This window comes from Schistocerca piceifrons, chromosome 1, assembly GCF_021461385.2.
Source record: "Schistocerca piceifrons isolate TAMUIC-IGC-003096 chromosome 1, iqSchPice1.1, whole genome shotgun sequence".
Taxonomy (NCBI): domain Eukaryota; kingdom Metazoa; phylum Arthropoda; class Insecta; order Orthoptera; family Acrididae; genus Schistocerca; species Schistocerca piceifrons.
In genome coordinates, this window is record NC_060138.1 from 801,126,945 (window position 1) to 801,271,123 (window position 144,179).

The 144,179-nt window shown below is 44.0% G+C and overlaps 2 protein-coding genes across 2 annotated transcripts in view; both read left to right on the forward strand.

Annotated features, from left to right (window-relative positions):
* Positions 1-440: 440 nt before the first annotated feature.
* LOC124775228 (solute carrier family 22 member 7-like) lies at positions 441-94,167 on the forward strand. Its single transcript, XM_047250069.1, has 9 exons — positions 441-689; positions 11,587-11,959; positions 20,125-20,352; positions 26,888-27,045; positions 43,242-43,410; positions 51,037-51,258; positions 55,248-55,462; positions 84,431-84,618; positions 93,955-94,167. Exons 2-9 carry the CDS (start codon positions 11,589-11,591, stop codon positions 94,165-94,167), a joined length of 1,764 nt encoding a protein of 587 aa, XP_047106025.1. The 5' UTR covers positions 441-689; positions 11,587-11,588.
* Positions 94,168-110,183: 16,016 nt separating this feature from the next.
* Positions 110,184-144,179, forward strand: part of LOC124713815 (leucyl-cystinyl aminopeptidase-like) — a 289,726-nt gene continuing 255,730 nt past the window's right edge. The window contains exons 1-3 of the mRNA XM_047242975.1: positions 110,184-110,310; positions 124,492-124,583; positions 141,618-141,880. Coding sequence (XP_047098931.1) covers positions 124,509-124,583; positions 141,618-141,880 — 338 coding nt within the window. The 5' untranslated portion in view covers positions 110,184-110,310; positions 124,492-124,508. The remainder of the gene's footprint in view (positions 110,311-124,491; positions 124,584-141,617; positions 141,881-144,179) is intronic.

Sequence of the window (144,179 nt, forward strand, 5' to 3'; positions counted from 1 at the left end):
CCTAATATGCTTTATCTTCCGTGGTGAACGATACCGAACATACAATTTCGGAAACTCAGGGTATTTCATGGTTGAAGCAATGAAAGGAATATCGTGACTTTGTGATTCAAGCTAATGGCGCATTTCTTTTTGGGTCCACGCTGATCTTGATCTATATTTCTACTTATCATAATTGTAACTGTGTTCACAAAGGTCATGGAACATTCTAAAACTATACTGGTCATCGAACTCACCCGCAAAAACTTTACCTCAGCAAGCTCAAGTGACCTAGCGCTTGTATTTCACTGCAGGATGCAGGAGCAGATAACACTGTCGTAGCGGAGCACGAGCTTCTGTTTGCTGTGGCATTAAGTGGATGAAAGAGAGTCGTGCGGCTGAGCTACCGCTCATTATAAACGGTGGCGCCGATGGCCCGGCAGCCGCTTCGCCCAGCGGCCTCGCCACTGCTTGGAGCACCCGCAACATCGCCGCGCTGCGTCGGTGGCGGAGGACTAGCCCCGCACACTACTGCACAGCTGCTTAAGTGGCCACCTGTTACGCACACAGCGTCGACGTACATCTGGTTCCATAGCTGCTGCACTCGGCACATCACTGCACAAATGGTTCAGTAACAGCTCTACCCACTACGTTGCTGTGCTACTCTCCACTCAATTCGGTCTCCGGGCTTTATCAAGCACCTTCACCAGCAAGTAAGTAAGTGTTTCATATATATCCTCTTTTTAAAAATACGGCGTGGCAAAGTGAATGCTACGACCCAATTCCCACAGTTAATCATCAAGATTAAACTCGTCTCCCTAAAAGCTGTCTATGATCAAACTGACTGGGAACGCAATCATGAAAGTGCGCGAGGTGCCAGCGTAAAGAGTACTGATGATGCCGTGCGCACTTCTATGATGTCAACGCCATGATGCGGTGTGTTTACGGCCAGTTTGATCCTAGACAACTATTTTAGCGGGCTATTGGTTTAATCTTGGCGATGGACGGTGGGAAATGGCTCCATGCATTTACTTTGCCGCGTCATAACTGTTTAAAAAAATAAAGAAACTTATTACCTGACGAAGCATCTCCACTAACGCGAAGCCTATCGTGACTTTTTAATCATAAGATTTTGGCAGCCAGTGCGCAAGGTTTTATTCACCTTGTGCTACTTTGGCAGCGGTTGCTCGACCTCTAAGAGAATACGACTCATTGCAGTTTGACAATTACAAGAGCGAGGGGAAAAGTATTCGGCCTTTCAGTCAAAGACTGTGCTTCTATATCACAAATGCAGCTGCTTCTCTGCGTAATCTCCTCTTAGGTCCATGAACACTGGCCAGAATATTTCCCAATTGTTAATTCGCTTCCTGAAGTAGATTTCTAGGAGGCACGCAAAATGTCTGCGAGAAGAGTGGAAATCTCGAACATTCAATGCGTTATTTTTTCACAAAACGCTTTTTCAGTGATATTGTGTTCTCGGTACTCTGTTACATGACTCTAGACCTGTTCCAAGAGCTAAATAATGCAGAAAATGTTTCAAACGTTCACTACAGAGCAGTGCTTTCCTCTGTGCCAAGTACCATGCGGTAAGGTTTACCCATTTAGCTTGGGTTGGTTTGAAAAGATCACCCACAAGTTTTTGGTGAGTGGGCGCAGCTTTTTGAACTGCGACAAAGGTTTTGCAATTACGGAGGGTTAGGAAATTCCCGTTACAAACTTCTAGGACTTGTAGAGGAGAGTGAGTACATAGCATTTTGAATAGGAACCCATATCCGGAAACGTCATCCAAAGACGCTACAGAGCGTCAAAGTTATAGATGCCGGCGCCTGTACATGATGTACGAGTACATACAGTGTGATTTTGTGATGATGTTACGAACTTTTAAGGCTGATGGGGATGGGTAAATGTGTCAGTTTGAGGTAAGGGTCCCTGGTTCGGAAACGAACAAGTCGAAAGCTACAAGTGAAAATCATTCTGATACCTCTGACAGTGGAATACATGTACCGGTATTGTTGTTGCCGTGAATGTAGGGCATCCAACTTTCAGAGGTAGGTCTTGTCATGGGTTAAGCCTCTTCCACTTTTGTCTCTCCGTAGCCAGTCTTTTCATTTCTGAATATTTGCCTCCTTTGATATGATACAGCATTTGATATCTTCTTTTTCCTCTTCTCGTTTTTCCCTCCACCATTCCTTCTATTCCTTCCTTCGATAAACAGTCCCTCCTCAAACAATGTCCAATCCAGTTCCGTTTTCTCGTACTGATGACTTTCAGCATGTTTCTTTCTTCTCCAACTCTTCTTAATACTTCTTCATTCCCTACTCGGTCTTCCCAATTACTTTTTCCATTCTTCTCCATCTCCACATCCTTAGTGCCTTCAATCTTCTGTCATCTTCCTTCCTCAATGTCCAGGTCTCCGCACAATATAGTGCAATGCTCCAGATGTAACATTTGGCAAGTCTCTTCCTCAGATCTTCATTTAGTGGTCCACAAAGTAATTTCTGTTTCCTCTTGAATCCTTCTTTTGCCATTGCAATTCTTTTCCTAATTTCTGTTGAGCAATACATATAATCCATTATTACACTTTCCATGTAATTGAAGTTATTCAGTTGCTCTATTTCCTCTACCCCTATTTTCATATGGCATTTTCTCCCCTTTCCTTCAATTACCATACTTTTCGTTTTCTTCTTGTTAATCTTCATTCTATATTCTTCTAATTTTGTGTTTAGATCATCTAACATTTGTTCCATCTCTGTTGCACTCTTTGCCATCACAACCATGTCGTCTGAAAATCTTATACACTCCACTCTCCGACCTCCTATAGAAACTTCAGAGGTAGTAGTATGGACTAAAATAAGAAAAAAATGTCTAGTAAATCTTGGCTCCAAAATGCATACCTTAAGAGGTATGAGCACTTGTTCACCTCTGTTAGTGTGAAACACGTCTCCTCTGTCCTCCTCCACATCCTTGAATGTTTATAACATCATCAAGGAATCACCTGTATACAGGGTGGTCAGAGAATGTCTGAAACGCTTGTCGTGATGTTGTAGGGCAGATTGTACTGAGACATAAATGGTTGAAAAAAATGCGATACGTTGCGCCGTTTCCGAGTTATTTAGCATTGAAGTTAGCCAATAAGGTCGTTGCGCGCGCGAATTCAAGTTTCTGCTAACCAAACAAAGCACTCGTTAGGTAACATCCCCCCTGGCAGGCTGCTTGAATGTGAGCGCGCGACGCCCCGATTGGCTACTTTCAGTGCTTAATAACTCGGAAACGGTGCAACGTAACGAAATTTTTTCTTAACATTTATGTCTCAGTACAATCTGCCCTACAACATCACGACAAGCGTTTCAGACATTTTCTGACCACCCTGTATATACGAATATACATTTACAGGCATCGGCGCCTATAACTATGGCGCTCTGTAGCGTCGTTGGGTGACGTTTCCGGAATTTCCTAACACTCTGTACAGAGGAAGGAAAAAATGTTATCAAGGCCTTTATACCGCTGGATTTACGCAAGGATGTTGAGTCAGCTGAAACTACGAAATCATTCCACTTAATTCCAAGGCATACATCTGACAGTTGATTTTAAAGATGCTACAGAACCTCTGCTGCCAATGAAGGCGTCTTAAGAGCTCTAAATGCAACATGATCAAAGCGTCTCGCACTCATCAATCTCAAAAAGATATTAAAAAATTCTTACTCTAAACAGAAGAGTGGAAAAATGTCAGTGTGCTCAAAAGAGGAAAGATCATGGCAAATTTGTGCAAAGCCGTACTTCGTTTGAAAGACTAGCCATGTTTATCAGTTGCAAACCAGAAAGATCTGTTGACGAAGTTGCCATTTCTTCCTCAACAACACAGGGTGTGCAACAGCAAACTTTGCAACATCTGATCCCAAGAACAGAGTTGTGTAAAAAGCAGTAGTCAATACTGAGAGATTTTTGTCGCAAATTTAGTATTGTCCTGTAAAAAATTTAAGAAATATGTGAAAAGGTTTTTGTTGACTGCACTTCTATTAATTGAAATATTTCTTATGCATTTCTGAATTTGTACTATCGCAAACGACACGCAGTACCTCAGTGTTAAAGCACTTGAAAGAAAAACTTTATTATTGACACTTGGAAACCTCTCAGTTACCTGATATGGCACCTAGAACGTTCTTAAAAATTATTTATTTTCTAATTAGTCTCATTATTGTTACAGTGATAAGGTGAGCAGCATAACTCTGTGATATCAAAGCACTTCCTCAATTTTTGGGATACAAATAAGCTAGGTATCAGGAGCTTCATTGTTTTTTGATTCTCCTAAAAATGTGAGATTTTGCACTTAAAACGTTTGACATTTCCACTCTTTATATATGGCTGTCATTGTTTCGATGAAACACGTTTTCCTTCCAAACAATTCTTGACGTGTGTTAGCAGGATGACAAATCTGGCGAAATTTATAGATGTTCCAAAAAGTTGTATGAGAAAATTTTTATCATAAACGTTCCGTAATTTGCTAATGATAAAGTAAAATAGTGATACGTAATATAATACTCATTTTTTGGTTTAGTTAAAAACATTCTATGTTTATTGATGAATAATTTCAAGTGTGTCATGTTCACTTTAAATAAAAAGTGGAAATATTGGTTAGTTCAGTATCTCATACTAAGATACTGAATGTACTAACTTACATACCAAAATTTTATAATTAATGTCTTCTTGGAAAAGAAGAGACAATATCATTCTTAAAAGGACAAAGTAGACTCACATTTTTTATACTTGAAAACGGGAAAATGTGTAATATTCGTGTAAGTAAGAGAAATAGGTAATTTCAGTTGGAGACCTGGAATTATAACATAATATACTTAAAAGTATAAATAAGGTTCTTGGTCTACAGTCTGCAAACTAATGAAAATGCATGTAAAATAACACATCTTCTCAAATGTGGTATACTTTTGTCACTAAAACATTTAGATACTTTTTCTATATACATCTAGGAATTTTGATCTTATAAATAATCTAATCAAACGTTGGTAAGCACATGACAAAAGTTAGATAGCTTTATTAATTTTGACAAAATCTTTTCGGTTGACAGAGTCACTTGAAAATGATTAATTTAAAAATACCTCCTCAGTAGTTTATGTCAACTTCAGCAAATGAAACAAAATGTTCTATGCCTGTGCAAAGTTGTCTTACGCAAATACAAACAATACGTATTGCAGACATCACCGAAAGTGTTGCATATGTGATATGCTTCAATGAAATTGGCAAGAAATTTTAATTCAGGACCACAATTATTCTCTGTCGTGTTATCCTCATTTATTTATAGCAACCTCACTTTTTAAACCTATGGTCACAGTGAATCACTTACCTGTTAATGTGATTATTATTTCCTTTCGGGTGCCACAACGCCGTCTACGTGTAGTGGGGCCGACGTCATCTGCACAACTTATATTTCTAGAACTACGTTTGATATGATTTCAGTTGAGACAGAGACAGGGACCAGTCCTACCATAGGTATAAAAGAAAAAACCCCATCCAGAGTGACCGACATAAGGGACAAACAGCCATTAATCCAGAAAGCAGACTCGAGTGTGCTCTGGTTCACATTGTTGTTTCACAAGCTAGACCTCTAAGCGGAAGCTACACGGGTTGATTGTATACATTCAGGTCCTTCTGTGTAAATGTTTTGATACAAGTTCCTTTATTCACTAACTTGGAAAAACCGTAAGTAGTTGTCTCCGTATGAAGAGGAAATGAAAGTGGGTGGGATGCTATTCGAGATATGATGACCCTCACTCTACAGATAAACAAATAAGAGATCAACGATCATGTAGAGGTGGCTTAACAGTTGTGTTATTGTACACAATTCCGCAACCAGGTCGTCGAATATGGGACACGTTACCAAATGCAGTTTCATATATGCAGCACACTAACAAATATACAGAAACTTAGAGGACTGACTAAAAGTTTAAAAGTTACCTGCTGTAACCCTTTCGTGGGCCTTGGGAGATACACTTCTCTCTAAACGTATTTCCTTACAGCGTTTATAGGAATCTAGTGGCAGTCCGCTGCAATGTTATTTAAGGACATGGTACCTGAATGAACTGACAGAACCAGAGGTTGTAGAGAGTTTCAGAGAGAGCATTAGGAGACGATTGACAAGTACAGGAAAAAGAATTATAGTAGAAGAAGAACAGATAGCCTTGAGAGATGAAGTAGCTAAGGCAGCAGAGGATCAAGTAGGTAAAAAGACGAGGGATTTTAGAAATCCTTGGGTAACAGAAGAGATGTTGAACTTAATTGATGAAAGGAGAAAATTTAAAAATGCAGTAAACGAAGCAGGTGACAAGGAATACAAAAGTCTCAAATGTGAGATCGATAGGAAATGCAAAATGGCTAAGCAAGGATGGCTAGGGGACAAATGTAAGGATGTAGAGGCATATATCACTAGGGGTAAGATAGATACTGCCTACAGGAAAATTAAAGAGACCTTTGGAAAAAAGAGAACCATGTTTATGAGTGTCAAGAGCTCAGATGGAAAACCAGGGAAATCAGAAAAATGGAAGAAGTAAACAAAGGATCTGTACAAAAGTGATGTACTTGAGGGCAGTATTATGGAAATCGAAGGGGACGTAGATGAAGATGAAATGGGAGGTATGATAGTGCGTGAAGAATTTGACAGAGCACTGAAAGATTTAAGTAAAAAAAAAAAAAAGGCTCTGGGAGTAGAGAACATTCCATTAGAAATATTGATGGCCTTGGGAGCAAGGTATATGAGACAGGCGAAATACCCTCAGACTTCAAGAAGAATATAATAATTCCAATCCCAAAGAAAGCAGGTGTTGACAGGTGTGAAAATTACCGAACTGACAATTTAATAAGTCACGGCTGCAAAATACTAACACGAATTCTTTACAGACGAATGGAAAAACTGATAGAAGCCGACCTCGGTGAAGATCAGTTTGGATTCCGTGGAAATGGTGGAACTCGCGAGGCAATACTGACCCTAGACCTTATTTTAGAAGATAGCATTTGTAGACTTAGAGTAAACTTTTGACAATGTTGACTGGAATATTCTCTTTCAAATTCTGAATACTGGGAGCCAAAGACAATTTACAGTTTATACATGAAAGGGAAGCAGTGGTTGAGAAAGGAGCGAGACAGGGTTGTAGCCTATCCTTGATGCTATTCAATCTGTATAATGAGCAAGCAGTGAAGGAAACAAAAGAAAAATTTGGAATGGACATTAAAATCCATGGAGAAGAAATACAAACTGTAAGGTTTGTCGATGACATTGTGATGCTGTGAGAGACAACAAAGGACCTGGAAGAGCAGTTGAACGGAATGGACAGTGTCTTGAAAGGAGGATATAAGATGAATATCAATAGCAAACCAAGGATAATGGACTATAGTCGAATTAAATCATGTGATGCTGAGGGAATTAGATTAGGAAATGAAACAATGAAATTGATACATGAGTTTTGCTATTTGGGGAACGAAATAACTGATGATGATCGAAGTAGAGAGAATATAAAATGTAGATTGGCTATGGCAAGGAAAGCGTTTCTGAAGAAGAGAAATTAGTTAACATCGAATATAGATTTAAGTGTCAGGAAGTCTCATCTGAAAGTATTTGTATGGAGTGTAGCCATGTATGGAAGTGAAACAAGCACAATAAACAGTTAGACAAGAGGAGAATAGAAGTTTTCGGAACGTGGTGCTACAGAGGAACGCTAAGATTAGATGGGTAGACAAGGGCGTACCCAGGATCTTAACTGGGGGGGGGGGGGGGGGGCAGGTCATACTAGTCTCAGGGAACAAGGACTTGAGACAACATACAGCACTTCTTATTGAATAAAACAGTAAACCAGTGAAAAACTGCTTTTAATAAACATTTTAAATACAAGAACGCACTTGTACAATCCGAGGAAACACGCAGCATTTCTTATTAAATAAAACAGTAAACTAGTGAATAACTGCGAATATCTTCTAGGGGGTGCAGCTGCTCCCCCTCCCCCCTGCCCTTCGCTGGGTACGCCCATGTGGGTAGATCATGTAACTAATGAGGAGGTACTGAATAGAATTGAGGAGAAGAGGAATTTGTGGCACAACTTGACTGAAAGAAGGGATCGGTTTGTAGGACACGTACTGAGGCAATAAGGGATCACCAATTTAGTGCTGGAGGGCAGCGTAATCGTAGAGGGAGACCAAGAGATGAATGCACTAAGCAGATTCAGAAGGATGTTGGTTGCAGTACGTACTGGGAGATGAAGAAGCATGCACTGTATAGTGTTGCACGGAGAGGTACATCAGACCAGTCAATCTATGAACTGAGGACCATAATAACAATAACAAACGAAAACATACAATAAAAACAGAAAACGCTGTTCATTATTTTTTATGTGTGATGACAACACATTACAGCACACAAAAGGGAAGTGTGAAATCCATTTACCAACAGTTTTAACACTTCGCAAAGGTGCCCTGGTAATATATGTAACACCACTGTTTTAGGTCCTAAAACACAAAAAAGTCATCAGAAAATAAATATAGTCAGTTGACCACATTTCTGATAGGACAGCAAAAAAAGCTATCTTCGCTGGATTGCTACAAAAGATGCACCTGCGAGTGGGTTAAAAATATCCTGTCAGGATCGCCAAATGAAAAAGTTACCTCCCTCTCCTCACAAAGATTGCAAGCTGGGATCGCCAGATGAAGCCATCTGGTTTTTTGAAAAGCCTGGTAGGGATCGCCAGATGAAAGCTAACTGCAAACATGAATGGGAACCATGGCGTTACAGCAGAAGCATGTGGCTTAAGCATGGGAGTTCATTGCATTTGTTTCTTTTACTGAAAAACGTTGTCTGTCTCTGAATCGAGATTATAAACAAAAGGATATTAATTTCCCCAGAGAAGGATATATCTGGTGTGACATAGTAACTGAAAGCAGTTTTGTTAACTCTGAACCACAATTTTATTACTTCCATTATGCGTGTGATAACCAAAGTGAATAAAACGGACAATAAATTAACAGGGCAAAGGAACACACTTAGAGAGGTCAACTGTAATTATAGTCTAATACGACAAACCAGACGGCCTTTACTCGTAATAATTTTTAATGTACGTGGCCCATCGATACAGGAGAGAGGTAATGCACTGATTTACCGAAGCGCCCATAAATTGGGACAGCGTTATCCGCAACAGGAGTAGCGAAAGGACATATGAGACATAGAGACATAAACAAAAGATGTCATTGACGCATCAGTTCGCAAGCACGATGAAAGTAGAAACATCATTGTATTCCACCGCTAAGTAATCACACATTTATAGTAAGCCCACCAGAGAGAAAACGTCCCTGAGCGGCCTCGAGATTGCAAAAACATGTAAAGTCGGATTTGGCAAATAAACAGATTTAGGTGGTCACTGACGAAGAAGAGGCGCAATCATCTCTCTCTACCTAGATTCCACACGTGAACGTGATGGTTGTAGTACCAAAATTCACTGTAGTGATACGTTAGCTTTGTTTTGATTTAGCACAAAGGGACAGGAAACACTTAGCAGTTCAAATAATTCACATGGCTCTGAGCACTATGGGACTTAACTTCTGAGGTCATCAGTCCCCTAGAACTTAGGGATACAAACACAAAAATACATACATATTACATGGGCATAAAAGCTCCTCTCTCTTCCAAAGGCATGTTACCGTCGCATACGGGTAACTTGTAGCGTCAGCTGCAGCTGATGCTCACAGTGAGAGCCTCCCTGTATGAAACGGTCATAATGGACCCTTTTCGAGTTTATTTCAGTCAGTACTTACATGAATTGTTCAAAGGCTATATCAGTTGCGACTGAGTAGGCGTTATCGGTAACCAAAAAGTACTTGTCGACATGTCAGCCTAAACTGTTATAGCCAATAACTGATATACGTGAGCACTGAGTGAAATAAACATAATAGTTACACTGAAGCGCCAAAGAATGCATGCGTATTCAAATACAGATATATGTAAACAGGCAGAATACGGCAGTGCGGTCAGCAACGGCTATATAAAACAAGTGTCTGGCGCAGTTGTTAGATGAGTCCCTGCTGCTACAATGGCAGGTTATCGAGATGTAAGTTAGTTTTAACGTGATGTTATAGTCGGAGCACGGGCGATGGGACACAGCAACTCCGAGGTAGCGATGAAGTGGGGATTTTCCTGTAAGACCATTTCAGGAGTATACGGCGAATGTCATGAATCCAATAAAACATAAAATCTCCGACATCGGTGCGGCCGGAGAAAAACCCTGCAAGAACGGGATCAAGGACTACTGAGGAGAGTCGTTCAACGTGACAGAAGTACAACCCTTCAGCAAACTGCTGCAGATTTCAGTAATGGGCCATCTACAAGTGTCAGTATGCGAACCATTCAACGAAACATCAGCGATATAGGCTTTCGGAGCCGAAGGCCAACTCGTGCATCCTTGATGACTGCAAGACACAAAGGTTTACGCCTCACTTGGGTCCGTCAAAACCACCGACAATGTACTATTGATGACTGGAAACATGTTGCCTGGACGGACGAGTCTCTTTCAAATTATACTGAGCGGATGGACATGTATGGAGATAACCTCATGAATCCATGGACCCTGCATGTCAGCAGGGGACTGTTTAATCTGGTGAAGGCTCTGTAATGGTGTGGGGCGTGTGCAGTTGGGGTGATATGGGACCCCTGATACGTCTAGATTCAACTCTGACAGGTAACACGTATGTAAGCATCCCGCCTGATCACCGGCATCCAACATGTCCATTGTCCATTCCGATGGACTTGGGTAATTCCACCAGAATTGCTACAGAGGGCTCCAGGAACACTATTCTGAGTTTAAACAATTCCGCTGGCCACCAAACTCCCCAGACATGAACATTATTGAGCATATATGGAGTGCCTTGCAACGTGCTGTTCAGAAGAGATCTTCATTCCTTTGTACTCTTACAGTTTTATGGACAGCCCTGCAGGATTCTTGGTGTCAGCCCTACTTCAAACATTAGTTGAGTCCGTTACACGTCGTGTTGCGCCACTTCTGTGTCTAGTGGTGAGGGAGAAGGGGGAGGGGGAACTTAGAGGGGGGGGGGGCTACTTGATATTACAGGTGTACCAGTTCCTTTCGCTCTTCAGTGTAAAAGCAATGTGCTCGCTGATGGTCTCTGCCAATAAGTCTCTGAGTACTCAGTTCGCTTTATACTGAGTTCACAGATAGCATGGCATGCTGGCAAGTTCCAAACTGCTAAGGTCATTGGTCCCTAGGCTTACACACTACTTAACCTAAGTTAAATTAACTTACGCTAAGGACAATACACACACCTATGTCCGAGGGAGGACTTGAACCTCCGACGACGGGAACCGCGCGAACCGTCACAATGTGCCTTAGACCACGTGGCTACACCGCGTGGCCATAGAAAGCAGTCTCAACGCAATTCCCTCCAATCTCTCCGGCATTACACATGTAAATTTAACGAAAGATGATTTCATCACAGAAGTGTAATAAGATAAACACCACGATGAACGGAAATGAAACGTGATTTACACTTTCTTAAGATTTTAAGATGTCGAAATGTTGTTTACGTGAATATTTTGTCTTCTGCTAGGGATGGTGTCATCATACAATACAAAACAACGTGAAGAAATGGCACAGACTGGAACGAAACAGAAGGAAGTTGAGAAAGACCTTCTAACTGCGTTAGTGAAGCCGCCGGATGAGAAACAGAAACAAGAGAAGTTAGGTCTGGGCGATGTGGTCGAGCTGACGCCGACAGAGAAGCTGATGGAGGCGGCGGGCACCCGAGGGCGCTTCCAGCGGCGCTTCAACTGGACCTTCAACCTACTGGTCGTCATCTTCGCCGGCATGCCCTACGTCAACATCGTCATTGCACTCACCGTGCCCGACCACTGGTGCCACGTGCCCGGTAGGGAGGCCACCAACTACACGGAAGACCAGTGGAAGGCCTTGCACATACCCAGGTAAGCGCTGAACGCGTGGGCAAAATATCTAACTCACGCTTCTTCATCTTTAAGTTCGGTAAGTATTCAAAACGTCAATGTGACTTGTGTGTACGAAGGTTAATTCTATAATTTTCAGAATGAGCTTTTAATCTACATTGGATCGCTATAAAACAATGAGAGAGGCCTTGACGTAATCCAGACCTGTAATCCAATCAGTTAGTGAGTGGATATTGCGAAGAGGACTGCATACATCGAACATTTGGAGTCGTGTGCCTTGCAAAGTGTCATATAACACAGCTACAAGTGAATGTACACGACTTTAATAGACCAAACAACGCAGAAACTGGACAGTAGCTGACTGGAGACGTCTAATCTGGTGTGACGAGTCACGATCTCATCTCTTTTCAAGTGGTGCAAGGGATCGAGTGCACCGACGGCCCAATTTGGCGTTTAACTCGCAATGTGTGCTGGTTGTAGTTGTGACGTAAGACTGTTCTGTCGTGTTTTAAGGAAAGAAGTTATAGTTTGACGTCCCGCTGACAGTGAAGTCATTAGAGACTACGATGGTACTGGGCACTACGACTGAAGATTGAATAGTCTGGCTCGAGCCCCCACGTGCTATGGCAAGAAAATATATATATTTGTTACACTCAACATTCAGTTGAATTGAGCGGCTCAGAAATGTGGCTGATCTCAGTGTTTGGCTACGTTTTTCGTCATAAGGTGCCAGGTCACACCTGTCGTAAACTCAGTTTTCAAGTTGAAATAAAATATAAAAAAAACAATGCAGGCAGGTACTACAGTGAAATTTAAAAATGTTGAGTCACTCACGTTGATTTATAATGTGGACGAGCAGTTTATTTCTATTTTTCCATGATTAGTCTTCAGTATATTGACTAAAAACAAAAAATGCACTCTGAGGGGCTCTTACGTAAGGGCGGCCGTTAATGACTCATGCTACAACAATGCACTATACAATTCAAATGTCGCGATCACGGCACTCGACAGTATGTTCACAGTTCACAAAATACGCTGGTGTCTGCTGTCCTAAACCACTATATCGCTCTCAACTTGATCGTTTTCGAACGTCGCTACATACATACTTGTCCCCGATCGTGGCTAGCAACCCAATACTACCCCCAAATGGGCGGCACGTTCGGCTCTTAGCGTCGCTCAAACTCAACTGTCCTCAAAGATGGCCGCCCTATGCACCCACGAAACGACTGCATAACTCAAAACAACGTTTGAATAAAAAATTACGAATATTCTAAAACCATACACAAAAACATATATGATACATTGAAACATATGGAAATTTTCCAGGCAATAACAATCTAAAGTCCAATTTTTTTGTATCTATCACCGTTTTTCCACAAATTATGTTCTTGTGGCGTGATTTTGCTTTTCCCGGACTTTTTATACTAAACACAAACAAACAAATAAAAATACGTATTTAATAACTTATCTACCTCTTTAAACATTAGAATGCTGCCACTAGTTTGGTGTCTTTAAATTTATTTATTAGCAAAAACGGTTTCTCTCAGTCGAATCCCATATTCCGACCTCTCATTCAAAAACGGTGCATAGTCTACGCTAAATCGGCTATGACTGTTCGATGCAGCTCTACTAGCCGTATCCGTAAACACTTTGTTTATATTAATCGGCCAATGCAATGCCGAGATATTAGCTTTTGAACTTTCATAAATTTACAATTGTTAAGACAACAATAACTTTTAAACTATTATATATGTTTGTGACGCATCTAGATAACTTAGCTTTACATAACTTTCTGTCCATGAGTGCCAACTCGCACTTTCGTGTCACTCTTAGTTTTGTTTTTATCAGTTTTTCTCTGGAATATAAATTCCTCCATGAGTGCAAACGCTACGATGCGCTCCCCTGCCTAGCTCGCGCTCAGTTTTTTCCAAGGCCGCGCAAACGCTAGCCACTCTCGCCACGGCCCCGTAGCAACCGCCAGCCACGTGCTCTGCGGCGGGAAACTACCGCTCTAATCCCCCCCCCACAGCTTGTATGCTCACAAGACGAAGCAGAAGCTCGGATTAGAAAAGGATGGGGAAGGAAATCGGTTGTGCCAGTTTCAAAAGAACCACCCCGGTACTGGCCTGGAGCGACTTCCGGAAAACACAGAAAACTTAAATCTGGATGACCGGATAGGTATTTTGGACGGTCGTCCTCCTGAATGCGAGTCCAGTGTCCTAAGCATTGCACTGTGTCGTTTTAGGGCACACTCATTCAGGTTCCCGTGAACACAGGGATGCTTATTTCAAAATTCTCGGTCACCCAAGTGTTGCCCTTCCTTCTTCATCTTCGTGATGCGCATGCTAAAGCTGTCGTCACACGGACCGAGCATTCCAACATCAACGTTGAGCGTGCCGAGTTTCCGTGTGGAAAGAGCAAGCTGGCGAGTTTTGTGAACGTGCATAGAAATATCAAGCATGATAACACTCTTAACACGTGTTCGAACGTAGACCAGTGAGGCGGAAGAACGGCACCTTCATCACTTGCAGGCTACCTCTTCTCAGTACGTAGTTGCGAGAAGCCATAATGGCTCTCAGCTGAAGGCCATATTTGGTGTGTTTTATATTATAAATTACGTTCTACTAATATATGCCGCTTCAACGTACCAGAAAATTGAGGGTCTGTCGAAAACCTGTCGTTACTGGTACGATTTGTTGTAATAAAATGACGGCTAACATCACATTGCTGGTTAAAGAATTTGCGAGTTATAACATGCACGTTATTAAAGTACGCCGCTTGAAGACAAGAGCACTTGGAGATCCTTAAATAGGCATTTTTCTTGGTACAATTTGTTAGAAGTAAATGTCAATTAGTAACATATCTGCAGCTGAAGTCTTCAGGAGATGGTAACATACAAGACATGGTCATATGAGATCAAAAGTATCTGTACACCCCCAAAAACACACGTTTTTCATGTTACGTGGATTGTGCTGCCAACTACCGCCAGGTACTCCACATCAGCGACCTCAGGAGTCATTAGACATCGTGAAAGAGTAGAATGGGGCGCTCCGTGGAACTCACGTACTTCGAACGTGGTCAGGTGATAGGGTGTCACTTGTGCCATACGTCTGTACGCGAGATTTCCACACCCCCAGACATCTCTAGGTCCACTGTATCCCATGTGATAGTGAAGTGGAAACGTGAAGGGACACATACAGCACAAAAGCGTACAGGCCGACCTCGTCTGTAGATTGACAGAGACCGCCGACAGTTGAAGAGGGTCGTAATGTGTAACAGGCAGACATCTATCCAGACCATACAAACTGCATCAGGATCCACTGCAAATACTATGACAGTTAGGCGGGAGGTGAGAAAACTTTGATTTCATGGTCGAGCGGCTGCTCATAATCCACACGTTACGCTGGTAAAAGCCAAACGACACCTCGCTTGAAGTAAGGAGCGCAAACATTGGACGAGTGAACGGTGGAAAAACGTTATGTGGAGTGACGAATCACGGTACGCAATGTGGCGATCCGATGGCAGGGTGTGGTTATGGCGAATGCCCGGTGAACGTCATCTGCCAGCGTGTGTAGTGCCAACAATAAAATTCGGAGGCGGTGGTGTTATGGTGTGGTCGTGTTTCTCATGGAGGGGGTTTGCACTCTTTGTTGTTCAGCGTGGCACTATCACAGCACAGGCCTACATTGACGTTTTAAGCACCTTCTTGCTTTCCACTGTTGAAGAGAAATTCGGGGATGGCGCTTGCAACTTTCAACACGATCGAGCACCTGTTCATAATGCACGGCCTGTGGCGGAGTGGTTACACGACAATAGTATCCCTGTAATGGACTGACCTCCACAGAGTCTTGACCTGAATGCTATAGAACACCTTTAGGATGCTTTGGAACGAAGACTTCGTGCCAAGCCTCACCGACTGACATCGATACCTCTTCTCCGTGCAGCGGTCCGTGAAGAAAGGGCTGCCATTCCCAAAGAAACCTTCCAACACCTGATTGAACGTATGCCTGCGAGAATGGGAGCTGTCATCAAGACTAAGGATGGGTCAACATCATACTGGCTTCCAGCATTACCGATAGAGGGCGCCACGAGCTTGTAAGACATTTTCAGCCAGGTGTCCGGATACTTTTGATCCCATAGACAGTATATTACAGAAGTTCAACGTAGTGTAATGAATAGACACAGAATTACAATTTGCTGCGTGATGTGTAGGTAGTTCAGGTCTCACTACATCCAAAGAAATTATGATACTTTCTTATTGATTTGACGGAAGTATGTTCTATAACAATCGAAATTATTTAAATACGAATGTGCTCTCCGTGAGGAGTAAGTTTGTTTAGTTGGTTGTATCTACAACAGAGCTTCCACTACTTGCAGTTAGATATTTTGCAGTTTCTTCTTTCAAATCTTTTGTTTCATATGTTCTAGTGATTCTGCTACATGATATTAACAGTGACAAAATAAGAATGGCCTTAGTATTTTACAGAAAAATGAAAATGTTGAAATAATTTTTTCATTATGTGGAACATTATTCTATATTTGTACCGCACTATTTGCAAGGAAACATTAATATCCCTTCATTCTTACTGACTGGACATGAAACGTTCGTTTTTGTATTATAACACGTTTATGGATATTGAACTTATTATTTACGTATTCTGCAGACAGAACAACATGACTGGCATATGGACAAGGGAGATCGGTGGGTTGGTTGATTTGTGGGAGGGGAACAAACAGCGAGATCATCGGTCCTATCGGATTATGGAAGGATGGGAAGGAAGGCGGCCCTGCCCTTTCAAAGGAACCACCGCGACATTTGTCTGATTTAGACAAGGGAGGAAATATGCGCTTTAATAGAGCTAATGTATGAATATTGTGCCTGTCCGTTTCGTAAACAAACTGTGTAATTTTCTAGCCAGATACAGCCGACATCTGCCACTGGAGAGCGCTGCACTCACAAATCACGTAGGTACACAGCAAATGACATTAACCAGCATGTCCAATGCGGGTGCTGTATCTCGTGTGGTTGGTTTTAGCATCTCGGTCCACGTCGATTCAGTTGCCGCGTCCTGAGTGAGGCCGGCTTAAAGGATATCAGCTAGATTACACTTGTCCACTTAGAGAACTCCTGTTTAGCGTACAGTGTAGTTGATGCGCATACTGCTGCTGGAGAGTGTTGCAGTCGCGTATACCACGTTGAAGGGCACGTAACGTATGCACAAGTCTAATCATTTCTGAGCGTCCAGCAACATAGCCGAGATCAAGTCAGCGTGTTGCACTTTGAATGGCTTGGTTCAAATGGCTCTGAGCACTATGGGACTTAACATCTATGGTCATCAGTCCCCTAGAACTTAGAACTACTTAAACCTAACTAACCTAAGGACATCACACACACCCATGCCCGAGTCAAGATTCGAACCTGCGACCGTAGCGGTCACGCGGCTCCAGACTGAAGCGCCTAGAACCGCACGGCCACGCCGGCCGGCGCACTTTGAATGCCACGGCCTGTGAGATGACGACTTAAGGATACTCCAGTCTTCCAAGCTCACAGTTACCATGTTAAAAAGATGGCTCTCTTACATTCCTGGTATGAACAACACTCAGGCACCCTATCACATCTCGATTACACAACTAAATCACCCAGTCGTAATCCCGCAGGAAGTACCTGGGATTGTTTGGAAGTGCAGGTGGAAAATAGCAGTCAACATTGTAGTAGTTTGGTAGCTCTTTGTGGTCTAATCATGAATGAACAGTTTGAATTTGGTGCGGAATACCTGGTGAAGCTTGTGGAGTCTCTTCTTCTTCGTGTCTGGACTGGTGGGATCCGAATTGGAAGACGAAGAACCAGTTATTTAAAATTTGCTGACGACGGCACATTGTTTACAGAATCACAAGCGGAAATGAAAGGACTAGGGGGTGTAGCTAAGAGAGAAAGTGAGAAACCCGGATTGTCAATTAATGGGTAAAAGATCACGATCATGATAACAGACAGAGTCACTACCAGCTACCAGCGTACTGACAGAGTATGAAGAAGTTGATCACTTTGTCTATGTGCACTCATGGTTCAGAAAGATGGTTGTTCTACACAGCAAATATGACACAGAATTTTTCTGGGTAGGGATGCTGCATCGAAGCTGACAGTGATTTGGAAAGAGGGAGTCCTAATCATCACATACCAAATTGAGAATGCTGAAATCTCTGGTGTTTACAGTTTTCGTTTATGTTGCTGATCCGCGGAAAAGAACTGATGCTTTTGAGACGCGGACGTATCTGAGCTTGCTGACAATATTGTGCCTGAGCAAACGGACCAACCAAATCAATTGCTGAAGAATTGATGGCGGAGAAGAGGTTGTCCAGTATTTGTATCCAGCAAATCGTGCAGTTCTTTGGTCACATAGTTCGATGACAGAGATAACATGGGAAAGATGATCATCCAAGGCAATATCGAAGGTAAGAAAAAAATGGCTCTGAGTGCTATGGGACTTAACTGCTGTGGTCATCAGTCCCCTAGAGCTTAGAACTACTTAAACCTAACTAACCTAAGGACATCACACACATCCATGCCCGAGGCAGGATTCGAACCTGCGACCGTAGCGGTCGCGCGGCTCCAGACTGTAGCGCCTAGAACCGCTCGGCCAATGCGGCCGGCTCGAAGGTAAGAGACTGCAGGCAAGGCGATCAAGACGATGGAAGGTCCAGATGAAAGAGAAGATACATCGAGCAAGGGGCGAGCAACTCTGAGATATATAGGACCATAAGAAATAAAGACAGAATATTAAGAGTATTTATTCTATGAAACACAGAGTGTTCTTGATGGTCACATCTACAGGCGGCTTACTTGGTGGTAATTATTTTTTTGTCTGGTCGGCTAATATGTAGTAAGCTACTATTTACTACTACATAGTATGTATTTCAAATTATACAATTTAGAGCCAAAGAAACTGGTACACCTGCCTAATAAAGTGTAAGGCCCCTCGAGCACGCAGAAGTGCGGCAACACGACATGCCATGGACTCGACTAATGTCTAATGCTGGGGAGAACGGACACCATAAATCCTGCAAAGCTATCCATAAATCCGTAAGAGTAAGATGAAGTGGAGATCTCTTCTAAACAGCACGTTGCAAGGCATCCCAGATATGCTCAATAATGTTCATATCTGAGGAGTTTGGTGGCCAGCAAAAGTGTTTAAACTCAGAAGAGTGTTCCTGAAGCCCTCTGTAGCAATTCTGGACGTGTGGAGTATCTGCCTGCCGGAATGCACAATGGACAGGAATGGATGCAGGTGATCAAACAGGATGCTTACGTGCGTGTCATCTGTCAGAGCCGTATCTAGACGTATCAGGGGTCAAATATCACTCCAACTGCACACACCCCATACAATTACAGAGCCTCCATCAGCTTGAACAGTCCCCTGCTGACATGCATGATCTATGGATTGATGAGGCTGTGTCCATCCCCCACACATCCGTCCGCTCGATACAATTCGAAACGAGACTCGTCCGACCAGGCAACATGTTTACAGTCATCAACAGTACGATATCGGTGTTGACGAGCCCAAGCGAGGCATAAAGCTTTGTGTCCTGCAGTCATCAACGGTACACAAGAGTGCCTTTGGCTCGGAAACCTCACGTCGGTGATGTTCCGTTGAACGGTTCGCACGCTGTCACTTGTTGATGGGGCCAGCATTGAAATCTGCAGCAGTTTGCCGAAGCGTTGCAGTTTTGTCACTTTGAACGATTCTCTTCCGTCGTCGTTGGTTCCGTTTTTACGGGATCTTTTTCCAGCCGCAGCGATGTCGGAGATTTGATGTTTTACCGGATTTCTGATATTCACAGTGCACTCGTGAAATGGTCGTACGGAAAAATCCCCGCCTCATCGCTACCTCGGAGAAACTGTGTCCCACCGCTCGTGCGCCGACAATAACACCACGTTCAAACTCAGTTAAATCCCGTAACCTGCCATTGCGCTAGACACTAGTTGCCCTAAATAGGCGTTGCCGACCGCAGAGCCGTATTTTACCTGTTTACATATCTGTGTATTTGAATACGCATGCCTATACCAGTTTCTGTGGCGCTTCAGTGTAAATGTAAAATATCATCATCAATTAGCCGTCCAAAAATCGCTTGATGACGTATCTCACCGCCAACACAAGCAGAAGTGATGCGGACTGGTGACGACTGTGCAGGAGGGCGGACAACGGCTCGTTCGAGCAGTGCCTCATGTTCAACTCGAGCGGCGGGGAGCCTGTGGCCTGCCAGCAGGGCTGGGACTACGACCGCACGTGGTTCTCGCGCACGGCTCCATCGCAGGAGGACTGGGTGTGCGACCGCCGGCTGCGCGCCGTCAACGTGCTTTCCTTCGGCCAGCTGGGAGAGGTGGTTGGCACCTTCGCCTTCGCTCGCATGGGCGACCTGTAAGTCAGATTTACTGTCAGTTTGTTTCTCCATTAATCATATTGTTGTTCGAAGCTTTAGCGTGTTAAGTTTCTCAAGTATTGTTAGCTGAAGACCGCTTTAGCCAATGAAAGAACTTTAATGAAGTAATCAGAGAAGTTACGTCTGAACACCAAAATTTGTTTCACAACACAGATAAAAATAAAAAAAGGGAAGAAGGGGAGTTCTGTCGAAATTATTAATATTATATTTGACATACTACACTATTGGCCATTAAAATTGCTACACCACGAAGATGACGTGCTACACACGGGAAATTTAACCGACAGGAAGATTATGCTGTAATATGCAAATGATTAGCTTTTCAGAGCGTTCACACCAGGTTGGCGCCGGTGGCGACACCTACAACGTGCTGACATGAGGAAAGTTTCCAACCGATTTTTCATACACAAACAGCAGTAGACCGGCGTTGCCTGGTGGAACGTTGTTGTGATGCCTCGTGTAAGGAGGAGAAATGCGTACCATCACGTTTCCGACTATGATAAAGGCCGGATTGTAGCCTATCGCGATTGCGGTTTATCGTATCGCGACATTGCTGCTCGCATTGGTCGACATCCAATGACTGTTAGCAGAATATGGACTCTGTGGGTTCAGGAGGGTAATACGGAACGCCGTGCTGGATCCCAATGGCCTCGTATCACTAGCAGTCGAAATGACAGGCATCTTATCCGCATGGCTGTAACGGATCGTGCAGCCATGTCTCGATCCCTGAGTCAACAGATGGGGACGTTTGCAAGACAACAACCATCTGCACGAACAGTTCGACGACGTTTGCAGCAGCATGGACTATCAGCTCGGAGACCATGGCTGCGGTTACCTTTGACGCTGCATCACAGACAGGAGCGCCTGCGATGGTGTACTCAATGACGAACCTGGGTGCACGGATGGCAAAACGTCATTTATTCGGATGAATCCAGGTTCTGTTTACAGTATCATGATAGTCGCATCCGTGTTTGGCGACATCGCGGTGAACGCACATTTTAAGCATGTATTTATCATCGCCATACTGGCGTATCACCCGGCGTGATGGTTCGGGGTGCCATTGGTTACACGTCTCGGTCACCTCTTGTTCGCATTGACGGCACATTGAACAGTGGACGTTACATTTCAAATGTGTTACGACCCGTGGCTCTACCCTTCATTCGATTCCTGCGAAACCCTAATGCATGACCGCACGTTGCAGGTCCTGTACGGACCTTTCTGGATTCAGAAAATGTTCGACCGCTGCCCTGGCCAGCACATTCACCAGATCTCTCACCAATTGAAAACGTCTGGTCAATGGTGGTCGAGCAACTGCCTCGTCACAATACGCCAATCACTACTCTTGATGAACTGTGGTATCGTGTTGAAGCTGCGTGGGCAGCTGTACCTGTACACGCCATCCAAGCTCTGTTTGACACAATGCCCAGGCGTATCAAGGCCGTTATTACGGCCAGTGGTGGTTGTTCTAGGTACTGATTTCTCAGGATCTATGCAACCAAACTGCGTGAAAATGTAATCGTATGTCAGTTGTAGTATAATATATTTGTCCAATGAATACTGGTTTATCATTTGCATTTCTTCTTGGTGTAGCAATTTTAATGGCCAGTAGTGTACAATCATCTGTCGCTATTTTCACTGTTTGTACAAAAAACACATTATCGAGTAGAGGGTTAAATAATTCCATATTAAGACATGAATGGACAATCACACGGATTTCTGAAGAAAAAACTTAATTCATAACGTATTGTAGGTACAAATAGCAAAATTAAAGACAACTGATTGGAAACTATATTATCCTGTGAATTTCAACCACGAAACAAGAGTTTAGAGTGCAGGTGATAGTCTCCAATAGCAGTGATGGCGGCTGCTGTTCCCAAACGAAATACATGAAACCGTACAATTAAGTTTTTCTCATTGTAACGTGATTTCAGTGGTAGAGAAAAACGCCGGTATTGGGAAGAAATCTGCGTTGTGCGATGATGTGCTGTATAGAGGCACTGTACGTACAACGTGCATCCGAACCCCACTGACGAAATTTCGGAGGTTTCTCAGGGATTTTTTCTGATTACACTACTGGCCATTAAAATTGCTACACCAAGAATAAATGCAGATGATAAACCGGTATTCATTGGACAAATATATTATACAACTGACATGTGATTACATTTTCACGCAATTTGGGTGCATAGATCCCGAGAAATCAGTACCCAGAACAACCACCTCTGGCCGTAATAACGGCTTTGATACGCCTGGGCATTGAGTCAAACAGAGCTTGGATGTAGTGTACAGGTACAGCTGTCCATGCAGCTTCAACACGATACAACAGTTCATCAAGAGTGGTGACTGACGTATTGTGACGAGCCAGTTGCTCGGCTACCATTGACCAGACGTTTTCAATTGGTGAGAGACCTGGAGAATGTGCTGGCCAGGTCAGCAGTGGAACATTTTCTGTATCCATAAAAGCCCGTACAGGACCTACAACATGCGGCCGTGCATTATCCTGCTGAAATGTAGGGTTTCGCAGGCATCGAATTAAGCGTAGAGCTGCGCGTCGTAACACATCTCAAATGTAACGTCCACTGTTCAAAGTGACATCAATGCGAACAAGATGTGACCGAGACGTGTAACCAATGGCACCCCATACAATCACGCCGAGTGATACGCCAGTATGGCGATGACGAACACACGCTTCGAATGTGCGTTCACCACGATGTCGCCAAACACGGATGCGACCATCATGATGCTGTTAATAGAACCTGGATTCATCCGAAAAAATGACGTTTTGCCATTCGTGCACCCAGGTTCGTCATTGAGTACACCATCGCAGCCGCTCCTGTCTGTGATGCAGCGTCAAGGGTAACCGCAGCCATGGTCTCCGAGTTGATAATCCATGTTGCTGCAAACGCCTTCGAACTGTTCGTGCAGATGGTTGTTGTCTTGCAAACGTCCCCATCTGTTGACTCAGGGATCGAGACGTGGCCGCACGATCCGTTCCAGCCATGCGGATAAGATGCCGATTCGTTACGGCCATGCGGATAAAATGCCTGTCATCTCGACTGCTAGTGATACGAGGCCGTTGGGATCCAGCACGGCGTTCCGTATTACCCTCCTGAACCCACAGATTCCATATTCTGCTAACAGTCATTGGATCTCGACCAACGCTAATAGCAATGTTACAATTCGATAAACCGCAATCGCGATAGGCTACAATCCAACCTTTATCAAAGTCGGAAAGCAACGCCGGTCAACTGCTGTTTGTGTTTGAGAAATCGGTTGGAAACTTTCCTCATGTCAGCACGTTGTAGGGACGCCGCCGGCGCCAACCTTGTGTGAATTCTCTGAAAAGCTAATCATTTCCATATCACATCTTCTTCTTCCTGTTGGTTAAATTTCGCGTCTGTAGCACGTCATCTTCGTGGTGTAGCAATTTTAATGGCCAGTAATGTATATTTGACATAGTACAACCATCTGTCGCTATTTTCACTGTTTGTACAAAAAACACATTATTGAGTAGAGGGTTAAATAATTTCATATTAAGACATGAATGGACAATCACACGGATTTCTGAAGCTGAAATCTTAATTCATAACGTATTGTACGTACAAATAGCAAAATTAAAGACAGATGATTGGAAACTGTATCATCCTGTGAATTTCAACCACGAAACAAGAGTTTTGAGTACAGGTGATAGTCTCCAATAGCAGTGATGGCGGCTGCTGTTCCCATACGAAATACATGAAACCGTACAATTAAGTTTTTTTCGTTGTAACGTGATTTCAGTGGTAGAGAAAAACGCCGGTATTGGGAAGAAATCTGCGTTGTGCGATGATGTGCTGTATAGAGGCACTGTATGTACAACGTGAACCCCAACTCCACTGACGAAATTTCGGAGGTTTCTCAGGGATATTTTCTGACTATTTCGGGAAAGCAGACCTTTAGTCTGCGTTGGCCCGTTTCGGAGTTACTTATAATCCGTCTCGATTGCAAAATTTTTATTCATATGACCGGTTTCGGTTCATCACATGTGAGGCAGCATGTGAAAGTTGTTGGATTTGGACGGGTTACTCCTGTAACCGAAATATCAGATCTGCAAATGGTTCTGGATGAACCGAAACCGGTCGTATGAATAAAAATTTTGCAATCAAGACAGATTGTAAGTAACATTGTATAATCACTGATTGCTGCTATCCCATCAGACATTATGTCTGTTTTTGCAACCGTTTCGGGTTGTTTGCGTTTGACTACCAACTCCCATCCGTACATGTATCTGCTTATTATTGAAAGTATCTGCACAACAGAGGAAACGTCAATGGAATGTTCACTGCGACTCTGTTGGAAAAAAATCTCTTCCATTCACCCTCAGTTGGCTATTTGCTCTACTGTTCGCCCTCAACCTTGCATTCAGTGTTGCCAGTTTGTTATTTATTTACACGTCTAGTTTCGTAGGACCAAACTGAGAGCAAATCTGCAAAGTCATGGAACGTGTCAGTACATTAAATTACAACGTAAAAGTAATAACAGATAAAATGAAATGTTTATGAACCCCAAAAAAGTCAAGTTTAAGTAAACAAAATCAACAATATAACATAAGAATCGACTTAATTTTTCAAGGAACTCCTCGACAGAATAGAAGGAATGACCCATGAGGCAACCATTCAGTTTCGATATGAAAGCGCATGGATTACTACTAAGATTTTAGAATTCTTGTCCTAGCTACTGAAAATGGGTGCAGCAGTACACCACACGCCTTTCTGCACGAAGGTTAAGGAAGTTCAATCCAAATGCAGATTGGATTTCTGCCGAGTATTAACTGAGTGAAAGCTGCTAATTCTTGGAAATAAACTGAAATTGTTAACGAGAAACGACAGTAAAGAATATATATATATATATATATATATATATATATATATATATATATATATATATACAGTTTCACTAATCATATGCCCATTCTGTGAAATTAAAACGTCAGGTTTCGTTGAATTGTGTGTCAGCAACTGTAAAACTGAGTCTTACTGTGATTTAACGTTAGTTTATTTTCTACAACCCATGAACTTGTCATGAACTGCACTATCTGAAACAGAGCCAATGTTGCACATAACATCCTTTACTACCAAGCTAGTGTCATCAGCAAACAGAAACAGTTTAGTATTATCTGTTATACTAGAGGGCGTATCATTTATATAAATAAGGTACAGGAGTGGCCCCAACACTGATCCCTGAGGCACCCCACATCTGACTGTCGTCCCCTCAGACCCCACATTACACACATTCTCAACACTTTTGCTGTCTGTTGTTAAAATAAGAGGTGAACTAATTGTGAGCTATTCCACGTATTCCGTAATGGTCTAACTTCTGGAGCAATATTTTGTGATCAACACAATCAAACGCCTTAGTTTAATCCAAAAATATGCCTAGCGTTCAAAACCTTTTGTTTAATCCATCTAGAACCTCAATGAGAAAAGAGAATATAGCATTTTCAGTTGTTAAACGATTTCTAAGGCCAAACTGTGCATTTGACAGCAAGTTATGTGATATAAAATGATCAATTATCCTTACATACACAGCCTTTTCAATAATTTTAGAATACACTGATGGCATAGAAACAGGCCTGAAATTGTCTACATTATCCCTTTCTCCCTTTTTATAAAGCGACTTTACTGCTGAGTACTTTAATCGTTCAGGAAACTGACCATCCTTAAAGTAAAAATTACAAATATGACTAAGTATAGGAGTATAGGGCTAACATGTGCAACACTGTACTTTAATATTCTGCTATGCACTCCATCATATCCATGAGAGTCCTCAGTCTTCAGTGATTTAGTTATTGACTCAATCTCCCCCTTGTCAGTATCACAGAGGAATTTTTCAGACATCTATCTTGGAAAGGCATTTTCCAAGGGAGTTATATGATTTCCTGTAGATACCAAGTTTTTATTTAATTCACCAACAATGCTCAGAAAATGATTGTTAAATACTGTACATATATCTGACTTGTCAGCAACAAAAATTGTTGTTTATTCGGAATGTGAGTTGGACGTTACCAGTGATTCGCAGTAGTGTGGCTAGATCTGTTGACGAAGATTTGGTCGATTCGCATCGCATGTATGGATGCAAAGGAAGAGTGCTACGACGACGCTGTACTCAGCTGTTCCTGACAAAGATGTCGCAGCAGTTTATCATCAGAGGATTGTTACAGTACTCTATGTTTTGTGTTGCACGCTTCAGTGATTTCATAATCAGGCTTTTGTACTCTTGGGAAGATATATTGAGAGAGACAAAAGTTGTCGGGGTAACAAACAGAACAAGTCATAATTACATTACTGCTTTGTAACGAACCACAAGAGACCAAAGATCTTTTACACGAAAATGTTTAGAAAATATCTGTGAACAACCTCCGAAATTTTATCGTTAGAGTTAGTGTTAACCCAGTATATAAGGTAGACATGTGCAGCGCCTGTGTGAGGCCGGTGAGCGGCTGCGGCTGAGGGAGGTGTGTGTTGTGCGGCGCAGGTACGGCCGGCGGCCCACCTTCTTCCTGTCGGCGGTGTCTTCCGCTGTGACACACTGCCTGATGGCGTGCACGGCGTCCATCTACCCGCTCTTCTTCGCCGTCACTCTGCTCGCCAGCGCCACCAATGCCGCCACCTTCCAGGCACCTCTCGTGTTCAGTACGTACAACACCTTTATTTAACTTATGCTAGTTAGTCTGTGCTAGTAGCCGCGCGGGGTAGCCGCGTGGTCTGGGTCGTCTTGCATGCTGCGCGAGGCTCGCCCCGTAGGAGGTTCGAGTCCTCCCTCGGGCATGGGTGTGTGTGTGTTGTCCTTAGCGTAAGTTACACTACTGGCCATTAAAACTGTTACACCAAGAATAAATGCAGATGATAAATGGGTATTCATTGGACAAATATATTATACTAGAACTGACATGTGATTACATTTTCACGCAGTTTGGATGCATAGATCCCGAGAAATCAGTACCCAGAACAACCACCTCTGGCTGTAATAACGACCTTGATACGCCTGGGCATTGAGTCAAACAGAGCGTGTTCAGGTACAGTTGCCCATGCAGCTTCAGCACGATACCACAGTTCATCAAGAGTAGTGACTGGCGTATTGTGACGAGCCAGTTGCTTGGCCACCATTGACCATACGTTTTCACTTGGTGAAAGATCTGGAGAATGTGCTGGTCAGGGCAGCGGTCGAACATTTTCTGTATCCAGAAAGGCCAGTACAGGACCTACAACATGCGGTCGTACATTACCCTGCTGAAATGTAGGGTTTTGCAGGGTTCGAATGACGGGTAGAGCCACGGGTCGTAACACATTTGAAATGTAACGTCCACTGTTCAAAGTGCCATCAATGCGAACAAGAGGTGACCGAGACGTGTAACCAATGGCACCCCGAACCATCACGCCGGGTGATACGACAGTGTGGCGATGATAAATACATGCTTAAAATGTGCGTTCACCGCGATGTCGCCAAACACGGATGCGACTATCATGATGCTGTAAACAGAACCTGGATTCATCCGAAAAAATGACGTTTTGCCATTCGTGCACCCAGGTTCGTCGTTGAGTACACCATCGCAGGCGCTCCTGCCTGTGATGCAGCGTCAAGGGTAACAGCAGCCACGGTCTCCGAGCTGATAGTCCATGCTGCTGCAAACGTCGTCGAACTGTTCGTGCAGATGGTTGTTGTCTTGCAAACGTCCCCATCTGTTGACTCAGGGATCGAGACGTGGCTGCACGACCCGTTACAGCCATGCGCATAAGATGCCTGTCATCTCGACTGCTAGTGATACGAAGCCGTTTGGATCCAGCGCGGCGTTCCGTATTACCCTCCTGAACCCACCGATTCCATATTCTACTAACAGTCGATGGATCTCGACCAACGCGAGCAGCAATGTCGTGTTATGATAAACCGCAATCGCGATAGGCTACAATCCGACCTTTATCAAAGTCGGAAACATGATGGTACGCATTTCTCCTCCTTACACAAGGCATCATAACAACGTTTCACCAGGCGATGCGGTTCAACTGCTGTTTGTGTATGAGAAATCGGTTGGAAACTTTCCTCATGTCAGCACGTTGTAGGTGTCGCCACCGGCACCAACCTTGTGTGAATGCTCTGAAAAGCTAATCATTTGCATATCACAGCATCTTCTTCCTGTCAGTTAAATTTCGCGTCTGTAGCACATCATCTTCGTGGTGTTGCAATCTTAATGGCCAGTAGTGTAGTTTAAGTTAGATTAAGTAGCGTGTACGGTTAGGGACCGATGCCCTCAGCAGCCGACCTTACCACAAATTTCTAATTTCTGCGCTAGTTATGGTACAGTACGAGTGCCCTAAAGAAATAATTTCCCATACCTTTCCTGAAAACTCCTATTTTGTTATAAATGGAAAGAACAGCTAGGACTCGACGTTCTACTAACATCATACTCGAAAGAGATGGAGCTCTGAATCGCGAAAGAAGAGTGCTTTCAGCTGGCAGCGCTAATGCCAGCTTTGAATTGCCATGCACAAGACGCTGCTGGCGCTACCGAAGCGTGACTGAAAACAGTAATCGTCTAGATATCTACTGAAACACAGAGGTGTCCCCATGGAGACGTACACAAAATCCCGTTACGTGATTGGTTATATTGATGCGAGTAGCAACCCATTGAAACCCACTTTAACGGTAAGGACTCTTCTTCCGCCGTTCGGACTATACCCGTGATGTACGAACGTAGGGCAGGAAGTTGGTCATGGCCTTTTCCGAGGAACGACAGCCTGTCCATGGAGAAAAGTGACTGATACATGTTAATTTGGTCGACCAGAGTGGCCGAGCGGTTCTATGCGCTACAATCTGGAACCACGCGGCCGCTATGGTCGCAAGTTCGAATCCTGCTTCGGGCATGGATGCGTGTGGTGCCCTTAGGTTAGTTAGATTTAAGTAGTCCTAAGTTCTAGGCGACTGATGACCTCTGAAGTTAAGTCCCATAGTTTCAGAGCCATTTGAACCAAGTTAATTTGTATTCCGTCTAGACACAACTACAGGAGCAGACCTTTAACGGTGACGGATCTGGTCAAACGTGACCATCTCCAGAAACCATAAGTATTAAGGAGCAAATGGTTTCTGAACATGAAGGATGAACAGCCGAATTCGGTAACGATTAAAATCATATTAGTGAAATTGGGGTTGAAGCAATGCACAGAAAACGTACATCAGGATGGCTGGTTGAAGACATGAAACCTGCCCAACCCAAATACACATGTACCTTCTTAATAACTCCAGAGCCTTGCTTGGTCCTTCATTACCAACGCACTTTGATAAACTTCGAAAAATTAAGTAACTATGACTTACAAAGAATCACTTAATTTTGTCTTAAAAGTACTTAAGCTGACATGTTAGTACATACTGATTAATTTTTTTTCTTTATTGTTATTTTAAAACCTGTACAACAGGCAGGCTGTCAGCAGCATTCTACGCTGCTCTTCAGCCGTAGAATACACAATGAGAAAAAACAGAGAGAATACACATAAGTTACAGAACGGTGGGCAATAAAGCAGTAGACACATAAAGACAAACATGGAGCCGTTCACACTCGACGATAATCCACACTGCAAACTGTTGACACGACACACAAACACTGAAGATGGCGATGGCACAGGTGAACGATGGAGTGCGACGGTGAACACTGAACACTAAACACGACGGCACACACGAGACACTGATGGCGATGATCTCCAGCGCGCGGAAGTCCATGTAGTGTGTGCGAGTCTGGGGACCTGCCAAGAGGGGTAGAAGGGTGAGGGGGGGGGGTGTGGAGAGGGGAGAACAAAGATGCCAATGGCTGAGGAGATGGGAGGAGGAGTAGAGGGACAGGGGAGGGGAAGCCCGGGGGGAGTAGTGGGGAGAAATGGAGGGGGGAGGGAGGGTGCCCAAAGGAATAAACACAGGAAGAGGGAGGGAGCATCAAAGTTGGTAGGAGGGGTATATGGAGGGGAGGAGGACATCATCAGGGAGGGGCAGCTGGCGGAAGCCACCTTGGGAGAGGGTAAGGAGGGTGAAGAGATGGAGACCGGGTGGGATGTGGGAATACAGGCGCGGCAGCAGGTGGGGGTGGGAGAGGATGGGGGAGACAAGCGGGTGAGGAGGATCGAGTTTTCGGGAGGTGTACAGGATCCGTATCCGTTCAAGGAAAAGGAGGAGGCGGGGAAACGGAATGAGGTCATACAGGATCCGCGTGGGGGAGGGGAGACGGATGCAATAGGCGAGGCGGAGAGCATGGCGTTCAAGGATCTGAAGGTATTTTTAAAAGGTAGGGGGGGGGGCAGAGATCCAGGCAGGATGGGCGTAACAGAGGATAGGGCGGATGAGGGATTTATAGGTGTGGAGGATGGTGGAGGGGTCCAGACCCCACGTACGGCCGGAAAGGAGCTTGAGGAGATGGAGTCGGGAGTGTGCCATGGCTTGGATTGTCCGGAGATAGGGGGTCCAGGAGAGGCGATGGTCGAGGGTGACACCAAGGTACTTAAGGGTGGGGGTCAGAGCGATAGGACGGCCATAGATGATGAGATAGAATTCAAGGAGGCGGAAGGAAGGGGTGGTTTTGCCTACAATGATCGCCTGGGTTTTGGAGGGATTGACCTTGAGCAACCACTGGTTGCACCAAGCAGTGAACCGGTCAAGATGGGATTGGAGAAGTTGTTGGGAATGCTGCAGGGTGGAGGCGAGGGCAAGGAAGGCGGTGTCATCGGCAAACTGGAGAAGGTGGACAGGGGGTGACGGCGGCGGCATGTCCGTTGTATACAAAATGTACAGAAGGGGGGAGAGGACGGAGCCTTGGGGCACACCAGCGGAAGGAAAAATGGTGTAGGAATCCATGTTATGGATGGTGATGTAGGAAGGATGGTGGGAGGGAAAGGACCCAATCAGACCGACGTAGTTAATGGGAAGGGCGAAGGTTTGGAGCTTGAAGAGGAGACCGGAATGCCATACGCGGTCATAGGCACGTTCGAGGTCCAAGGAGAGGAAGATTGTGGAGCAACGGGAATTTAGCTGTTGATAAAGGAGATGAGTGAGGTAGAGGAGAAGGTCATCAGAAGAGCAGGACTGTCAAAAGCCACATTGGGTAACGGGAAGGAGGCGGTGCTGGTGGAGATGCTGGTGGATGCATCGGGTGAGGATGGATTCCAGGACCTTGCTGAAGAACGAGGGCAGGCTGATGGGATGGTAGGAGGAGATGGCGGATGGCAGTTCACTGGGTTTAAGGAACATCAGGATATGGGAGGTTTTCCACAGGTCGGGGTAGTAGCCGGTGGACAGGACTACATTGTAGAGCCTGGCCAGGGTGGAGAGGAAAGAGACAGGAGCTTCACGAAGATGGTGGTAGGTGACGTGATACGTGACCAGGAGCAGTGTTGCGTTTTGTGCGGAGTGTAGCAACGAGATCCTGTGTAGTGATAGGGGCATTGAGTTCCACGTGTGCAATGTTGTCCAAGTACTGGAAAACAGGCGCGAGGGGTGGGACAGAGGTGTCAGTACGATCGCGGACATCCGGGAAGAGGGAGTAATCGAACTGGGGATCATTGGGGATGGAAAAGACATCGGAAAGGTAGGAGGCAAAGTGATTGGCCTTACTAAGGGGGTCAGGAAAGGGGTGATCATCATGGAGAAGAGGATAGTACGGGGAGGGTTTAGTACCGGTAAGGCGACGGAAGGCTGACCAGAAATTGGACGAGTTTATAGGTAGGGTAGCGTTTAAACGGGTGCATGTCTGTCGCCAGTCCCGGCGTTTCTTAGCCGTGAGCAAGTTTCGGATGTGTCACTGGAGTTGCTGGTGGCGTCGTAGTGTGTCCGGGTCACGCATGTGGATGAAGGCATGGTAGAGACGGTGGGATTCATGGAGGAGGAGGACAGCCTGTGGGGGTAAGGTAGGACGGTGGGGGTGGATGGCGACACTAGGGACGTGGGCCTCCACAGCCTCAGACAAGGTCTGCTGGAGAAAGGAGGTGGCATGGGTAACATCGTCAGGGTGGTGGTAGGTGAAGGGGTGGCCTTCGACTTGGGGGAGAGGGTATCCCAGTAGGCATTCCAGTTGGCACGAGAATAATCATGGACATACTTCGGGGGAGGGTCATCACGAGGGTCAGGGCGGGGGCGATGACCATCTGAAATGGTGAGGACAGGGAGATGGTCACTACCAATGGGGTCCAGGACATCCACCGCTATGCGGCCAAGGAGGTTTGGGGAGGAGAGGATGACATCGGGAGTGGAGTTGGATTCGGGGCGGGTGTGCTGGGGAATGAGGGCGAGGTCACCTTGGAGGGTGGAGAGGAACCAATGCCACCGTCTTAACTGGGTGGTGGAGCGACTGTGGATGTTGAGGTCGGCGGCGATCATGTGGGAGAAGGTATGATCAATGTGGGAGAGGAAGTCGAAATGAATAGGGGTGTTAGGGCGGACATAGATGGTGGCGCAGGTGATGGTAAGGCCGGGGAAGAAGAGACTAAGGATCAGGTGTTCGGTGGGGTCGGGAAGGAGAGGTTGGAGCCGAACCGGGATCTGGCAGTGGTGGCCAATGGCAACTCCGCCACGCGCAATCGGGAGGGGATTAACAGAGCGGTGGAGAAGGTAGGGTGAAGTGTGGACGGTGTGCTGGGGTTGGAGGAAGGTTTCATTGAGGAGGAAGGCATCCACGTGGTGGGTTGCAAGGGTGTGCATGAAGAGGTTCTTGTTGGCAGGAAGGGAACGGATGTTGTTGAACAGGATATGGTGCTGATGCGCCATGACAGGGATTTAGATGAGGGTGTCAAGATGGGAGAAGGTGAAATGGGCCTGGTTGTGGGAGTAGGTTGCATACATTTTTAGGTGGAAGACGGAATGGGCGGCGAGGGAGACCTGTTGGAGGGTGTGAGTGCGCTGGAAAGGGTGGACGTTTTGTAGGACAATGGTGAGGAACCTGATGATGTCCTCAGCGGGGGGGGGGGGGACAAAGGGAATTGCCAGGAGGTGTGGGGGCGTCCACAGGACAGACAGGGATGGTGAGTTCAGGAGTGGTCGGAGGGGGTCGGGCCTTACAATTTTGGGAGTAGGTGGGATGGGGGAGATTGTAGGTATTACAAGAGAGAGGGGATTGAAGGTTAGGGCACTGCCAGAGGAAGTGTGCTTGCCTACAGTGTGGGCAGTAGGGGCCTCGCGGCACTCGGCTGTTGGGTGTGCGTTATAGCGCAGACACCTCTGGCAGCGCAGGGATGAAGGAGGGGAAGGGTAGGGGTCGACCTTATAGCGCTGGTTGAAGAGGAGGGCACCCTCCTTCAGGAGACAGTCAATGGAGGGGGCGCCCTCGGAGAAAACCCGCATAAGGCGGGCGGGGCCGGCCGAGTTAAAAATGCGGCGGACCGCCTGCAACTCCAGTGTGGGATGCGTCTTGGGCTCCGCCAACACCTCCTCCTCCGTGATCGTCGGACTAAGCCGAGTGATCACGGTGGTGAGGGTCGACGGGCGATGCGGGGGTTGGGGTTGGCGGGTAGGAGATGGAGAAGGAGCAGGGGTGAGGGAGGCGTTGGGGCCAAAACGGATGATGGGAAGGTGGAGAGGATGTCAGTATGGAGGGTGGGGCTGCAGGAGGAGATGAGAACGGAATCCCGTCTGGGAGTGAGGAAGGAGATGGGGGCACCAGGGATATGTTGGCGGAGGAGGAGGGAGAGATTACAGGCCTCGAGAAGGGAAGGATTGGGACGGGAGAGGAGGTATTTGTATAAAGATGGGGGGAGGAGGAGGAGGAGGAGGCGGAGGGAGCAGGGCCAGGCGGGGAGATATACATGGAATCCTGGGGGGGGGGGGAGGAGGATGGGGTGGGGCCTTTTTGGGAGCGGAGGAGGTGGTGGTGCCACTAGGGCGTTTAATGGCGGCAGAAGTGTGGGTGATGACATGAGGGACGGCAGCTATAGGGAGGTGGTGGGAAGGGGCAGGTCCCTGCACCAGAGATGGTGACGGTGAAGGCGACGGCGATGGCGATGGTGATGGCGGTGATGGCGAAGGCGATGGGGAGAGTTGGGCATGGTCAGTGGCCCGACGGGTCACCGCCCTAGCTGGAGCTGCAGTGACCGGCTGGGGGAGTGGGGGGAACGGATCAGAGGGAGAGGAGCGGGAGGAAGAAGCTGGAGAGGGGGCAACAAAGGGCGAGGGCGAAGGGAGAGTGAGAAGAGGAGGGATGGAAAGAGGGGGGTGTGACTGGGTACACCATGTAATGGTGGTGGTGGCGGCGGAGGGCGACATGTACACAATGGCAATGATGGTAGTAGTGGCAGTGGTGGTGGGGGCTGACATGACGACAGGGATAAACAAAAAAGCACAGGACGAAAAGGAGAGAAAAAAACTGGGGACTGACGAAGACGGACGAAGATGGACAAAGACGGATGAAGATGGACGAAGCTGGATGAAGACGGACAAAGATGGACGAAGACCAGAGTCCCATGCTGCTGGTGCTGGCGACGGCGACGGCTGGCAGGAACGCCACAGCTGCTGCTGCTGCTGCGGACAGGGCCGGGGCCTCTGCTGTCGCTACTGCTGCTGCTGCTGCTGCCACTGCTGCCACTGCTGCTGCCGGTGCTGCTGGAGGGCTGACTGGCTGGACCGCTGCTGCTGGCTGGACCGCTGCTGCCGGCTGGGACCGCTGCTGCTGGCCGGGATCGCTGCTGGTGGCTGGGACTGCTGCTGCTGCTGGTGCTCGGCTGGACCGCTGCTGCTCGGTTGGACCGCTGCTGCTCGACTGGACCGCTGCTGGTCGGCTGGACCGCTGCTGCTCGGCTGGACCGCTGCTGCTTGGCTGGACCGCTGCTGCTCGGCTGGCTGGCTGGCTGGCTGGCTGGCACCTGAAAACCTAGTGCTTCGATTAGAGCTGGAATGGCACAATCGAAGGGCGGTATCCTATCAGAGTACCTCCCGAGATGCAACTGATTAATTATTCTGCTGCTCATTAAAAGTGCAATGCAATTATGTCAGCATGCAACAGATTTCAAATTGGATTGAAGTGTACTAGACGTCTGGATGTGCAAATGATTAGCATTTCAGCGCAGTCGCTCAAAGTAGATAGAAGTAACGCCATTTATGTTTCGTTTACAGAGTTAACATTAATAAAAGCGACCAACTGCAGAGACTGATTCCCGACTGGAAATTAAGGAAGACAGGTCTATGAACATGCGCCACGGTAGATGGCGCTGACGAATAAAAGTTCCTCTGACAACCTGCCGCGCCTTTCTTGTGTGTTGGAAGTTGTTTGATTGATGCAGAGTACTGTAAGCAGCAGGAGGGCCCGATATTCATGTCGAAAACAAGCCAAGATGGTGTTTGTGTACAGCCAAGCAGATGGAAACGGTCAAGATGCAGCACGGCTGTGGCAAAACAAATACTCTCACAGACACCAGCCACATCACACAACATTTCAAGCCCTTTTTGGGCGTTTCTGTGATCATGGATCCTTTCGGACAGACGAACTGTGCGTACACCAGATTTGGAGGGCTAGTTTCTGCCTCTCGGCCGTTTCCAGCTGCTTGGCCGTACACAATCACCATCTCGGTTTGTTCCCAACATGAATGCCGGACCATTCTTCTGCTTACAATATGTTGCCTCAATCACACAGCCTGCAACCCATAAGAAACACACAGCACATGGTCTGAGAAACTTTCATTCGTCAGTGCCATCTACCACAGCAACGATGCATTTCCGAACACATGTTTATAGGACCTTTTTTCCTCTATTTCTAGTCAGGAATCCGTCTCTCCAGTTTGTCGACCTTATTAATGTTCTCCCATTCTAAGGAAAGATTGTGCAGTAGTTTCCTCATTCAGAAATAACATTTGAATGGCAATGGTCTGTGAGAATAATGTGTTATACTTCGTTTATTAAGTAGAAACATTCTGTTGTGTCAGAACTCGACAAGGAATACAGAGCAGATGGGTTTATGAGGCTCAGCGTCATGCGCGATTGTCTCATTTGACAAACACTACCGAGCCAAGTTAGCTCACCCCTGAGGGATCGTAGAGCTATATCACATTCCTTGAGCGAAGAAAATGGCTTGTCTGCGGGAAGACGGGTAACACTGAACACGGGCGTGTCACCACGCATCGTGTTTTCAGGCGAGTCTTCTTCTGCATAAGTAGCAGAATGGACTTTTCTGTTAAAGATCAGAAACAGAGCGAGAACGACACTAATGTTGCGGGTTGCATATTTCACAAGTCAAGGCTCGATGTTTCGTCAGTGCTTTGTTCCGGCTGTAGTCCTGTGAGTATGACGAGCCCGAGAACTGTGCCGCTGAGGTCACTTCATACCGTCGCCTCGTTCTCTCTTGCTGAAGCTTGCAGCAGTGTAAGGCTGGTCGTGACTTATTGTTAGCACAGGAGATAAGTGCACGATCTTGCTGCTGTAAAGTAGCAATGATGAGGCGGAATGACAAATCGTCAGGATCACATGCCCTTTAATGAAGCAGTGTTTCGTGAGACTGTTAGAAGAGTCCGGTCCCAGACTCCTATAGTCTTCAGAAGAGAGCCAGGCTGGATGCGGTAGTGAGGACCTAGTCACACTCGAAAGCGCCAAGAAAACATCATTGACAATAATACATTTATCAGGCAGCAGTACAGGATTGTGCTTCCAAGGCACCATGCCTCAGCCAGGCCGTCGGAGCAGCGCCTCATCAGGGGCAGAAGGACGGTGGGCGCTAGACTTGTAGTACCGCTAGTGCAGCAAAGCCTTGGGTGGCTTCTGCTACGCCACTGGGCGGCTCTTGACCAGCGAATTCCGAGGGCCTCTAGCTCTATGAGTCGATCTCCAAACTGCACTCGTTGATGGCGAAGACTTGCACTCAGGAGTCAGGCCCAAAATCCAAATGAAGTACTCGCTGGCAAGCAGGTGTCGGCTCTCAGCCCCGTTTAGGAGACTGTAGCTGGCAGCGTCGTTGTCTGACACAGGAACGTGATGAGCAGCAGAAGTGCTCGACCTCTCGAAGGCGGATGGTGGACAGCGTCCTGGTCACGCAGGTCAAGTCTCCAGCAAGCCTACAGGGTGATGGTGGCTTCCGCACCCCATCAATGTTGCATCAGAATTTCGCAATGCAGCTGGCAGCGACAGCGCCCTTCCACCCGGAATCGTGGTTTCATAGATGATCGAAGACAGCTAGGCGTGCCGAGGGTCGAGCTCCATAGCCTCCCCTCTCACTGGACAGCTGCAGCTGACACTACGCAGTGGGAAGTCGGCAATCAGCACTCAGCAATCAGTCGTTTGTTAAGAAGAAAGGGGTATATAAGTTGGCGCTTCCCGTGTGCTCTGCGGCGGTGCGGATAACAAAGACATCACGTGTCCTTGGTTTTCCCTCGCTGTCAGCTCTCCTAGTGGAAATGAGCGTTTGGCGTCATTGGCTGGGAGGCCCCTTGCGGGGCAGGTCCGGCCTCCTTGGTGCAGGTCTTAGTACATTCGACGCAACATTGGGGGACCTGCGTGACGGATGGGGATGAAATGATGATGAAGACAGCACAACGCCCAGTCCCTGAGCGGAGAAAATCACAGACCCAACCGGGAATCGAACCCGGTGCGGTGGCGCGGTTCTTTCCGTCCCTTTACGACGAACCTGCACCTACCTGTGAACATTGTCTCAGCATATCATCAGTAGGGAAGCCGAGCGAAACCTACTGTACTTCGACGTGAACCAGGCTGCAATTAAAGTCACTAATCTACGTTTCGGGAGAAAGTTTTCACACGAAATGGAAGGTTGAAATTTTTGTCCTCAGTTACCATATTCTGAAACTTAGGTGAACAAGTATCACTGCCAAGCCCGTGCTAGTCTTAACACAGTCACTCACAATCCCTTTCACTCACATTAGCAAGTTTATGGTGTTGCATTTCCCGAAAACGTAATAGCTACAAAAATACTGATTGTTTTTGATTGAGAATACTCACCAAATATTAAGTCTGTCGGTACCTAATACAGTCACAGTTTTTAGCCACTGACCTGCTCAATACGCCACTCGGAATATATGTCTTTACTCGTCACAAAATTCACTTAAAAATTTCGAAACTTCTACACGCCCATCGGAATAATTATGCCGCCACTTTACCACACTTTCGATGAATGAAACACTGCTAGATCCGGTAACTTATCGTTTCCATCGGAACGACTACGACACACGTCCGAACTGTTTCATGACTATGCTCCCACTCCTCTCTACAATACTCTAAGTCTTCTCTACCGGCAGAAAAAGGCGTGCGAAGAATATTGCTTTCCCATTGGTCAGTTTACTCAACAGCCAATAGCAAAACAACTTTCTCCCGCGTCAATCCGCGCTTTTCATCAATAACCAATCGCAAAATAGTAAACCTACCGACTGCACTTTTTACCGACGTAATTATCTAATATGCTGAAGTTTTGCTTATGCATAAAGTTATTTATTACTGTTATTTATACCTGAATTAACTTTCCCTTTACCATAAACTTACTTTACAAATCGATTCTACAAAAATCCCCTTTGTCCATATCCATACTTCTTCGAAATGTTCCCACACTAAATCCTACTACATAAGTCGTTAAACACTTATCTTCATATTAACCTTAAACCACACTCACGCATCATTCACACTGCTAAAACATATTTATAACATTTTACATACACAAAAAGACATAATAACACTTTATGAAAATACTAGAACAGTTTATGAAAAACATTCTATTACTTTAGTGCACTCTAGTGGGCACAATCGAAACTAAAATCACAGTCCCCTATCCAATACTGTCCTCTATCGGCTGATACATAAACTACGTGCGCGTCCTGTCTCGCGTCACCATCTGTCGCTGTCCAGCTCTGAGACACGTCTCCCACTCAACCGCCTCCAAGGCAGGATCGGTATACGGCGCTACGTCTCACCGGGCTCGTAGGACGGCAATCCGTCACGCTGACAACTCAGCTATCGGGGCGGACAGCTCTCCTAGTGGCTTCAGACTTTTGCAGCTTCAACTTTCAGAGGCTCTTTTCTGCCGGCTCGGCAACTGAATATGTATTGTGTTGTACCTAGTCTTACTCTGCTTTTCTCAGTAATATGACGGTATCTCTTGGCTTCCATGATGTCATTATGCTTCACTTGCAGACTTGGGCGCTCGGTCGTTTCTTCTTGCTGCAATAACTTCCGTGATTTCTGTAACTCACTCAGCAGTTCCCCCTAGCCGACAGTCTACTGGATATTGACAGAGGCGGTTCGACTTCCAGGAGCTTCCAAGGTAGAGCTTGGACGAATGTTTAGTGTCCGCCGGCGATACTACCCTGTGGCGTAACACTGTGGAGGGTGTAAGACGAAAATCAGTTGATACAAAGTGCAGAATTTCAAATGTGTTCCATTAGAGAAGGAATATAGCCCGTGCCACATGAAAAAACATACACATTTCGTCCAGTGCAAATAAAATGGTCGTATTCTTGTATGCTCTACCTCAACCATGAGAAAACATACATGCTGTGTCAAACATAAATTGGGCACGGAGCAGCGCCACTTTATGTTCCTGTAACAAAAAAGAGAACTATTTCTGTATTCATTTGTTTATCATATCTCGCGTCCATGGGCTAACAGTGAGTTGTGCAACTTATCATTGCGCCCCGAATCAAGAGTTCTTCCTTCCCGCGGTTCTTAGTCGCATTTTGTAGTAACATTCATGTAGCAACTAACAACCCAATCAAAAAATGTCAACTAACGTTAAGAGATGCTTAAGGATGTACATTTACTGGCCATGATAACGCAGATGGCTAAGTAGGGCGGCCACTAGAGGGTTGGAGAATGTGAGAGGAGAAACGTTTCACTGTTTATCTTCCAGTCCATATGTCATAATGGAAACAGAAGTTTCAGAGAAAGTATACCATCACTGGTGATAGTGCACCTTCACTGGTCCATTTAGTGAAAGTGGACTACTGACTCCAGTTCTGTCAAACAATACACATTGACTAGGGATAGTGCACTATCAATAGTGAATGTATGTCTTCTCTGCCAAGAGGTGAGGAATGTGAACCATGATTGCAATAACGAAATAGTCCTACTTCGAAAGTTGCATTTATCACCTGTAGTTTGAAAACATAGTAATATTATGTAAAATTCATTTATTGCAACAAGGACGTGCACCACGGCACTTTGAGTTGCGCAACACATTTTTGTTTTTGCAAAAGCATCTCAGAGACTGACATTTTTGCTGGCAGTTGCATTTGAAGAACCCCTGCCGCTTCCCATCGACTGAGACGTCGCAACTGTCCTCAGGGCAACAGTTTTCTCTGCTGAAACTAACTCCTTTGAGATTATTCTTAGAGAGCAAGTACTGAACTGGGACCTGAAACAATATGTTGTAGTTGTAGTCACAGTGGCACGTCGTATTGTCTCTTCCATAGTTATTTAAAAACAAAAAATTTATTACCGTGCTTACAGTTGGTTCAGGACACCATCTATCGTCCCGATTCGATAGAAGAAATCGGCTGTTTGTCTCGAGGACGACACCCAAGATCGACCTAACATCTCCTCTTCCTCTATCGAAGTCGGGAACTGGAACTCTCACAGCGCAGTCGTTTTCTAGTACTGGGAAGCAGCGATCTGAACACTGCCGCATTCTTTGCACTTGTTCTTCTAAGCACTTGTACGCTTCAGTTCTGCCATTTCTAATAGCACGAGTTGACTCGTCAAAATGTCAGGCTGTAGTCATTATTATCTGGAATACTTTCTCTCTGTTCTCAACCTCTGTTCCTGTTTGCATGTTATTCTCTTGCAATGGAGATTTACAGTGATCATTATCCTGCAACGTTTCAGTACCTGTCTCACTGATAACATTTAATTGATTAATTATATTTTCAAGGTCATCCTCAGAGTGAACCTTCATCATTTCTTTAGGAGGTAAACTTGTTGAAGACAGACCATGTTTAGGACGGCAGCCGAACATTACTTCGTACGGAGATCTTTTAATTCCAAAATGTTCACCCCTTTTCTTCATTAGCTGCTCAAATCTTAATGCACGGCTACACTCCGCGGTGTTGTGCTCCTGCATCCACGTAGTTTGCACATTTTCTATGTCTCGATTTGCACGATCTACCCTGCCTTGTCTCTGACTGTGTCTAGGTTTAGCGTGGACTATCCCAATATTGGGCCACGGTTCATTTAAGCTGCTCATTATTTTGTTGACAAACTCTACCATTGTCAGAATGCAATACTGAGGGAGCGCCTAACAACGTAAAAATGTCAATAATGTTATCGCATACCTCTTCAGCTGTTTTGGATTTCAGTGGGCAGAGAACAACGAATTTAGTGAGATGGTCCTGATAAACCATTAAGAATTTGTAATCTCCATCTGGTTGCGATTGGAAGTCGATGAGATCAACTTGACATCTGGATTTAGCTCCTTGAACAGCATTGGTTTCACTATTATTCCTTTTCTCTGACCTTTTTGCTTCTGTAAACAAGGCTCATACAAATTAAGGTAAATTTGGACATCTCTGGTCTTAATATTATAGAATTCTGACTTCAATCATTTCATCATTCGGTCGCGTCCACCGTGACCAATCATTACATGAGCATCATGCAGAATATCATACAGTTCTTCATCAAAAACATAATTTTTAATCTTACCTTCTTCAGTTACAGGTTGTATTAATTTGGTTACTCCATTCACTTTCAGTCCTTCATATATTTTCAAAAACTTATAGTCGTTGCCGTCCCTCTGCCGTCCAGACTTTAGTGATTGATCCTTGCTGATATGTGACTCGTACATTTCTCCGTCCATTAAGACAGAATTATAACTCAGATTTCCCCATTCCACTCTAAGATGTTCGTAGAACTTCACTGATTCAACTATAGCTCCACTGATGTGAACCGTAACTGACCTACTGCCAACCACAGGTGCACTGATGTAAACAGTAACTGCATTACTGCCAATCATAAGTACACTGCTGTATGACATAACAATAACGAACTGACGACAATTACATTCTGCTGATGCGTGGTAGCACTGTAGGACGCAATGTTAATAACCCGAGAACAGCGATGGTACACCTTCATTTTAATATGCTACTGTACACTTACCCTAGCCGAGTACAGTGATGGTTCACCTTCACTAGTAGATATGTTTTTCGCAGTTTATGGTAAGCCCTGGCTGATCATTTTAGTAATGGCGTACATCCACTAGGGAAGGTTTACTATCCCTAATCTTCCACTTGCACTATAACGCATACTGACGTACGCAATTGGTATCTATGATCTCCTATGGTATAAATTTTGACACTGTACTAACATGGATTCGTGAACGCCCATTACAGAGTCGGTCATTTTCAAATGCGGTGCTTACTTGCGGCAAGGAACATCAAAGTAATTAAAGATGTTGCAATAAAACGCAGTGAATAGAAGATAACTGACATCTAAATCATTTATCAAACTTTTGTCCCATATTCAGTAGTGTACTGAAATGAAGTACAAATACCGGTTCGCTACTCAACTATAGCGTCACAACTGTTAGATCACTGAGGGTGGCAGCAATGTGAAACAGAGAGCAATCGACACGAAGTGTTTGGAATGATGACGACTTTTAACGAGTAGTAGCTGTGGGTCGGTGGGCAACTTATCGTTCCTTTACTGTAGCTAGTCTATTGTGGGCTCATAATGTACTAATTTATGTAGGTATCAATTAACAACAAGATCGGTACATATGCAGCTCGATATGCCGCCCCACAATGTCAGAACTGGCAGTTGGGCAAAAAACCCCGATGACCACTGATCTAAAGTAGCAAACTAGTATTTTGGCCCGAGATTTCGTCCAAGGAACGCACTGCCAAAGTGCACAGTTCTGGTGATATTTACCTGACGCAGTATTCTTTTGCAGGCTTGGAGGTGAGCGACGAAGAGACTAAAGGCTTCGTCGCAATGCTGCAGTGCGTTGGCTGGACCCTTGGGATGATGGGCATGCCCATGATAGCGTGGGCGTGTCGCGACTGGGTGCCCTTCATGATAATCACATCAGCTCCTTTGGGCTTCGCGATACTACTCTGGAAGTAAGTAATATTTTAGGTTTTTACTACTTTGGGCCTAGTTTCTCATAATTTTTTCTAAAGTTGAGAAAAGGAAATATATTTTTGATTACAGGACAGAATTGATATTTTTTAATTATTTCTTTACAGTCTTAAGTACTCCAGTGTGAAATTAAAAAATGGCTTCTGAAACACACAAAGCGGACTTTTGTCATCATGTACCTTTTCTTCACGACAAATTTTGCTTTACATCTTTGGATTAGTAAGCTGCTAGCGAAAAACGTGAATAAGCGATCGGAATAAACGATTTTCACCCACCAAGGGTTTCCTGTCTGGGAAATGGAAAGAACCCAGATATACAAGATGTTACTAAACGAGACCGACAAACTTCGAGAGGTTGTAGAGGGTGTGTTGATGAACAAACTGAGGATAGCAACCCGTGTCCAGAGACGTCATCCAACGACGCTACAGAACGTTGAAGTTGCAGAGGCCGGCGCCTGTCGCTAGGCTACCCCTTCGGCGGCAAATGCGAGCCTGTGTGCTGACGGACCGCAGGCGGAAGATCTAGCAATGTCGTGACAGCATTCTGGACGTTAGATGTCACCGAACGCGTCCACGCCTGTCGGAACATCTTCGTAGAGACCGGTAAAGCAATGGCAGCAGAGGGGAAAGACAAACATATGTCGTAAAAACACTGCGATCATTCGCAGTTTGTCTCATGCTGATATGCCGCATCGTGGAGAACTTCGCTTGATCCGAGTAGCATGACATGCATTTCGTTTATGTTGAGGCAGTAGAAAATTGGCACAAAGCTTTACGCGTTCACGAGCAAAGCGATAGAAATAGGCATCAGCCATGCCATTCTACGTTTGCTGCTATTCCTTAGCGTCTTGGTAAAACAGTTGGTTTCAAAGGACATCCAATCGGTGGAGGTCGTGTATGTAGCATAGACACACTACGATCTGAAGCGGACGTATTATAGAGATTTGACGTAGACCCATCCGCAGTCACTCGCACTGTGGCACACGCATTGTAAAGCAACCACATAGCGCAAAAGGGAAGGCACCCTTTCCATTTTCGGAAGGAACAGGAACTAATGACCCATGATTCTGTTCCACGTGTGTATTTCGGGTAGTGTTTCTTCCAGCGTTCCGCCATGCACTAGTATTACACTGCGCATACTTTGTTCACGGACGAGGCGCCCTTCAACGGAGAGGGTATATTCAATACTAACAGTTATCATATTTGGACGGAAGAGAACCCTCACGCCACGCACGAACGAGGCCATCAAGGACAGTTTACCATAAAATTATGGACTAACATGATATGCAGTTACTTTATTGGCACCTACATGCTTCCTCCTCGACTCACAGGCGATAGCTATACGACATTCGTTCGAGAAGTCCTGCCGGAATTTCTGGAGAAGTTGCCACTTGTAGTCTGTCAATGAATGTGATCCCACCACGATGGGGCACCCGCACACTTCAGTCTAGCTGCCAGAACTAGATTTGAGTCTGGAGATCGCTGGATTGGTCGATGTGGCCCTGCAGCTTCACCGCGTCAGTCGCCTGATCTCATCCCGTTGGACGTTTTCTTGTGGGCTCATCCAAAGAATACGGTGTGCGGAACCGCAATGGAGTCAGTGAAAAGACTCAGTATCAAGGATCCACACTACGTGTCGAAAATGCCAGGTCTCTTTCAGCAAGTCCGCCAGTCAATGGTACGCAGACGTCAGGCATGCTACAAAGCTGGATACAGGTATTTTGAACACCTTCTCTAATTTTACTTGCAAAAATAGAATAAATAATAATGTTTACTTTTTGAAATTTGTTTTTTATTGCCTGTCACAGTAAATACTATTGTGTTTCCTTCTCTTCTCTTTGCATTCACGTTTCCTTTCCTTCAAATTAAATAAAAGCGCCAAATTCTCGAAACCTCTGCCGTTATTGATTGAACGCTGCTGGTAGCCGCAAACTCCAACTGTGTACATGGCAACAGCTGACGTTAGGAAAATGCCGGGATGGTTCGTTTGATCCGACGGGACCAATGAATTTGCTGTTTGGTCCCCTCTGACAGTATATTTCTGTTACATCCTACATACCGCAAAACACTAGAGATTCTAGAGAGCTCTAAGAGAAAGGCCAATTGCGGATATGAACATTCTTAGGAGGCAAGGCCTGTCTACGCAGTAGCTGGTTCCATCTTCTCACTGGCGATCGTAGCAACCAATCGCGATCACTGAATAACATACAACGCACGTCTACTGCGAGACGTTCCGCCTGCTGTCCATCACCATACAAAGTCACGTTGGCTGCCGAAGGCATGGCCTAGCGGGAGCGTCGGCGCCTGTAGCTTTGACGCTCTGTAGCATCCTCGGGTGACGTTTCGAGACACTGGTTCCTGTCCTCAATTTGTTCCCCAAGACACCCTCTACAACCCATCGAAGTTGGTCGGAATCATTTTGTAACATTCTGTATGTTTTTCCGTAGGTTCCGTAGATCGCTCTAGGTGAATGGAGGAAGGGTTCGTCCGCAACTCGTTGCTGCCTCTGGATCACGAGTCCCGGGTTCGATTCCAGGCCGAGTCGGAAATTTTCTTCTCCCGGGAATTGGTGTCTGTGTTGTCCTCATCATTTCATCATCATTTGGGAAAAGTAGCGAAACTGGACAGTGAGAAGACAGGGAATTAAAACGGGCGCTAATAACCACGCAGTTGAACGCCCCAGAAACGAAATATTATCATCATCATCATCTGGCATTGTTTGTTGGAGGACGCAGCATCTCTCTCTCTCTCTCTCTCTCTCTCTCTCTCTCTCTCTCTCTCTCTCTCTCTCTCTCTCTCTCTTTCTCCATCCCTGACCCATCCGAGCTTCAGCTCTGCCTCTGATGACTTCGTTGTCGACGGACCTAATCTTCCTCTCTCCTTGTTTGTCTGATGGGAAAGGTCATTTTTATGCCCAGTGCGGTAGATGAGTAGCACTAATAGTGAGAGTGCAGGATAAATGCATACCGTACGTCTAGGAGCATTTAACTATTAAGATTTCTTAAAGGCCATCTGAACTATGCAATCCCCATGTCGTGGAGAGCAAAACGTACGTTGTGTCCAACAAGGCGCAGTTGACAACAACAACGAAATCGAAGTTGGCCATAAGTGACGAAAAAAAATTAAGCAATAAACACAACCATACTGGAGATGAACAATTCTCGAACAGAGCGGAAAAGAACAGGCAAGTGCCAGTACGTCTCGTCGATATCAGAAGACGCGTTATAGGAATGAGAGAGAGACCGAAAGTGGCAGAACAGCCGGTCTACAGGTCAAAGTTTTCTCATACCATGGCATTTCGGCTGGTGCAGGATTTGCTTTCTCGACAGCGTTGCGTTTTGAAGTCAATGGATGTAGAAGATTGTCTCACAAGCTATGTGAGCAGGGCAAGGGATGACTACCTTTTTCGATGCACAGTCGTACGGGAGAAAAGGAAAGAATGTCAGGATTTAACGCTCCGTTGTCGATGAGCACATTAGAGGCGGAATAGAAGCTCCGGTATGACAGTAATGAGGATGAATTAGGCGGTGTCCTTTGCGAGGAAACAATCGCGATATTAGTTCGAAGTGGTGTAGGGAAACCACGGAAATTTCAGTTTGAATTTTCGGTTGGGGACTGTATCCCGCTGCGTCTCAAAGCACGTCGAATGCTTTCTTCACTACGCAATCCCTCTCGGTAGCTGTCACAATCCGAACAGCTTTATATACACATTTGGCTCGATCCTGGAATACCGCAACAGGAGTAGACCTGTTCGCACTCGCAGTTCTACGCCCTATGCTGCAGGTTGTACTGGTGACACCCAGGCCACTGTTTCGAATTAATTTGAGGAGATACCACAGACTTTGCTCTTCGATCGACAACTGAACGCTGTACTGGCTTGCTGAGGGGAAACATGTGCTTTACAAAGCAACATTCTACCCTTCCTCGATGTTTTAATTTGTGATTATAGTTTTAAGGTCATTACGTGTGATCAGCTTCAAACAGAGTACGGTCGCGTTACAGTTTAGTCGACTATTTCCTAACTCTCGAAACTGAAGGAGTAAACTCCTTTAAACGCCCATCAATTTCGCTTTCGTTGGCGATAAATCGACTAAAAGGAAGAAGGGAATGTCAGTACCGTCTTACACTTAATCCACTTCAACGAAACATGGACAAATGATTTAAGAAGTTTTGTGAAGAAAAATTTTAACTGAATAAGCTGACGCGAGACTTGCTTTTGGGCGGCGCCTATACCAAGGTAGCAACGAAAAGTTTCCTTGATCTCGACGTCATGTCTGGTTAAATCAAGAACTTTTCTTTTCTCTCTTGTGTTCAACCACTTCAAAGGCGCCACCAGGCATATGGAGCTTCTATGCTGACGGGGCTCCGAGTGGACGGCTGAAGTTTAGAGGTGGCCCGTTTGGATCTCCCGTGCCTTTTTGGGATAATTTCTCATAGCATATTTTGAGGAAAAAGATCTGAAATCTGCAATTTTGCGTCCGTCTGGCTTACTATTGCGCACTGAAGACACTTTCGGTATGGCCTCATGGTGAAAGTGCACTGCAGCAGTTTGTCGCACACATAACAGTGTCTGTTGCAACATTAAATTTACTGACGAAATGGGGAGGGATGATAAGCTACCGTTCTTGGACGTGTAAGTTGAGCGTAAGGCAGGAGCCACGCTTGATAATTCATTGCGCTAAAAATCAGTCCCCACCGACCGTTACCTGTATGCAGTTACGAAGGCGTTCCGTATTGATTTACACTTATACACCCCCAAGTTCAGAAAAAGCACCTTTAACGACAAGAGATAGGACGTTTATATACACAGGACATGTACATTAGTATGTTCTGCAGAAGTGAGTAGCATTTCATTCACCTTGGTTCAGCTTAAGTCCTGTGGCCAAATAGGCACAGAGTTCGCCATAGACCCTGATAATTTGTACCATGCGTGATGTCATCGACGGGTAAAAGACGTGAAAGGCGTCTTGTGGTATTGCCATCCATGCTGCATTCGCCTGGTTCCAAAGTTCATCTCTGGTAGTTGGCATTAAGTCACAGCACTGCACCCGTTGTTTCACTATATCCCACACGTTTTCGATTGGCGGCAAGTCTGGTGATCTGGCAGGCCAGGGCAAAAGGCTGACACCCTGTGATATCAAGAAGGCACGTGTTTATGCAGCAACGTGTGGTCGTGCATTGTATTGTTGAAGATTGTCATCAGGGGTGTTGTGCAGAAAGGGTATGGCTACGGGTCGCAGGATGTCTTTCACGTAGGTCACACTGGTCACAGTGCCCTGGACACGCACCAATTGTGATTTGTGGTTGTACCCAATAACACACTACACCACAAGCCCATGATGTGGTGCTGTACGTCTTGTGCGAATGCAGTAACTGTGATGCCGCTTCCCGACTCTGCGGCGAACCAAAATGCGGCCACCATTTCTAAATAAACAGAACCTGGATTCGCCTGAAAACACTACCTGATGCCTTTCCCAATGACGTCGTTCCTTTCACCATTGCCGTCTAGCATGTTTCTGCACATTCGTCAAAAGCAGGCGGAAAAGTGGACGATGTGCACATAACCCATGCCGTAATAAACGGCGACTGACTGTAACCCCTTGGCGGTGTACGATGTATTTCATTGTTCCACTGATATATCAGAGTTGATGAGGACACAGATCTGTCCTGCAATGCCATTCCGATGAGGTGTCGACATTCTTTGGGGGTGGTTTGGGTGGTGCGGCGTTACTCGTCTCTTCGTGTTCGTCCTTCCACGAACCATTCAGCACAGACCCGTTGCACTGCCAATACACTTCGTCGCGCACGAGTAGCGATTTCCCGGGCGGATGCTCAACGCCCTCTTTCATACTCACTGACTTCACGATACGGATTTTGCATACATCTGCTTGGCATCCTGCACGTCTGCACAAGTCACAACGATCCATCACTTTCAGTTTATAGCTACAGGCACATGTTACCAGTAGTTGGTGTTGAGCTGCGATATCAGTGTTGACCTTAAAGCCGAGGGCCGACATGATTCAAATGCTAATCATTTCTGCAGAACATACTAATGTGCATATCCTGTGAATATGAACATCCTATTTCTAATCATTCAAAGTGTTCTGTCTTTTTTCTGAACATGAGTGTATTTTCCAATCAATCATGATGTGCGATTTCGCTCATCATTATAACTGAAAGCATGTACTACTGCGCTCTAATCGTTTTTGATAGCACAATGACTAAACGTGTAATCCCTGCACAATACAGCCCATCTTCCCAACTGCTGTTGTTATGTGAACGGAGGACATGGGGCGTGAACACCAAGGACCTCACTGGACGACGTGCTTTCTGTGGAAGGAGGGTGTAAACACTGCGGATAATCACAGGCGATTGATGGTAGTGTGTGGAGAGCGTACACCGTCACTTACAGTTCTCTTGCAACACTTACAGTGCTGGTACCCATACGGGGTTGCAGGTGATTTCCCACAGTGTTGTCCTGAGTTAGCCCCTTTAACTATTGAGGGCTTCCTGGAACTACTTTCCTGTAGTCTGCTGCACCCACCAAAGGACAGCCGCTCGCAGGTCCGGAAGTCTGCGAAATGATGTCCCTGCAGACGTTTCTTCATAGGCCCGAATAGGTGGTCATCACAAGGGGCCAAGTCGGGAGAATGTGGTGGGTGTAGAAGTAACTTGGAACCCTATTTCAACGATGGCTGCCACGGTTTTTCGACTCATATGGAAACGAGTGCTGTCTTGTTGCAAGAGCACTTTTCGTCACAGTGCACACTTTCCACACACTACCACCAATCACCTGTAAATGTACTGAGTGTTTACCCAGAAAACACGTCGTCCGGTGCGATCCTTCACGCTCACACTCCATGTCGTCCCCTCGCGCAATGACAGCCGTTGGCAAAATGGGCTGCACTGCACAGGGATTACATTTCTGGGGATTGTCCTGCCGCCTAAGATTAGACCAAAGTATTACATACTTGCAAGTGTAATGATCATCCAAATGATGCAGCATGAGTTATGGAAAAAATTAAAGTGTAAATCAATACGGAAAACCCCTCGTAGTGTTCACCATCCCGTACGCAAGGAAGCAGTCCTAAACATGTTGGTTCACAGAGAATCGTCGGCGACCATCTTCAGTGTGAACTTACCATTTAAGACTCACGTTTAGAGGAAGTGGATACAGCAAGGGAGAAATTGCAAACGGAATCTGGTGCCGCGACGAAGGGGGCATAGTTACTCGGCGGAAGAGGCCAAGCCTGTAGCATTCCTTCCGTACTGTGGGGCGCCGACTAATCAAATACGACGCGTGCTCCGGCGGTCAGTAGCTTTTTTTTTTTTTTCTTGTTGACGATGGTGGAGGCAGCTGTCGAAAACTCGAGGCGTTTATTCGCAACGACGGTGGTCGTAGAATATTTTATTCGCTTATGCTACCACGAAAGACTCAGAGGACACTGCAATGATGCTTCTAATGATTTCGCAATTTCCGTCAACTTTTTGATCGTGTAGTCTAAAACACTCCCAACTGGTTTTAAGTAACTGCTGACGTCTGGAAAACAATGAAGCGCGGGTAAGATGACCACAGCACAGTAGATTCGTGATGTGAGGTGTACGCAGGTGGTTCCCGGAGTCTCCGCGGTGGCTGGCTTCTCAGGGCGAGGAGGAGCGCTGCCTGGCGTCGCTGCGAGAGATCGCGCGTGTCAACGGCCGCACCCTGCCGCCGGCGACTCTTCAGAACGTCCGGGAGGCTGCCGGACACAAGGAGAAGGGCGTCGGCGTCTCCAGCCTCTTCTCCAGCTGGACACTCTTCCGCAACGTGATGCTGCTCTCAGTCTGCAGGTATGTTGTCTACAGGCTGAAGATGCTTTAGGTGATTAGATTCGTCGATACGGATATTTTCAGGATTACTTTTACGAGCGCCTTCCAGATGTAACCTTTGCAGTACATGCACTACTGGCCATTAAAATTGCTACACCAAGAAGAAATGCAGATGATAAACGGGTATTCATTGGACAAATATATTATACTAAAACTGACATGTGATTACATTTTCACGCAATTTGGGTGCATTGATCCTGAGAAATCAGTACCCAGAACAATCAACTCTGGCCGTAATAACGGCCTTGATACGCCTGGGCATTGAGTCAAACAGCTTGGATGGCGTGTACAGGTACAGCTGCCCATGCAGCTTCAACACGATACCACAGTTCATCAAAAGTAGTGACTGGTGTATTCTGACGAGCCAGTTGCTCGACCACCATTGACCAGATATTTTCAGTTGGCGAGAGATCTGGAGAATGTGCTGGCCAGAGCAGCGGTCGAACATTTTCTGTATCCAGAAAGACCCGTACATGACCTACAACATGCGGTCGTGCATTATCCTGCTGAAATGTAGGGTTTCGCAGGGATCGAATGAAGGGTAGAGCCACGGGTCGTAACACATCTGAAATGTAACGTCCACTATTCAAAGTGCCGTCAATGCGAACAAGAGGTGACCGAGACGTGTAACCAATGGCACCCCATACCATCACGCCGGGTGATACGCCAGTATGGCGATGACGAATACACACTTCCAATGTACGTTGACCGCGATGTCGCGAAACACGGATGTGACCATCATGATTCTGTAAACAGAACCTGGATTCATCCGAAAAAATGAGGTTTGCCATTCGTGCACCCAGGTTCGTCGTTGAGAACACCATCGCAGGCGCTCCTGTCTGTGATGCAGCGTCAAGGGTAACCACAGCTGATAGTCCATGCTTTGCAAAGGTCGTCGAACTGTTCGTGCAGATGGTTGTTGTCTTGCAAACGTCCCCATCTGTTGACTCAGGGATCGAGACGTGGCTGCACGATCCGTTACAGCCATGCGCATAAGATGCCTGTCATCTCGACTGCTAAAGATACGAGGCCTGTGGGATCCAGCACGGCGTTCCGTATTGCCCTCCTGAACCCACTGATTCCATATTCTGCCAGTAGTGTATGTGTCACATCAGGTAAACTGACGAAGTAGAATGCGTACAAAAGCATAATAGTGGCGCCGTTGTGAATAATTGTCAGAGCTCAAAGTACTATAGATGTTTCAGATGGACGTAGACTAAGCCTGTATATCTAGTCCAGTACTACGAGGCCCATTAATAAAGATATCTAGTGACTGTAGTGCCCGGGAGAATGAGAAACTCCATCCTCGTGCTCACAAAACAGTACTTGGGTGATGCGAGCTGCGTGAACACGGACCTGTCGTGTTGGAACACAGCATCGCCATTGGGGAACACGCATTGTACCATGGGATGAACCTGATCAGCGAACACGCTCACATGATCCTTGACATTAATGTAATTTATAGAGTAAGCATGGGGGCCATGGAATAGAACGATATGGCTTCCCAAATTATCACCGAACCCTAGCCGCATTTCACCGTTGGGGACGTCAACTCGGCCACAAGTTAGAAAAAGCGTGAAAAAAGACTCACCTAGCCAACTGACATTCTTCCATTGCTCCTGTTACAATAATTTGCAGCATTGACTATTGGTTTCGGAATCCCAACTCGACCTGCAATTCCCTGCTGATGACAGGGTTTGGTACTGACAGAGTTCGAGAGTGCAACATTCAATTCTGCTGTGACTTTGGCGCTGACGTCTCTCATTTTATCGTCGCAATCCTTTTCAGTGACCATCTGTCAAGATCGCTCAACACAGACTGTGACTTAGTGGATGATGTTTTTCTGTTTTCCCTGTACGCGATATAAATCTTCGACACAATGCCTCTTAAAACACCAAACATTTCGGCTACGTTGCTTACGGAAGCACCCACCATCTGAACACCAACGACATGCCCACGTTCGGATTCCCTTAGCTCCAACACAGTGCACTCACAGTTGCACACAATACTGTTCAGACCACAACTGACACTTGCAACGTGTGGAGGACATTGCTCAGGTGACGGTCATGGTCAGATGTAACCTGTGCAACCTGCAGGCTTGGCCGGCATCTGCATTTATGTTCGAAAATGCATTTCAGACTGTTTTTCCATACTTCTGTCCAGCTCCTGTACACATTCTGACAAAAAGATGAAGCATAAAGAAGAGATGGCAACTTCATACACGAAGTCACCATCGTCGGATATATAAATGATTAAAGTTGCAGTTCTCTGTGACAGTTAGAATGACCCCCAGAAAGCATTAGTGTTTCTTCGCGTTCACCATTGTTTCCAAACCTGGTAGCGTCTATAAGAGACATGAACAGCGTCTGATATTGAGTGATGGATGTGAGAACACGGAGACGCTGGGTACTCGTGTGAGACAGCGGTATCAGCAACTGACACAGTTTGAAAGGGGCCTTACTGCCGGTCTCTATTTGGCTCAAAAATAGCTCAAATGGCTCTGAGCACTATGGGACTTAACATCTGAGGTCGTCAGTCCCCTATAACTGAGAGCTACTTAAACCCAACTAACCTAAGGACATCACACACATCCATGCCCGAGGCAGGATTCGAACCTGCGACCGTAGCGATAGCGCGTTTCCAGACTGAAGCGCCTACAACCGCTCGGCCACAACGGCCGGGCCTCTATTTGGCTGGCTGGTCGAAGTGTGCATTATTCACATTTGTGGTGCTTTCGAATCTGACAGTGGTCCGATGTTAAACCGCGTAGGAATGTAAGGGCAGGTATAATCGTCGTCAAGATTCCGGTCGGCATTCCGACAGCAAATAATGAACTTCCTGAAACATTCTGCGTCATCCTCCACCACTGGTCACTTGTAGCAGTACCGTCGCTTTGCGTGGGCTGTCGTTAATAGTCCGCAGCTGGTGGTCGTGCGGTAGCGTTCTCGCTTCCCGCGCCCGGGTTCTCGGGTTCGATTTCCGGCGGGGTCAGGGATTTTCTCTGCCTTGTGATGACTGTGTGTTGTGTGATGTCCTTAGGTTGGTTAGGTTTAAGTAGTTCTAAGTTCTAGGGGACTGATGACCATAGATGTTAAGTCCCATAGTGCTCAGAGCCATTTGAACCATTTTTTTGTCGTTAATACTCCAACACAAACAAACGGCTTCTTTTAGATTAGTGCCACGACACTGGGGAGCCATGTTCTTATCATGAATGGCATCGCATTGTGTTCAACGCTTACGATCGTCGCAAGCTTGGGGACGACCCGGGGGAGAGGTCCCTTCACCCACAGTTTGGAGGGTCACGTGGATATCCTATCGTCATGGTGTTGGGAGCCATTAGATATGACTTCAGGTCACGGCTGGTAGTGACTGAGGGAACTCTAATGGTAAACGATACGTCACATACATACTGCATCCTCATGTGGTACCTGTCAAGAGGTAGTATCATGCCTTGTTTGTCCGCAAATGACATCTGTGCGAACTGTCGGTGTGATGTTGAGGTACTCCCATGCGCAAGAAGATCCTCAGACCTGTCCCGAATAGAACATGTGTGAGCCCTACTTGGACGTCAACTCCGTTCCAGCGCCAGCATCCACGATATCAAGGACCAGTTACAATAGCTGTGGACTAACCTGGCTCAGGAGAGATACAGGCACATTGACACCCTTCCCAATCGAATCGCTGCGTGCATTAATGACAGTGGTGGTATAACATCATACTTATAAGTGGCCTTATACTGCAAAATTCCTTGATCTGTAAAGGTATCTTTCACGTGTGGTAGTCCGTACCAACTTCATCTGGAGTATAAATTACTGCCCATGGCAGCACGTCTAAAAGATTTTTAGATATATTCAGAAACCTCGAGTGTCACATTTTGAGGCATGTTGTGATAGCGACCACGATGAAAGACACGGTGTGCTAAAGCGCCTGGCGCCTCGCCTCCTGTGCAGGATGATATTCTCGCTGGCGTACTACAGCGTCATCCTGAACGTGACTAACCTGGGCGGCAACCCGTTCCTCAACTGGTCAGTGCAATCGCTGGCCGAGCTGCCGGGCTACGTGGCCGCCCGCTTCCTCGCCGACCGCTTAGGCCGCCGCTGGACTCTCGTCGGCTCGGTTGTCGGCGCCTCCGTCGGGAATTACATTGCGGCCTCCATTGTCGCAGGTAATACATCTTCATATTTCTATACACGTAAAAGCCGCTACAGAGCGCTTTGTGCAGTCTACAATCCGCGTAACAGGGTTGCGGTTGCCAGCAGTGCGCCGTTCCGTAAATATTTCCGTGAAGGAAAGCACGCCAACAGAATACGTGTGTATGAATTCAAGAAGTTCGAACTACATAAACATAGTAAATGGTCTCACTTGTTCAGTGTACTGCTCCTTCCGAAATAGTATTGGTCAAGTTCTTTATTTGGACACATTTAGTATCTGTAGCCGCTGCATTAATAATTTCTTAACGTTGGTAGTGTTCATGTGCAACTGCTGAAATGTATTTTTTTGTCACAATGCGCTTTTCATTTTATTCATTTAAAACAATATCATTGGTTAGGTTTTCTTGTTCACATATTCCCCATAAAGTTGATGTAAAATCTGCAGCACATTTCTCTGGAACTCTCTCCTGTGCTGTAAATCTGTGCAATAGAGCGTATGTGCATATATGTGTAAGTCCAGGATCTTCTCCCCAATTTCAGATACATTTCACCAAATTTGGCACAAAAGCAGCAAGCCTCACGACTGTCAGCCCCTAGTGATTTCTAACCATCCAGCTCCAATACGAGCAGAGGTACGGGTAAATATGTGCTATTCCAGCCTCTGGCATATAGGCTAACACGAATTGAGCTGCCCTGCCGGTCTGTTTTGCAGGCAACCTATACATCATGAGCAAGAAGTGGTTTTCCAGACCTCTCTCATATAGGCTGTCCTGCATGACAGGCATGATGTGCTGGTGCAGTACCATCCTGCTTTATCGACCTGATTTTGTGTGGTTGCCTACGGGTAGGGGAGAAAATAACGTTTACAATCCCCTCACGAATAGGGTGCCCTGCAGAACAGGTAGACTGCACGAGTATTATCAGCCTGCCTTAGCAGCCTGTTTTGCAGAGGCTGCACATGTGTATGGGCACAGCTGAGGAAGGCTGAGATGCAGAGAAGGTTGGACAGAGAGATGGGGCAGGATAGGATGGATTGGAAGAGAGTGGTGCACAAGGGGCTGGACATGCAGGGGGAGAAAGGAAGGGATGGCCAGAGAAAGAGGGGGAGGAGAAGATGATTCGGGAAAGGTGGTATGAATATTGAGAGGTGTCCAGGAGGAGTTGGAAAATGAGATGGGGACAGGAAGAGATGGGAAGAGAGAAGGGGAGGAGAAGATGGAGAGAGAGAGAGGGGTTGAGGAGGAGATGGACAGAGAGATGGGGAGGAAGAGGGGACACAAAGAGGGGGCAGGAGGAGATGTGTGCAATACATATTTAATGCGTATGTGGGCAAAGCTATGGGGAAAAGGGTAGTAAAAAAGTAAAAAAAAAAACTGTTAGTGCAGTGAATCACAGCCAGCTGGACAGGAAGGGCTATTGGTAAGACTATTTTTCGAACACCTACATCACAGACCAGCGGAGCCTTGGGACAGAAATAAGCGAGAGGAAGAAGTGCTATCCCAGTTCCAGTCTCGCCTCTCGCAGGCGTTTTTCTAACATGCTTTCCACCGCTTCCTTTCTTGAACCATTCACGAGAGGAGTGACTATATCAGGACAAACATAAAGTCTATCGAGGGATACAGCAACCAATGGAAATTTATTGCTGAGTACTCGTTAGTTTCAGTTGCTATGCGACACCACAACTGCGACTGTATAAGGGGCAGTCAAGTAGAAAAGAGACAGATGGAGAATAGTGAATACATTGTTCATTATTTCAAAACTAGTCGCCATAACTGTTAATACATTCATTCCACTGTGAGACAAGACGGTCAACGCCTTCACAGAAATATATTTATGGTTGCCTATGTAGCCATGATTGTGCCCATGGTGTACCTCTTCGCCTGAAGCAAACCGGCGACCATGAATGTTTCCTTCAGGTCTCCAAAAATATGGAAGTCGCACGGGAAGAGTTCGGAACCCTATGAAGGATTTTTAATGGCTTCCGAGAGAAACTTCTGTAGTGTAGTCGAAACAACAAGAGCGCTAGCTCCGGGAAAGTCATGATGATCTTTTTATTTGATTGTGAGGGACCACTGCTCATTGATATTCTGCAGCAGGGCGCCACAATTAACCCACAGCGATATGTGGACATTTTGCAAAAATTGAAAGGCGTAAAGTCTAAACTCCCAAGAATGTTGACGGACAGCATCATTCTGTTGCAGGACAATGATCGCCCACTTGTTGCCAAGGTTATTTCGACTACGCTGCAGAAGTTTCGCTGGGAATCCCTTAACATCCTCCATACAGTACCGATTTCTCCCTATGCGATTTCAGTATTTCTGGAGCCCTGAAGAAAGACTTTCGTGACCGTAGATTTGACTCGCACGAAGAGGTACACACCTGTGTGCAACCATAGTTCCGCAGACAACCTCGTACATCTCTCCACGATGGCACTGACCGTCTTGTCTCACAGTGAGATCAATGTATTTACAGTTATGGCGACTATTTTTTCAAACAATAATCAGTTTACTTACTTTTCTATCTGCCACGTTTTCATTTGACTGCCCCTTGTAACAAACATAAAAGCTCTAACTTTCTCCATATGGCTCAAAAATTATATTCATACAAATAAAATTTGGTTTCCGTTATGCTAATATTTATTCTAAGCAATATTTTTATTTAAACTTTGTGAAATATTTATGTTGTCGGTATTTCAAAAGGATAAACAGGAACACTGATGTAAATTCTTTCATCTCGGATGGTTTAGCATCAGTGGAAATTGATGTAAAGATAGTAAAAATCTGTAAGGGGTCTTCCTCTTTATTTTCAGCGGTTATGCAATGTTATACTGAATTTAAAAAAAGACAGAATTCTATCGATCCACGCAAACGATATCCAGAAGTTATACCCATAGATGAAAACGTAGAGAAAATGCACACATGGTACCAGATAACTCGCAATTAAAGATATAATAAATATCTGACAGAGTACAGCGTATGTGACATGATGAATTAACTATGAAAAAGATCCTGTAAAATCGGTGTCACGCATGTTGAGTGCTGACTGAAAACAAATGGTAAAAACGGTCGTTTGGGCATCCGGACCATCTTGTGCACCATTTCTTACCGTTGATGAGACTGGCATCTATTATTTGATATAAGAATGTCATAAATGAAACAGCTATGGTTATCACTAACAGCAGTGCGCAGAAACCAGTGGTGGAGAAAAAAAAAGAAGTGCATCTCCAGAAGGGATGGTCTGTGTTCTCTGATTGCCCTTGTGGCGTAAAACAATGGCTAACAAATACTACGCATTCGTCTTGGGCAGTTATGTGGCTTTTTCAACAATATTTTGTCTTAACTTACCACTCAAAATTTGGCTACGGTATCTACAGAACAAATTCCTTTCCGAGTGTTGTTCATTCGGCTGTTCAGACGAACAGCAGGAGAAAACAGTAAATTGAGAGGAGGAATAGTTGATAACAGGAGGATAAGGCAGACGCCTGAACACAAGAAAGAAACACTTCTGATGTTACATGTCAGGTAAGTATGAAAAATATTGCTGCCGTAACACAAGAGAATCTACTGAGACGGTCAATTGTCTTTGAAATAGGGCATTGATATAGATGAAATACCCGACACAAGCCTTTACCCTGATATTGTTACAATTCTATGTGACAAAGTTCACAAACGGTGCGAAATACCTTCCTTCGGGAAGATTTGTCAGACGCAGAAGCAATGTTGATATTAAGTGTGCTGCAAATCGGTGCCATACCTTGAGCTGGTATTATGTGGTGTGAGTTTTTATATCAGCTTTTCGCAACAGAAATAATTCCCAGCTGCGGTAAGATGCTTCCCAAAAAATAGTCTATGAATCTACAAATTAAAGGAAAGTATTAGCTCCTCGAGTATCCTATGGATTCTGGAAAGCATCATGTGAATACTAATTTGTAACAAAGTTTTACTTGCAGGAATGGTGAATATTCTGTGTTTTATCTATCTACATCTGCTGAAATAAGGACAGAGAAAAACAGGAGTTATTATAATCTTTTTCTTTAATCATCTTTTAATTCCAGCGCATGTAACTCGCAACATGATGTTACTGAGTTGGCGCGAAACTTTAATAAACGGAAAAGACACACATATCATAGACTTTAGCCATCAGTAACAGGTTCTTCTTCACTATTTACAACGGTCTGCCAACTGTAGAAATCACGTGGTTTTGAGGCGAAGAACTCGTCCAGCCATATTCGGAGCGCATTTTTATCCGAAAAGGAAGTTCCTTGAAGGCTGTTCAACAGACAGCCGAAAAGATGAAAATCTGAGGGTGCAAGATCTGGTGAACAAGGTGGGTGCCGAATGACTTCCCAACCAAACTCCTGTATAGTTTTACCTAAAGGAATGCGATCGGGCTTTATCGTGGAGTAGCATCGCTTAATTCGGAGTTCCTGGTAGTTGTTCTTGGATTGCGTCAGCAAGACGTCTCAGTTGTTGACAATAACTGGCAGCAGTGGTGGTTACACCTCGGGGAAGCAATTCTTAGTACACCACACCGGTCGCTGTTCCACCAAATGCATAGCATTATCTTTTGTGGATGCACACTCATCTTCGTACGGAGAATTGTTGCTTTGATTGGGCTCAACCATTCCATTCTTTCCCTATGTTTGCATAAAGACATAATTTCTCGTCACCAGTAACGATACAGGACGGGTATGGTCGGTGTTGTTCACGAGCCAATTCATGAAGAGCAAGCAGAGTGCACATATGCCCCCCCCCCCCCCATCCCCCTCTCCTCCCTGAGCTTTGTGATTTTGGCTTAGAGCACGCGGTACCGATTAACCCACACACCCTTTTATTGAATCTTCCTCATTGCATGCAAATGTTATTCGGTGGTGGGATGATTACAGTTCATCAAATTTGCCAGTTCTCGAGTACAATGACGTGGATCATTGTGGGTTAATGCGTTCGATCGATCTTCATCAAACCCCAAAGGTCTTCCTGAACGTCGAGAGTCACTTAACGTCAAAACGATCCTCCTTAAAACGAGAAAACCATTTTCTTGCCCTGGTCTGTCCAAAGACATTATCACCATACACGGTACAAATGCCTCCGCTACTGTCAACCCTGTACTGACCTCAAACAGAAGAATATATCGGAAACGTACCGAATTCTCCACTTGGAACTCAATTTTCTAACGTCTACAGCTCCACTCACTATCTCAAAATGACAAAATGACAATATGTAAACGCAAATAATAACAGTGAACTAATGTATAAAATGACGATATACACACATCAAAAAAAGTTTTGCATCACCTCTGTTCCGAGAGTTCCGGAACTTGTACAGAAAATTGCAATAGAGATCAACATAAACATCATTTCCGCCCTTTTTTTGCTCATGAAAACCACACATTGCATGTTGTGCCACCATACAGCGAGGCTTCAGAAGTGGTGGTCCAGATTGCTGTACACACTGGTACCTCTACTATCCAGTAGCACGTCCCCTTGTATTGATGGCCAGCCGGAGTGGCCGTGCGGTACTAGGCGCTACAGTCTGGAACCGGGTGACCGCTACGGTCGCAGGTTCGAATCCTGCCTCGGGCATGGATGTGTGTGATGTCCTTAGGTTAGTTAGGTTTAATTAGTTCTAAGTTCTAGGCGACTGATGACCTCAGAAGTTAAGTCGCGTAGTGCTCAGAGCCATTTGAACCTTGTATTGATGCATGCCTGTATTCGTCGTGGCATACTATCCTCAAGTTCATAATGGCACTGTTGGTCCAGATTGTCCCACTACTCAATGGCAATTCGGCATAGATCCCTCAGAGTGGTTGGTGGGTCACGTCGTCCATAAACCGCCCTTTTCAAAAATGGTTCAAATGGCTCTGAGCACTATGGGACTCAACATCTTAGGTCATAAGTCCCCTAGAACTTAGAACTACTTAAACCTAACTAACCTAAGGACATCACACACACCCATGCCCGAGGCAGGATTCGAACCTGCGACCGTAGCAGTCCCGCGGTTCCGGACTGCAGCGCCAGAACCACTAGACCACCGCGGCCGGCGCCCTTTTCAATCCATCCCAGGCATTTTCCGATAGGGTTCATGTCTGGAGAACATGCTGGCCTCTTTAGTCGAGAGATGTCGCTATCCTGAAACAAGTTATTCACAAGATGTGCACGGTGGGGGCGCAAATTTTCGTCCATGAAGACAAATACCTCGCCAATATGCTGCCGATATTGTTGCACTATCGGTCGGAGGATGGCATTCACGTATTGTACAGTCGTTACGGCGCCTTCCATGACCACCAGTGGCGTACGTCGTCCCCACATAATGCCACCCCAAAACAGCAGGGAACCTCCACACTGATGCACTCGCTGGACACTGTGCCTAAGGCGTTCAGCCTGACCGGGTTGCCTCTGAACACGTATCCGACGGTTGTCTGGTTGAAGACATGCGACACTCATCGGTGAAGAGAACGAGATGCCAATCCTGAGCGGTCCATTCGGCATGTTGTTGGGCCCATGTGTACCGCGCTACATGGTGTCATGGTTGCAAAGATGGACCTCGCCGTGGACATCGGGAGTGAAGTTGCGCATCTTGCAGCCTATTGCATATAGTTTGGGTCCTAACACGACGTCCTGTAGCTGCACGAAAAGCATTATTAGACATGGTGGCGTTGCTGCCAGGGTTCCTCCGAGCCATAGTCCGTAGGTAGCGGTCATCCACTGCAATAGTAGCCCTTGTGCGGCCTGAGCGAGGCATTTCATCGATAGTTCCTGTCTCTCTGTATCTCCTTCATGTCCGAAACAACATCCCTTTGATTGACTCCGAGACGCCTGGACATTTCCCTTGTTGAGAGCCTTCCGGGCACAAAGTAACAATGCGGGCGCGATCGAACCGCGGTATTGACCGTCTAGTCATGGTTGAACTACAGACAACACGAGCCGTGTACCTCCTTCCTGGTGGAATGACGGGAACTGATCGGCTGTCGGACCCCCTCCGTCTAATGGGTGCTCATGCATGGTTGTTTACATCTTTGGGCGGGTTTAGTGACATCTCTGAACAGTCAATGGGACTGTGTCTGTGATACAATATTCAGAGTCAACGTCTATCTTCAGGAATATTGGGAACTTGGGTGATGCAAAACGTTTTTTTCTGTGTGTATTTCAGTGGAACTTCACACAGTATGTAGGAGTAACACCATCTACATTCTTTATACAAGGAAAGATTACGCAGCTGATTTCGCATTGAGATATCACGTTTGAATGTTGTTTGTTTGTGAGAAGATTGTGTTACGCTCCGTGTAATAAATAAAAACGGCTATCAGAACCAGTCGGAATTCGACAGCAGTAGAATAATGCAGTATAAACATTACGGTTTAGCGTATCGCAATATAACTGCTCGAGTTGGTCGGGATTTCACGAGTGTTCACGACTGTCATGCGAATATGGAATCGATGGATTCACGAGGGGCCGGCCTGGTGGCCGAGCGGTTCTAGGCGCTTCAGTCTGGAACCGCGTGACCGCTACGGTCGCAGGTTCGAATCCTGCCTCGGGCATGGAAGTGTGTGATGTCCTTAGGTTAGTTAGGTTTAAGTAGTTCTAAGTTCTAGGGGACTGATGACCTAATATGTTAAGTCCCATAGTGCTCAGAGCCATTTGATTCACGAGGATCAAGGTCATGCAGGTTCACTGTAGTTCCACACGACTAGTGCCTGAGAGGACAGACAGGTTGTTTGCTTTTCCGTGCAGGACTGTACAACACGTCACAGAACTCAAGTCAGATATTGCGCTGTTTGCAACAGAACAGATATTCAGACGAACAGTGACATCTGGAGCACCATGGACTGACAGCGCAGCTACCGGTGAGTGACGCATCATGTCTTGACGAGGCAGCAGTGATGCGCCCAACGATAACCTTGGACACAAGAGTGACATCACGATATCTTTCCAGACGATTCTAGCTTCAGTGTATATGACTGCAACTGACGTATCCGAGTACGGAATCTCCGAATATAACGAGCTTTACCACCTTACGTTCGTTATAGTCATATGGGACCAACCGTGGCGTGATAGTGTGGCGTCGGTAAGCAAAACAAATACTTCTATTTCATATTGTTGCTGCTGTAGGTCGCAAGTCTGTGTGCTAAATTTGGCAGCCTGTATACCACCGAATCACCTACAAATTTAATTATTCGAAGGACAGGACAGAAGTAACACGCAAAACACAACACATTACCATGCCTAAATCGGTGTAGGAAACCCGTTGGCATTCAAAACAGTTTGCAGGCTGGTCGGAGTGGATAAATGCAGGTCCTGTATGGTTTTCGAGGAAGTTTTATTCCTGCAAAATAGTGGCATGTTGAAGTAACCATGACGGAGGTGGATAGGGATCACGCACCCTTCTCTCAAAAGTAGACAACCAAAGTCGATAATATTGTGATCTGGTAACTATGGTGGCCAGTGAAAATGCCCTAATCCAACCTTGTGCTCATAAAACCAGTCCTGGACGTGAACATGGGCCCTGTCGTCTTGGAACACAGCGTCATCATTGGGGAACAAACATTGTACCGTGGGATGGATCTGATCAGCAAAATAATCCTTGGCAATAATGCGCCCATACAGAGTAACAATTTTTCTTTCTTTCACTTGCGCCTTTGTCCCGCAATGGTCGCAGGGTCGGCGTGGTTACAACGGAATTGGCAAGGTTAATTGAAAGGGTCGGCTGGATGCCCTTCCTGCCGCCACCCCATACCCCCAGGACGGAATCAGTGTATCCCAGCTGTCTGCGTCTAGTGTAAACCATGAAATAGTGCAGAAGTGTTACAAATGTCTGCGTGGCGTGTAACTGAGGCGGGATGTGGGGACCAGCCCGGTATTCACCTAGTGGGATGTGGAAGACCGCCTAAAAACCACATCCAGGCTTGCCGACACACCAGCCCACGTCGTTACCCGCCGGGAGGATTCGATCCGGGGTCGGCGAGCCTACCCGAGTCCAGGAAGCAGCTTATTAGCGCTCTCAGCTAACCTGGCGGGTCTTCCAGAGTAACAATGAGGGCCGCGAAATGCGGCGATATGGCTGCCCTTAACATCACCGGACTCTTACCGTGGTAAAGTCGGCCAGAAGCTAGAAACAAAGTGAAACAAGACTCATTCGACCAAATGAAATCCTTCCATTGTTCTGTGGTCCAGGTTTTATAGCATCTGCATCACGTTTTCCCGTTAGGAGCATATGCACCACTTATGTGAGGATTTCCATGTGAGGATTTGGAAACTCGCGCTGCAAATGGAACTCCCTTCGTGTTGTTCCGAACAGGGTTCGGTGTCGTTATCTTATTTTTCGTCTCAGTCCTCTCCCATGACCATACGTCACGATGACTAAACACACACTTCCTCCGCGATGTGACTTAGAGGATGACGTTTTTCTGCTTTCCTCGTACGCGGTATAAATCTTCGATACGTTGTGGTTCAAATGGATCTGAGCACTATGGGACTAAGGACATCACACACATCCATGTCCGAGGCAGGATTCGAACCTGCGACCGTAGCGGTCTCGCGGTTGCAGACTGCAGCGCCTAGAACCGCACGGCCACTTCGGCCGGCGATACGTTGTGTCTTGGAACACCAAACACTTCAGGTACCTTGCTTAACAAAGCATCCACTGTAGACTAAGAGCACCAAAAACTTGCCCACATCCGAAGTCACTGAGCTCCGATGTAATGCACTCACAGTTACACAGAGCACTGTTCTGATCACGAATAACCCTTGCAACGTATTGAGGACATTGTACAAGTGACGGACTTGGTGAAATACAACAGCGAAACCTACAGCCTTGACTGGCATCTGCATCAACGTTCAGTGATGAGTTTCTTGCGGTGTCTCCATATTGTTGTGCACGCTCTGTATTCTAAATGTAGTTTTTATATTTTCCAGTACTCCAAATTCTAGTTGATTAAAAGAAGATGGGTTAGTTGCAAAGAGTGTACACGTTATCATCTATGAAAAACGCTGGGGTAGACGTGTGAGGCATCAGGGAGTACATCTTGTGAGATTCTGTAGTAACAAAAATGTTGAAATGTGTGTGAAATCTTATGGGACTTAATACTAAGTACATCAGTCCCTAAGCTTACACACTACTTAACCTAAAATATCCTAAGGACAAACACACACACCCATGCCCGAGGGAGGACTCGGACCTCCGCCGGGACCAGCCGCATAGCCCATGACTGCAGGGCCCAGACCGCTCGGCTAATCCCGCGCGGCTTCAGTAGTAACAGAGACGCCTTCTGGAGTTCGAGGAAGTATCTTGTTAATTTCATCCTTCGACCAGTTAATTCTGTCTGTGGATTACTCATTCTCAGGTATGATGGTAATGCGCGTACACTGGCAGCGTAAATGTGTGGTAGAAGTGGCGCATTCGCTGGTGGCTCTTGGAATGTGGGGAGGGAAATCTTGCCGAATACTCTACTAAAAGTAAAATGAATTTCTTGGGTACTGTTTCAGAATCTGTGGTAACATGGGATCGACATTTAGGAGGTCTGCCTAAGTGTATAGTTGCTTCGGTGGCCTATGTGTAGTGCTCCACAGGCATTACTGGTTGTTTGAACACTGCTGTCTGAAAGGGCAAGTCTTCAGTCTGTCCGACCTTTTAATTCTGTGATGTTCTGGGCTTATTTTGCAAGTGGGAGTGACAAACAGGCACTGAAGTGGATTTTAACGAAAAATAAGAGGACGACAGCTGCAAAAATCGCTGCAGGACTGAATGTTGCACTCACAAACCCTATCGGGAACAAAACAACACAAAGGGATCTCCATATAGAGGGGATACTCCTAAACTTGTCTGTCGATAGACTGATCGACCGCCGACATACAGAAGACTCTTGCAGCCCTCTGAAATGGAATTAGTCTGTAACCAAAACACCGCACGGAAAAATCCTAAAATGTTCAGCAGGGCGCTATAGAGTTCAGAGATACAGAGTGGTTATAATTAAACTTTCGCTACTTAAGAGCGCCCGCACAAGAAACGAGTGGTCGTAGGACTATGAAACTTTGTGGAAACATTGTAAGGATACGTGGAAGAGAAATAATGAGTAAGCCCTTGAAAGAAACATTTTTTAATTTCCACATGAGAGGGTAACATTTATTAATTTGGCCGTCAGCCTCTCCCAGAAGCAATTTTCAAATAGCCAGTTATTCAGAATCATCTTCTTCAACCCGGGAGCGAAAGAGGACCTCTCCGTATTGCGTTAAAGCGTAGATACTCGCAAAGAGTAGCTGCACTGTTGCTGTTGTTTTGATAAAACAGCTTTACGAATAAAGGCTGGTTCATCTCATCCAGACCGATGTTGACTGTCTGCAACCGAAATGCGCAATGAAGCATGTTTTTCAACCATACGTCGCCTGACTGCAGGTTATAACCTTAAGCTACTGACAACGCAAATCCTGCAAGGCACAATCTGAGCATCATTGCTTGAAAGTTGGGTACTCGTACGGTAAATAGGTTTCCGTCTATACTGGCTCCAGTAGCGAAAGTTTAATTATAACCGCACTGTGTTACGCACAAAATGTAGTAAGTGGAATGCGGGTATAGCTTACATTACCTCCATTACACAGGGGCATCAGCTCGATAAGAAATATTTACTGTGCGTGTAACTTAGAGTCGCACAACGTCGACAAATGGTGCATAACGTTCATTCTCTTATCTGAGTTTCCCATATGGAGAAAAAAGAGATAGTATTTAGGAAGAACCCTGCGTTTGCTGAGAGCTCTTTGCACCGCGTTTACCCTGACAGAAATCAGTCAAATAGGCTTTAGCGAACACTTTCCTGGGACAATAGCTTGCGACAAACGACAGCTAAGCATGTTTGCTCTTAGGCTCCAGCGTAACAGACGCATCGTAAACAGAGGCATCCCGCGGTGCGCAACGGGAAGCGGTTTCTGCCGGCGTAACTCGTGTCAACAAGGAACTCTGGTCCGATTGTGAGGTCGCTGCTTGCACAAGAGGGCACTGTATACTGCAAACGATCATTTCTGCTAGCACGCAACCAAGAAACTGTAGAAAATATATCTTCACTGGGCGAAGATGTAAAAAGAATAAGTGAGGAAGAAGTGCAAAATAGCGTCACGCTGGTATTAGGGTTTATTGAATGCGGTGGGAATCAACCATCTTCTCTTTGAACTGTTTCTGAATCCTCTGAAAGGCGTTAGGAAAACGTTGGAAACGTAACTTATAATAACGCAACGGAATTCTGATCTCCAATCGTCCTAATACGACTTCAGTGTCTTTACCAAGTGAGGTGGCCCAGAGGCTGAGGTACTGGACTCTTTTCCAGGAAGAATGGTGTTCAAATCCGTCGGGACAGCTCGATCTAGGTATCTCGCCAGAGTTTATGAAAGAGGACGCATCCTTGAGCGTGGATTGGGAAGGAGAGGAAACGATAGAACAGCAATGGCCACAGATTTGTGTCTGTAGAAGTCAATGGAGGTCACAGTAACTAAGGTGTAAAAATGTCCTCGATAAACGCAGTGGTCGAAAATGTTCTCATGATGACAAAATTCTTCTCAAAAGACGATGGGCGTTCAATAAATTATACAACACATTTTTATCGGCAAATTTCGATTGAAAAAATGCAGAATTTGTTGTGAGACATCGTGGTATACTGATGTCTCTTCTTTTCTTGTTTCTTGATCCCAGTTTCTTGAGGTCTCTTGTGAAGAGTCACGAAAAAAGTTTAGTAGTGGCGTGGAACAATTTGGTACAGTTTATCCTAGAATTGCAAGCTGATTGCTATGTCTTAATGAGTAATGACCGTTCAGTTATATTGGCATTTATTACTGGTTGTGATGTGAACTGTTGCTTGACAATGTTGGTGAGTATTCAAAATCTACTTGCAATTCATGTTCATTTATCAATAAGAATAGTGTTCGTCAGTGAAATGCAATATCACTGAAGTTACACAACAGTTGGTAATTTAACTTCTGAAACCGCTGGTTTATTGGCATTTCTGGAAAAGAACACTCTTATACTCTCATTCGACCAGCAAATTCCGTGTAACACCTTGTATGTGTAATGGGATTTATTATGTCGCAAATCATTCTAATGAATGAATTGATTTGCATTACAGTGTTGCTAAGCAACGTGATCAACAAGGTGATTTATGCCCTACTTAAAACACAATCTCGATATTTTGAATAAATTTTCGGTTCATTTTTATCAAAAATCAGTATATGTCTCGAAAAGTAATTTCAAACTTCGTGGATTAAGTCCAAGCACGATTGCAATTGTTATACGCGATTTAATGGAAATCTCAATCACGCGTTAGCGTGTAACGTGTTTCAGATCGAGCGCGCAGGTTTCAATTTTCCCTGATGGGCTAAACGACTTTTTGTAATAACGTCATATTATGTCTGTCTCACGTAAAGTCTAAATGAAACTGAATTTGTCTCTGTTCGGCTCAAAATCACAAAATGAAATTCGCCGCACAGGTCAGCGAACTGTACACACGCACTTTTAGCACTCTCGTCTAAGAGTAAACCCCGCACATAAATTCACACTTTTTACATGCATACAAAAATCAAAATACCTTTATATTAAACAGATAAATTATGGCTTTAAATTGGTTCAAGAATGGCTCTGAGCACTATGATGGGACTTAAAATCTGAGGTCATGAGTGCCCTAGAACTTAGAACTACTTAAACCTAACTAACCTAAGGACATCACACACATCCATGCCCGAGGCAGGATTCGAACCTGCGACCGTAGCAGTCGCGCGGTTCCAGGCTGAAGCGCCTAGAAGCGCTCGGCCACCTCGGCCGGCGTCATGCAATTACTAAACATTTCCTATTCTAAGTAAACTTCAAGAACTTGTATTTCATAATCAATAAAATTTTATCCCGTGAAAGAAACTATTAGTCTGCTAAAACGGATTCAGATTACTGTTAACTCATGTCTGGACGATGACGTCACGAATTGATACTTGCTTGGAATGAACGAAATACCTATACTGAAAAATACCATCAGTTGAGTAATTTACGGACTTTTATGACAAATTTGGTACACCTTGCATCGCTACAGTGGAATATTTCCGTTTAGGCCCCTATAGTTTCATGAAGTTCCGACTGGTGGCAGCGCTATACGTAGCATTCCAGATGGCGTCTGCAACTGAGTTGCATTCCAAGCAGAGATTCTTTTGGCGGAAAAACACAGCATCGCAGATATTTATGAGCTCTTGGAGAATGTCTACGGAGACCTGCCAGTGAAAAAAAGCACGGTGAGTTGGGCGAGGCGCTTGTCATCATCGGAACAAGATCGCGCAAACGTGTCCGATATACCGCGTACCGGTTGGCCGCACACAGCTGTGACTTCTACAGTGTTAGAAGGTGCGAGCGCTCTAGTTCGAGGAGATCGCAATCACATACCTCTCTGCACAACTGGACGTCTTTGTTGGCAGTTCTGACACAACCGTCCACCACTTGGAGTACTCAAAGGTGTGTGGCGTGGGGTTCCTCGACGCCAAACAGAAGACCACAAAGAGCAGCCAAGGACCATAAGTGAGGAACTGCTTGCGCGTTACGAGGCTGATCGTGACAATTTTTGTGGAACATTGTCACAGTCGATGAAACATGGCTTCATTATTTCGAACCCGAATCTAAACGGCAATCCATGGAGTGGCGCGACACCACCTCTCCTCCGAAGAGAAAGTTCAAAGCCGTACGCTCAGCCTGTAAGGTCATGACGACGGACGTCTGGGACTCTGAAGAAGCTATTCTATATGATGTCTTCCCTGATGGTGCAGCAATCAACTCTGAAGCGTATTGTGCTACTCTCAGGAAACTGAAGAAACCACTTCAACATCCAGAATGAGTTTTTCACTCTGCAGCGGAGTGTGTGCTGATATGAAACTTCCTGACAGATTAAAACTGTGTGCCGGACCGAGACTCGAACTCGGGACCTCTGCCTTTCGCGGGCAAGTGCTCTACCAACTGAGCTACCCAAGCACGACTCACGCCCCGTACTCACAGCTTTACTTCTGCCAGTACCTCGTCTCCTGCCTTCCAAACTTTACAGAAGCTCTCCTCCGAACCATGCAGAACTAGCACTCCTGAAAGAAAGAATATTGCGGAGACATGGCTTAGCCACAGCCTGGGGGATGTTTCCAGAATGAGATTTCGCTCTGCAGCGGAGTGTGCGCTGATATGACACTTCCTGGCAGATTAAAACTGTGTGCCGGACCGAGACTGGAACTCAGGACCTTTGCCTTTCGCGGGCATTCTGGAAACATCCCACAGGCTGTGGCTAAGCCATGTCTCCGCAATATCCTTTCTTTCAGGAGTGCTAGTTCTGCAAGGTTCGCAGGAGATCTTCTGTAAAGTTGGAAGGTAGGAGACGAGGTACTGGCAGAAGTGGAGCTGTGAGGAGGGGACGTGAGTCGTGCTCAGGTAGCTCAGATGGTAAAGCACTTGCCCGCGAAAGGCAAACGTCCCGAGTTCGAGTTTCGGTCCGGCACACAGTTTTAATCTGCCAGGAAGCTCCACTTCAACTTGTTCGACGCCACAAAATTGCAAAAGAACTTTCCCTTCTGCACGACACGGCCTTGCCTCACTCAAGTCTGCGAAGAGGAAAGCAGCTCACAAAACTTCACTGATTAGTTCCTCAAAAATGGTTCAAATGGCTCTGAGCACTATGGGACTTAACATCTGAGGGCATCAGTCCCCTAGAACTTAGAACTACTGAAACCTAACTAACCTAAGGACATCACATACATCCATGCCCGAGGCAGGATTCGAACCTGCGACCGTAGCGGTCGCGAGGTTTGAAGTGCCTAGAACCGCTCGGCCACCACGGCCGGCGATCAGTTCCTCCTCATCCACTCTACATCCGGGATCTCGCAGCTTCCAACTTCATTCGTTTGGGCCAATGAAGGATGCATTCTTTGGGAAGCAGTACGTGTGTGATGGGAGGTTATTGATACAGCGAGACGTCGAATTAATAGGAGATTATGTTGAAAAATAGAGTTTTGTGACCAAAAGATTAGGGAATAATAAGATGTATTGGAATCCTGAATAAAACCAACTTGCTTTCAGAAAAAAATGTGTTGCGTTACTTATTAAACGTCCCTTGTATCCTCAAGGTGAAGAAGTCGGCTGTCTGGTAGGGGACTGCCGAGAGGGAGGAAAAAAAGGCTAACTTTTTGCGAATCGTTGTTGTTTAGAATTTTTGAATATTGTGGGAAAAACGAAAAATGTAATGAAAGATATGAACGTGCATCAATCATCACTGCACAAGTTTGCACTCTCAGATCACAAGCAGGTGATAAGAAACTGAATAAATATTAAAATATGTTTGGATGATGAAAACGTGATAGTCTTAGGTAACTGGAACGATATGGGAAAGGAAAAATATGAAGACTGCATTACTGGAGAACAATAGCTACAGGAAAGAAATGAGAAGACAGAGCATTTCCTCTACGTGATACAATTGAGCTGATTGTAGTGAATGCCTACTTTCAAAATCACGAAAGAAGGTAGTCTATGTAGAAGAGACAAGCAGTCACTCAGACGGAGGCATATAGATAGTCATTTTTCCGTCGCTTTATTTGCGAATGGAACAGGAAGTGTAATGATAAGTAGTGAGTGGTATTCACCCTCCGCCACGCACCGTATGGTGGCTTGCGGAGCATCGATGTAGATGTAGATGTAAATGTAGATGAATATATCTGCTGGACTGCGCCATAGTCAGTTCAATATTTATAAACCAAACAACAGAATACACAGGATACCTAAACATGGACCCGCATGTAGATCATAACTTAACAATAATACACAGTCGTTCGAAATTCAAGAGGCTACAACAAAAGAGCTGTATGATAAAATGAAATACTGGGAAATCTGTAGAGACGAGGGATGATTGGTCTTTACAATGAGTCGTGTAACCTGGTTGTCAGAGGTAAAAAAACCAGTAATTCGCCACTCTGGATGGAGTAGTGATGGAGCAACGAGTGGATATCTGATTGTCGTCCTATGTTTTGTCATAAAAGTTTGTTAAAACAGTCATTTATTGTTCAGCAAACTACAACTTTCGTGACGATACTATTTATTTATTTATGTAAATTTCAAGACCCCTTACCTGATGTTTCAAAACGGGTCATACATCTTATGATTTCCGTTTATCACCTGTTCTGTAGCTTTTTTGTTTGTTTTGCTTTTATCTGCAACATTTGATAAAGAAAAATACTTCTTAAAAAAAAAAACAATAATTTGTCGTTGAAATATAAAAAAAATTGTTGTTTTAAGAAGAATGTAAACAGATGATTGGATAAAGGAGTGATTTCTTAGTGCCATCACCAATTGTGACTAGCAGTAAAAACCTAGGAATGGGTTCTTCGAGCTGGTGACCGGCAGTCACAACAAATGTTTAGTCAGTAGTAGAGAAATGCTATTGCTAATCATAAGCACTAATATTAGGTGCTCATCCCTATACAAATTTGGGTACTTTCTTGGTTAGACCGCCAGCACCTTACATTGCATTTACTCCAGTAGTCGCTGTCCTGATATGTACAATTTGTCAGTGCATTTTGGCGTGTTATGTTGTTATGTCTGGTTCATCATTCTAAGTGTCTTAATTACTTTTTCATCTCTTCTTCCCCCTCGGCCTGTTCCTCTTTAGTGTTACTCTTTTCGCTGTCACTGTGGCTGTCGCCGTCCACCCTCTGGAGATTGTTATTTCGTTGCATACAGGCTGCCTGTCTGCCGTATCCGCGGATACTCTTCACGTGTTGTTTTTGAAATACTTTTTGTTAATGCAATTAGTTGTACCCGTTGTTATTCGTCTCTTATTGTTGTGTAAATATGTTTGTCTCTTTTTACGTCGTCTGTCTATGTCTGTCTATGCTCGCGTATTGCCCGCAGAAGAAGACAAAATGTTCTGGGGAACATTCTTCACCGCATGTGCAAGTAGGTATCTATCTCAGACACACGCGGTTTCAGTGCGTAGGATAAGGACCGTGTCTAGTAAAGAAATGTGCTAAACTGCGGCTGGGATCGATATGTTTCATTCTCAACCACTCACTTACGTCAGTGTTGAAGTTGTGCATGCTATGTTCCTTATCACTTGCGTAATAAAATGGAACATCTACAGCCGGTGTTATTTATTATATGGCTACCGGTTTCGGTGCTTCAGTACAACATCTTCAGGCCTTAACTGACACTGAGGCTTTAGATCCAGTTGTATACAAGATTTATCAGTGGCCAACATCTATGAACCGAGTTTCGCACACTACCTGTAACAATGATGTTGCGTCTCAGCATCAGTTGAGGCCTGACAAAATAGGACTGCTGTATGCTGCAGCACAGACCAAATAAAACTGTTTCATTTCGCGTGATGACGTGCTATGTCCAAGTCTCTCAAACAAATGCTGCTGGAAGTGAAGTGGCAGCTTACTGTTTGTAGTTACAGGATCTTCCGTTGTACGTCTTTTGCAGCTCGCAGAGCCCCATGATCCACAATACATCTGGATTTTTACTCCACAATATGTCAGAGTAAAACTCTTCTTCCGTAACACAAAGTTTGGCTGTACTTTTTATAAAACAGTAGCATCATACAGCGGTCATCCGAGGCTAATTTTACCAGTACTTGATTTTCACCATGGAAACACTATAGACGTGCACTGTGATCACATTACCACTGACCGCTTGGACAATCTTTGTTTGAGAGCTGTCTCTTCCCAAAAAAAGTGTGATACAGCCGCTCAGATTAACATACGGGTGTTTCCTTATCAATTATTACTTATTTCTAAAACCATGACTGTTTGTAAAACAAAGTACGTAATTTTACAGTTCTTTTAATAATCTAAACTTTTTAACAAATTAAACAGAAAGAAAAATATTTAATTATTTCTTAGTATAGTTTAGTAAATGTGTAACTTAGGCTGTTTGCCTGTTCCCGCCACGAGATGGCAGCCCGTTACAGTGATTCGTATAGCATCCATTTTTGCAACCAGATTGCGTCATTGTAACCGATAGATGGCATGAGCCTCTACGTTAGATTTGTCTCATACAGCGCCTCTTTCAGTGCCAGTAGACTACTGCTTCAGTGGTGCCAGTTGTTACTTTCCAAAGTTGTGATGTATAAAGACGAACAGTATCTGATTGGAATTCAGTAGTTCTGTTAATAAATATACTGTTTATTGTTCTAATGATACACATGCTGCTCTATTTCATCACGGATTGTCAGAAACCAAGACGATATGAAACATCATTGGACCACACACATGGGTTACGTTATGTACTAGTGTAACTCTTTGTGCAGTGTGCTGAATCTAAACTCGTCTTAATGATAAATCAAAAAAATTAAATACATACAGCATTACATATTTTACTAATTCAACATATTTTAGTATAAAACACATTTTTATACATGAATTATTGAATTTTAACTTTCTTAAGTTTCTTTTAAACAAAGTTATACAATATTATTACATTGTCATTATTTAAAGTCACGCAAATTATTTTACTTTACACAAAATGTTACACAATTTCGGTTAACATAAAGATTTTCTCAATGTCTTTGACTCTAATTTTTTCTACAAATTATTTCATCCACCAATATTTTTATACCTCATACATTATATACAATCAACATTTTTACAATAACTTCTGTGTTTCATTATCAACAATATTTCATGATAATTTTAACTTAATCTAAGAAACCTGCAACATAAAATTCGTGAAATTATTCTCTTAATTATGTTTTCAGCAACTTTCAGGAAGGCAACACATCTTTTTAAAATTTCCTTCCAAATACCATAGACAAAATCTCTATTTCTGGAATAATCAACTAATCATACTTATTAATCATACCCCCCCCCCCCCCATGAACCATGGACCTTGGCGTTGGTGGGGGGCTTGCGTGCCTCAGCGATACAGATAGCCATACCGTAGGTGCAACCACAACTGAGGGGTATCTATTGAGAGGCCAGACAAACGTGTGGTTCCTGAAGAGGGGCAGCAGCCTTCTCAGTAGTTGCAAGGGCAACAGTCTGGATGATTGATTGATCTGACCTTGTAACACTAACCAAAACGGCCTTGCTGTGCTGGTACTGCGAACGGCTGAAAGCAAGGGGACAATGCGGCCGTAATTTTTCCCGAGGACATGCAGCTTTACTGTCGGTTAAACGATGATGGCGTCCTCTTGGATAAAATATTCCGCAGGTAAAATAGTCCCCCATTCGGATCTCCGGGCGGGGACTACTCAAGAGGATGTCGTTATCAGGAGAAAGAAAACTGGCGTTCTACGGATCGGAGCGTCGAATGTCAGATCCCTTAATCGGGCAGGTAGGTTAGAAAATTTAAAAAGGGAAATGGATAGGTTAAAGTTAGATATAGTGGGAATTAGTGAAGTTCGGTGGAAGGAGGAACAAGACTTCTGGTCGGGTGACTACAGGGTTATAAACACAAAATCAAATAGGGGTAATGCAGGAGTGGGTTTAATAGTGAATAAGAAAATAGGAATGCAGGTAAGCTACTACAAACAGCATAGTGAACGCATTATTGTGGCCAAGATAGATACGAAGCCCACGCCTACTACAGTAGTACAAGTTTATATGCCAACTAGCTCTGCAGATGACGAAGAAATTGAAGAAATGTATGATGAAATAAAAGAAATTATTCAGATAGTAAGGGAGACGTAAATTTAATAGTCATGGGTGACTGGAATTCGGTAGTAGGAAAAGGGAGAGAAGGAAATGTAGTAGGTGAATATGGATTGGGGCTAAGAAATGAAAGAGGAAGCCGCCTGGTAGAATTTTGCACAGAGCGTAAGTTAATCATAGCGAACACTTGGTTCAGGAACCATAAAAGAAGGTTGTATACATGGATGAATCCTGGAGATTCTAAAAGGTATCAGATAGATTATATAATGGTAAGACAGAGATTTAGGAACCAGGTTTTAAATTGTAAGACATTTCCAGGAGCAGATGTGGACTCTGACCACAATCTATTGGTTATGATCTGTAGATTAAAACTGAAGAAACTGCAAAAAGGTGGGAATTTAAGGAGATGGGACCTGGATAAACTGACTAAACCAGAGGTTGTACAGAGTTTCAGGGAGAGCATAAGGGAACAATTGACAAGAATGGGGGAAAGAAATACAGTAGAAGAAGAATGGGTAGCTCTGACGGATGAAGTAGTGAAGGCAGCAGAGGATCAAGTAGGTAAAAAGACGAGGGCTAGTAGAAATCCTTGGGTAACAGAAGATATATTGAATTTAATTGATGAAAGGAGAAAATATAAAAATGCAGTAAATGAAGCAGGCATAAAGGAATACAAACGTCTCAAAAATGACATCGACAGGATGTGCAAAATTGCTAAGCGGGGATGGCTAGAGGACAAATGTAAGGATGTAGAAGCGAGTATCACTAGGGGTAAGATAGATACTGCCTACAGGAAAATTAAAGAAACCTTTGGAGATAAGAGAACCACTTGCATGAATATCAAGAGCTCAGATGGAAACCCAGTTCTAAGCATAGAAGGGAAAGCAGAAAGGTGGAAGGAGTATATAGAGGGTCTATACAAGGGCGATGTACTTGAGAACAATATAATGGAAATGGAAGAGGATGTAGATGAAGATGAAATGGGAGATACGATACTGCGTGAAGAGTTTGACAGAGCACTGAAAGACCTGAGTCGAAACAAGGCCCCCGGTGTAGACAACATTCCATTAGAAGTACTGACAGCCTTGGGAGAACCAGTCCTGACAAAACTCTACCATCTGATGAGCAAGATGTATGAAACAGGCGAAATACCCTCAGACTTCAAGAAGAATACAATAATTCCAATCCCAAAGAAAGCTGGTGTTGACAGATGTGAAAATTACCGAGCTATCAGTTTAATAAGTCACAGCTGCAAAATACTAATGCGAATTCTTTACAGACGAATAGAAAAACTAGTAGAAGCCGACGTCGGGGAAGATCAGTTTGGATTTCGTAGAAATGTTGGAACACGTGAGGCAATACTGACCCTACGACTTATCTTAGAAGCTAGATTAAGAAAGGGCAAACCTACGTTTCTAGCATTTGTAGACTTAGACAAAGCTTTTGACAATGTTGACTGGAATACTCTCTTTCAAATTCTGAAGGTGGCAGGGGTAAAATACAGGGAGCGAAAGGCTATTTACAATTTGTACAGAAACCAGATAGCAGTTATAAGAGTCGAGGGACATGAAAGGGAAGCAGTGGTTGGGAAGGGAGTGAGACAGGGTTGTAGTCTTCCCCTGATGTTATTCAATCTGTATATTGTGCAAGCAGTGAAGGAAACAAAAGAAAAATTCGGTGTAGGTATTAAAATCCATGGGGAAGAAATAAAAACTTTGAGGTTCGCCGATGACATTGTAATTCTGTCAGAGACAGCAAAGGACTTGGAAGAGCAGTTGGACGGAATGGATAGTGTCTTGAAAGGAGGATATAAGATGAACATCAACAAAAGCAAAACGAGGATTATGGAATGTAGTCGAATAAAGTCGGGTGATGCTGAGGGAATTAGATTAGGAAATGAGACACTTAAAGTAGTAAAGGAGTTTTGCTATTTGGGGAGCAAAATAACTGATGATGGTCGAAGTAGAGAGGATATAAAATGTAGACTGGCAATGGCAAGGAAGGCATTTCTAAAGAAGGGAAATTTGTTAACATCGAGTATAGATTTAAGTGTCAGGAAGTCATTTTTGAAAGTATTTGTATGAAGTGTAGCCATGTATGGAAGTGAAACATGGACAATAAATAGTTTGGACAAGAAGAGAATAGAAGCTTTCGAAATGTGGTGCTACAAAAGAATGCTGAAGATTAGATGGGTAGATCACATAACTAATGAGGAAGTATTGAATAGGATTGGGGAGAAGAGAAGTTTGTGGCACAACTTGACTAGAAGAAGGGATCGGTTGGTAGGACATGTTCTGAGGCATCAAGGAATCACCAATTTAGTATTGGAGGGCAGCGTGGAGGGTAAAAATCGTAGAGGGAGACCAAGAGGTGAATACACTAAGCAGATTCAGAAGAATGTAGGTTGCAGTAGGTACTGGGAGATGAAGAAGCTTGCTCGGGATAGAGTAGCATGGAGAGCTGAATCAAACCAGTCTCAGGACTGAAGACCACAACAACAACAATCATACCACCACAGCTTCCAAAACTAAATCGTACTTTAGACAGTTCTTTTTTGTGCGTATAAACACAGACTGTCCCTATGTTTTCCTAATATTAATGCGATGTCAAATTTCAGTTTACTAATCACAAAATATGACAATGAATCTACCCTTAGGTTATCAGGGAGGAACATGGAGCTTAACGTCCTGCCGACTATGGGATTACTGGAGGCGGGGCAGAAGGGGGTATAAGACAAAGAGAGAGAAAAACTTGGCAGTGTTCCAAAAATGAAAACTACCGATGGAAATATAGAGATATGAGCAATATGTAGAAGCTAAAAGTTAAAACCACCAGAAGAAAGAATATGACATCTGAAGATTGAACTACAAGAAGTTTGTGGAAGATGAATGTGGACTTAATTATTTGCTGCTTCAAAAGAAACGAGAAAACAAATTTCTCAGTATTGTCTATACAACTTTAGAGGCAATAAATTTAGTACTACGTTGAGTTTTTACCTTTGATGAATGCAAAACATGCGAAAAGAATTTCTTGTGCTCGAACGCTCGTGTTTCCTGACATATGACAGCATTGGTTACGTTGAAAATAGAAAAATAATAACTGAGGAATACTTCGCATGTTCTCTGGACGAAATGGGGGGAAAATACGGGGGAAAAGATGGATTAAAAAACAAAACAACAATCATTTCTACGGGACACTGTACTAGCTGACAAAGGTAACACTGGCCGATAAAATACACTCCTGGAAATTGAAATAAGAACACCGTGAATTCATTGTCCCAGGAAGGGGAAACTTTATTGACACATTCCTGGGGTCAGATACATCACATGATCACACTGACAGAACCACAGGCACATAGACACAGGCAACAGAGCATGCACAATGTCGGCACTAGTACAGTGTATATCCACCTTTCGCAGCAATGCAGGCTGTTATTCTCCCATGGAGACGATCGTAGAGATTCTGGATGTAGTCCTGTGGAACGGCTTGCCATGCCATTTCCACCTGGCGCCTCAGTTGGACCAGCGTTCGTGCTGGACCTGCAGACCGCGTGAGACGACACTTCATCCAGTCCCAAACATGCTCAATGGGGGACAGATCCGGAGATCTTGCTGGCCAGGGTAGTTGACGTACACCTTCTAGAGCACGTTGAGTGGCACGGGATACATGCGGACGTGCATTGTCCTGTTGGAACAGCAAGTTCCCTTGCCGGTCTAGGAATGGTAGAACGATGGGTTCGATGACGGTTTGGATGTACCGTGCACTATTCAGTGTCCCTTCGACGATCACCAGTGGTGTATGGCCAGTGTAGAAGATCGCTCTCCACACCATGATGCCGGGTGTTGGCCCTGTGTGCCTCGGTCGTATGCAGTCCTGATTGTGGCGCTCACCTGCACGGCGCCAAACACGCATACGATCATCATTGGCACCAAGGCAGAAGCGACTCTCATCGCTGAAGACGACACGTCTCCATTCGTCCCTCCATTCACGCCTGTCGCGACACCACTGGAGGCGGGCTGCACGATGTTGGGGCGTGACGGCCTAACGGTGTGCGGGACCGTAGCCCAGCTTCATGGAGACGGTTGCGAATGGTCCTCGCCGATACCCCAGGAGCAACAGTGTCCCTAATTTGCTGGTAAGTGGCGGTGCGGTGCCCTACGGCACTGCGTAGGATCCTACGGTCTTGGCGTGCATCCGTGCGTCGCTGCGGTCCGGTCCCAGGTCGACGGGCACGTGCACCTTCCGCCGACCACTGGCGACAACATCGATGTACTGTGGAGACCTCACGCCCCACGTGTTGAGCAATTCGGCGGTACGTCCACCCGGCCTCCCGCATGCCCACTATACGCCCTCGCTCAAAGTCCGTCAACTGCACATACGGTTCACGTCCACGCTGTCGCGGCATGCTACCAGTGTTAAAGACTGCGATGGAGCTCCGTATGCCACGGCAAACTGGCTGACACTGACGGCGGCGGTGCACAAATGCTGCGCAGCTAGCGCCATTCGACGGCCAACACCGCGGTTCCTGGTTTGTCCGCTGTGCCGTGCGTGTGATCATTGCTTGCACAGCCCTCTCGCAGTGTCCGGAGCAAGTATGGTGGGTCTGACACACCGGTGTCAATGTGTTCTTTTTTCCATTTCCAGGAGTGTAGAACTCTTTTCTTTCACAAGAATAAAAGTATGAGATTCTAGACGCCGAATGCAAATATAATTTCAGTTTTTAAACATCAGACAAGAGTTTTGTGTGATATTCCTTTTAATTTTTGATAATTTGTAACAAAATTGGTAACTAGCTATCTAACTCAAATGATATACTACTCGGTCTGGTTTATCTGGAGAGTAGTGGAGAGTGATTTTCGGGTATAGTTTGCATCTGGAACATCTCTCTCCTTAGTGCAGCAGTAGTCAGCCAGCTCATTAGGACTCTACTTGGCATGGTACCTCTTTTCCATTGTAGAAATTTGTTGATGAAAATGCTCACCGTGCTCATCACTGACAGCCCCAAGATTTTTCAGAAAGAAGTCTAAGAGAGAGTCTAAGAAGTGAATTTTTAAGGACGTGTTGCAGCCCATAGCTTTATAATAATGTAGAAAATCAGCCAATATGTCATAATAGTTTTCTGCTTTATGGCTTCCAAGGAAACTGCACATTACAGGTTTGAAATCTGCCAGCCTGCTTTTTCTAGTGGATTTTAGAGTCTTTCGCAGTTTTCATCACCCATTAATGACTGTATTTGTGGCCCTATAAAAACAGCCTCTTCCAGCTTGGATTCACTGGCTTTGGATGATTTCGATTTCAAATAGAAGAATCCATCAGAAAATGTATCCATAACTTTGTCGAAATTTTTCATTCTTCCTAATTTAATATGCAATGGGGGTAAATATATTTTCTGAGGATTCACTGGAGGGAAATGTTATACATTTTTCTGACCAGTGATAAGAGATCCACGATTAGGCCATGATTTTGTGGCGTAGTGAGATCTCCTATGTCTGTTGTCCCATTTGCACAAAAAAACAGCAGTCTTTGGTGAGCCCAAGTCGCAAACCAGGCAATAAAGCAGTGATCTTTAAGTGACCACATATTCCGTTTACATTTTTCATAGTGGATTTTCTCTAAAACTAGTTGCGTACTGTCATATGTCTCTTTCATGCTAGTGACATGCGCTACATTAATTGAAGTCCATTACCAATGAATAGCAACACGGCCTTCAAACTAATTTTAGAGAAGTCTATGATTGATCGCCAACATCTGGCCGGTGTTGATGCCCAAGAGTTTCCTTAACAGAATAAATATCATTGCAAAACACAGTACTATTTTCTTCTGAGAAGGAGTCTTTGAAATCACTATGGCGGCGGCGATAAGTACATATTCGTACATCTTGTTGCGGTAGGTTCCAGCATTTGGAAGTTAAAACTTCGGTCTGCTGTTTAGACAAGTTTAAATCCCGAATCAGGTAATTAAGGTCTTGTTGATTGGGGAAGTATGGTTCTGATGAACAGGTACTACCCTCATAAGTAGGATCATTTTTATTTTCATCTGAATCATTTTCAGTTTGAGATTGGTCAAAATCGTAGATTTAAGATCGTATCTGCATATACTGGTACAGTGAAATCTTCATTGTGTAAGACAGGCCTCGATGTAGAGGGCAGATTCCGATACTTAACTGCATGTTTTGATTTATATGTGGTTTCTTTAGTATTTGTTAAACAAAAATAACAATCCATAGACGATCCGTCAGTTCCCTCCAAATCAGGGGAATTGCAAATGGCATATGATGTGTACGATTTTTCCACTCAGTCTACAGTCTAACACACCAAACACAGCACTTGTTTGGGCTCCAGCTCTTACCCAAGTTTCCCACGTGACAGCTGAAGTTCATAACACTCTTTCACAAATCGCGTGGACTGTCGCCGTAGAGACTTGAAGGTCAGCTCGCCACAATTATAGCAGAAGTTGTCTGCATGATTTACACACCTTCGTGGCATGATGAACCAACAAAACACTAAAACACAACATACACAATACGCTCTACACAGAAATGAAAAAAGTAATACTGCACTAGTGATATTCGTACTCTCACGCTCACAGTCAGCTCAGTACTGACACATCATAGTGCCAGATTAACAGGTCTGCACAAGTCTTCGCATGACGAAATATAAATAAACCTGTGCAGTCTTCTCGTTTGGTGCTCCGGCATGATATTACGTATCATTTCTTCAAATACTGTGGGAATAAAATCGCTACATAAGAGGCACAGGTTCCTATGACAGCCCAAAGAAAATGCTAAAATCAAATTTCAAAAAGTAGCTGTCACAAAAAAAAAATTGTGCCTACCGAGGAATTCTGATTGCATATATGAATTTAGTGTAACAGCATGCACTAGGATCACTAATCAGATATCTTGTGAAGAAAACGTTGTCGACCAGTGTAATTTGTCAATTGGAAAACTGTGGCGTCTGAACTATAAAACTACGTCACATCTAAACGCATTTGTTGGTTAATAACGTGTTCAGTCCATAGAATATTATGGGAGTTATAGATAAGAATTTGGGAGACCTTCCAAAATCTCACTTCAGCAGTTGAATCTAATGACTGAAAAACTTTAAACCTGAGAAGGGAATACACCCAAAAATAAGTGAATTTTTATATTAAAACACATTTTAGTACTACCAGTCAGTCAAATTTCAGCCCGTCCTCCTGCGAAGAATTAACTGAAACTTGTGACACCTAGCAGAACTATGGCACAACGTGTCCATACCTTACGAACATCCCGGTTGGCGACAGGATGAGCATCATATGTAATCTCTGTACTGGGGCTGGAGGCCAGAATCTGGCTTCTGGTCCTATCAGCACATTATGTTTTGTGACTGAACGAAGCAGTCTCGTTCTGGCAGCTGTTCCAAGCAAGCATCTAGAGGATACTGTGGGCACCAGTACCAACCTGCCTACTAACTATTGAGATTAACACTCCGCTGGGTCATCTTTATACAATAATTGCGTCACCTCATGGCGTTCAAAACATAAATCATTCTCGTCAGGGCACCAGTCTCGATTTGGTGCCATATTACTTTGGATCCGTCGTACATCCACTTTTTCCCAGTTACGCCTCACTTTGACAATTTACGTGACAACAACAACAACAACAATAATTTCTAACAAGTACCTTGCACCTTGATGACACATAACAAAGTAATATCTCTTCTGTTCAGCATTGCATGTTATCTGACGATATACACTTCGTTTGGAAAACCTCACATTTCAGGTTTTGATGATGCAGAGGGCTGTCTCCAATATCTCCAATGAACAAGGGCAGCTGATGTCGCCAGACTGTCTTGGTAAGCTCCTCGCTAGGCTGTTTCTGCACTTGAGTCTAGAACATGTAGTATTTATCATGGTACACCGAAGTGATGCACAGATTAAAATTCCGGTCACGGATGCGGGAGGAGCAGTATTCACCTTCCTGTCTGCGGCCTCAGGTTTACCATAGTTGCCCTAAGTCACTCACAGCAGATACAAGAATGGTTCGTAGGAAAATGACATGACTGATTTCCTGGCACAGCTTGCCCTGTGCTCTCTGGGTAATGATCTATTAGTCGATGTGACGGTGAAGTATGACCTCCCTTCCACGTCAAGAGAAACGAATGCTTCAACGTGGTAGGATATCGCACAAGACGACATCTGGTGATTCTTCTGTCCGGTCGGAATATAGAGCTCAAATCTACAACAAAACGAGCGGTAATACCCTATTACTTGTACAAGACTAGCCTGTGCACTTGGATTCTATCAGCGTCCTGCCTCAGCAGCAGGTGTCATGTGTGTGACTGATTCAGGACGAGGCCGCGGGCGTGTGTTGCAGAGCACGGCTCGTCGCCGGCGATGACGGTGCTGTCGGTGGGGATCCGGCTGTGCCTGGTGCTGGTCAACTACACCGCCTACCTGCAGGCCAACGAGATGTTCCCCACGTGCGTGCGGCAGACCGGCACCGCCATCGGCAACATCGCCGCCTGCATCCTCGGTGTCCTGGGGCCCTACATCGTGCACCTCGTAAGTCCTGCCTCGAGAACCGTACCTCTGAATCTCATTGTCCTGCTACTTCTTCCTTTTCTTCTTGTCCTCCAGTGTAACTGAACAAGGAGGTACAGGCGAGAGAATGGCGGTACAAACCCTGAGCGGCCACCGAGATTTAGTCGATCCGTGGTTTCCCTACATCCCTTAAGGCAAATGTCGATACAGTTCCTTCGAAAAGCACAAGGCCGATTCCCTTCCTCATTCTTCCCCAATTCGAGTTTGAGCTTCGTCTCTAATGACCCCATCGACGACGGAACGTTACTAATTTTTCTCTCTCTCTCTCCCCCCCCCCCCCTTGCCTTGTTGTCCAGTTCTTTGCCTGCTGAGTTTTGTTCCCATGTTCCCATACCTGTACGTCTATAATCTTATAAGTCTTCATATTCCTCTACATCAATTACGTTCGACTTAAGTAACTATTAAATGCGTATAATAATAATGGCGTAATAAGCAGTCTACCATGATAATCGTCCTTTTTCTGATGATTGTCAGTGCCGCGCGGGATTAGCTGAGCGGTCTGAGGCGCTGCAGTCATGGACTGTGAAACTGATCCCGGCGGAGGTTCGAGTCCTCCCTCGGGCATGTGTGTGTGTGTGTTTTTCCTTAGGATAATTTAGGTTGAGTAGTGTGTAAGCTTAGGGACTGATGACCTTAGCAGTTAAGTCCCATAAGATTTCACACACATTGGGACATTTTTTTTATGATTCTCAGTGTAATATAGTATTTTTCCACTCTTTCCAGCCCTCCGAAATTCAGTTTTATACTGGTACAAGGCTATATAATGATCCGTTAACTCCTTCCTATCTGAGAGCACTTCATTTTCCTCCTTTGATTTTTTTCTAAAATGACAGTTTTCTATTCCACACCTTGCACACCACTGTACTTCAAGAGGCACCTTTTCGTCAAGTAAGTCAATACTGGCGATACGACTTACGTTAAAGATAGGCAAACCGCTGTTTATAGCACTTGTAGATTTAGACAAAACTTTTGAGAAAGTGTATTGCAGTGCACTCTTTGAGATTCTGAAGGTAGCAGGGATAGAGTACAGGGAGTCATTTGTACAGAAACAAGACTGCAATTATTAGAGTCGAAAGTGAAGCATTAATTGGGAAGGGAAAGAGGCAGGTTTATAACCTGTCTCCGACTTTATTCAGTTTGTGCATTGAGCGCGCCGTAAAGGAAACCAAGGAGTAAACTGGAAACGCTGTTGAAGATGATGGAGAAGAAATAAGAATTGGTTCTCTGAGGGATGACAAAAGGCTTTGAAGAATGTTTGATTCGAATAATGTCTTGAAAAGAGGTTGTAAGTGATCATCAAGGAAAGTACAACAACGATAATGGAATGTGGACTAATTAAATCGGACGCTGCTGAGGGAATTAGATTAGGAAGTGACAATTAAAGTAGTAGATGAGTTTTGTTGTTTATGCAGCAAAATAACTGAAGGTTGCCAAAACAGAGAGGATGTAAAATGCAGCCACGCAATAGCACGAAAAGTGTTTGCGAAGAAGAGAAATTTGTTAATATCAAATATAAATGTAGGTGTTATGAAACATTTTCTAAAAATGTTTGTCTGCGGTGTAGCCTTGTACGGATGTGAAATTTGGACGATAAAGAGATGGGTCCAGAAGAGGAAAGAAGCTTCTGAAATGTGTTGATGCAGAGAAGTGCTGAAGCTTAGGTAGGTAGGTCGAATACCTAATGAGGAGGAGGTGCTCAATCGAATTGGGAAAAGAAATTTATGCCACAACTTGACTGAAAGAATGGGAGGAGCTATAGAACACATCCTCAGGCTTCAAGAAATTGTTAAAACAGTAACGAAGAGAAGTGTGAAGCTTAAAACTTGTAATGAAAGGTGACGATCTGAACGGAGCAAGCAAGTTCAAATGGATGTTGGCTACAGCAAAAAAAATGGCTCAGAGCACTATGGGACTTAACTTCTAAGGTCATCAGTCCCCTAGAACTTAGAACTACTTAAAACTAACTAACCTAAGGACATCACACACATCCATGCCCGAGGCAGGATTCGAATCTGCGACCGTAGCGGTCGCGCGGTTCCAGACTGTAGCGCCTAGAACCGCTCGGCCATCCCGGCCGGCTGGCTACAGCAGTTACGGAGAGATGAAGAGGTGGAGTAGCGTGGATAGCTACATCAAGTCAGTCTTCGGACTTAACTGCAAAACATAAGTCCTAATGTCTGAACGATCTCTTCCTTAGTGCCACCGAAAGGTAACGTTCTGGGTTCGAGTACTGGTGCCTCACAGAATTTTAATCTTTCACGAAGTTTCATAACAGACCACACTCCGTTGCAGAGTGAAAGATTCACTCTGAATACTGTACTGTTATCCACCTTTGCTGAGATTCAGTTACGTCATAAATGTGTAGCATTCTGATATATATGCAATGTTTGCTAAGCCAGCAAGATTTTTAAATGAAGTATCTTTTCTACTTTTTTCCCTCTATTGACGTTGTGGCGTCTCTCTGATATTTCGACTCATCTACAAATCAGCTCATATCTCCTTGCAACTATGAGTGGAAGGCAAAGAATTTTAGCAGTGTCGTTGTTATCCACATTTCCTATGTCACTGTCACTATCTTCACTGCTGCTGCTGGTGGTGCTTTCATTCCCTACTCTTATTATTTTGTTCCATTTTTTGGAAGTAATATGCACTAAAAATTCGAAGTCTTTCAGTTTTAAACTTATTTCTGTCTGCAACAGTTTACTTCACCTGAGTCCACATGAGCTCTATTACACTGAATTGGGAATAATTTAGTCGAAATGCAGCTCTTTAACCATTTTCTTCTTGCACTTTTGTCACTGTAAATGACAATACACGATTTATGCTGTAGCGCTATTTCTATCAGTTCTGCCTTTATCATTTACCTTTCAAAGGAAACTGTGCCGTTCTTCTCTAGCCAGTTCACTACGTCACACTTCCCGCTGCTGGATTCAGGGGATATACGAGGTGCATTCAAGTTCTAAGACCTCCGATTTTTTTTCTCCGGACTGGAAAGAGATAGAAACATGCGCATTGTTTTAAAATGAGGCCGTATTCATTGTCAATACGTCCCAGAGATGGCAGCACCGTACGGCAGATGGAATTTTACCGCCAGTGGCGAGAATGAGAACTGTTTTAAATACTTAAAATGGCGACGTTTTTCTTACTTGAACAGCATGCAATCATTCGTTTTCTGAATTTGCGTGGTGTGAAACCAATTGAAATTCATCGACAGTTGAAGGAGACATGTGGTGATGGAGTTATGGATATGTCGAAAGTGTGTTCGTGGGTGCAACAGTTTAATGAAGGCAGAACATCATGTGCCAACAAACCGAAACAACCTCGGGCTCGCACAAGCCGGTCTGACGACATGATCGAGAAAGTGGAGAGAATTGTTTTGGGGGATCGCCGAATGACTGTTGAACAGATCGCCTCCAGAGTTGGCGTTTCTGTGGGTTCTGTGCACACAATCCTGTATGACGACCTGAAAATGCGAAAAGTGTCATCCAGGTGGGTGCCATGAATGCTAACGGACGACCACATGGCTGCCCGTGTGGCATGTTGCCAAGCAATGTTGACGTGCAACGACAGCATGAATGGGACTTTCTTTTCGTCGGTTGTGACAATGGATGAGACGTGGATGCCATTTTTCAATCCAGAAACAAAGCGCCAGTCAGCTCAATGGAAGCACACAGATTCACCGCCACCAAAAAAATTTCGGGTAACCGCCAGTGCTGAAAAAATGATGGTGTCCATGTTCTGGGACAGCGAGGGCGTAATCCTTACCCATTGCGCTCCAAAGGGCACTACGGTAACAGGTGCATCCTACGAAAATGTTTTGAAGAACAAATTCCTTCCCTCACTGCAACAAAAACGTCCGGGAAGGGCTGCGCGTGTGCTGTTTCACCAAGACAACGCACCCGCACATCGAGCTAACGTTACGCAACAGTTTCTTCGTGATAACAACTTTGAAGTGATTCCTCATGCTCCCTACTCACCTGACCTGGCTCCTACAGACTTTTGGCTTTTTCCAACAATGAAAGACACTCTCCATGGCCGCACATTCACCAGCCGTGCTGCTATTGCCTCAGCGATTTTCCCGTGGTCAAAACAGACTCCTAAAGAAGCCTTCGCCGCTGCCATGGAATCATGGCGTCAGCGTTGTGAAAAATGTGTACGTCTGCAGGGCGATTATGTCGAGAAGTAACGCCAGTTTCATCGATTTCTGGTGAGTAGTTAATTATAAAAAAAAATCGGTGGCCTTAGAACTTGAATGCACCTTGTATTTAATTGAACGTAGTGATATGGTGCATTATCGATATTATAGTGGACTTCTTTTCTATGTTTGGTACCAAAGAGTGCTCGAACCAATCTTTAAGTTCCGTTTCCGCCATTCCCTCGTTTTGGTCCCTAGGTACCTTCGTTGAAAACAACAACAAACCATTTGGAACAAACCCACCGGTCGTTCTAGCACGTAGAAGAATGAGCCGGTTGCCTTCTCCAACTGGAGATTTCATTGTTACTCGTGCAGTGTCACCAGCCCACGCATTTGGTCTGGAATCACTGGCATTTACCCCACGTTTCGTCTGACCAAACGATTTCGTGAGGTTTGCATACTTCCCTCAAGAAACGGCATCTCCAGGCTACGGTATTCTATTCAAGCAGACTTCTTCTTCCAGAAAACGTTTTCCATCGAAACTCTCTGTTCTTCAATACCACCGAAAGGCTGGTTTTTTCTGCGAAAACCAACTTACTATCTCGTAGTAAAAGAAACAACTCGTTCCGTTCCGGATATTCTCTCCACGTTTAATAGTTATGCAGGGTATTAGAAAATTCCCGTTACATATTTCTAGGACTTGTAGAGGGGAGTGAGTACCTAATATTTTGAATAGGAACCAACGTCCAGAAACGTGTCCGGAAACTATCGTCTGCGTGCTATAGCCGTTTGAAAACATGTTTGCCAGGTGGCTACGCAACTGGGCAGTCATTGTGGATGATGGTTACGTCGGATCGGCTGGTGTCATTTAACGTCCATCCTACTTCTTTGACCTGTTACGAGACTCATTCGCATGTCTGCGACTGTTAGAGTAACGTGGTTGAGTACACGTCTGCAGAATACAACGACATGATCTTTCTGAATGGTGAAGCTCACGGTAATGAGAGAGCTGTTCGTCGCATTTATCAAGATCGTTCTTCACAGCGCCCGGCACCATCGCATAATCTTTTCGCTACAATTACAGAACGGCGAGGAAGGGTACCTCCAACGTCAGATCGCGCAATTGTGGTGCTCCAAAAAGAGGCCGCACATCCGAATTGGAAGGGCCCATACTGCATTACGTTGAAGAAAACACGTCAACGAGTACAAGAGCAATTACTGTTGCTTTTAATGAGTGCAATTGTAAAACAAGTGGGAAGACTTGTCTGGTGACGCGACAGAAAAAGAAAAAGGAGTCGATAGGGAAGTGATGTGGGATCCAGTATTAGAGTCAGAATTTAAAAGCGCTTTGTAAGTCTTAAGATCAAATAAGGCAGAGGGGGTTAGGTAACATTCCATCGGAATTTCTAAAATCATTGGCAGAAGTGGCAACAAAACGACTATTCACGTTGGTGTGTAGAATGTATGAGACTGGTGATATATCGTAAGACGTTCGGAAAAACACCAGGCACACAATTTAGAGGATTTAAAGGGCCGACAAATGCGCAGTCAGCTTAACAACTCATGCATTAAACTCGTTTCCAAGAATAATATGCAAAACAATGGAAAGAAAACTGAGGGTCTGTCGGATGAGGATCAGTTTGGCCTTGGGAAAGGTGAAGGCCTCAGAGAGGCAGTTCTGACGTTGCGGTTAATAATGGAAGCAAGACTAAAGAAAAATCAAGACACCTTCGTAGGATTTGTCGACCTGGAAAAAGGGTTTGACAATGTAAAATGGTGCAAGATGTTCGAAATTCTGAAAAAATCAGGGGTAAGCTATAGGGAGAGACGGGTCATATACAATATGTACAACAGCCAAGAGGGAATAATTAGAGTGGACGACCAAGAACGAAGTGCTCGTATTAGAAAGGGTGTCAGACAAGGATGTAGCTTTTCGCCCCTACCGTTCAATCAGTACATCGAGGAAGCAATGATGGAAATAAAAGAAAGGTTCAGGATTGGAATTAAAATTTAAGGTGAAAGGATATCAACGATACGATTCGCTGATGACTTTGCTGTCCTGAGTGCAAGTGAAGAAGAATTACGCTATCTGCTGACCGGAATGAAAGGTTTAATGAGGGCAGAGTATCGATTGAGAGTAAATCGAAGAAAGACGAAAGTAACGAGAGGTAGCGGAATGAGAACAGCGGGAAGCTTAATATCAGAATTAGTGATCACGAAGTGGATGAACTTACGGAATTCCGTTACCAAGGCAACAAAATAATCCATGACAGACGGAGCGAGAACGATATATAAAGCAAACTAGCACTGGCAAAGAGGGCATTCCTGACCAAGAGAAGTCTATACTATTAAACACAGGCCTTAATTTGAGGAAGAAATTTCTGAGAATATACGTTTGGAGCACGGCACTGTATGGTAGTGTGAACATGGACTCTGGAGAAACTGGAGCAGAAGAGACTCGAAGCATGTGAGGTGTGGTGCTACAGAAGACTGTTGAAAATTAGATGGACTGATAAGAAAGGAACGAGGACACTCTCCGGAAAATCAGCGAGGAAAGGAATACATGGAAAACACTGATAGGAAGATGCGAGAAGATGGTAGGACATCTGTTATGACATCAGGGAATAACTTCCATGATACTAGAGTGAGCTGTAGAAGGCAAAAACTGCAAAGGATGACAGAGACTGGAATATATCCAGCAAATTATTGAGGACGTAGGTTGCAAATGCTACTATGAGATGAAGAGTTTGGCACAGGTGGGGAAATCGTGAATTCGAATGGTTCAAAAATGGTTCAAATGGCTCTCAGCACTATGGGACTTAACATCTGAGGTCATCAGTCCCCTAGACTTAGAACTACTTAAACCTAACTAACCTAAGGAGATCACACACATACATGCCCGAGGCAGGATTCGAACCTGCGACTGTAGCAGCAGCGCGGTTCCGGACTGAAGCGCCTAGAACCGCTCGGCCACAACGGCCGGCTCGTGAATTCGAGGCAGGTCGCATCGGACCAGTCGGAAGACTGATGACGAAAAAGAAGAAAAAGAGAAAGAAGAAGAAAAGGAGGAGGAGGAGGAAGTACAGCACAAAGTGTGACCTTGTGTTGTTTGGATGGCAACGTCGTGCCATCATCACGGCATCGTTTACGAATTCGAGAGCTTGGACTGGAGCTAAAGTGTCCTCACCACACAATGCTCTCCAAGTGTGTGGAGTCTCAGGGACGTTCTTCCAGCGGCCTGTATATAATTGTACAGCTGACGCCTGTACAAGCTGGAGAAAATGAATTGTAAGGCTGGAAACTACTGTTATCCAAGAACAACACAGTGACAGGTCGGCATCATCGACTGATGCTTCCTTTAGCGCCGATTCGACAAACTCGACCCACTGTTGTATCAGAATTAAAGCAGAATACAGATTGCGTTCATTTAAAACTGTTCATTATCATTAGTTGGTCACAACCCATTTTAAAATCACCTCCTCGGCGCTGGTTAATTAGGTATTCTTCATTTTAAACGTAGAAGCAAGTAGCTTGTTTTAATTACTTGTGTGTGTGTTTTTCTATCCGCACAGTCACTGCATTCGTAAGTACGTCATGTAACAGTGTTGCGTGGAATGACAGCGTTCGTAATTTTGTTTCACAGTGTCAGAAGTTCATTGTTTACGCGCATTGGACTTGGATTGTATTCAGGTGAGCCATGTTCCTAACATACATATTGGCGTCAGAATTCAAAGATTTTGTTCTAGGACATATGCTGCAAGTCGACCACTGCCGTGTTCTGCACGCTAGTGGTGTGGACGAATCCTTACACTGAGGTGACGTAAGTCATAAGATACCTCCCAACATTGTGTCGGGCCTCCTTTTGCTCAACCTAGTGCAGCAGCTCGACGTTATATGGACTCAACAAGTCGCTGGAAGTCCCCTGCAGAAATATTGACCCAAACTACCTCTGTAGCCGTCCATAATTACCTTCATGTCGGGCGATCTTGGCCACGAAATCATTCACTCAATTTGTCCAGAATGTGGCCTGGTGGCATGGGACATCGTCATCCACAAAAATTCCTTTATTTTTTGGGAATATGAAGTTCATAAATGCCTGCAAATCGTCCCCAAGTAGCCGAACATAACGATTTCCAGTCAGTGATTGGTTCAGTTGTACCAAAGAACTCAGCCCACAGCATTATGGAGCCACACCTGGCTGGCACAGTGCCTTGTTGACAACTTGGGTCCATGGCTTCGTGGGGTCTGCGCCACACTCGACCCTACCATCAGCTCTTACCATCTGACATTGGGACTCATACGATCAAGGTACGCTTTTCCAGTCATCTAGAGTCCAACCAACATGGTCACGAGCCAAAGACAGGCGCTGCAGGCGATGTCGTGCTGTTAGCAAAGGCACTCGCATCGGTCGTCTGCTGCAATAGCCCATTACCGCCAAATTTTGCCCCATTCTCCTAACTGGTAAGTTCGTCGTACGTCCCAGATTGATTTCTGTGGTTATTTCACGCGGACAACTCTACGCAAAGCCAGCTGCTCTCAGTCGTTAAGTGAAGGCCGTCGGCCACAGCGTTGTCCGTGTTGAGAGGTAATGCCTGAAATGTGGTATTCTCTGTACTCTTTTGATACTTTGAATCTCTGAATATTGAATACGCTAACGGTTTCCGAAACGGAATTTCCCATGCGTCTAGCTCCAACTACCATTCCGCGTTTAAAGTCTGTTAATTCAAGTCGGGAGGCCACGACCGCGTCGCAAACCTTCTCACATGAATCACACGAGTACAAATGACAGCTCCGTCAATGCACTGTCCTTTTATACCTCGTGTATGCGATACTATCACCATCCTTATACGTGCATATCGCCTACCCATGAATTTTGTCATGTCACGCTATACACCGAAGTCGGTTCTGTAAAATGAGCGCCGGCCGAGTGGCCACGCGGTTAAAGGCGCTTCAGTCTGGAACCGCGCGACCACTACGGTCGCAGGTTCGAATCCTGCCTCGGGAATGGATGTGTGTGATGTCCTTAGGTTAGTTAGGTTTAAGTAGTTCTAAGTTCTAGGGGACTGATGACCTCAGATGTTAAATCCCATAGTGCTCAGAGCCATTTGAACCATTTGTAAAATGAGCCGCCGCGCGGGCGCTACAGAGCTGCGTGTTGGCAGGGCACGTGGGACGCGCGCCTGCCGTTCCTGGTGGTGGGCAGCATCACGACGTTGGGCGCCGTGCTGGCGTCGTTCCTGCCCGAGACGCTGCACGTGCGCCTGCCCGAGACGCTGCACGAGGCGCGCTCCTTCGGACGCGACCAGCCCTACTTCAGTTGCCTCGCCCTCCGCCGGCGGCGCCAGCGTCGCTCCCAGCAGCCACCGCCCCTCTGACGTCACCGCTACGTGTCCTCTCGCCCCGTCACCTCAACCGTGTTGCTACGTCTGGACAGCTTCTGTCTTTCGTTTGTACCTGCATATACACTATATTTATAATAAATTTACATTCGTTATCATCGTTTTATAATAAATATGTGTATCACAGCAGCACTCTATACGTTTTTTTTATTTATCTCAGTCATCTTCTGTTATGCCTATTATTGAAACCCACTTTCTCCCTTCTTTCATGCACTCCGCAACTTGAAGTCAAATGAGTAAATTGGTAAGCACGTAATGTAAAGCACAAACAATTTTTAAGATATTTATGCTGCTGTCTACTTTGTAAGAATATTTGCAGTTAAACCTTGGCAATGAAGCAAGCAAGTATTCTATTTCTACCTCTGATCTCGTCTACAGAATAACGGCAGCATTAGTACAAAAAAGTCAGGCAAATCCAGCCACAATGTAATGTAATAAAATAAAAGTAGTTGTGACTCTTTTTCTTTACTATCAATGGAACGTAATGGAATGAATATGAGCCGTGAGTTATATAAAAAAGAATCGCACATTAATGCAATGGCTCAGCATAAAAGAGAAATAACTAATGTAGGAATATTATTAACAGTGTAATATGTGGTTTAATTTAACCCGACGCATAGAAGCACACAGTAAACTAGCTCAGTTCTCAGGGGGTTACGGAATTGTAAATACTCATTTATTTAACTATTAAAACACCACGGATATTCCTCAATATATGCCTAGTTGACATCAAGTTAAAAGTCGTGTGTTTATAGCACCAGAGAATATTTCATCATAAATTCCATAACTCAAAATAGTGGTTTCGTCTTGATTCCCAGTATAAGATAACAAGCGTAGCTTTTGCAAATGAAATCTTATACCAGAACTAGAATCCTGTGACCAGGCCTTCCTGCCTGGAATGTTATCTCGCAACTTTGAGAAAATCTGAAAGTGAATCTTATTAAATTATTTGCAGCGTCCACCAGGCTCGTAGAATCTGAAAGAAAGGCTTAGTTTTCTAACTGGCGGCACGTCTCTACGACGAGCTAAAAGAAAGTTCTTAATTCCAGAATGAGATTTTCACTCTGCAGCGGAGTGTGCGCTGATATGAAACGTCCTGGCAGATTAAAACTGTGTGCCCGACCGAGACTCGAACTCGGGACCTTTGCCTTTCGCGGGCAAGTGCTCTACCATCTGAGCTACCGAAGCACGACTCACGCCTGGTACTCACAGCTTTGCCCGCACTTGCCCGCGAAAGGCAAAGGTCCCGAGTTCGAGTCTCGGTCGGGCACACAGTTTTAATCTGCCAGGAAGTTTGAAAGTTCTTAATTATTTTTTAAGATGGCGCCTAACAATGAAGAATCTCATTTAAGGCGCATGTCTACTCTAGAGAAGCAAGGTTTAGGATAACAAATGATTTCAACACAGACACAATGTTTAAGTCACAAACAACTCTATTTTCAGTTTTGTTAATAACTTACATTGGCTGATACAGCAAGATGAACCTTCGTTAAACGCTCCTTACTGTTCGCGTCCAGATCATAAGCCAAGAAGAAGCACAGTAATGACAAAAGACGTCAGAGTTCAAACACAGAATCTCAGTGCCATGGAATAGGCATAAATTGTGGCATAATATATTGGTTCTTGGTAAAACTCGCAAGTTACTCATACAATACTTACCGTAAAAACATGTAATCTACACATTTCACATTCATGTCCACCCAGGAGAAACAGTACAATAACTGTCGCTAGACAAAGATATGTACTGCAGTATTACTAAATTGTCAGTGACGCTTGCCACCTATAATCACAGATCCAATGTATTAAGACTGTTGCGAGTTGTATTACACGTTCAAATACTCGTTTGTTATGTGACTACAGAAATAACATTTTCCTCTTCTTATGTAACCGCGATCATGGGAGGAATGTGTAACGCCCCTGAAGATGGCCGCGCTGTCAGATATCTGATCACAAGCTGTAACTTGCCGAAAACCAACGTCCCTCAGAACAAGGCTCACACATTGTCCCTGTTTTTTCCGAGAGACTTTTACCGTAATTTTAACCGTATTTTAATGGAAAAGGATTGAGCTGAGTCCAGTTTATCAGATACGCTTGTTCATTTTAGTGTACAAAGCATATAAAATCAATAAATGTTTATTGTAGTTTGAAAGCTAGAGAAATAGTTTATCTGAATTTGAATATATTGAATTTTGTGAAGGAGACTGAAATTAATTTTATTCGAAAAACATATTTTAATTTTTAATATACGCTGGAGCCTGGTGAGAAATTAATGAGACGTACAACAAAAGGTTGACGAATTACTTAGGTGTACGAAGGCAACTGTGAGAAAGAAACATTTAATTTAATATTTTTGAAAGTTGTGTAGTGCTCAGCGGCGATTTAATAAATGGTACAGACGACAGATGTAAGTTAGAAGTTTTCAGAACCCTCAGTCCTATTTTACACATTCTTGTTTTTTCCCTCTCGCTCTGTAAAAAGCCGAACCTCTAATCTAAAAATAAAAATTAATATTATTACCCAGTGAAGAATTCTGGAACACGGCTTGGAACACAGAACCTTAACAAAGGTTCTTTGCTGTCGGTATTGTTGTGTGGCTGATTGCGCAATGCAGTGGGAACCGACGAGGCTTCTCTCGGACACTAGTTATAAGAGAAGCATTTTTTAATCGCCATTGCATTCCTACTAGTGGATCTCAGCGCTTATTCGTGTGCAGTAAGTTTCATTTGATTTCAGGCTTTGAACTGTAAGACATTTCCAGAGACATATGTGGCCTCTGACCATAATTTACTTAAGAAACTGCAAAAGGGTAGGAAAATGATGAGATCAGATTCAGAGGTTGTTGGGAATTTAAAGGAGATAATTAGGCAGCGAATGACTGAAACAGATGTAAGGTACACAATAAAAGTAGAATCAGCAGCGTTGAAAGATGAAATAGTGAAGGCAGCAGAGGATCAAACAGTGAAAAAGACAAAATTCAGTAGATACCCTTGGACAATACATGGGGTATTAAATCCAATCTACGAAACATGAATCCAGCAAATGGAGTAGTCGAAAGGGAATCTTCGTCTTTCTTCTTTTTCTGGTGACTTGTCCCGCAGTTTCACAGAGACGGCATTGTTACAATCGGATTTGCAAGGTTAATTTTTAAGGGGTGGCCAGATGCCCTTCCTGCCGCCATCCCGTACCCCCTGGTACGGAATTAGTGTACCCCAGCTGTCTGCCTTTAGTGTAATCCATGGAACGTGTTCAGATGTTTGCGAGTCGTATAACTGAGGCGCAATGTGGGGACCAGTCCGGTATTCACCTGGTGGGATGTGGAAAACCGCCTAAAAACCACATCAAGGCTTGCCGGCACACTGGCCAACGCCGGTAATCTGCCTACCTGAGTCTACGAAGCAGCGCATTATCGCTCTCGGCTAACGTGCGGGTCAGTCGAAAAGGAATATAGTCGTCTAAAAATGAGACTGACCAAAAATGCAAACCAGCTAAGCAAGAATGGCTTGAGGGTAAATGCAAGGGTGTTGAAACATGCGTGACTGCTGAAAAGTTAAACGCCACTTATAGGAAAATTAAAGAGATCGTTGGAGACTAAAGTAGCAGCTGTATGAATATCAAGAGCTCAGGTGGCAAGCCAACGCTAAGCAAAGAACGAAAGGTTGAAAGATGGAAGGATTATATAGAGGGGCACTACAAGGGCAATGAGCTGGAGGACAATATTACAAAAAGGGAAGAGGATGTAGATGAAGATGAGATGGGAGATACGGTACAGCGGTAAGAACTTATGGAGCACTGAAAGGCCTGAACCGTAAGAAGGCCGCTGGAGTTGACAATATTCCCTCAGAATGGAAGAGCCAACCATGACAAAACTATTCCACCTGATGTGCAAGATATATGAGACAGGCGAAATACACTCACACTTCAAAAAGAGTGTAATAACTTCTATTCCAAAGAAAGCAGCTGTTGATAGCTTTGATTATTACCGAACTATCTGCTTAGTAGATCATGGAAGCAAAATTCAGACACGAATTATTTACAGAAGAATGTAAAAACTGGTAGAAGTCGACCTCGGGGTAGATCAGCTTGGATTCCGGTGACATGCCTCGCATGAGCCGATTCTGACCCTACGGCTCATCTTATAAGATATTTTACTAAAATCGATTGTCCAGAGATGTCTTTCACTGTGTTAAAGTAATTAACTACTATTTTAGAAATCTTTCTGAGGCAAAGATGTGCGAATAATCCTTTTCCTCCTTTGCCTATGTCGAAGATCAATCTGCGCTCGAACAACAATTCACTGCGTAGAATGGAATTGAAAAGCAGATGTTGCAGCCACGGCTATAACGATGCGTCAGTCATTAGTGGTTAATATCTAATGAAGAATCAACTTACGGTTTAAATTTACTCTAAAAGGCGTCACTATATAGTAAGGAGCTAAGGGTTAATCAAGAAACAGTCATGTATATTTTTTTGTCACAGCTTGCTACGGTGGTAGGAGATAAAATTTTCTTCCGGGAACATTTTCAAGACATTAAATTCATCGCGTTACTCTGACAAATGCGACAGCATATGTGAAGAGAGATTCATTGACGTTCTGAATGCTACTAAGAATGTAATTCCTACGAGTAGGAAATTCAACGAATGAAGTGTATCAATGGTCCTAAAACCATTATTGAATTCTACACTGCTTTTTAAATTTTAAGTTTCGGGGTAAAATACTAGTCTAATGCCTAACAGTCGGAGAGTATGGATGCTGCAGCTGCATATGAACTTGTCATTAGAAACGGGTATGTGAAGGCTGGGCAAGGAAACAGACTATGTTCTTTTCAAAGGAACTAACCCAGCATTTGCCTCAAGTGATTTGGGGCGAACCACTGAAAACATTTCTGGATAGCCACATAATGAGTTGAACAATCATTCTCAGCAATGCGAGCCACTACAGCACCATTATATTACGTCGGTTAGGTGCTGTGAGAAATATGCAGCAATAAAGGATCTTTAACAAACTACTTCACGATAGTTTAACATCTGTGTAAGATGGGCAATCGTGAGTACGTTGAATAACAAACCAGTTAACGCAGTAGAGAAGCACTTCGACGAGATTTGCGGGGAGGAGAGGCTGGCAGAGTCCGTAACTGGGCATAAAATAATACTTTTATATCCAATTACTGTCAACGAATATTCACAACCAAAAACCTGGTTTTAAGGAATTAGGTATAACATAGACGCATATGTAGGACTATTATCTTTTTTTTTCATGCATACTGCCTGTCACAAAGATCTTAAAAATTAAGTGCACAGTATTTCAATAACATTTTCTCATGGCATTTATCTTTTGTTTAGGGCACAGATAATGGTGATAAGAAATGTATCTAAAGCCAGGCTATGTGTCTAACAGAACATACGGCTGTTGTTCTTTTTCCAAGCTAAAAATATTTTAAAGAAATATCTACGTTCTGAAAACTGGCACGAATGGTCACAGACTTGTTTCCCTGGTGAGAGAGAGTAACAGAAATCTTGAACAATCTTACCCGACAAGACTCGAGTCAGTGCGTCGTACACCTCTCAGTAAAGTTCTTGGAAAACTCCAACACCCACCTTTCAGCGGTGAAACTAAGAATTTTTTCAGCCCCTTACGTACTTATCATGTAGAGACTCTGCATATGAAATTACGGATAAATAGCTCTCATCGAAGTGCAGAAGTATTCATTCTTCATTCGCTACATCCGCAAATGAAAAACGAGCAGATTTTAATGTATGATTCAATAAAAACTGTCCATTACCACGTTGCGTACAGTGATTCGCAGAATGTAGACGTTGATGTTATCACATAAACCTATGTAGAAACTGAAGGGGCACGAAAAATTGACGTTTCTAGGACAATGGATCATTCTGTACATACCACAACGAGGATACACTCATTTAAGTAAGACAAGAATTTAGGCCACCAAGCACATACAGTTCATTAACAGTTTACATTTTTACATGGATATTCAAAATTTGAAATCATATATTTGTCGATATTACGCTTGCAGAACACTATTAGAAATTATTTTGATTTTTGTAAATTTTTTGATCTCTGGGTAGAATAAAATTTCGTGACATCACACACTAAGTCGTTGCGAAACACCAGTCTGAAAACCCTGATTAGTGCTGTGCTTAGTGGCACTATTAGCGATAAGTCACTGACGCTGCTGTCCTCTGTGCTTGTGTCATGGAGATGTTTTTGCATGTCGGAGTACTATGGCATAGCCATTTTGCAGTCTGTTAGTGAAGAAGAAGCCTCAGTAGTATAAATAGTGCTGCATAGCTATAAATAATGGTTGATTCATCTAAGAAGTGTGTTTGAATCAGTGATGATAGTCTACAATGGAGTCGTGTGTATTCGGCTTTTAAAACTCGAATACATGCTATTGTAATAGCGAATTATGATGGTTCTGAATAACATCAGCATTCAACGCACATTGCTGGTAATCGTCATTAGTTACCTCTTTAACAGAATAATGTTTCACACTCTTTCCTCTCGCATTACTCATACTGATTCAGTCTCGAGTGCAACAATTGAAGCTTATAGACCAACAAATTCAATTATACGTTCACCATTGAACTCGTCTCAATATTCCAATCTCTCTTTATTTACCGGTGGAATGCTATATCTATTATTTACGGGGATAAGTGAAGTGTCAAAAATGTATGTATATCATTCCGGAAATCCCCGATGCATAATTTGACATGTTTTTCTGGAAACTTGTTTAGCATAAATTCATAATGAAAGCCTGTAAAATAGGTCTATGAAATATCTAAAATAGCTACTCATACTGCTAAAGGCATGTCAAACACTACATGAAATTCGATTAATTCAATACCAACTAAATATTCGGTAAAAATAATGTTGCTTTGAAAATTATGTTTTGCAATCAATACGGCTGCTTCGTCCCTACCTGCCCAGGCTGTCGCTAGTTTTATGTCTCTCATCTTTCCTCAATTTTGCATAGTTTTACCAAATACAGAATTAATCGTAAGTTTGAAGAAATTCTTCTTTTCAGCTGCAGGTGGTAAACCCTTCACGTTAGTAGATGAACACAGTTGCATGGGGCCCCTGCTGTGTGCGAAACAGTTGATTTAGCAGTAACCTATTGTAACGAAAAACCAATTTACGTGTTCCAATACACTTTTGGGTTGTATATTTTTTTCTTTACAATATCTTTCTGATTCCATTAAACCACTTACTGACATGCTGTGTCAACATGTATATATTTCAGTCAAAGTGCCATGTAGTTTCTACAGTTAAACAGCACAAGCTAGGCTTATCAGTACAAGACGAAAAACGTTTATGTTTTCATTCTTTCATTCCGATCACTGCCACCTGAAAGGTGGTTACTGATTTTATCGTGTATGTATAAAAATATAAAATGAGATTTGTATTACAACAGAAAATCTGAATGTGATTTTAGTGTATATCTAAAACGATAAAAAATATTAAATGTGTTTTGAAAGTGATTTATTGTGTAAAAAATAAAGAAAAATTATAATACATAAATTTTATTTATCTTATCTGGAAGTTCTCTCAGTTTAATAGGAGGTTGACGATTAATTTGACACACTATAATGTTGATAAAAAAAATGATCCACTCTGAAAGATTTGAGATAATTTGTGTGAAATAATACTACACCGAGTTAAAGATTATTATTGAAAGACTCAAGCATAACAGCAATGAAATTTACTGAGGAGGCAATAGTTTTTTACATAAATATTTATATGGTGTGTGTGTGTGATTGTGTCATAAATAGTGGCTAATTACGAACTTCAGGTGAATTTTGTATATGGAAATACTGTTGTATAGTGAATACTTTTGAATATGATGCAAAATATTCAGGTATTTTTGAACATGATGGGCTACATATGCAGATTAACTGTTTATTTTAGGTAAAATATACTGCACTATGACTGACTGTACCATTTCAATGAACGCTAAATTTTATTTTTAATGTTTCTGCGAGCGCCATTTTGCACTTTTAAGTGAAGTAGTTGACTGTTTCAGTTTTAATGGTTGCTAAAAAATTTTAAGTTAAATTTCTCATCAGAGCCGTCCTGCATTTTTAAATTTGCCACCACCGCCATCTAAATCTGCTGGCAGTGCAATTTCTCGTATCCAATATCTTTCAATTTTTATAATTTTTTCCATGTGCCGTCATGGATTTTTGAACTTCGCGCCAGTGCTATAGTGATGACGTCACTTGTTCGAGGTCATTGTTACCATTGCCACTGGTGTAAAAGGAATCCGCAAAGTGATCCTAAGATCTCAAAGTATCATATACACACACCAAAAAAAGTTTTGCATCACCTCAGTTCCGAGAGTCCCGGAACCTGTACAAGAAAATTGGAATAGAGATAAACATAAACATCACTTCCACCCTTTCTATTGCTCATGAAAACCACACATTTCATGTTGTACCACCATACAGCGAGACCTTCAGACGTGGTGGTCTCAAGGGCGCTGATGACCTCGATGGTGAGCGCCCATAAGCCCCAACACACACACACGTGGTGGTCCGAATTGCTGTACTCACCGGTACCTCTAATACCCAGTAGCACGTCCTCTTGCATTGATGCATGCCTGTATTCGTCGTAGCATACTATCCACAAGTACATCAAATACGGTTGGTCCAGATTGTACCACTCCTCAGCGGCAATTCGGCGTAGATACCGCAGAGTGGTTGGTGGTTCACATCGTCCATAAACAGCCCTTTTTTTCAATCTATCCCAGACATTTTCGATAGGGTTCACGTTTGGAGAACATACTGGCCACTCTAGTCGAGCGATGTCGTTATCCTGAAGGAAGTAATTCACAAGATGTGCACGATGGGGGCGCGAATTGTCGTCCATGAAGACGAATGCCTCATCAGTATGCTGCCGACATGGTAGCACTATCGGTCGGAGGATGGCACTCATGTATCGTACAGCCATTACGGTGCCTTCCATGACCGCCAGCGGCGTACGTCGGCCCCACATAATGCCACCCCAAAACAGCAGGGAACATCCACCTTGCTGCGCTCGCTGGACTGTGTATCTAAGGCGTGCAGTCTGACCAGGTTGCCTCCCAACACGTCTCCAACGATTGTCTGGTTGAAAATATATGCGACACTGAACGATGAAGAGCACGTGATGCCAGTCCTGAGTGGCCCATTCGGCATGTTGTTGGGCCCATCTGTACCGCGCCGTACGGTGTCGTGGTTGCAAAGATGGACCTCGTCGTGGACGCCGGGAGTGAAGTTAGGCATCGTGCAGCCTATTGTGCACAGTTTGAGTCGTAACACGGCGTCCTGTGGCTGCACGAAAAGCACTATTGCTGTCAGGGTTCCTCTGAGCCATAATCCGTTGGTAGCGGTCATCCACTGCAGTAGTAGCCATTGGGTGGGCTGAGCGAGGGATGTCATCCACAGTTCCTGTCTCTCTGTATCTCCTCCATGTCCGAACAACATCGCTTTGATTCAGTCCATGGCGCCTGGACACTTCCCTTGTTGAGAGCCCTTCCTGGCACTAGGTAGCAATGCAGACGCGATCGAACCGCTGTATTGACCGTACAGGCATAGTTGAACTACAGACAACATGAACTGTGTACCTCCTTCCTGGGGTAATGACTGGAAATGATCGGCTGTCAGACCCCCTCCGTCTAATAGGCGCTGCTCATGCATAGTTGTTTACATCTTTGGGCGGGTTTAGGGACATCTCTGGAAAGGGACTGTGTCTGTGATACAATATCCACAGTCAATGTCTATCTTCAGGAGTTATGGGAACTGGGGTGATGCAAAACTTTTTTTGATGTGTGTACTATTAACTTCCTTTCAAGAGCACAGATAATGATATCTATATTTCATCCACCTTTAGATAGCTATGCAACTCGAATCGCAGCAATTTTTCTCGATTTTACTTTGTTGATGTGCATTTTAGAACGAATTTTATCATTTAGTTCTTTTTAGTTCCTCCTTCCCCTGTTGTGTGTTTTGTTCGCTGTGTTACCAGTTAGGATGTAGCCACTGAGTTTTGTTACTTTTGGAACCTAAGTACTCGATCATTATATCTTAGCACTGTTTGGAGTGCAGTTGGTGAAGGAGGAGGCTCTTGTTACCGAATTTAGCCCCAACAGCTACTGAAGGATGTTTTGGTTAACAACTGTGTGCCTGCAGTGTCTACTCACCATTCTTCAGATGTCGTGATTTGTAAAGTATTCGAAAACTATTTATCAGGTGTTTCTGATACTCAAGTATTCCAAAGGGTACGTATTTTGTGAAGTTTCCAACATGTGTGAGACTGTTTTTGATCTTTCTTCTTACCACAGTTGCGCAAGGAAGCTCTGGAAGTATTTGATGAATTTGTGTTGAACCTACGGCCAGCAAAGTAGGAAAATACCAGCTCACCATACAGAGATCAGAAGAGTGCAGCAGTACGGACAGTGACGTCACCAGACAATGAGCTCAATGACAGTTCCACTACACTCCCTGTAAAGGAAATGTTATCGCTAACAGAAATTAGTGTACGGGTTCAGGCATAACTATACGTTAGGAAAAAAACGAAAATCTTAGATTTTCTTTATTAAGGTTTATTTTTACTCAGCAGTCATAATTATCATATGTACAGACTGGTAAAATACTGATATTGGGTGTTCACAACTGTGAAGCGGAGTTCCTAACTATTCTAAGATTCTTTAATGTAAGATTGTTGATGACCACGTCTGGAGGGTCGATAAAATACAAACAAACTAAATACAATTGGGGCCAGAGATATAAATTAAACTAAAAGTGCACAATGAAAATACTCAAAATTAAATGGGGTCTGTTTAAGGTGTATAAACATCACTGCAAATATAATTGCACAATTAAAACAGTTCAATAACTTCAGAGTTTAAAGCACTCTGCAGTTGCTGGTCAATCCTTTTCGTTAGGGCGGATATCTCGCGTATCTACTTCAATTAAGCCTGACAATCGTGAATTTGTTTAACTAAAGGTCATGGTTGAATGTATGAAAAAATTAGGGGAGACAGAGATGATCGCAGTTCTGAGTGTCTATAGAATATCACCTGCTGGTGTAGCGCGGGCGCATGAGATTACCTTTCGTTGGTGGCGGCAGTGGCTGCTGTCGGCGCGAGCTGTGAACCTGAGAATCTATTCCAAATCTCTCTCGACTGTTAAACACCGGTCTGATACATTTCCTACGTCTTCATGGAAACCGAGACTCCTAGTTATTCCCTAGCTAAGTTAATTAGCATGGTACACGCTATTTGGCTGCAATAGCGTGTACATCGTTGTGCTCAAATCGCTCGCAAGCGTTAACTTTCAGTGCTCAGTGCAGTTCGCTGTACTAGGAGACTTTGCAGTTTAACTCCTTAAGAGTTAAGACGAGCCTTTGAAAAAGTGTTCACATAATTACTCTCGAAATCGTCTCAGCGTGGTGCGGTCGCCTTGCTCAACACTCGACGATTTGCTGCAAGAGGAGAGTTAATTTTTCTGTCTGCGTTTGCCTATATCAAAGGTGATTGCCAAGCGTTTTCTTTCTGACCAGTCTGAGTGTTCGTACTTGTTATAATCCCACCCACTAGAGTTTATGTATCCCATCACAGTCATCGTGTTTTTTTTTTTTTTTTTTTTTTTTTTTTTTTTTTTTTTTTTTTTTACTCAAATGGGTTTCATCACAGGTGGCTACAGTGAGTCACCAATGTTTTGAGTGGGTTTTTCCTGGGCGTCTATATGCCATCTACAACCGTGTTTCTGCAGAAAGGATTTTTTGAATGGTCATCGTTAAAAGCATGGACAAAGGCAGCTTTTGCTGGCGGCCTGCGTAGTGGCTGCGGTGTCGCATTGTGTCCGCTGGATATTCGGCTGTGGGAAGGTATCGACCGAACATGGGACGGGCGTTGCCGTCGTAAAATTCTTCTTTCCTCAGAACTGCGTCTCTTAGCTCGGGACTGGGAAATTATGTGCGTGCAGTTACTAGTGTGAGAGCTAGTGCTTCATATTCACGAAATGTTGGCATGTCTATTCGATTTACCTATCAGTAAAATTCGTAGATTTTCGTATAACTATGTCCTGTGACATATCGATTTAACTGGAATTGTTTCAGGAATCCGATGTAAGGTGTGTTGAGTTTTTTGACACCTTACAAGTTGACCAACTATCTCCTAAACATTAGCTGGATTTTCTCTATATGTGTCTGGGTACAATCAAATGTTTCAGATAGAGTTAAAATATGAGGGCCTGTTAGCCCATTTTACGAAAGACAGAGGCTTTGCTGCTAGCTTAGTTGTGGTAGTGCTTGGTTGACGATTGTGTTTCCAGCTATGTCAAAATCACTAATTCCAATAACTATATGAACATCCTGGAAGAGATCTTTTAAGTCAACAACAAAAAAGTTACTTGTTTCCATGGTGGCTATGTTTCAGATGTTCGCCTATACCTTGCAAGCCACAGCCAGCCACATTCAGTGTCCCCCTTTCCTGTTCTAGTCGTGAGAACTGCACAGGAAAACGATTGTTTGTAAGCTTTGTGTGAGCCTGAAGACTTCTAGAAGTACACGTAAAAGGAGACAATATATTGGTTGACTCTCCAAGGAATGTATGCTCTCGGAATTTTAGCAGGAAAGAACACTGTGATGCACAATGCCTCATCTGCAACGGGAGTTGTCTGATCACCTCCGTGACGTTTTCGCGGTTAACAAAAGAACCTGTAGCGAACGCAATGTTCTTCTTCGGATCTTCTCCACTTTCTCTAGTAGACCCATTTACTATGGGTGAAGACTGACGAGCAATATTCAAACATCAGTTGAACAACGATTTTGCAAGCAACTTCTTTCTTGGATGTACACACATCAAAAAAAAGTTTTGCTTCACCCTGGTTCCAAGAACTCCTGAAGATAGAAGTTGGCTGTGGATATTGTATAACAGATACAGTCCCTTTGACTCTTCAGAGATGTCACTAAACCTGCCCATAGATGTAAACCTTGAATGAGCAGCGCCTGTTACACGGATGGGGTCCTCCAGCTGATCATTTCCAGTCATTCCACCAGGAAGAAGGTACACAGTTCATGTTGTCTGTAGTTCAACCATGCGTACACGGTCAATACCGTGCTTCGCTCGCGTCCGCATAGTTACTTTCTGTCAGGAAGGGCTCTCAGCAAGGGAAGTGTCCAGGCGTCTCGGAGTGAACCAAAGCGATGTTGTTCGGACATGGAGGAGATACAGAGAGACAGGAACTGCCGATGACATGCTTCGTTCAGGCTGCCCAAGGGCTACTACTGCAGTGGATAACAGCTACCTACGGATTATGGCTCGGAGGAACCATGATAGCAACGCCATCGTATTAAATAATGCTCTTCATACAGCCACAGGACGTCGTGTTACGACTCAAACTGTGCGCAATTGACTGCATGATGCAAAACTTCACTCCCGAAGTCCTTGGCGAGGGCCCGGCCGGAGTGGCCGAGCGGTTCTAGGCGGTACAGTCTGGAACCGCGCGACCGCTACTGTCGCAGGTTCGAATCCTGCCTCGGGCGTGGATTTGTGTGATGTCCTTAGGTTAGTTAGGTTTAAGTAGTTCTAAGTTCTTGGGGCCTGATGACCTGAGAAGTTAAGTCCCATAAGGCTCAGAGCCATTTGAACCTTGGCGGGGTCCATCTTTGCAACCATGTCACCATGCAGCGAGGTACAGAGGGGCCCAACAACATGCCGGTTGGACCGCTCGGGATTGGCATCACGTTCTCTTCATCGATCAGTGTCGCATATGCCTTCAACCAGACAATCGTCGGAGATGTGTTTCGAGGCAAACCGGTCATGCTGAACGCCTTAGACATACTGTCCAGAGAGTACAGCAAGGTGGAGGTTCCCTGCTGTTTTGGGGTGGCGTTATGTGGGGACGACGTACGCCGCTGGTGGTCATGGAAGGCACCGTAATGGCTGTGCGATACGTGATTGCCATCCTCCGACCGATAGTGCAACCATATCAGCAGCATACTGATGAGGCATTCGTCTTCATGGACGACAATTCGCGCCCCCATCGTGCACATCTTGTGAATTACTTCCTTCAGGATAACGTCATCGTTCGACTAGAGTGGCCAACATGTTCTCCAAACATGAACCCCATCGAACATGCCTGGGATAGATTGAAAAGGGCTGTTTATGGACGACGTGACCCACCAACCACTCTGAGGGGTCTATGCAGAATCGCCCTTGAGGAGTGGTACAATCTGAACCAACAATGCCTTGGTGAACTTGTGGATAGTTTGGCACGACGAATACAGGCATGCATCAATGCAAGAGGACGTGCTACTGGGTATTAGAGGTATTGGTGTGTACAACAATCTGCACGACCACCTCTGAAGGTCTCGCTGTACGGTGGTGCAACACGCAATGTGTAGCTTTTATGAGCAATAAAAGGGCGGAAATGATGTTTATGTTGATCTCTATTCCAATTTTCTGTATAGGATCTGGAACTCTCAGAACCGAGGTGATGCAAAACTTTTTTGGTGTGTGTATTACACTTCCTAAGGATTCGTCCAGTGAATTTCAGTGTGGCAACTGTGTTACCTGGGAATAGTTTTATGCAATCGTTCCAGTTCAGATCTCTCCTTGTGCATATCCCCAAACATACGAGTATAACGAATTTGACTGTTTCCAATGATAGTTGGGAAACCGTGTAATCATACAATAGTTGCTATGTGCTCCTATTTGTATGCAATACATTACATTTGCTTATGTCGAGTCTTAACCACCAGTTCCTGCACTAAGCCTTGAGATCTTGTATGCCTTGCAGTATTTCGCTATAAATGTTGCGCCTTCTCTATGAAGAACAGTCTCATGGATCAGTTGACATTATCCACTGGGTCATTTATATATACTGTGAACTGCAATCATCCTAAAAACTCGCTTGGTGCACGCCATAAGTTACTTTTAGGTGCGAAGGTTTCACTCCGCTATGGCAGCTGGGATTTGTTTCTGAAGATGAAGGTGACAATGACAGAAGTATCCAACTGGATGTATGTAGACAGTTTATCTATCCAAATGATTTCGTAAGTAGACTGAATTTACAACTCTTTAATTCAAAATTCTTACGTGTAGCAACAAATGCACTACGCCATGTAACTTGTGACTTCGACAAACTCGCAAAATTTTGCCAACGATCTTTGGCATCGAGTATAAAAAGGCCTCCGTTGCCTTTAGAAGTGCTTCATATAAGGTATTACGCATTTTAATCTGTTAGGAGCCTTTCGCAGGGTCTAACTCAAATTCACATATATTTTCTAACTGAACACTAAAACAAGGAAAATGTTAGTGTCCGATATGTGCCTGTTATTGATCAACGGTAATAAAACGTAGGATCAGTTTACAGGTAAACCGGCACAGGTTATGTGTTATCTGACGTATTTGACTCGTTTAACTCATCTGGCGCGAGCATCCTGGGACTCTGAAACATTCATTGCCCTGGTGGCGAAAGGTTGTAGTTTTAAAGGTCCACTTGGCAAGGTCCACATGGCATTATCGCCAATGTAAAGTGCTGCCAGTTGGATTCGCAAACATTCAGACGATGTGTTGCTACCAGGGCAGTTAATATCTGTGGATGCTCGCTTATGATGAGTGAAACCAGTAATGAAGATGTATCACACGACCTGTGGTGGTTTAGCTAGACATTAATTATAAAGGTCACTGTGTCCGCTGCAGTCTGTGTATCAGTTTATTAAAGATAGGATCATGATGTAACCTATAGGTACTCAGATGTTGATGCAGCTTTTGATGAAGGTATTGCGAAATGAGTGTCGCTTTCCAGAGACGGTTCCCGTGGCCGTGTCCTTCATTCGGGTCAATTCCATTAGTAGCGGGAAAGGTCTAGTGGTGGTGTGGGACGTGACGGGGTCTCGTGTTGCAATCTACCCACGAGTGCCTTTCTTCTTGGCCGCCGTTCGCGAATTAGCGCTTCCTGCCTGTGGCCACTTACACGGTGCCGCCGACTGCCCTGGTGACGTAGCGCGGGAGAGTCGAGCCTCAGGCGCTGCTCAGTTAGACGACGGGTCAGTCAGGCGTCCAGTATCCACGCACCTCGATAACGAACGCGCCAGTCGGGCAAGGCCTGCCCACAGTAAGTATTAACAGCGGATCCTCACCTCAGTTTCACTCAACTGAAGATTATGCTGCAGCATACAGGCTGTACGGTATTCCCTGCCTCTGTCCTTTTTTATTTTCTCCTGCCTAGCCAAAAACTGAAATTACGATGGAAAACTTAATAATAAAATCTATCTGCTGTATTTATATCCCTGTTGCCCTAAGTCACAGCTTCATCATCTGATGTTATGTAAAGACTTTCGTACTATGTCAACGCACCAGAAACGCTTATCTATGAAACTATAAGTAGGCTGTTTAGGTTTTTATGTTGGTAGCGCCACGTAGCGCTCTGTATGAAAATCACTGGCTGTGCTGTGTGCTGTCTGTGGCTGGTTGGCATTGTTGGAATATTCGCTATTGTAGTGTAGGACAGTTGGATGTGAAAAGCGCGTAGCGTTGCGCAGTTGGAGGTGAGCCGCCAGCAGTGGTGGATGTGGAGAGAGAGATGCCAGAGTTTTAACGGACGATCTAGACGTGTGTCCGCCAGAAAAAGGAAATTTGTAAAGATGGGTGTCATGGTTTGATAGATATATATATGATGACTTTTGAACATTATTAAGGTAAATACATTGTTTGTTCTCTATCAAAATCTTTCATTTGCTAACAGTGCCTATCAGTAGTTAGTGCCTTCAGTAGTTAGAATCTTTTATTTAGCTGGCAGTATTGGCACTCGCTATATTGCAGTAGTTTGAGTAACGAAGATTTTTGTGAAGTAAGTGGCTCGTGAAAGATATAGGTTATTGTTAGTCACGGCCATTCTTTTGTAGGAATTATTGAAAGTCAGATTGCATTGCTCTAAAAAAATATTGTGTGTCAGTTTAGTGGTGATCAGAATAAGTAAAGAGAGAAATGTCTGAGTACGTTCAGCTTTGCTCAGCTGTTTGAAAATCAAATAAGGTAACAGGTTTACCAGCATAGTCACTTCAAAATTTTTCTAAGGGGACGTTTCAAAATTTGTTGACTGTCATATAAAAAACAAATCAAAAGAATTCAGATATATGGATTTCTGTGAGATGACATTGCAATGAAGCCCTGTTGATAGAAGTGTGACTTAAAAATGTACTTCGTCATAGTAAAAGCGTTGTAAAGACAGCATATTGATTTCACAATTAGGTTTTCTATAGTCATTTCACTGTCTTGATTGACAAAGAACAGCCACTCTGTCTACCATGAAATTATTTATTTATTTGTTTAACTTACGGCAATACAAACTGAACAGCAACCAAGGTAATGAACTGCATAATTTTACAAAATAAATAGACCTGAAACCATAAATCTCAAATTAATATCGAAATTTCCAGTCCATTCAAGGGAGGCCTTCTGTCACTTCACAGGAATCTTCTAGATTTCCAGGATAAATTCGCTTGCAACAGCTTGTTACAATGCCTTTTACTGTCTTCTATTCACTGCCACAGTTACATTGAGAAGGTAAAGCCTTTCCTCTTCGGTGGATGATTTCTGCACGGATACTATGGCCTGTATAAGGCCTGTCAACTGCCTTTCAAGTACGTCGCGGTAATTCCATGCCGACTGACATTGTATCAGGTCTTATTACTTATGAGCAATGCTACTCAACGTTTCTGACCAATTTTCATTTGATGTAGAAATCCATTTCTTGCAGCGATTCTGTCGATATGACGGGTGAGTGCTTGGATTTTAATTGGCTCATTCTAAGTATGACCGCATCAGAGTGGACTGGGATCTGTGGCGCTTTAATTACTTTTTCAAATTCCTGTAGAAGGGCAATATGTCTTCGCAGATGTGGTGACACAATGTCGCTTAGAGATGGTAACCAGCGAAGAGAACTAGACCTAATGTATCTGTTATTGTCCTCATTGCTGCATTTCACTGAACATTGATTTTCCTCATCTGTGAACTATTATGTAGGAAAACAGCAGTGGGCGGCAGAGTAGACGAGTGCTAAGGAAGAACATCGCAGTGCTGTAGCTCTTGCGACCAGTGACATACCACTCAGCTTCTGTGTGGTGTAACTGCGAGCTTTCAGCTTTGCTTGGATGTTTTCTAAGTGTATCTTGCAGGACAAGGTTCTATCAAGAGTTACACCTAAATATTTTGGTGGAGGAGTCGACCATTAAATCTGACATTTGGCTTTGCATTGCCCATTCTGTTGTTAAGATGATAGCAACTAACTGAAGTTTACAATGGATTGGGTGTAAACCTCCACTTTTTAATGCACTTAATGAAATTATAATATCATGGCTACGCAGAAATACTGTATTTTTTTAAAAATTGATATGAATAATAAACATTATCACTGACTATATTTTTTTAAATAAAACTCAGCCATTACGGGTTTCGCATCGGAAAGGTTCGCCATAACAGGTCAGTAAATGTTTTGTACTACCTTTTACTTATTCTGTTGATCACGGATGTGTTTTCAACCTTGTCAACACATTTTTGTAGTATCACTTTGTCTTTAAAAAGAGAGAATCGTTATATGTTTCATTACTAAAGAGCGTAAAAGCAAATATCTATAGTTCCTTGCTGTAGGAAAGCAACATTCCACAAAACTGGTAACAGTGAAACGAAGAATCAATAAGAGCGCACTCGTTATGCAGAACACGAGAGTATAGAAGAAGTATAAAATGCATTTTCCGATTGAAAACCAATCTTTCATATCCCAAATGAGGAATGCTTCCGTTACGCCAAAATAAGTGCACTGAATAGTAATCGCTGATTATTATTTTAATTTGAGCTTCTCTTTTCTTACTTTCATCGTAAAAGTCTGTAGCTGATGAAATAACACGGTAGATAATGAAATTTTTCATAACAGCAATATCGTAAATTACTCTCCTCTTTGCATGCTATCATTTACGAAAATCTCATTTAAGTATCTCAAATTGTAATGAAATATGAGAAATGTTGTGGATATTCCACTCTGGTTTTATCACTGGCGTGATGTGATCGCAAATGGGTGTGTTACATCAGATCAATTTTCTCGACATTGGTGGCAAGTAGAGACCTCCACCCAAATCTAAAGAAACATTCTATATGTCAGCTAAATTTCATAGACAGCAACATACTATGTAATATGCACCAAACCCAAAATCATAGTAACCCATATTTTTCATTGCAAACCTTTTCGAATTTCGCTCAGTGTCCTGTTTCTATGTAAATATGCAATGACCATTAACGAAATGATGGGCACGTCATTGTGAACCTGACATATAAAGCCGTAAGTAATACAAACCGGATTTTTTTTAAGGAATACTTTCTGTACAATAATTTGAGAAAGATTGCAACGCATATAGCCCGATTCTGTCATCGTAGTACGTCGTCGACATGCAGAAAGATGGCAAACGATGATGTTGGTCTCCCCTCTTAGACAAACGAATGAACTCGCCCAGAGTTCTGGACGAAAATTGGTCTCTGCGCATCGGCCACCGTATCATGCACGGAACCTAAATGACTCATTCGTAGGTAAATACAAATAGACTCATTGGTAGGGAGTTAGGAAATGTCAAAATTCAAATGGCTCTAAGCACAATGTGACTTAACATCTGAAGTCATCAATCCCATAGACTTAGAACTACCTAAACCTAACCAACCTAAGGATAACACACACACCCATGCCCGAGGTAGGATTCGAACCTGCGATCGTAGCAGCAGCATGGTTCCGGACTGAAGCGCCTAGAACCGCTTGGTCACAGCGGCCGGCTAGGAAATGTCAGTTTACTTACAATAATATGAAGAGAATTATCGTGGAAGATTTTCCGGGTGCACTACATCCCCAACACATTCTCTTGCAGAAACGTTAGAAAATTTGCAGTGCCGTATGTCTCATCGACTTCGGCGTCAAAAGGCCATTTCACTAGATCGTTTGAGCACTTATGGCGGAAAAATAAATCGTGGCGTTGTTTAAGAAACAATTTAGTGTTTTTCATGCCCATCATGATCACCACACTTGTCCCCCCGAGATGTGGATGAAAAATGGCGCGACGTTTAGTTTGGTCTGCTTTGTTCTTTTTCTTTTGCTTTTGTCCCCCATCGACGCACGCACGGCATGGTTATTAACGGATTTGGCACGATTAGTGTAATAGTGGCTAGATTCCGCTCATGCTGCCGCCCAGTTACCCTCTGGGATGGAATATGTGTACCCCAACTGTCGGCACGTAATGTTATTGATGTGAAAGTGAGCGAATTCTTTCTAAATGTTTGGAAATTGTGTAACTGAAGCGGGACTTAGGTACCAACCTGCTAATCGCCTAGTGGGATGAGGGAAACTGCCCAAAATCTACGTCAAGGCTGGATGGCACACCGACCATCGTCGTCAGACCGCAGAGTGGATTCGACCCGGGACTGGTGCACCTTCCTGTTCTGGAAACGGCACTTTGACACAACGGCTATCAGGGCGGGCCTAGTTTAGTCTGCGTTAGTGGCAACATATCTTTACGAGTTGTTAGCGTAAGTAGCATGTAACACACGATAATATCCGGCATCTTTATGTCTCCGAACATTATCTTAAAATTGCCCTCCAGCTAGAAAGGTTGCACAACGCACTGAAATCGTTGCACAAGACGATCTATCTACGAGGATGGTGTTACAAACTTTCTGGAATAGTGAAGAAGAGTAAATGTACCAATTTGAGTAAGGAACTCGAGTCCGGAAACGACAGGGTCGAAAGGTATAAGCGAAAATCCACTCAAGTTTCGCCTTCGCCTTGTATAGAGGTCAAACTGAGGGCGTCTACTTCCGAAACCTGATCATGCCGTACAGACTTCCCGCTGAATATTCCCCAACACCCTCAAGTAACTTTCCCCGTTAACTGCCTAATAATGCTGCACATAACTCGATGTCAGAGAGACCGAAAATCCTATATCTTCGGTTGCACAATAATGATTTTCATTTACTTGTACAAGTCTTACAAGCTGTTACATTTACAACAGTTGTTCAAAATGGCGCCCCCCTGCGTAGATGCAGGCATGGCATCATCGCACAAAGTTCTGCTGTACTCTTTGTAATATACCCAGTATCCTTTTCACCCGGCCCCACAGGAAGAAATCAAGTGGTTTGAGGTTGGCTAAATGTGCTAGCAATGAAACTGGACGTTCTATACCTATTCACTTTTCAGGGGATGTTTGATCTAGTATTTCATTGACTCTCAGTCCATTGAGGTGGGATCCATCATGTTTGAACCACATCTGCTGACTAATAACAAGTGGGATATGATCCTGGTACCTCGATAGTATGTCTCTGATGAACACTGCGTACACTGGTGCATTTCAGTGGGATGGAAGACGAAACGAGCCTAGTTTGTAATTACTGACTATGCCTGCCCATACGTTGACTGATAATCTAGACTACTGTCCATTAAAATTGCTACACCAAGAAGAAATGCAGATGATAAACGGGTATTCATCGGACAAATATATTGTACTAGAACTGACATGTGATTACATTTTCACGAAATTTGGGTGCATAGATCCTGAGAAATCAGTACCCAGAACAACCACCTCTGGCCGTAATAACGGCTTTGATACGCCTGGGCATTGAGTCAAACAGAGCTTGGATGGCGTGTACAGGTACAGCTGCCCATGCAGCTTCAACACGATACCACAGTTCATCAAGAGTAGTGACTGGCGTATTCTGACGGGCCAGTTGCTCGGCCACCATTGACCAGACGTTTTCAATTGGTGAAAGATCTGGAGAATGTACTGGACAGGGCAGCAGTCGAACATTTTCTGTATCCACAAAGGCCCGCACAGGACCTGCAACATGCGGTCGTGCATTGTTGTTGTTGTGGTCTTCAGTCCTGAGACTGATTTGATGCAGCTCTCCATGCTACTCTATCCTGCGCAAGTTTCTTCATCTCCCAGTACCTACTGCAACCTACATCCTTCTGCATTATCCTGCTGAAATGTAGGGTTCGCAGGGATCGAATGAAGGGTAGACCCACGGGTCGTAACACATCTGAAATGTAACGTCCACTGTTCAATGTGCCGTCAATGTGAACAAGAGGTGACCGAGACGTGTAACCAGTGGTACCCCATACCATCACGCCGGGTGATACGCCACTATGGCGATGACGAATACAGGCTTCCAATGTGCGTTCACCGCGATGTCGCCAAACACGGATGCGACCATCATGATGCTGTAAACAGCACCTGGATTCATCCGAAAAAATGACGTTTTGCCATTCGTGCACCCAGGTTCGTCGTTGAGTACACCATCGCAGGCGCTCCTGTCCGTGATACAGCATCAAGGGTAACCGCAGACATGGTCTCCGAGCTGATAGTCCATGCTGCTGCAAGCTTCGTGAAACTGTTCGTGCAGATGGTTGTTGTGTTGCAAACGTCCCCATCTGTTGACTCAGGGATCGAGACGTGGTTGCACGATCCGTTACAGCCATGCGGATAAGATGCCTGTCATTTCTGATTGCTAGTGATGCGAGGTCGTTGGGATCCAGCACGGCGTTCCGTATTACCCTCCTGAACCCAGCGATTCCATATTCTGCTAACAGTCACTGGATCTCGACAAACGCGAGCAGCAATGTCGCGATACGATAAACCGCAATCGCGACAGGCTACAATCCGACCTTTATCAAAGTCGGAAACGTGATGATACGCCTTTCTCCTCCTTACACGAGGCATCACAGCAACGTTTCAGCAGGCAACGAAAGTCAACTACTGTTTGTGTATGAGAAATCGGTTGGAAACTTTTCTCATGTCAGCACGTTGTAGGTGTCGCCACCGGCGCCAACCTTGTGTGAATGCTCTGAAAAGCTAATCATTTGCATATCACAGCATCTTCTTGCTGTTGGTTAAATTTCGCTTCTGTAGCACGTCATCTTCGTGGTGTAGCAATTTTAATGGCCAGTAGTGTAGAAATACAATCATTTTTGTTAGAATTTTAGTTATTTTCCGCTCAGATCACAGTGATAAACACATCACAGTTTAACACTTTCACATGCAAATGTTTATATCGTTACGAAGATAACATTCTGCCTAGTTGATTGTATAGGAGTTGGTCTCATTGTATTCCTTTTTGGATTATGACTATCTACACAGGTCTTACTTGTGCAAACAAAAGTGACTGTTTCTTACTACTGAAACTTACAGGTTAAGGCACACTAGCGGTGACCCAAGTTCGATTATTGTACTACACTTTACAAGTCGCAACGGACCCTCAAATTAAGTACTTACAAATCTCAATTGTCTGTACTACTTATCGAAACACATAATGATCTGTTAGTGGCACTACTAAAAGCAATTAGAGGTTACTCTACGAGTTCAGTTCGACCTTAACAACAGGCATCAGATTTATCAAAATACATAAAAGATTGTTCTATGAGTGGTCAAAACTCACATGGACACAGCTGACGATCTAAGTTTCAGATAAAAGGGTACTTGTTGATGAGAATAGTACGATTTTGGTAATTAATCCCATGTCTAAATTTGTCAAAAACTCATCTTATTGTTGCTCCAACCGAAACCAGTTCCAAAGTCAGCCAAACATTATAGTGAAACACATGCAACCATCAGACTGAAAATAGTTGCTACAGTAGATTACAGAAGCCAGTTCACAGACGTTGGTCACTGATGGCTCGATTATACGACTGGACGCTCAGAGGGTTCTGCGGCCGTGTAGGCTGGAGATTCCTCGACTTGCGCCAAAGGGTGGGTGGGTTTCGGGTTCCGCTGAATACATCAGGTGTTCACTATACGCAGGAGGTGGCTGCACGGGTAGCAGGGGCTGTTTGACGTGGACTGGGCGGTTTTTTTAGTTTAGAGGGTCTCGGGAAAACACAAAAAGGGCTTCAGCCACAAAGGGTGCAGGCCGAACACAGGAAAAATGTAGATACAGGAACCATCGCTATAACAGTCGTAAATTGTCGTAGCTGTGTTGGGAAAGTACTAGAGCTCCAAGCGCTAGTAGAAATCACGGATGCTCAAATCGTTATAGGCATTAAAAGCTAGCTAAGGCCGGAGATAAGCTAAGCCGAAATTTTTGCGAAGAACCTAATGGCGTTCCGAAAGGATTGGCTAAACACGGTTGGCTTGGCGGTGGCGTGTTTGTTGCTGTTAGAAGTAGATTGTTGCGAAGTTGAAGTAGATAGTTCCTGTGAGTTAGTGTGGGCAGAGGTCATTGTTGGCAACCGGAATAAAATAATAATTGGATCGTTATACCGACATCCAAATTCAGATGATACATTTGCTGAAAGGTTCAAAGAAAATTTGAGTTTGACTTCAAACACGTAGCCGACTCATACGATAATATTTGGTGGCGACGTTAATTTACCCTTGGTATGTTGGCGAAAATACATGTTTAATTCCGGAGGTACGCATAAAACAACATCCGAAATTGTGCTAAACGCATTCTCTGAAAATTATTTCGAGCAGTTAGTTCATGAGCCCATGCGAATAGTAAATGGTTGTGAAAACACACTTGACCTCTCAGCAACAAATAATCTTGAGTTAGTAACGAGTATCAAAACGGAGACAGGGATGAGTGAACACAGGGTTGTCGTAGGGAGACTGATATTGTAACCCCCAAATCCTAAAAAGTAAACCTATTCAAAACAGCAGATAAAAATTCACTTGACCCCTTCCTGAGAGACAATCCCCATTCCTTCCAAGTTAATGATATAAGTGTAGACCAGATGTGGCTTGAATTCAGAGAAATAGTATCGGCAGCAGTTGAGAGATTTATACCAAATAAATTAACAAACGACGGAATTGATACTCCTTGGTACACAAAACGGGTCAGAACACTGTTGCAGAAACAACGAAACAAACACGCCAAACTTAAACAGACGCAAAATTCCCAGTATTGGCGATCTTTTACAGAAGTTCGAAATTTAGCGCGGACTTCAATGCGAGATGTTTACAACAGTTTCCACAACGAAACTTTGTCTCGAAACCTGGCAGAAAATCCAAAGAGATTCTGGTGGTATGTGAAGTATGTTAGCAGCAAGAAACAATCAATGCCTTCTCTGCGCGATAGCAATGGAGATACTATCGAAGACAGTGCTGCCAAAGCACAGTTACTAAACACAACCTTCCGAAATGCCTTCACAAAAGAAGATGTACTAAATATTCCAGAATTCGAATTAAGAACAGCTACCAACATGATCAACGCAGAAGTAAATATCCTCGTAGTAGTGAAGCAACTTAAATCACTTAATAAAAGCAGGTATTCTGCTCCAGACTGTTTACCAATTAGGTTCCTTTCAGAGTATGCTGATGCATTAGCTCCAATCTTGACAATCATATACAACCGTTCGCTCGACGAAAGATCCGTACCCAAAGACTGGAAAGTTGCTCAGGTCACACAAATATTCAAGAATGGTAGTAGGAGTAATCCACTTAATTGCAGGCCCACATCATTAACGTTAATGCGCAGCACGATTCTGGAACATATATTGTGTTCGACATTATGAATTACCTCGAAGAAAACGGTCTGTTTGCATACAGTCAACATGGGTTTAGAAAACATCGTTCTTGTGAAACACAACTAGCTCTTTATTCGCATGAAGTGTTGAGTGCTATTGACAAGGGATTTCAGATCGATTCCGTATTTCTGGATTTCCAGAAGGCTTTGATGCTGTACCACACAAGCGGCTTATAGTGAAATTACGTGCTTATGGAATATCATCTCAGTTTTATGACTGGACTTGTGACTTCCTGTCAGAGAGTTCACAGTTCGTAGTAACTGACGGAAAGTCATCGAGTAAAACAGAAGTGATTTCTGGCGTTCCCCAAGGTAGTGTTATAGGCCCTTTGCTGTTACTTATCTATATAAACGATTTGGGAGACAATCTGAGCACCCGTCTGAGGTTGTTTGCAGATGACGCTGTCGTTTATCGACTAATAAAGTCATCAGAAGATCAAAACAAATTGCAAAACTATTTAGAAAAGATATCTGAATGGTGCGAAAATTGGCAGTTGACCCTAAACAACGAAAAGCGTGAGGTCACCCACATGAGTGCTAAAAGGAATCCGTTAAACTTTGGTTACACGATAAATCAGTCAAATCTAGAGGCCGTAAATTCAACTAAATGCCTAGGAATTACAATTACGAACAACTTAAATTGGAAGGAACACATAGAAAATGTTGTGGGGAAGGCTAACCAAAGACTGCGTTTTATTGGAAGGACACTTAGAAAATATAACAGATCTACTAAGGAGACTGCCTACACTACGCTCGTCCGTCCTCTTTTAGAATACTGCTGCGCGGTGTGGCATCCTTATACCATCTACGACTGACGGAGTGTATCGAAAAAGTACAAAGAAGGGCAGCGCATTTTGTACTATCGCGAAATATGGGAGAGAATGCCACTGAAATGATACTTCATTAAAAGAAAGGCGTTTTTCGTAATGACGGAAACTTCTCACGAAATTACAATCACCAACTTTCTCCTACGAATGCGAAAATATTTTGTTTGCACAGAGCTACGTAGGGAGAAACGATCACCACGATAAAATGCGGGAAATCAGAGCTCGTACGGTAAGATATAGGTGTTCGTTCTTTCAGCGTGCTATTCGAGATTGGAGTAATAGAGAATTGTGAAGGTGGTTCGATGAACCCTCTGCCAGGCTCTTAAATGTGATTTGCAGAGTATCCATGTAGATGTAGATGTAGATATAAAAATTCTTCAGATATATATGCCAACATCACAAGCAGAAGAAGAAAAGGTGGAGAAGAGTATGAGGATACTGAACGTGTAACTCAGTATGTAAAGGGAGATGCATATCTAATGATCATAGACGTGTGGAACACTACATTAGAGGAAGAAACAAAGAGAGATAGGAGAGAATATGGTCTTGGTAGTAGAGATGAGAGAGGAGAAAGATCAGTCGAGTTCTGCAACAAATTTCGGTTAGTAATGGCGAATAAACTGTTAAAAAAGAACAAAAGGGAGAAGTATTTTTGAAAAAGTCCTGGAAACACGGAAGATTCCAGCTGGTTAATGGTCAAAATGATGGAAAAAGGATTCCGAAATCAGGAATAGATTGTAAGGCTTACACAGGAGCAGATATAAATATAGTTTAGAAAATCGTCCAGAAGTAGGAATGTGGAAAGAAGTGGGATACTGTAGAACTGAGTAATGATGATATGTGTTTGAAGTTCTATAGGACTGCAGACGCTAAGATAATGAATACCACAGTAGGTAAATGAGTGGAGGAAGGGCACTCACAGAAGCGGACCGAACAAATATAGGTAAGAGCAAGGTAACAAAAGAAATCGATAAATGAAGGAAGAACAAAAATACAGGAATACATCAATGTAAGTCACTTAGCAATGAAATAAATAGGAAGTGCAGGTAATCCAAAACGAAATGGCAGCAGGAAAATTGGGAAGAAATAAGAAAAGAACCGGTTTTCGGGAAGACTAATTCAACACATAAAAAAGTTGGAACAACCTTCGGTGAAATTCTCTACGAAGGGAAGGAACTGTCTAATGACTTGATAGAAGAAGAAAGAAGCGTCAATACGGAAGACATAGGGGATCCAACATTACAGTCAGAGTTTAACAGTTTTGGAAGACTTGTGATCAAGTAAGGTGATAGGCATAGATAACATTCCGTCGTAATTTATAAAATCATAGGGAAGGTGGTAAACAAAAGGATTGTTTACGTTGGTTTGTAGAAACTACGAGTATGGAGACGTATCATCAGACATTTGTAAAATATCATCAACAACATCCCAAATACACCAAGGCCAGATAAGTGCGAAAACTATCGCGCAATCAGCCTAACAACTTTGCTTCCAAGATTACTGTACAAAAGAACAGAAAAGAAAACTGAGGATTTGTTGAATGACGAGCCAGCATTTCCGTACGACATTCACATATTTGCCTAAAAAAGAATCAACATCAGATCACATAGTTTCTAATTTTTATTACTTGATAAACGCTGTTTAAGCCAATATCGAGATGGGTCGTCACATTTACTCAGTCTGCTTCTCTTGATTTGAAGGGCATCTGGCGGTGTGTAATTCAGACCGTTTCGTCTTGTTAGGTTGTATCATTGTAAGAATTGGCAAACACCCAGACACTTGAGTTACAGCAATTATTTCTGACGACGAGCAGCAGCGACTGCTTAGTTTTCGCTTGAGTGTCGTGAAAAAGTAGTCTGGCAGTAACTGAGGAAATTCTGTAGACTCGGAATTTCGTCACAATCGTTAGATTCACCGTTCATATTTGTTGGTGAGTGTGTCACCATTAAATTCAACTGAGATTATATTTATTCGTTATACAAATACTCCAGAAAATCACTGTATTATGCGTTTTTAGTTTTTAAGCTGTAATTGTTTTTCTTGCGGGCTTGAATTTTAAAAGCAGAATTTCTTGCCCCTTACAAAAATTGTGTCACATACACTGGCATTCCTTTCCAGGTTACTATATTATGCATCGTTTCCTAATGTGTTATATTTTGTAGCATAATGTTTATATTTTTTCAGCAAATGCGATGCACTACATCAAGGCAACTGACCAATTACTCTGCAACAATAAGAAAAAGAAAGCACTAACAAGGATTTAATAAATTATTATTGGCTAATTGAAGATGTAGAATTTGAAAGTTTCTCAGCGATAATGTGCGCCAAACCCAGATTCGAACACGACACCTTGCCTTCTGGGAATGAGTCCCCGTTCGCCCACAGTTTTAATGTGCCAGAATGTTTCACAGTCCACTGCAGACTGAAAGATTTATTCCCGATGTGTTACTTGTGTTCCCAATGTTGCCCGAATGTCTTGTTGTACTGAGATGCGCGGGGAAAATGTTGTATTTTTCCCGTTTATATTCAATTTTCACTTCCAGCTGTAATTAGAAATTTCTTATGAGCTGCTGCCTTCACAACCCATCGTGAAATAGATTCTTTTACAGGTCTTCTCTCTAAAATGTGACTTACAGTCATTATCGCCCTTAACGATATTCTTGTGTAGTTATTTCTTTCTGAGTCCAATATTGTTTTACACACTGAGAACATTAGGTACATTATTCTTTCTGCTGTGGTCTGCTCGATGTACCTACGAATTAGAGTTCTCTCACATTATTGACGTTACAGTAATGTACCTTTTGGTCGGGTGCATGCCTTTTGGCAGATTTCCAGAGCTCTCTTCAATGAGCTGATATTTCTGACACTTATATGACCAATTACAGCAGCCAGTCGCAACTATACTCTTTTTTTTGCTCTACGAGTCACGGATGCCTTCACACCCACCTCCAGAAATAGCAAAATTCAGTGTCTTACATGTTGGCAGTCGCTTCGTCTGAAATTCTTCAACCTGTCATAAATTTTGCTTTTCTTCTATCGAAACCTTTATTATGCAGCCTCTTCTCATCACATGACGCCGTCAGTTTCTTTTCCTCCTCTTAACTGGTTTCTGTGCGTGTCTTTTCTCACCTACCCTGTGTAACAGAACCTCATTTCTCATTTTATCTCTCCATTTTTCGTCTTCCATTCCTCTTCATATCCACATCTTAAAATCCTCTCAGCAATTCTCCTTTCTCCGCTGCGTGTTTCGGTACAACCCATTAAAAACTACATACAAAACATTTCACTGATCTTTTTCTTAATTCTGCATTTACCGCACATCAGAAAATACTATTTGATTACTTGTCATGTTACTGGTTATTTGGCATCCTAGGTACCTAAAATTATCAACTTGTTCCACTAACTCATGTTCCACTAACTCATGAGAAATTTTCACTTTTACCTTCCTTGACAGGGTCATAAAAATTGCGTTAGTCATTTTCACATTTATCTTAATCCAGATTCATTACAACTGGTGTAAAGTTTTTTTAACGTACTGTTTCGTCGTTTCATGGGAGTAGTCCTTGAAACTTGAGTGACAGCAGTATTAACAACGTTAAAATTATCACCACTCAGATAAAAGTTCAGCTGACTGTTTTATAGTCAGTTTCGATACTTCTTTTTAATTATGTCGTTTGTCACCAGTGCCTGCTGAGACTCTAATTGTCAACTGAGAAGACAGTAAAACTGATCGATTTCGGGGGCAAGTTGTCAATTACTGCTAGTAATTTCGACTGGTGTGGAAATATTTCTTGTGGCTTGCCATTAGGAATGAGTTCTGGACTTTCATCACATCCTATTGTTTCCTGCGATGGGTGCTGCTTACCAAAAAAGCTCTACACTACATCAATAACTAAGTTTTGCATTATTTTACTTTTCAGCAAACAAAGCGTGGACCATGCAGCTCCACGCTTTTATTATTGCGCTAGTATGCGCAGTTGCAGCGTCTGGCATCTTTCCGGATGATTTTGGAGTGAGTAAAAACGTCGTCTCATTATTCTCTTAGATTAGAAATAAATCAGTCATTATTATTATTGTCTCTTCTTCGCGAATGTCAGAGAGTATTTCAAAATTAATTTGTCACTGTGTAACCACTGTGAAGACGAACGCGTTGTAAAGCGATAGAAATCTAACTTTTAAAACAATTTTCTTGCAATAATGTGATTTAGAAAAGTGTAAACATTGCTTTAAGAGATAAACTAAGTATATTTTATACATCGCCGTCAGAAAAAGAAATCATCATCAGAAGGAACAAAACTGACGTTCTACGTATCGGAACTTTGGAATGTTAGGTCTCTCAATCGGGTTGCATAACTCCACATGACGAAGGCGTCGTCGACATGTGTTAACCACACAAATGAGTATCTGAAGCACACCGATTTCATTTTCCACAGGGTGTCACCAAGCTCTTCCATGGCTCTCTTACCATCAGCTACTTTATGTGGAATGGCGATTTCTGTGAACAGCTGGAAGGCGTCACCATGGGTAGCCTTCTTAGTCCAATGGTTGACAATTTCTTTGTAGAGCATTAGGTGAGACAGGCGCTGGACGTGGCATCTTTTTTATCGAAGTTATGAGAAACGTACTCTTTTTCGTATGGAACCGTGCTGAGGAAGAACTCAGTGACTTCCTAAGACACCTGAAGAGTCTCCATGTCAACATAAAATTTACTAAGGAGGTAACAAAGGACCGATACCGATCCTTTTCAGACGTGCTGGTTACGAGGAATGGTCAGAACCTGAATCACAGAGTGTATCGGAAACCGACACACAGGGACCGATACGTACAGAAACTGTGAAATCGTCACCCGAGCGAGGAAAGGGGAATGTGTAATAGACACAACATAAATATGTGGGGCGCAGCACCTCAGCCGTGAGATGCTACACGTGGAATGCGTCCTGCGGAGCAAAGGGTTCTCCACAGGTTGCATACGAAGTGTCGCGAAAATAACACTCGAAAAACGGACAAGTGGGAAGAAGGTATGTCGGGTACGATAGGTGACGGACAGAATCGGCCATATGTTGGGCAAAGACGGAATAAAGATTATTTGCAGAACTACCAAGAAGAGTAAACACTGTTTCAGATGACAAAGGACGAAAATAATCCACTTGCAGTGTTGGGAGTATACCGCAACGTGCGTGTGTGGAAATGTCTGCGATACGCGAATACCAGGATTGCTGAACATCAACGTTATTGCGTTTTGGAAGGAGTGGAGAAATCGGCCGTAGCGGAGCGGGCGGTGTTTGAGATCGACCACATAGTAAAAGCCACCGACAAACAGGTTCTCCCTGTGGAGAAGAGCTACGACGCCCACTTGTTGAAGGAATCCATAGAAATTCTCAAACATGACAGTAGTTTCAACAAGAAAGAAGAGAGCGTCAAGGTAAACGAACGCTAATTTCCGGTACTGCTGCGAACTAACGGTGCAGGTAACAAGAGGGGAACCACAGCGGTAATAACCAGGGATAAGCCCTCAGGCGTTTGGGCAACAGCTGCATACAGACAGTCTCCTGCCGCAGGCTCGGCTCCAGTCCGGCAGCGAGACCTCAGGGAAGTCGTTAAGGAAAATCACGAGTCAAAAACCAACAGGCATTACGCCAAGACAGTTGTAGTTAAATAAGAAGCGAAGCAGGCATTGATAAAGCAATAAATACTCGGGTTATGGATAAATGGAGAATATGTGCGAATCTTGAGCCTGAGGTGAGATGATATAGTTCCATACTCCTTGACAGAGCGTAGGGGACGATGCGGAAGACCTGCACCGCTGTACTAGGCAAGGTCCTAGCGGAGGTGGTTTGCCATTGCCTTCCTCCGACCGTAATGGGGATGAATGATGATGATGACGACACAAAAATACCCAGTCATCTCGAGGCAGGTGAGAATCCCTGACCCCACCGGGAATCGAACCTGGGACCCCGTGTTAGGGAAGCGAGAACGCTACCGCGTGACCACGAGCTGCGGACTGAGGTGAGAAGACAGCAGTATAGATAGTTTTAGAATGAAACTAACAGAAATTACTATAAGGCTAAATCATGGTGGATGAGAGGAAAATATCAGATACGTTTTAGGAAAATGCGGTACGGCGTACACTAAGATTAAACGTAACTTCGGAGAAAGAAAATGTAAAGGCGCTAACCCACGTGGCGTCAATGGAAAAACCTCTAATAAATGCTGGTGAAATTGGAGGCAGATGACCTGAACGACGGAGATTAACTGTGACAGAAGAGAAGGACGAAGTTGATATGGGAGAAATAGATGATCTAATGATGATGTCTGACTTCGGCAGAACTCTGAATGATCTCAGCTCAAAGAAGGTTGCAGGAGCCGATGACGTAAGTTTGTAATTATTGAAATCTATGGAGATGTAGGACCTAGAAGGTTATTTCAGTTGGTGCCAAAATATATGAAGATGAGGACTTAACAGGAAATTTCCGGAAAAAGGAAGATCTGCAGCTGATAGGCACTTGGTGCAGGGAGTGGCAACTGACCCTTAACATAGACAAATGTAATGTATTGCGAATACATAGAAAGAAGGATCCTTTATTGTATGATTATATGATAGCGGAACAAACACTGGTAGCAGTTACTTCTGTAAAATATCTGGGAGTATGCGTGCGGAACGATTTGAAGTGGAATGATCATATAAAATTAATTGTTGGTAAGGCGGGTACCAGGTTGAGATTCATTGGGAGAGTGCTTAGAAAATGTAGTCCATCAACAAAGGAGGTGGCTTACAAAACACTCGTTCGACCTATACTTGAGTATTGCTCATCAGTGTGGGATCCGTACCAGATCGGTCTGACGGAGGAGATAGAGAAGATCCAAAGAAGAGCGGTGCGTTTCGTCACAGGGTTATTTGGTAACCGTGATAGCGTTACGGATATGTTTAATAAACTCAAGTGGCAGACTCTGCAAGAGAGGCGCTCTGCATCGCGGTGTAGCTTGCTCGCCAGGTTTCGAGAGGGTGCGCTTCTGGATGAGGTATCGAATATATTGTTTCCCCCTACTTATACCTCCCGAGGAGATCACGAATGTAAAATTAGAGAGATTAGAGCGCGCACGGAGGCTTTCAGACAGTCGTTCTTCCCGCGAACCATACGCGACTGGAACAGGAAAGGGAGGTAATGACAGTGGCACGTAAAGTGCCCTCCGGAGTGCCTTGCGGAGTATAAATGTAGATGTAGATGTAGATGTAGATCTTCAGATCGCTGTATGAGGCAGGTGCGGATGAACATGAAAGCTATCGGACCGCTTTGTTTAAAAAGCTATGCTTGGAAACAACTGCCGGCCGGGGTGGCCGAGCGGTTCTAGGCGCTACAGTCTGGAATCGCGCTACCGCTACGGTCGCAGGTTCGAATCCTGCCTCGGGCGTGGATGTGTGTGATGTCCTTATGTTTGTTAGGTTTCAGTAGTTCTAACTTCTATGGGACTGATGACCTCAGAAGTTAAAGTCCCATAGTGTTCAGAGCCATTTGAACCATTTGGAAACAACTGGCCAGAATAATATATAAAAGAACAGAAAGAATAATTGAAGACTTACTTGACGAAAATCAGTTTGGTTTCAGGAAGGGAAAAAATACTAGAGAAGCAATGCTGTTGCGTTTGGTAGTGGACAAGAGATTGAAGAAAAATTGTATACCTTGTTAATGATCATTATTCGACAGTGTTAGGTGAAATACACTGCACAACCACATTAATGTGACAACCTGTCACAAGCCTGATGCATCCTTGTGGTAATCCTTTGTGCCATCGAGGATGACGAAATCAAAGAGGAAATTCCACGAAACATTTCCCAGACCGTAACGTTCCCACCTCCGACCTGGGCCCTTCCGACGACTGTTGCAGGGTGTTTGCTTTCAGGAAATCCGCGCCGTACACGTCAATAGGCAACTGTTCCACGGGGCATAAAAAGCGATTCATCTGAAAATAGCACTTGCCGCCACTAAGCGGACGTCCAGTTGCGATAACTGCGTGCAAATTCTAGCCGTCATGTGGCGGTCGGTTGCTCAACAGTTGCAGGTCTATTCGCCAGTACACATGTCCACAGCCGTCGTTCGCCCCTGTCGTCTATGGCCCGTGGTGCACCACAGTTGCCTCGACACCGATGTCGCATGGCGTCATTTTGTAATGCACGGTGTACTTTAATTATGGCGACATGCGAGCAGTTTACATACTTAACAGGGGGAGTATTGTGTTGTCAGTAGAGGAGCAGGAAGAGGAAGAGGAGGAGGAGATTAGTGTTTAACGTCCCGTCGACAACGAGGTCATTAGATACGGAGCAGAAGCTCGGGTTAGGGAAGGATGGGGAAGGAAATCGGCCGTGCCCTTTCCAAGGAACTTAATCGTTGCGGAAGTGTTTCCAATGTTCATGCCCTTCTGGACGTCAGATAAACTCCGTTTCCGTACCTGGCGACTGTGAGTGGTTATTAAACGTTGACTTCGAACAAAATGGTTCAAATGGCTCTGAGCACTATGGGACTTAACTTCTGACGTCGCCGGCCGGAGTGGCCGAGCGGTTCTAGCCGCTACAGTCTGGAACCGCGCGACCGCTGCGGTCGCAGGTTCGAATTCTGCCTCGGGCATGGATGTGTGTGATATCCTTAGGTTAGTTAGGTTCAAGTATTTCTAAGTTCTAGGGGACTGATGACCTCAGAAGTTAAGTTCCATAGTGCTCAGAGTTATTTGAAACATTTGAACCTTCTGAGGTCGTCAGTCCTCTAGAACGTAGAACTACTTAAACCTAACTAAGGACATCACACACATCCATGCCCGAGGCATGATTCGAACCCGCGAGCGTAGAGGTCGCGCGGTTCCAGACTGTAGCGCCTATAACTGCTCGGTCACCTCGGTCAGCTGACTTCGGACGTATGCAGTGTTTACGTTAGTGATACTGAACCGTGTAACTGAGCGCAGTTACGGAGGCAGATGAATAAGCACTAATGGAGTGAGAAACGTGGAGGTTCAATGAAGCCGCGTTCGTGTTAGGAAAGGTATAAGGCAGTGCTGTAGGTTATCGCCTGTTTTGGGCAACTTCTACGTCCAAAAAGCAATGAAATAAGTGAAATAAAATTCCGAAAGGATAACGAACATGCAAGGAGAATGTATTTCAATGCTAAGCTCCACAGGCGACTTAGTCTTTCTGGAAATTTGTGGTAAGGTCTTACGGGACCAAACTGCGGAGGTCATCGGTCCCTAGGCTTACACACTATTTAATCTAACTTAAACTAACTTACGCTAAGGACAACACACACACCCATGCTCGAGGGAGGACTCGAATCTCCGATGGGGGGAGCCGCGCGAACAGTGGCAGGGCGCCCATAGACCGCTCGGCTACCCCGCGCGACTAGCCTTTCTGGCCAACGGTAAGAGAGACTTACTAGACCTGTTGAGAGGAATGGACGGCCTAGCTAGTACGGAACCAGTAAACCATCGATTCTTTAAAGAATCAATATCACATGCATAAAGTAGCTTCAAACGTCTCATTACTTTCCAAATAAGCTAATGTGCTAAATTTTTGACGTTAAGCATGTAAGCGAGAAAAGGTTTAGAAAAGGTTTGAAATTATCTGTAAAGTTTGTTAGAAATCGCTAAGTACTCTCATTATCGAATACTGGATGCATGTAGCCTTGGTAATTTGCCCTTCATTTTATGGAGAAGCTAGTTTTAATATCGTCATATCTCCTCGAACTTTGTGTCGTACGGTGATACAATGATGCAAGTACATTCAGTGGTATATGGGCGTATCCCCTTCAAAATGTGTTGCGAACAGAGTTAAGGGTAGAGAGGAAATAAATTAAAACATAATGAGTGACGCTGAAGTTTTACTGCATGTACTGCGAAAATTTGGTAAGCGACGATTTTTTTTTCATCATTGTTTCTTTTGGGATGTAGAGTGCTATTAGCGAGGAAAAGTTTCTTAAATATTTGAAATGATGTGTAAAGCTTGTTCAAAGTCACTAAGTGCTCTAATTCTCAAACAGCGTATGAATACAATCTGGATAATTTGCACGCCGTAACTTAGCGCTGATTCAAGATCAATACACAGTTTCCGACAGCAATACTTGTCTTATTGTGTTAAACCTTTAACTTAAGATTATACCACTTAATGGTTAAATTACAGTAGAATTTTAAATTATTAAATTTGATCCACAATTACATGGAATATTAAAAATTTGTTGCCCTTGAAGCCATGAGATTGTCTGTCTGCATCTAGGACAGTGAACCATGAACCGTGAGCTGGAATAGCCGATTAATAATATAATAATGGATAAACAAAACAGGGACGTATAAACTGGAAATGGAACAGAATTTAAAGAAGTGAAGGAATTCTCTTATCTAGGAAGTAGAAATGCGCAGCATTTCCGAAGAAACGAAGTTATCAGAATAAGACCGCACAGGTAAAAAAGCCGTTCTTCTACAAACGTCTTACATATCAGATATTGATACTAACCTGAGGAAGTAGACCCTGAAAGTGTACATTTCGAGTACAGCGTTGTTTAGAAGTGCAAAATGGACGATACGAAGTCTGCAGGAAAAAAAACAGAAAGTATTTGAAATTTTGTGCTATCGAAGAATGCTGAAAATTTAGTATACCGATGAAGTATGAAATAAATAAGTACTAAAAAATACGTGAGGAAAGGAGTCTCTGGAACAGACTTATCAAGAAAATGAGACAAGTTTAAGAGAAATATGGTGGGTCACCTGTCGCTGGAAGAAAGAGTAAACAAAGGACATGACATGCTAAACAGAGTACACAAGACTTTGGATATGGTAAAAGTATCACATAAAGAACGCCACTTTTCAGTGTTCAGTAACATATATATTTATTGATAAAATCCAGTAATATGTACATTACTGCAGTGTGTTCTACCTGTGATTATGTATGGAATTCATTACCTGACAAATAAAGTGAAGCACCGATGACGAGGGGATGGAACAAAATAAAACATTACGGGTAGAGAGGGTATGTGATGCTATTACAGAGATTACAGAATGGAGTCAACTTTATAAAGAATCTGGCAGTATGAGCCCACTTATCAGTATGACGGTTGCATCCTCTCTGGCCTGGATGTATGCACTGTTTCGGTGGGGAACGGTGCCGTAAAGGCGTTATATCCTCTCCTTAGGCAAATAAGCCTGCAAACGTTGTAGCTGGTCCTTGATATCCTGGGTATTGACACTGGGACAGATTTGACGCCAGCACTGGTCCCACACACGTTCTATGGGGCGCAGACATGGGGATCTTTCTGGTCACAGAAGAACCTCAACATCAAACAGACAGTTCATAGAAATACGTGTCCGGTATAGAGGAGCATTGACCTATAGAGAAATTCTACCAAGATACTGTAGCATCAGAGGTAACACAAGAGGACTCAGAATGTTCATTATGTACCGCTGTGTCGTCAAACTTCCTTCATTCACTGCCAGCCATGACCAGAAGTCACACCCACGGTTCCCCACACCATGACGCCAGGAGTGACACAAATGTGCCTCTTCAGTCATTGGAAGAATTGGACCTTTCCTTAGGTCACCACCATATTCGCCGACGATGATCATCCGGGATAATGCAGGACAGTGATTCACTGCTGAACGCATTGCGCCGCTATTCATCAGCAGGCAATGCTTTCCAGTCACGGTACCACCCCAAACACAGCCGTTTGTGTTGCGGTGTGTGACGACAGCCTACTCAAGGGACGATAATTTCCTAGCCCGGCTGCTCCTAGTCTCCGACTAACGATGCGAAATGACACAAAATGTTGCAGGGAGTCCATTACTTAAATGGCAGGCCCAGAAGTGACTGGATCACGATGTCCTTGGTGCTCAATACGGCGATACTCCCTGTTGGTGGTCAGACTTGGTTGACAGGAACGTTGACAAGGCGGTTCTAGGCGCTTCAGTCCGGAACCACGCGGCTGCTACGGTTGCAGGTTAGAATCATGCCTCGGGCATGGATGTGTATGATGTCCTTAGCTTAGTTAGGTTTAAGTAGTTCTCAGTCTAGGGGACTGATGACCTCAGATGTTAAGTCCCATAGTGCTTATAACCATATGACCCATTTGAGAATTGACAACAAGTACTCCTGCCCTTACATTCCCATGCAGTCCACCAGCGGACCACTGTCATATCACATATAGATCCCTCAATGAGGCCCCTTTCAAACTGTCAGGTGCTGATAACGCTGTCTCACAAGCATATGCAGCATCTTCATATACTTCATAGTCGTTGCTCAACATCTGACGCTGACAAGAACAACACTAATGCACTCTGATGGCCTTTCTACTTGTCACAGAGTGTTGCAACTCTAATCATTCACACACACACCAATGAGGTGTACATGTAAAAAGTTACATTGACATACCACTATGGTTTCTGGGTGCTTCACATTCTTTTGTCAGACAGTGTATTATGTTACTAAAACGTCCTCCATGACTCTGCAGGCACACTCTGGTTCTTTCGATGACATTTTACGTATGTTTTCCACTTCCTTGCGCCTCTAGTTCGGAAACTACGAGCAGAAGCTCGTCATTGTGCTCTGGAAGTGATCGTGGTTTCTTGGCATACACACGAAATATCAGTTACCCCAACAGAAAGAAATCACAAGAGCTGGCTGCCTAGTCATCGTCACCGTTACGAGAAATCACCCGGTCGTGGACCTTCTCTCGTGACGAGTCTGTTGCTGCAATCGATGTGTGACAGGTTGTACAATTTTGTCGAAACCAAACTTCTTCAGCATTCATACGATTCGGTTCAGATAATAAAAGCTCTCTTAACACCTTGCGATGACATTCGCCGTCCACTGTTAATTCCGCCCCCAACCCAAATGCCACTCCAGATAATCTTCGTTGTGAATGTAGCGGCTTTATTCATAATTACTCGATAGTTATCTGTGCACCAGTTCCTCAAGTTTGCTTTTTCACGAAGCCATTCAACAGACATTGCACCTTATTTTCTTCATAAAACTGTTGTACGCGCCTTGCTTGGCAAGCATCCAATGGACAAATACTCGGCGCTTTTCGTGATCGTGTGGCTTCAGTTCTTCCGTCAGTTGGATTTTATAGGCCCAAAGGTGTCGAACTTCTTGCAGAATAGTTGCATGCTAGTTCTGGAAATATCCATCTATGAACGTCGATGCATAGATTTTAACGGACTTACAGCAACATTATCACTCACGGATACGATGTTTCCGACAGAACGACTAACAGGAAGTCGCCCCGAGGGTTTCACGTCCACAACCGAACCCGTTTTCTTAAATTTATCAGGTAGTCTCATCATAGTCGACTTATTTTGTTTATTATCTTGACCAAACATTCCGCGGAGTTTACAAACAGTGTCTGCGCACATTAACCATTTTTGTAATACGTATTTGTTATGACTGCAGGCTCTTCCGTCATGAAGCGCTCCATTATAAACCATAAAGAACATAATTTGAAACTGTACAACGTTCAGTGCTGCTAACTTACTTGAATAAAAATTCCGGGTATTCCAAAAATTGCGTTCATTGTGGAATGACCTTCAGTTATTATAGAGATGAAAATATTAGCACACAGTGAGAGTGTTCGTCTCTTGGACTCCCTCTATCAGTTTTACCCCCCACGCTTCCCTCCAATACTAAATTGGTGATCCCTTGATGCCTCAGAATGTTGCCTACCAACCGATTCTTTCTTCTGGCCAAGTTGAGCCACAAATTCCTCTTTTCACCAATTCTGTTCAGATCTCCTCATTAGTTACGTAATCTACCCCTCTAATTCTCTGCATTCTCCTGTAGCACCACATTTCGAAAGCTTCTATTCTCTTCTTGTCTACACTGTTTATCATCCATATTTCACCTCCACACATGGCTGCACTCCATACAAATACTTTCAGACAAGACTTCCTGACACTTAAATCAATACTCGATGTTAACGAATGTCTCTTCTTCAGAAACGTTTTCCTTGCTATAGCCAATCTACATTTTATATTTTCTCTACTTCCACCATCAACAGTTATTTTGCTCCTGATATAGCAAAATTCATTTACTACTTTAAGTATCTCGTTTCCTGATCTAATTCCCTCATGCATCACCTGATTTAATTCGACTTCATTTCATTATCCTCGTTTTGCTTTTGTTGATGTTCATCTTATATCCTCTTTGCAAGACACTGTCCATTACGATCAGCTTCTCTTCCAGATCCTTTGCTGTATCTGACAGAATTACAATGTCGTCGGCAAACCTCAAAGTTTTTATTTCTTCTCCATGGATTTTAATTCCAACTCCAATTTTTTTCTTTTTTTTCCTTTACTGCTTGCTCGTATACAGATTGAATAACATCGGAGTTAGGCTACAACCCTATTCCACTCCCTTCCCAACCACTGCTTCCCTTTCATGCACCTCGACTCTTATTACGGCCATCTGGTATCTGCAAAAATTGTAAATAGCCTTTCACTCCCAGTATTTTACACTTGCCACCTTCAGAATTTGAAAGAGAGTATTCCACCCAACATTGCCAAAAATTTCTCTAAATCCACAACTGCAAGAAACGTACGATTGCCTTTCCGTAACTTATCTTCTCAGATGTGTCCTAGTATTAGTATTGCCTCACGTGTTCCAACATTTATACGGAATCCAAACTGATCTTCCCCGAGGTCGGCTTCTACCAGCTTTACCATTCGTCTGTAAGGAATTTGTGTTAGTATTTTGCAACCATGACTTATTGAACTGACAGTTCGGTAATTTTCACACCTGTCAGCGCCTGCTTTCTTTGGAATTAGAATTACTATATTCTTCTTGAAGTCTTCCGGTATTTCATCTGTGTCATACATCTTGCTCACCAGCTGGAAGAGTTTTGTCATGGTAGGCTCTCCCGAGCCCAGTTTGCCCTTTAGGAATGCTATCCACTTCCGGAGCCTTGTTTCGAATTACGTCTTTCAGTGCTCTGTCAAATTATGCACACAATATCATATTTTCCATCTCATCTTCATCTACATCCTCTTCCATTTCAATAATATTGCCCTCAAGTAAGTCTCCCTTCTTTGCTTAGTAAGGGTTTTCCATCTGAGCTCTTGATATTCGTAAAGATGGTTGTCTTTTCTCCGAAGGTCTCTTTCATTTTCTTGTAGGCAGTATCTATCTTATCCCTAGTGATATATTCTTCTAAATCCTTACATTTGTCTTCTAGCCATCCTGCTTAGCCATTTTGCACTTACTGTCGATCTCATTGCTGATATGTTTGTATTCCTTTTCACCTGCTTGGTTTACTACATTTTTATATTTTATCCTTTCATCAATGAAATTCAATATCTTTTCTGTTATCGAAGGACTCCTCGTCTTTTTACTTACTTGATCCTCTGCTGCCTTCACTATTTCATCTCTCAAAGCTAACCATTCTTCTTCTACTGTCTTACCATTATATAATCTACATGAAACATTCCAGTGTCTCCTGGCCTCCTTCACGTATACAGCCTTCTTTCGTGATTCTTAAACCAAGTGTTAGCTATGATCAAGTTATGCTCTGTGCAAAATTCTACCAGGCGGTTTCCTCTTTCATTCCTCACCCCCGTCCGTATTCACCTACTACTTTTACTTCTCCTCCTTTTCCTACTATAGAATTCCAGTCCACCATGACCATTAAATTTTCGTCTACCTTAACTATTTGAATAATTTTTTTATCACATCATACATTTTTTCAATCTTTTCATCATATGTGGAGCTAGTTGGCATACAAACTTGTACTTCTGTTGTAGGCGTGGGCTTCGTGTCTATCTTGGCTACAATAATGTGTTCACGATGCTGTTCATAGTAGCTTATCCGCGTTCCTATTTTTTATTCGTTATTAAACCTACACATGCATTACCCCTGTTTGATTTTGTATTTATAACCCTGTATTCACCTGACCAGAAGTCTTGTTCCTTCTGCCACCGAACTTCACTAATTCCCGCAATATCTAATTTTAACCTATCCATTTCCCTTTTTAAACTTTATAACCTACCTGCCCGATTAAGGGGTCAGACATTCCACGCTCAGTGTTTTGTTCCTCCTGATAACGACGTCCTCTTGAGTAGTCCCCGCCCGGAGATCCGAATGGGGGACTATTTTATCTCCAGAGTATTTTACCCAAGAGGACTCCATCATCATTTAACCATACAGTAAACCTGCATGCCCTCGGGGAAAATTACGGTTGTAGTTTCCTCTTGCTTTCAACCGTCCGCAGTGCCAGCACAGCAAGGTCGGTTGGTTTGATGTTACAAGGCCAGATCAGTCAGTCATCCAGAGTGTTGTCCCTACAACTACTGAAAAGGCTTCTGCCCCTCTTCAGGAACCACACATTTGTCTGGCTTCTCAACTGATATCCCTCTGTTGTGGTTGAACCTAGGGTACTGCTATCTGTATCGCTGAGACACGCAAGCCTCCCCACCAACGGCAAGGTCCATGGTTGATGGGGGGGGGGAGACACAAAACAACAACAACAACGAGAAAATATGATGGAGGACAGTATCAAACAAGTCGAAAGTGGTGACTTAAAAAAAGGGCTACATTACGATAATTCGCGTAGCTGTCAGAGAGGGTCCCATTCCACAGAGACTATAGCTCTTATGACTAATGATGCTCTGCTGCTCTTTATATTCACGTGTCGAGGTGGAAGCACACTCGGACTGATAACTAGACAATCCCAGTACATGTCTTCTTCCGTCGTATACTGTTTATGCAAACCAAAGCCAAAGCTCTTCTGTTCGCATCAACTACAAATATTTACCTTCTTGATACTTCTCATGTCTCAACTGAGATTTTCCATCCGTGGCACCGTAGTTGCTGGAGAGAGCAAACGTATTTTGCTGCCTGCCAACTCCCGTTGACACAAACATACAGGGTGTTTCAAAAATGACCGGTATATTTGAAACGGCAATAAAAACTAAACGAGCAGCGATAGAAATACACCGTTTGTTGCAATATGCTTGGGACAACAGTACATTTTCAGGCGGACAAACTTTCGAAATTACAGTAGTTACAATTTTCAACAACAGATGGCGCTGCAAGTGATGTGAAAGATATAGAAGACAACGCAGTCTGTGGGTGCGCCATTCTGTACGTCGTCTTTCTGCTGTAAGCGTGTGCTGTTCACAACGTGCAAGTGTGCTGTAAACAACATGGTTTATTCCTTAGAACAGAGGATTTTTCTGGTGTTGGAATTCCACCGTCTAGAACACAGTGTTGTTGCAACAAGATGAAGTTTTCAACGGAGGTTTAATGTAACCAAAGGACCGAAAAGCGATACAATAAAGGATATGTTTGAACAATTTCAACGGACTGGGAACGTGACGGATGAACGTGCTGGAAAGGTAGGGCGACCGCGTACGGCAACCACAGAGGGCAATGCGCAGCTAGTGCAGCAGGTGATCCAACAGCGGCCTCGGGTTTCCGTTCGCCGTGTTGCAGCTGCGGTCCAAATGACGCCAACGTCCACGTATCGTCTCATGCGCCAGAGTTTACACCTCTATCCATACAAAATTCAAACGCGGCAACCCCTCAGCGCTGCTACCATTGCTGCACGAGAGACATTCGCTAACGATATAGTGCACAGGATTGATGATGGCGGTATGCATGTGGGCAGCATTTGGTTTACTGACGAAGCTTATTTTTACCTGGATGGCTTCGTCAATAAACAGAACTGGCGCATATGGGGAAGCGAAAAGCCCCATGTTGCAGTCCCATCGTCCCTGCATCCTCAAAAAGTACTGATCTGGGCCGCCATTTCTTCCAAAGGAATCATTGGCCCATTTTTCAGATCCGAAACGATTACTGCATCACGCTATCTGGACATTCTTCGTGAATTTGTGGCGGTACAAACTGCCTTAGACGACACTGCGAACACCTCGTGGTTTATGCAAGATGGTGCCCGGCTACATCGCACGGCCGACGTCTTTAATTTCCTGAATGAATATTTCGATGATCGTGTGATTGCTTTGGGCTATCCGAAACATACAGGAGGCGGCGTGGATTGGCCTCCCTATTCGCCAGACATGAACCCCTGTGACTTCTTTCTGTGGGGACACTTGAAAGACCAGGTGTACCGCCAGAATCCAGAAACAATTGAACAGCTGAAGCAGTACATCTCATCTGCATGTGAAGCCATTCCGCCAGACACGTTGTCAAAGGTTTCGGGTAATTTCATTCAGAGACTACACCATATTATTGCTACGCATGGTGGATATGTGGAAAATATCGTACTATAGAGTTTCCCAGACCGCAGCGCCATCTGTCGTTGAAAATTGTAACTACTGTAATTTCGAAAGTTTGTCTGCCTGAAAATGTACTGTTGTCCCAAGCATATTGCAACAAACGGTGTATTTCTATCGCTGCTCGTTTAGTTTTTATTGCCGTTTCAAATATACCGGTCATTTTTGAAACACCCTGTATGACAATGAAACCAGATTTGTGTTCATCGTTATTTAATACAGTGACTACCTTTGTTGTTCTTCTTCTTTTTTTCCATTTCTACTACGGGATCGGCATTGTCGTAACAAGGCTGGAGGCACCGTTAGTGGCAGTTGGTGGTCGGATACCCTAGCTGACACCATCCTCACCGCCTCCTCCCTCCACTCCCTTCCCCTCCTCTCCGGACAGAATCTGGTTAAATGTAAGAACAGCTTCTAAATGTTTGTGGAGCGTATACCGGAGACGCGTCACGGGAACCAGCCCGGTATATATGTAGCTAGATGTGGGAAACCTTCTAAAAACCATACCGAGGCTAGCCCGCTCACCAGCACTCTTAAGTAATCCGCGAGGCGTAGTCTACTCGGGGCAGGCACATCTCCTCGAACTGACCGTACATAGTAACATTAGGGGTCGGGTTGTTTGGGGGAGGAGATCAGACAGCAAGGTCATCGGTCTCATCGGACTGGGGAAGGACGGGGAAGGAAGTCGGCCGCGCCCTTTCAAAGGAAACATCCCGGCATTTACCTGGAGTGATTTAGGGAAATCACGGAAGACCTATATCAGGATGGCCGGACGCGGTACTGAACCGTCGTCCTCCCGAATGCGAGACCAGTGTACTAGCCACTGCGGCGCCTCGCTCAGTGTAACATTAGGTTACAGGTAGTTTCCGTCTTCAGAATGAGATTTTCACTCTGCAGCGGAGTGTGCGCTGATATGAAACTTCCTGGCAGATTAAAACTGTGTGCCCGACCGAGACTCGAACTCGGGACCTTTGCCTTTCGCGAGCAAGTGCTCTACCAACTGAGCTACCGAAGCACGACTCACGCCCGGTACTCACAGCTTTACTTCTGCCAGTACCTCGTCTCATATCAGCGCATACTCCGCTGCAGAGTGAAAATCTCATTCTGAAAACATCCCCCAGGCTGTGGCTAAGCCATGTCTCCGCAATAGCGTTTCTTTCAGGAGTGCTAGTTCTGCAAGGTTCGCAGGAGAGCTTCTGTAAAGTTTGGAAGGTAGGAGACGAGGTACTGGCAGAAGTAAAGCTGTGAGTACGGGGCGTGAGTCGTCCTTCGGTAGCTGAGTTGGTAGAGCACTTGCCCGCGAAAGGCAAAGGTCCCGAGTTCGAGTCTCGGTCGGGCACACAGTTATAATCTGCCAGGAAGTTTCAGTTTCTGTCTTGTTACAAAAATCTATGCCGGCTGATAGTCCCGCTCATTTGCTTTTTCTCTTTTTTAGGTTTCTGTGCCTCGGTAAAAACGGACCTCTTATAGGATCACTATGCTGCCCGGTCGTCTCTCTGCCTGTCTGTCCATCTGCTAAAAACGCTTTTTCTCAGAAAGAGGTGGACGTGTCAGGTTGGAATTTATGTGGCATACTAAGGTCTATGGTCCTTTCGTGCTGTGAAAAATTGCAGCTTCTAAGTCAATAGCATCAAAAGATACGGCCATTTCTATCATATATTCCGATAACTCACTCATCAAAATCTATAGGCTACTTCCTGTTGACCTAAAATGAGAATTTGGTATGAGGCAAGGTTTCGCAGTACAAACAAAGGAAAAAATCGGGAAATCGTGCAGTTGTAGTTATATGACACGAAAAAAAATGTCATTTGTTATCTGACCTTCTGCCTTTCCGTCCGTTTATGAAGCCCTCTTTTTCTCACGAATGGTGGACTTTTCGAAGTTGAAATTTATGTCACGCACCAAGGCCTACGTGACACTGGCGGTGTAAAATATCTAAGCTTGTAAGTAAAAGGTAATGGCCATTTCCGCCACATATTTTGATACTGATCAACTTGCACATCAAGACCCATAGAAGCAAGGTTTCACAGTACAACTAAAGAAAGAAATCCGAAAATTGTGAATTTGTAGTTACATCACACGAAAAAATATTTCTTTTGTCATCTGATTCCCGAGTTCAAACTTGAAATTAAAACATTCTCGAAAGTCTTGAAATCCCTGGGACCGGTATCTTGCGAGTATCAATGTCGATAACAGCTATAAATGGTTTCTGATTCTCGATTCCGGGAGTGGGTGAACTGTCTATAAACATAATTAAGCTCATACGGAACACAGTGCGCGGGTCCTCCTCGCTCCTCGCCAATTTTCATTTTCTCATGTAGTTTTCTTTTTATCACTCTTTCGTTGTCAATCTTACTTAATTCGCATGCTCTTGAAAGCAGACGACAGTGTGGAAAGCACCTTTCTAATACAGAGTGGGCCAAAAGTCAAGAAGAGATTATAACTGTGAATAACCTTTTTATTTATTCTTTTCTCTCTTCTTTTGTTCGAGGTTCTGTCTGAGGAAAGACGGGAAGTCTCTCACTATTGGTTTTAGCTTGTTAATTATCAATGTAAACTAATCATAAACAAAATTGTTATTCACAACTATAACTCCTCCGTGCCTTCTCTCCACCCTGCGTAAATCACACATCTATTGAATATGTAACTGAATATAAAGATTAATAATATTTGAAAAGTAATTTGGTGTCTTGAAAACTCTATCAATTTTCACGGCAGCTACTATTTCAGAATTTTCATTAGCTGTTTTCTATGTTCAATGAGACTGACATTTGAAATAAAGAGGATGCGATTTCAGAATCACAATCGCAGAAAACGCGCGCTGAGCGTCCCACGTGGAATCGAAGAAAGCCCCCTTCTACCACGGCATGTGACTCCGGTGGGCTACCACGTTTGGCTGCAGCCTATTCCTGAAAAGCGATACTTCCAAGGCCGAGTTGAGGTCAACATTTCATGTCTCACACCAACGAACACTGTGATTCTAAATGCTGGAGACAACTTGAGTATTTCAAAAGCGGATATATCAGTCATTGACCCAGCGGATAGTTTTGGAGAGTACAGGTAAGCTTCATTATTTATACAGTTGCATGAAATATCGTAAACTGACAAACATGTTTGCTGTATATTTGCCGAGTATAGCCGGCCAGAGTGGCCGAGCGGTTCTAGGCGCTTCAGTCTGGAACCGCGCGACCGCTACGGTCGCAGGTTCGAATCCTGCCTCGGGCAAGGCTGTGTGTGATGTCCTTAGGTTAGTTACGTTTAAGTAGTTCTAAGTTCTAGGGGACTGGTGACCTCAGATGTTAAGTCCCATAGTGCTCAGAGCTATTTGAACCATTTTGTCGAGTATAGGTGACACGACTTAAATTCTCAAACGTTCTTCTCTCTCTCCCTCTCTCTCTGTCTCTCTCTCCTATGTTTCGAAGGCACGACTTGCAACGCATGCGGACGTCCTTTCTAAAGTTACCTAACTGAAATCATTAGTCTCTGACAGTTGGCATAGCCCTATCCATTGCTTCTCTGAGCCTGCTCACTCTCTTGTCGGGACTTAGATTATCCTCTCCTTTTTCCTTCAGGTTAAACCGTTCCCTTACAAGTGACAAGTGAGCCTTCTGGATACATTAAACTCGATTAATGAATCGTGTCCACTAGGCCTAGTCCCCTAGTAATAACGTAATCGGTACGCTACAACACAGAAATCACACTGGTATCCATAGTCGCGACATGTTTTCTTCTGGCTGCCATCATGACTGCACTCTTCGTACGGTGTCAGTATTCTCTTCTGTCATCCTTTTACTGAAAAGCATAATGACGGGAGTAGAATGACTTATGCAGTCAACCGCCTAGGAAGTAGGGAGCGTTTTGCCAGTAACTGCCGCAGTGTTGAGACCACTATCACTGAGATGACACCACACGCTCGAAAGTCCCTTTCAGAGTACCAGCCAAACTCCGTAATGAACGCACGCTGCTCCTGACAGCCAGACCGCACTGGCCGCAGACGTTGTAGGCGAACCGCCGCTGTGCACTGTGATAATATCAACGACAATGCTTCTGGTAATATGCTAGCAAACACAAATAGTCCCCAGAGTCCTACAAAAGTGCAACTTCATTAGATGTCTTTAACAGCAGAGCAAAACCGACCTAGGCAAAGTGCCCAGGAAACCATTACAACGGACAGTGTCATACTACGAGCGTTGCCCAGAAAGTAATGCACCACATTTTTTTCTTCAACAATTCTTTATTGAACATAATGAGAATTACCCACATGAAAGCATGGTGTTTTATCTACACATCCTAATCTCCATCCCGTTCTATGGCCTTCCTCCAGCGCAAAACAAGGGCGTGTATGCCGTGTCGGTACAATCCTTGTCGTGGAAGCGGAGCCATTGCTTCACTGTGTGAATCACCTCCTCATCGTCCTCAAAATGTCTTCCACGAATGGCATCCTTTAATGAATGACAATATCAGCTCGGTGCAACATGTCAGGTGCGACAGCCGTGGATGGTCTCCCCGACCGCTGTAAATCGTGGAGCTCTGCCGAACCACCATCTGATGACCTCACCCTCTGTGCCCACCGGCTAACTATACTTCTGTCGATAGCAGATGCTCCATAGAGTTTGCACAAGCATTTATGAACTTTGCCCACAGTTTCTTTCTCTGCAGTGAGAAATTCAATGACAGCACGTTGCTTGTGACGTACATCACCTACAGACGCCATTTTGAAACTGTCCTGCAGCAACGCTATCTCTCGGAAGTGATGGAAACTTGGCGCGCTAAATCAGGAGACTTCAAATAATACATACGTAACGTTTCGCATTCGTAGCATTGTTTTCGAATGAGAAAAAAAAAATGCGGTGGATTACTTTCTAGGCAACCCTCGTATTATACAGGGTGTATCAGTTGGGGATGGCCAGTATTCAGGTATATGTCCAGTAAACATAGGCTCCAAAATGCACTTGTTCAGTAGAAGAGATGTGTTTCACAGTAGCGAAGATGGACAAGTTCTCATAGCTCTTAAGGCATGTGCTTTAGAGCCCATGTTTAGTGGACATTTCTTTCTTGTATTAGCCCATGCTACCACTTCGCAAAAGATGGAAGCAAAGAGAGTAGAATAGATTAATATATGTCTGACATTGGGCCAACTGTTGTAGGCGATCTAAATTGTTATACCATTCTTAAAAAATAAGTTTCGCCGAGATTGCATGTAAATCGTTGTATTGATTACCGGTTTCGATAGATCTGTGCTGCCAGCATCGGATCTTGTAACATATTGATTGAAGTTCATGTTCTTTACAAGGTTGCAAGCCACATAGTGATGTTGCATCATTTTACAATAAGCCAGCAAGGAACATGAGCATGCCAA

Excerpts from the sequence above, each read along its gene's own strand:
- LOC124775228 (XM_047250069.1), top strand. The coding sequence starts at position 11,589 with ATGGTGTCATCATACAATACAAAACAACGTGAAGAAATGGCACAGACT. Across the intron at positions 27,046-43,241 it reads CCAGGCACCTCTCGTGTTCA|GCTTGGAGGTGAGCGACGAA; the intron begins GTACGTACAACA and ends ATTCTTTTGCAG. Across the intron at positions 55,463-84,430 it reads TGCGGCCTCCATTGTCGCAG|AGCACGGCTCGTCGCCGGCG; the intron begins GTAATACATCTT and ends CGTGTGTTGCAG.